Genomic DNA, 144,179 nt, shown 5'->3' with positions numbered 1-144,179 from the left:
GCAGCGCCAGGCATGCAGGACGGGCTGGAGGAACTGGGCTTTGAAGATGAAGAGACGCATAATAAGGAGGGTGATACTTTATTGACTTTAGAGAAACAGCTACAGATCACAGGCACAACATGTAACATATATATTTATATTTAATCACCATAGTACTGAAAAGAAGCCATTGATGTTTCTTGCCATTGAACATGTGCAAGTTTATGTCTGAAGAGGATGTTTTACATAAAAAAAAAAAGAAAACAGAATGTCTATGGAATCATGTAACACGTACAGTACTTCAACATATTCTTTGCAATTACATATGGCGTATGTGAACAGTGGCGGATTCAGGGGGGGGGCACCCGGGCACGTGCCCCCCCTGTCATTAATTTTGTAGATGAGGACCAGAGCTTTCCAACGAGCCCAGCCCCATGTCTCTAGCCCCCCGGGAACCGGAGATATCGCCTGGCAAAGCTGTAACATTTTTTCCCCATAGGATAATATGGGAACTGTCAATTCCGACCCCCACCCGGTTCCAACAGCTTCCAGTTCCCCCCCCTGGCATCACAGGAGCTTGTGATTGATGTTATTCAATTCCAAATCGCTGGGCCTTCAATAGGATACCAGGATGGTCCATATCGGTCAATCAGTTCCAGAGATATAGCGTGTAAATCGATTTTTTTTATTTTTGAAATGTAATTTCATGGCTGTTCATGTTCTTTGAGGGCAGATTACTCTGGAACCAAACGTTCCAGTTTTACTGGACCAAAATCATTCAAAGCCAACTCAAAAGTTCTTCAATATGATACTTGTCTCATGTAAATGGGTCAGTTAGTTCCGAAGATATAGCCGGTTAAATGAGATAACTGGTTAAAGGGTGGGAGGGGTGGTTTTCTCTCCCCCTCACACCAGAAAATGCAGGGACTAGGCTGGTGTAAAAGGGGCCAACCTGGGAATGCATTTTCTGGTGTGAAATGGGTATTATTTCAAATAGCTGGGACCTGCAGTGCTCGGAATACAGCCAGGCTCTGCCACTGTCAGTGGCTATCACTTCTGCCTGGCGGTGGCTGTCCCCTATTTACCACGAGCATGTATTCCCCGTTGGCAATGAGCATGTAATCCCACATGGCAACGAGCATGGAACCTCTGGCAATGAGCATGGAACCCTTGGCAATGAGCATGTAGATAAGTAGCACTTACTGTATGTAGCATAATTTTTAATAGGCATTATGGTGTTTGGCATAATACATAATGGACATCATGCCGTGTAACTTAACGTGCAATGGACATTATGGTGTAAATGTTTAATGCGCGCCTTTGGTGGACAATGTCCCTGTTTATGAAGTTTATTGTGAATTTTGTCTTAATCTGTGTGGCATTATGTGAATTCTGGCTCAATCCGTGTGGCATTATGTGAATTTTGTCTCAATCCGTGTGGCATTATGTGAATTTTGACTCAATCTGTGTGGCATTATGTGAATTTTGGCTCAATCCATGTGGCATTATGTGAATTTTGGCTCAATCCATATGGCATCTTATGAATTTGGCTCAATCCATATGGCATTTTATGAATTTGGCTCAATCCGTGTGGCAGTATGTGAATTTTGGCTCAATCCATATGGCATCTTATGAATTTGGCTCAATCCGTGAGGCATTATGTGAATTTTGGCTCAATCCATTTGGCATTATGTGAATTTTGACACAATCCATGTGGCAGTATGTGAATTTTGACACAATCCATTTGGCATTATGTGAATTTTGGCTCAATCCATTTGGCATTATGTGAATTTTGGCTCAATCCGTGTGGCATTATGTGAATTTTGACACAATCCATGTGGCATGATGTGAATTTTGACACAATCCATGTGGCATTATGTGAATTTTGGCTCAATCCGTTTGGCATTATGTGAATTTTGGCTCAATCCGTGTGGCATTATGTGAATTTTGACACAATCTATGTGGCATTATGTGAATTGTGACACAATCCATGTGGCATTATGTGAATTTTGGCTCAATCCATTTGGCATTATGTGAATTTTGGCTCAATTCGTGTGTTATTATGTAAATTTTGGCTCAATCCGTGTGGCATTATGTGAATTTTGACACAATCCGTGTGGCATTATGTGAATTTTGGCTCATTCCATTTGGCATCATGTGTAAGGGGCAAGTATAATGGGGTCTAGTATTTTGTTGCATAATGTGTAGAAGTTGTATATGGTGTTGTACACTACACTCAAGGACATGCCCCCTGTTGAGTGGCCACACCCCCTTTTCCAGAGCGCGCCTTCGGCGTGTGCACAACTACATCCTTCACTTTTGTTGCCATGGTGGGCCTGCGTACTTTAAATGCCAGGGCCTATTTTTAATCCCATTCCCACCCTCTCTCTGCCGCTCTCTTAGCATGTACACTGGCACCACTAACACTGGCCCTCCCCCACCTAAACCCTCTTTTATCATGTGCCCCCCCTGTCATTTTATCCTGGATCCGCCCCTGTATGTGAACAGTATATATATATATATCGTATCACCCACACACCTTGACAAAGGGGGACCACCCCCGAAACTTTGTTTTTTTGTTGCTGCGAATACAACACGTTTTGACAAGACCCCAGAGTGCCAGCCTGCTTTTATTTACTACAAACTCCCCCCGGAGGGGCACCAGGGCAGCTGCCAGCAGAGTGGAGAGTGCCGGGCCGCATCAACCCACCCCCCCCCTATATATATATATATATATATATATTATATATACACACACACATATATTATATATGTAAATATAGGTTGAGTATCCCTTTTCCAAATATCAGATATTCAAATTATTCTGAAATCCAGTTTCTGAAATGTATTTTTTTTATTTTGCTAAAACCACTATTTTATTTACAGTTTCTTATATACTGTAGCGCAGCATATTCCATTGTACTTTACAATTGGAACTGGGGACATCTATAACTGGCATTACTGGGGGACATGATATGTAACTGGCACTACTACTGGGGACATCTGTAACTGGCACTACTGGGGACATAATATGTAACTGGCACTAGTACTACTGGAGACATCTGTAACTGACACTATTGGGGAGATGATATGTAACTGGGCACTACTTGGGACATGATATGTAACTGGCACTACTACTGGGGACATCTGTAACTGGCACTACTTGGGACATAATATGTAACTGGCACTACTGGGGACATCTGTAACTGGCACTACTTGGGAAATGATATATAACTGGTACTCCTGGGGGGCATGATATGTAACTGGCACTACTGAAGACATCTGTAACTGGCACTACTGGAGATATCTGTAACTGGCACTACTGGAGACATCTGTAACTAGCACTACTGGGGACATCTGTAATTGGCACTACTGGAGACATCTGTAACTAGCACTACTGGGGACATCTGTAACTGGCAGTATGTATTGCATGATATGTAACTAGCACTAATGGAAACATCTTAACTGACAATACTGGGGACATCTGTAACTGGCAGTACTGGGGGCATGATATGTAACTGGCACTACTGGAGACATCTGTAACTGGCAATACTGGGGACATCTGTAACTGGCACTAGAGGTGACACCTGATATGTAACTGGGCACTACTGGAGGAATTATTAATTATTATCCAAAATGCTTCTGGTCCCAAACATTTGGGATAAGGGATACTCAACCTGCGTGTGTGTGTGGGTATATATATATACCCACACACACACACACTGTGTTCTACTGTATAAACCGTTTGTCCTTTTCCATTATGTGGATAAATAGTTTTGTGTGCGGCGTGCTGTCATCTGGTTCACCTTCAGAGGTAGCGCTGTCAATCAGAACATCACAGATCTCTTCCAGCTGACCTCTGAACTCCGGGGACCCCCAGAAGAAGTCATTAAGTGGAGTCCTGCACCCAGAGACAGCCCGGGGTCTGCCAGATAAAGCTATATGTCAGCCGTGTGTAATGAGAATTGCTGCTCTGTACTGGTCAGTCCGGAATGACAAACAGGCCAGAGACGTTGGTATCTCCGTGACAAATAGGTGACCGGGGGATTATTAGCATCAATAAAGAGATTTTCTTTCATGGAACAGCTTTGCTTTATTTCTTCACTGTCCTTTATTATAAAACACTGGGAGAATGCGGTGAGAGTGTGTGCTGTGTATGCTTCATACATATATTATCTATGTTATATTGTACACATTATACAGTCACAATGATGGGAGATAAAAGGCACTTGTGTATATTAGGGGAATCATGCTGGCCCTCATGCAGGGTTGGCGGCAAAAATGATGAAGATTCTACAAAAAATTAGTGGATGTAAAAATTGTGCAGGCGGGAGGTGGTATGCAGGTGTGAGGTGGTGTGCAGGTGTCAGGTGGTGTGCAGGCGGGAGGTGGTATGCAGGTGGGAGGTGGTGTGCAGGCAGGAGGTGGTATGCAGGCGGGAGGTGGTCAGGCGGGAGGTGGTATGCAGGCGGGAGGTGGTATGCAGGTGGGAGGTGGTGTGCAGGTGTCAGGTGGTGTGCAGGCGGGAGGTGGTATGCAGGCGGGAGGTGGTATGCAGGCGGGAGGTGGTGTGCAGGCGGGAGGTGGTGTGCAGGCGGGAGGTGGTCTGCAGGCGGGAGGTGGTATGCAGGCGTGAGGTGGTATGCAGGTGGGAGGTGGTATGCAGGCGGGAGGTGGTGTGCAGGCGGGAGGTGGTCTGCAGGCGTGAGGTGGTATGCAGGTGGGAGGTGGTATGCAGGCGGGAGGTGGTGTGCAGGCGGGAGGTGGTCTGCAGGCGTGAGGTGGTATGCAGGTGGGAGGTGGTCTGCAGGTGGGAGGTGGTCTGCAGGTGTGAGGTGGTATGCAGGCGGGAGGTGGTATGCAGGCGGGAGGTGGTGTGCAGGCGGGAGGTGGTATGCAGGTGGGAGGTGGTATGCAGGCGGGAGGTGGTATGCAGGCGGGAGGTGGTATGCATGCGGGAGGTGGTGGTATGCAGGTGTGAGGTGGTGTGCAGGTGTCAGGTGGTGTGCAGGCGGGAGGTGGTATGCAGGTGGGAGGTGGTGTGCAGGCAGGAGGTGGTATGCAGGCGGGAGGTGGTCAGGCGGGAGGTGGTATGCAGGCGGGAGGTGGTATGCAGGTGGGAGGTGGTGTGCAGGTGTCAGGTGGTGTGCAGGCGGGAGGTGGTATGCAGGCGGGAGGTGGTATGCAGGCGGGAGGTGGTGTGCAGGCGGGAGGTGGTGTGCAGGCGGGAGGTGGTCTGCAGGCGGGAGGTGGTATGCAGGCGTGAGGTGGTATGCAGGTGGGAGGTGGTATGCAGGCGGGAGGTGGTGTGCAGGCGGGAGGTGGTCTGCAGGCGTGAGGTGGTATGCAGGTGGGAGGTGGTCTGCAGGTGGGAGGTGGTCTGCAGGTGTGAGGTGGTATGCAGGCGGGAGGTGGTATGCAGGCGGGAGGTGGTGTGCAGGCGGGAGGTGGTATGCAGGTGGGAGGTGGTATGCAGGCGGGAGGTGGTATGCAGGCGGGAGGTGGTATGCATGCGGGAGGTGGTGGTATGCAGGTGTGAGGTGGTGTGCAGGCGGGAGGTGGTGTGCAGGCGGGAGGTGGTGTGCAGGCGGGAGGTGGTATGCAGGTGTGAGGTGGTATGCAGGCGGTAGGTGGTATGCAGGCGGGAGGTGGTATGCAGGCGTGAGGTGGTATGCAGGCGTGAGGTGGTATGCAGGCGGGAGTTGGTATGCAGGCGGGAGGTGGTATGCAGGTGTGAGGTGGTGGTATGCAGGTGTGAGGTGGTATGCAGGCGGGAGGTGGTGTGCAGGCGGGAGGTGGTGTGCAGGCGGGAGGTGGTGTGCAGGCGGGAGGTGGTATGCAGGTGGGAGGTGATATGCAGGTGTGAGGTGGTGTGCAGGTGTGAGGTGGTATGCAGGTGTGAGGTGGTATGCAGGCGGGAGGTGGTATGCAGGTGTGAGGTGGTGGTATGCAGGTGTGAGGTGGTATGCAGGCGGGAGGTGGTGTGCAGGCGGGAGGTGGTCAGGCGGGAGGTGGTATGCAGGCGGGAGGTGGTATGCAGGCGGGAGGTGGTATGCAGGCGGGAGGTGGTATGCAGGCGTGAGGTGGTATGCAGGCGGGAGGTGGTATGCAGGCGGGAGGTGGTATGCAGGCGGGAGGTGGTATGCAGGTGGGAGGTGGTTTGCAGGTGGGAGGTGGTATGCAGGCAGGAGGTGGTATGCAGGCGGGAGGTGGTGGTATGCAGGTGTGAGGTGGTGTGCAGGTGGGAGGTGGTGTGCAGGCGGGAGGTGGTATGCAGGCGGGATGTGGTATGCACGTGTGAGGTGGTCTGCAGGTGGGAGGTGGTTTGCAGGCGGGAGGTGGTGTGCAGGCGGGAGGTGGTCAGGCGGGAGGTGGTATGCAGGCGGGAGGTGGTATGCAGGCGGGAGGTGGTCAGGCGGGAGGTGGTATGCAGGCGGGAGGTGGTATGCAGGCGGGAGGTGGTATGTAGGCGTGAGGTGGTATGCAGGCGGGAGGTGGTATGCAGGTGGGAGGTGGTGTGCAGGCAGGAGGTGGTATGCAGGCGGGAGGTGGTGGTATGCAGGTGTGAGGTGGTGTGCAGGTGGGAGGTGGTGTGCAGGCGGGAGGTGGTATGCAGGCGGGAGGTGGTATGCACGTGTGAGGTGGTATGCAGGTGGGAGGCGGTATGCAGGCGGGAGGTGGTATGCAGGCGGATGCTGCTGATTATGAGAAATCTTGCGAGAATTCCCCTGTACTTGACTCCCAGCAAAGCCACCGGGTGGGTGGGCCACTCGGATGGCTACGGGGCCGTATACGGAGGCTCCCCAACCGCTGTTCTAGAAGGTGCTAAAAATTCTGATTGGTTGCCCATAGCAACATCCCATGTGAAATTGAACTCTAATCTTAGTAAATTTCCCCCTTAATCTGTTGTTTTGGATATATATGTATATACAGATGTAGCACCCCTCTTCCTTGCAGAGGCTGGCTCCCGCAATGGGTGAGCACGCACAAGACACTGGCGCGCCCCGTGGCAACGGAGCTTGCCCCAGGTCCCCGCCGCCTCCCCTGCCGTTGCTGCCAGTCCCCCTCACCGGCCCAACCCCTCCCCCCCCCCCCTCCGAACCCTGCCCATCTCCCTGAAGCGGAGAAGGGCAGGGAGACGCTGCCCAGCCACCGTGATACTGGGACGCGCATGAGACGCAAAGGATCCCAGTCCCTATCACCCGCGCTCACCAGAGGAGAGGATCTGCTGGGCGCCGGCAATGAATAAGGCCGGCTCAATCTGTATATATATATATATATATGGTGAAGTGATTAGATAAAATTCAACCTGCAGCTGAGCCTGCTGAGTTTTAGTTGAAGTTCTGTAAAAAAATAAAAAAAAATAAAAAAATAAAAATAAAAAAAGGCAATAAAATGCTATTTATTCCACCTTATCTGCAGAGGAAATGTTCAGTAATGCATTAGCATCTCATCTCTTAGCCTCATATCAGATGATCTATCTGCGCACGCTTCTGCTGCGGCCTATCCCAGCGCAGACAGAGATGCCGCAACAATTAATGACAGGTAAATTGGAAAAAAAACCTGTAACAGCTGTAACATCCTTAAATAAAACCTTCCATTTATAATGTAATCTCAGCTGAGCATTCTATTAGCCGGAGACGGTAAGAGCGGCTGGCATGGGGATATTGGCCAGTAATAGCGACAGAGAAATCTCAGTGCTGGGATGAGAGGGGCGATGTAGATTGAATTCTCCCTTTGGGTCCTATCTTATTTTCCCAGAGCAAATGTAAATGTGTTTCTGCTGAGATGGAGGTGCGCGGTCTGCGCTGGCCTCTCCTGAAAGGATTAATAACAGGCTGGGATTGATGTACGGAACAGAGGCATCCGGGCTGATACAACCTCTCCCCACTCTTGTCTCTTCCTCCACCGAGGTCCTCTGTGAAATTGCTTTCCAGATACATAGGAATAGCCGTATAAATATATTCATATCTGATGTCCTAACATCTGTGTCAGGTCTTGTTATACGCCGAACATCTTGTTATTTTGTTGCAAGTGGAAAATAATGATACTTTTAATGGAGACGCGTCCTTGTCGAGTGTCTCTGTCAACGGCCGATAGACTGGAATTACGCAGTAATGCCTGTCCTGTACAATGGATCATGTAACTGGCTTGTATTTTAGGGATTTGCTGCTATGGGGGATCATTGGAACGGAATACCAATGCCGGATGGAGAGAATTCTGACAGGGTCAGGTAAGTATTGGTAAATATATATACCCCCCCCCCCCAAATCCTCCAACCCAGCAGCCTCTAACCCCCCCCCCCCCCACACACACACACACACACACACCCGAAGCCTGACCCCTGCACTACATGCTAGTTCCTTACAGTAACCCCTGCACCCTTCCACCTACACCTGACCCAGCTGCTGAGTGCCTTGTGGTGAGGGGAGGTGAGAACTAAGTTTTCAACTTATTTCAGCCACATTTTTCAGTTTTATCTGCAGCGGAAGGCGTGGGGGTTCCTGGAACCAGCGGCCTAATGACACCACCACAGCTCAAGCCCTGGCGCGGGACAGCTGGTGCTGTGTGGGGTGCTGTGTCACTGCAGATTCCATGCAGCCCAGCCATTCCCCCGGAATATGCTAAAACGGCCCTCCAAAAATGGGCGCCGCCTCTGACTTGACCTCTGGTGTCTGACAGGGTACAGCACTACCCGGAAATACCAAATTCCAGGAGTGCTGGCACGTTGTGACCATGTAACCCCCAGGCAATGAGCATGTTACCCATGGCAACAAGCATGAATCTGCTGGCAACCAGCATATAACCCCTGGCAGTGAGTAAGAAACCCCTGGCAATGAGCATGTAACCCTTGGCAACGAGCAAGAAACCCCTGGCAACAAGCATGAAACCCCTGGCAACAAGCATGTAAACCCTGGCAATAATCAAAAAAACGCTCTGAACGAGGGACCTGGCATGCTGGGCAGCCTTGCTTGGTGCTCGGCATGCTGGCATCTGTAGTTGTACTTTTGCGAATTTTCACCAAACGACATCTGTACCTGGATTGTCCATGGTGTGATGAGTCCGGTGTGTGAGACCGTGACTGGCCACACAGAGCACTGACCTCAACACCAACAAGCACCTTCTGGATGACCTGGAATGGGGATTGTGCGCCCCAGGCCTTCTCGTCCAATACCTTATAAATGCTCTACAGAATGGATGGGCACAAAGTCCCACAGTAACATCTGATGGAAGCTTACAAGGAGAGTGGGAGCTGTTATAGCTGAAAAAGGGGAACAACTCCATATTACAGTATATGTATTTATATACAATAGTCCCTTTTGGTTTAATGGTCAGGCGTCCAATGCCAGAGACATTATGGGGGAAATTTACTAAGATGTGAAATACACTTCACAGGTCATGTTGCTATGGGCAACCAATCAGAATCTACTTCTTTATTTATTTATCACCCTCTAGAAGATAGTAGACAGGATCTGATTGGCTGCCCATAGCAACATGACCTGTAAAGTGTATTTCACATCTTAGTCAATTTCACCCTATAGGTCAACACTAGTAATAATGGGACAGATGTATTTAGCCTGGCGAAGAGATAAACTGGAAGGAGGTTAACGCACCAGCCAATCAACTCCCAACTGTCATATTTCAAACACAGCTGATTGATAACGCACAGCTGGTGCGTTATCTCCTTTCACTTTATCTCTTCCCCAGGCTTAATACATCTGCCCCAGTATTACATCCTACGCAGTGCAACATCGATATATCAGACCTGCTCCCCCCTATATATCAGACCTGCTCCCCCTTTGTATCAGACCTGCTTTCCCAATATATCGTACCTGCTCCCCTGATATATAACACCTGCTCCCCCCGATATATCAGACCTGCTCCCTCAATATATCAGACCTGCTCTCTGTGTATATTAGACCTTCTACCCCCTATATATCAGACCTGCTCCCCTGATTTATCAGACCCGCTTCTTCTATATATATCAGACCTGCTCCCAATATCAGACCTACTCCCCCGATATATCAGACCTGCTCCCCCGATATATCGGACTTAAGGTTTATAATTCTCCATTGAAAGAAATGTATCACTTATTCTCTTGACATTTATGAAGAAATAAGTGATTCCTGTAGAACTGGCTGCATGGAAATCTGGGTAAATCTCAGTGAATGTATCTGATTAGGTGCCCAGTACGTGCCTCGTTCCTGGCACCTCGCTCGCACCACTTACCTCATTACCCAACTGGTTGTTAAGGATTTTACAGGATAAATCCAAGCAGCATAGGGCTGGCGGGGAGACAGTGACACCTGCAGCTCTCAGCATCCTTCTGTTGCTGGGAATGAGCTCAGACTGTTCCCCGCAGCGTGGACTGTGCTGCCCGGTCGTATAATACTCTACATTACATACATTGTGGATACACTTGCCGCTGTTAGTCTATGGGCTAAGTGGATGACTTCATATACCAAATGAAAGCTCTAGGTCCATAGATTTTATAGAATATATTCTGCGCTTTTGTTTCTTTTCGTAGTTATGTAGCAAAATGTCCACCAGCCTTTTACAATGCATCAGCATTGTGCTCTGGAAAATATGGCATGCTTGACCTGTGTGACCACGTGTGACCTGCTGGGTGGTCTGGAAACTGTGAGATCTGTTATGTGCAGCCACCCACTAGGTATGGATACTATGAGGTATTGACTCCTGGAGGGGTTACTGCCTTATACTGGGTGACAAAAATCCTAGGGTGAGATTCAATAGGATGAGAGATTCGGTAAGAAATAACCAGTTTTTTTTAAAGCGGCAATCATTTACACTGCAAGATCAGTTTGATTTTGCAGTGTAAATGATTGCAGCTTTAAGAAAAACTGGAGATTTCTTCCCAAATCTCTAACTTTCTGGTTCTCTCATCCTATAAAATCTCACCCCTAGGGTGACATTTAATAGAATGAGAGTTTTTCGCACTTTCAAAATCGCCCATTATCACACTTTTTTTAATCCAATTTTTGCCGCGGATTCGCATATTTAATGAGGTGCGTGTTCTGGAAAGAAAAGTGCGATTTACTGCGATAATGTGCAAATTTTCGGCATGAAAATGTGCGAATTTGCGGTAATGTTCGATTTTGTGTTTGTAAGAAAAAAAAATGCGCATAACAAGCCCTGGGCTCATTGAGCCGGACCTGCTTCCAAAAATACAGGGGACAAAAAGCGTAGGGGTCCCCCGTATTTCTGAAACCAGCCCCAGACTCTTGGACTGGTCCTGGTTCAAAATACGGGGGACAAAAAATCTGGGGGTCCCCCGTATTTTGAAACCAGCACCGGGCTCCAACAGCCCGCTGTGTCACGCCACAGCCGGGGGACACTTTTTACATAAGGTCCCCCGGCCGAAACATGAGCACCGTGGCTGGTCAGCCTTGGACGGGGTACCTGGAGGAGTGGAGACCCCCCCAACAAAGGGGTGTCCCCCCCCAGGCTTCACCCGTCCAGGGCTGAAGCCCGGGGCTGTCACCGGCGTCCGTGGCCAGTGGACGCCGGCTTGATAGGGTGAAATCTGTCAATCCTAACATTGCTTTATACAGGAGAACTACAAGTACCAGCAGACCTCCCCCGCAGGCTGGAACTTGGAGAACCACAAGTCCCAGCATGCGGGGCATTAATGGGCCCGCTGGGACTTGTAGTCCACCTGTAAAAAGAATGTTAAAAGAAAACACACGCAGAGAGAAGTATAACTTAATTACATACACATACACACACGTCACTTTTACACCAACATACTTACCAATCCAGGATCCAGCGCTGGTCTCCCTCCTGCATAGACGGCTGGTGCCGATAACAGCCTGTGTAGCGCAGTCCCAGCGCTACACAGGCTGAGAGCGTGATTGGCCGATGCGTCTCCATGGAGACGCAAAGCTCTGCCCTGATTGGCTGAGCTATGCGTCTCAATGGAGACGCATAAGCCAAAGACGCTGTCAGCCTGTGTAGCGCAGGGAGTCAGCACTACACAGGCTGTTATCGGCACCGGAGAAAGACGGTTCAGCCCACTGACAGTGCGGGCTGAGCCGGCTATGCAGAAGACAGACCAGCGCTGGATCGGTAAGTATGTTGGTGTAAAAGTGAGGTGTGTGTATGTGTATGTAATAAAGTTATACTTCTCTCTGTGTGTGTTTTCTTTTAACATTCTTTTTACAGGTGGACTACAAGTCCCAGCGGGCCCAATAGTATGGAAATCGCTACATAATTTTTCGGTGCAGCTTATACAAAGCGACGTCTGAATCATAGAAGTTGTTTATTTTATTTGATAAAAGATGAACTTGCTGGAAATCAGTTATTGAGACATATTTATAACAATGTATCTGCCAATACAAATCTTCAACAATAACAAATCAGGCAACTTTTACAGGAAATAATGTATGTAGAAGTATAATAAATGTAAAAACAGACATAACAACAAAAATGTCCCCAGTAGCGCCAGCTCTCTCCCAACTGTAGCCTGAATGATATGCAAATTCTATGCAAATGAATGCAAAGATAAACACAACATTATTATATATACAGTTGGTATGTAAACACGTTCTAAATGCATGACATTATCCTATCCTTATATGCGCTATCTGCCAATGATGTATCCGAAATACAGAAGAGCGGTTTAATCCATCGGGGTTACAGTGTAAGTAGATCACCGATCACAGCAGGAAAAATGACCAAAAGAAAAAAAATAACCAAAAAAAAACATTTATTTTTGCAAATGTGGTCACATATCTGCATCTGTAATACCCCTTTCACATCACACAAAATTACCCGGTTCATGCTGGTTTTTTGCCGGTTCCACCCAGTAATTTGTGTAATATAAAAGGGGTCACCGGTTACGAACCAGGTAAAAAGAAGGGTTCTCACTAGTTCGTTGCCATGTTTCTGTGCTGTGTGAACAGATTAATCTGGTCTAGTGACCCGTTTTCCCCTTTACACTATGGAGGAGGCAGCACTTGGAGCAGTGCTAGCTGTAATCGCTGCCTCCTCCCCCGCCCCCGATGACGCTCCGTAGCTCCGTCGCGTCCCCACATGACGTCAGCGAACCGGCAATATTGCTGGGTCGACTTTGTGATCAGAACAGACTGCACATTCAGGGTCACACCAGGACTGGACTGTTTGTAAGTCCCGGTGTGACCCTGCATTTGCAGTCTGAAACCAGTATAACCCAACACCTAGAAATCTGTGTCTGTTCCGGCAGAATGTTTGGTGCACAAGTAGCTGGATATTCCATTTTCTGTAAAACTTGACAATTCAATTGAGTAACACAGATTTGATTAAAAAGTGTTTTGGCCTCCAAGAACACCTTCATCTCCCCCATTCCCGAACTCCGCTGCCTGGGTGTAACGCTTGACTCCTTCCTCTCCTTTGCATCCCACATCCAAGCTCTGGCCCATTCTTGTCAGTTCCAGTTATGCAACATTGCCCACATCAGGCCATAAACTCTCCCAGAGTGCAACTAAACTCATCATCATCTCACGGCTCGATTCCTGCAATATTCTCCTCACTGGCCTCATTCACTCCCATCTCGCTCCCCTCCAATCTGTCCTCAACTGTGCAACCAGGCTTATCTTCCTCTCCCGCTGCCCCACTTCACCCAATCCCCCCAAATCTGTACTGTCTCCCATTCTCCTACAGAATCCTCTTTAAATCTTTCACACTCACATACAGGGTCATCTCTAATTCCACTGCTCCATTTATCTCCAACCCCATCTCCATTCATACTACCTCCTGCCCTGTATGGTCAGCCGACACCTGTCCTCTCTCCTCCACCCTGATCACTGCATTCCATGCTAGAGTACAGGACTTTGCCCGTGCTGCACCCCTTCAGTGTAACGCACTCCCTCGCTTCATTAGACTCTCCCCGACATTCAAAGCTTCAAATGGGCACTGAAAACTCATCTATTCATCAAAGTGTACCCCTCCGCTGCATAAACTAGTCCTGAGGCTGGTTCTCCGACCCCCTGCCTCATGCCTTGACCATCTCTGCTTGCTTACATCCTGCCACCACCCTCTTGCTTCACCTCAAGTCATCTGTCGGTCGCCCCTTCCCACTAGATTGTAAGCTCCTCTGAGCAGAGCCCTCTTCTCTCCTGTTGTTCAAGCCCTCTTCTCTTCACATTTCACTGACAGCTCTCTCCTGCTACTTACATCTAAGCTGTAGTGTATTGTATTGTGGTGCTCTTTGTTACCGGTTTGATTGTGTTATTTACAGATGCCAACCGCCAACCCCCGCCAGCTGCCAGATGGGGACACGCACGCTTCCCACCGCCAGTCCCCACGAGTGCCCCCACTAACCCTGCCCATCTCCCTGAAATGGAGACGGGCAGGGTTGGCGTCCCCCGCCAGCCGGAAAATGGAATGTGCGTCTCAGTCAGATGGAGTGCAATATCGCCAGCAGGGGGCATTCTGGCGAGCCCCGGAGCCGGCTGAGAGGCCCTCCATCTGTATTTACTGTAATGTTAAGTTCTGTCTCCCTGAACTGTTCTAATGTACTGTATGCCCTCTGTACGAAGATGGGAAACACATGTAGGGCCTTTTAAATAAAATTTATCAATAATAATAGTTTGATCATGCATGCACTCAGTATTAAGGAATTTGGTTGTAGATGCCAATGATATGAATGGTGGATATTTTCTGTTTAGCGCTTCACAATAAATGGCACAATGTAAATCATCTTTAATGAAATTATAATGCAACTTGTGATTTTACTAATATATCATATTCCAGTCATTATTATACCTGCCCACTAGATGGCGCTTGTGTTTGGTGGGCGCCGTGCCCCTATGACACAGGATCAGCTCTTCAGGAGACGCTGAGGCATTTTGTTGGTGTCTTCTTGCGTTAGCTTGTAGTCAGATAAGATAATGTACAGGGACGATCATTGCCAAATTTTACAGTTAGTAAGAATCCCGATAGACCGTCTCCGTGCTAAGACCGGGGAGAGTTTTATTCACCACCTGGCGTTCCATATGCTTCATTATTTGCTGTTTTCCCAGAATTTATTTTGAGCAGCCTCAAGGTTGAGAAATGCATTTGAATAGGTGACCAAGCTCTGCAGATGGTGTACGGGATGATGGAGAGAGCGGTATATGTCATGTAACCCAGGCTTGCCCACCTGTTCCTGTGTAACAAAACTCGGTGTAATGAGGATAAAATAACATTTACTCAGCGCACCGTCCAGGCTGTAGCCAGTATTTTCTGCGCTCATTAAATCGGGCTGGCAACAAAACGGATGTGGGAAATATAGTGAATTAAATTACATTAATGCAACATTTCAAAGTAAATGGCATGAAATCATACTGGGCATGTTCAGCTACTTGTGAGATTTATGTCAATGTGAGACGCGGGCTGCAGAAGGAACATATCCCGCTGTGCGCTGTAATGGGAACGGGAATGGGCACCAATGAGCGTTCCGATAAATTGGTTAAATCGAATGGATTTAACCACTTTGTCCATTTTTATCTGTTATCCAGTGTGTGTGTGTGGGAACAAACGGTTTATTGTCATTCGCTCATACACATTACCAGAGAGATTCTATCTATTATCGTCCAGAAGGTTCTAAATAAATAAGTAAAAGCTGACTGGTTGCCCATAGCAACATCCCATCTTCAATAGAACTCCCATCTTAGTAAATTCACCCCTTATCGTCTGAACAAGCAGCCCAATCTTGAATGGAGTGGGAAACAGATGATGTCGCTGAATGATATCGTTGACAATATCGTTCAGAGTGTATGCACTACATCATTTACCGAGAGTTCAGTGGGAAACCCAGTGGCGTAACTGTAGCACCGCAGCCCTCGTGGTCGTGGGGGGGGGGGGGGGGGGCGCTGTGCATATGGGGGTGCCGGGGGGGCTGTGGTGCTATAGTAATCCCCCATGCCCCCCATCCCCCACATGCTTACCTGTCCGCGCGTCCCGGCTCCCCACCTGGCTTCAATCAATGCTATGGAGACGGACCACGATAAAATGGCCGCCCCATAAAGCAGACAGTTCTCTGAAACTGTCTGCGGTATGGGGGCGGCCATTTTATCGTGGTCCATCTGCATATAATTTATTGAAACCAGGAGGGGAGCCGGGACGCGCGGACAGGTAAGCATGCGGCAATGTGGGGAGGGGGCACGGGGGGCCGGACGGACGGGCGCCCCAAACAAAGCTACGCCGCTGGGGAAACCAGTGACTATATTGTCTAGTGTGTACTGTAAGAGGCATAGTTTAGTACACATTAGTGTGACCCTCTTATTCCGTCCCTGCTCGGTGGACTTGCCAGAGCCGCGCCAGATTCATGTGCCTCTCTGAGTGTATGCATATACGTGCTAACAGGATGCTGGTCACTCTATATTAGCCCCAAAGGCTTCACTTATCCACTGATCCACTTCTGTTGCACTTACACATCAAGGCGTGTGTTTTACGGCTATATAAAATGTATTATTTAATGTAATTTAGTGATTTTCCAGTTTGGTGGAATATACTGTAGATATACCCAGCAGGCAGTGTTCCCTCTAAGCTGTGCGCACGTGCGCGCGCACACACCTCGAAGAGTGTGCGCACAGACATTACAAATGAGCGCACAAAGCAGCAGTGGTCCTTTTTGCAGTTGTGGACTCAATTAATGTGTGTTTCACCCATTAAGTACATTGTGTACTCTATTTTGAATGTTTAAATGTTTAATATCATTTTGAAGTAATGTTAACACATATGCTGAACGTCATTTTCCAGTTATATATAAGTGACGCACAAAAATGTAAATTTCATTCCAAAGTTGCACAGCCAAAATCTTTAGCCGCACACAGCCTTCGTAAAATTAGAGGGAACATTGCCAGCAGGTCCCTCTGTATGATATATCTGTACAATGCAGAGAGGGTACAGAACATGTAATGGTATGTATTGCTAAGCGCAGTCATCACATTGCACATCTGTGCTGAGATGGACTCCTCCCAGGCTGCGCAGTGCTGGGCGCACTCACAGACCCATACCCAGCATCTGACACAATATGGCGCAGCCACTGACTGCATTTGGTGGGCACATGCGCGTAATGCAGGGATGCGCCAGCAGCTACAGACACAGAGTCTGGTTAATGAATAATTAACCTGGTAAATGTATAAGCTGCAGATCTGTGAATAATTTCTGTTTACTCCGCTCCCTCCATAGACTTTACAAAGTGGAAGCGATCATCCTCAGCCGCCATTATTATCAGACGTCCTGGCGCCTGCACATTCGCGTATGAGAGAACCAGCATGTAACAGTACTACAGCATGTGCTTTATAGCGTACCATGAAACATGGTTGTCAGTCCATCCGCCCATCATATCGGTCGTGTTGCTAATGCCACAGAGTTTGGACAGCATCGTCTTAGTACATGGCTGAAATGTTGCCAAAGTCTTCTAATGATTTGTTTATCCTGATAACCAGCTTCTATCTATAATAAATATGGAGGCAGTATACTCAGCTTTCACTGTGAGAGACGCTTTCACTGTGTTTATGGAAAGTAACGCTGGCGCTGGGAACATGGTAGGAGGGGGGGGGGGAGGAGGATCCATTGGATGGGGAGTGGATGCAAATGGATTTCCTGTTCTTCGTTCGGCTGCAATGCCATTATCAGCCTTGGACAAACTATCCTGGTTGTCACATAATAATTGCATGTAAGTGTATTTAACCAACTGCCTACAGGCATAGTACTGTACACACAACACAACCCACCCCATCGCTTGCATGCTAAATTCATAATCTTCCAACCCAGTCCACCTGGTGTGCGTGTGTGTGTTACACTTATCTACTCACCTGGATCCTGAGGGAGACCCCCTGATTTTTTGGGATAGTCAACACACAGCCCCAGAAAAGTGAACACATTTCCCGCTTCCTAGTGAAGTTTGATTTACAGATGTATAGGGTGACAATTAATGTGATGCAGTGGTTAAAGTGTGTGTGTGGGGGAATGGGACGGGGACGGGGTGGACAGTAATTCCAGTAAAAAAAACACCACCCACGTCAAAAGATAATGCAGCGACATCCAAAATCCCCCTTCCTAAGTACCTGGTGGCTCCATGGTTCTCTTCCACCTGTGGCCTGCACCTCTTGGTACTCATAAGTTCCATAACCTCTCTCTCCTGGACCACTTTAAACCCTGATAGGATGGGATTTTTAGTACGGTTCTTAAATTGCACAATACTGCATTTCCCAAAATCAGTAATTTTTTTGTACAAATCAACTATTAAAATGGGATGCGAATTTGCGGGTAAAAAGTGTGAAATGGTGCGATATGGAGCAATTTTTAGTCATGAAAATGTGCGAATTAGATATGACTATTCATGAAAGTGAGCAGTATTTAGTAAAAAAAATTTAAAAAAATGGCGTGGGGTCCCCCCTCCTGAGCATAACCAGCCCGGGCTCATTATGGTGCCAGACCTGGTTCCAAAAATATGGGGTACAAAAATCGTAGGGGTCCTCCATATTTTGGAAACAGCACCGGGCTCCAACAGCCGGTGGTGTCATGCCACAGCCAAGGGACACTGTATGTAAGGTCCCTCGGTGGTACCATGCTCACCGTTACTGGTCAGCCTTGGATGGGGGGACTGGGGATCCCCTCAATAAAGGGGTCCCCCCTTAGGCTTCACCTGTCCAGGGCTGAAGCCTGGGACTGTCCCCGGCATCCCTAGGGGGTGGACGCTGGGATGATAAAATGAAAAAAAAAAAACATTGCTTTAACAGTGAACTACAAGTCCCAGTGAGCCTCTGCCGCATGCTGTGACTTGGCGGACCACAAGTCCCAGCATGCAGGGCATTAATGGGCCTCCTTGGACTTCACCTATAAGAAGAAAGTTCAAATCAAAACACATACACTAATTTTACACCAGCATACTACACACCATTTCAGGCTCCAGTGGTGACTCTCTGCTGCAGCTTTGCCCCGCACTGACTGCAGGGTGACCCGGCTCCCCGCTGTCATCCTGTTATAGAAGCACTCAGCCCTGACTGGCTGAAAGTGTCTCTATAGAGATGCCTACAGCCAATCAGGGCTGAGTGCTTCTATAGCACTGTAACAGTGCGGAGGAAGCCAGCTCACCCCCCAGTCAGTGCGAGGGGAATATTTCCACTAATATTTTTGCTAGTGGAAAAGGGGTACTGCAGCTCATAGTCAGCTCATTGCATACTGTACACTGTATATCAAGTAATTGTAATTAACACTTGGGACTCAAAAACCCAAAGGCTCAATATAGTATCAAGGGTACTATAATGGAAACTACTGAGGAGGAAAGAGATCTAGGAGTCACTATTTCAAGTGACTTAAAGGCAGGAAAGCAATGTAGCAAAGCAATGAGGAAGGCTAGTCAGATGCTTGGTTGCATAGGGAGAGGAATCAGTAGCAGAAAAAAAGACGTAATAAGGCCACTTTATAGGTCATTGGTACAGCCTCATCTGGAATACTGTGTCCAGTTCTGGAGACCATATCTTCAGAAGGATATAAATACATTAGAGACTGTACAAAGAAGGGCAACTAAAATGGTGCATGGCCTACATCACAAAACTTACCTGGATAGACTAAAATATCTTAACATGTATAGTTTGGAGTGGAGAAGGGAAAGAGGGGACATGATAGAAATCTTCAAATATATCAAGGGTTTTAACATAGTACAGGAGATAAATTTTCTTCAAAGGAAAAGAAGTAATAAAACACGAGGACATGCACTGAAACTGGAGGGAGGTAGGTTCAGGGGAAATGTTAGAAATAATTACTTCACAGAAAGGGTAGTGGATAAGTGGAATAACCTCCCATCAGAGGTGGTAGAGGCTAAGACAGTAGAACAATTTAAGGTACTTATGTAATATCTGGGCTCCCATGTTAAATGCACCCCATTTTTTCACCTCTACTATCCAACTACGCATGGAGTTGATTTTATATAGTGTGGCGAGCGCAGCGAGCCACCGTGCCCTAAGCGTGGCGAGCGCAGCGAGCCCCGCTAGGGGACGCAGTCTCATAAGAAAAACGGGAGCCCAGATATTACATAAGTACCCAATTTAAACATGCTTGGGATAGGCATCTCCTATATATTTGGCTACATCTGTCACTCAAAGTGGGTGTCTGTGTCTATAACGCTCTGTTCCTGGACTTTCCTCTTAATGTGTGATTGCCTTCATCTGTGCTGAACACCTTTCTGAGAAATTAACCTGTTTAAAACAGGTGATGGCAATCATACATTAAGGGGAAGTCTAGAAACAGAGCATTGTGTCCCTCCTGGAGAGGGTCATGTTGGGAGGTATGTGACGAGAACCAGCCCAGTGAGCCCACAGACAGTGCCAGACACCCACTGCCTTCCCATGTTGCCCAGCACTGCTACTCCACAGCCACCAGGTGAGCGCCCCCCTCCCGCGATTTGCGGCAAAACCTCCCCCCCGCGCGCCCCCCCCCTCCCGCGATTCGCGGCAAAAACACCCGCTCCCCCGCGACCCCCCCTACCGCGATTCGCAGCAAAAACCCCTGCGACCCCCCCTCCCGCGATTCGCTGCAAAAAGAACCCCCCCACGACCCCTCCCGCAATTCGCGGCATAACCACCACCCCGCGACCCCCCCCTCCCGCGAATCGCGGCAAACCCTCCCCCGTGACCCCCCCCCCGATTCGCGGAAAAAACACCCCCCCCGCGACCTCCCTCCCGCGATTCGTGGCAAAAAGAACCCCCCCGCGACCCCCCCTTGCACGATTGGCGGCACCCCCCCTGCGACCCCCCTCCCGCGATTCGCGCCCCCCCCCCCCCCGCAATTCGCAGCAGCCCCAGGATTAAATGGCACATGCAAAACACTGACATGGCTATGGTCGACAATGAAAAAGGTTGACATGAGTTTTTGAAGATTTATTTTTAATTTTTTCATATTCATTGTCATGTGTCGACATGGACACCAATGAAGTGGCACACTTATGTCAACATTTACATGTGTTGACCTTTCTGTGTTGATTTTTTCTTGTGGCGATTCGCGTCACCCCCCCCCCGCAACCCCCCCTCCTGCGATTCGCGGCACCCCCCGTGACCCCCCACCTCCTGCAATTCGCGGCAACCCCCCACCGGAACCCCTGTGAACCCCGCCCTCCCGCGATTCGCGGCACCCACCCCCGCGACCCCCCCTCCCGCAATTCGCGGCACCCCCCCGTGATTCGCGGCAGCTCCAGAATTAAATTGCACATGCAAAACACTGACATGGCTATGGTCGACAATGAAAAAGGTTGACATGAGTTTTTGAAGTTGTTTTGTCATTTTTTGAATATTTTCATATTCATTCTCATGTGTCGACATGGACACCAATGAAGTGCCACACTTATGTCAACATTTACATGTGTTGACCTTTCTGTGTTGATTTTTTTCTTGTGGCGATTTGCGTCACACCCCCCCCACCCCCCCCCCACAACCCCCACTCCCGCGATTCACGGCACACACACACACACCTCCCCCGCGATTCTCGGCACCCCACCCCGTGACCCCCCCTCCCGTGATTCACGGCACACCCCCGCGACCCCCCCTCCCATGATTCGCCGCAACCCCCGCCCCGTAACCCCCCCTCCCGCGATTCGCGGCACCCACCCCCGCGACCCCCCCTCCCGCAATTCGCGGCACCCCCCCGCGATTCGCGGCAGCTCCAGAATTAAATTGTACATGGAAAACACTGACATGGCTATGGTCGACAATGAAAAAGGTTGACATGAGTTTTTGAAGTTTTTTTTTCATTTTTTGAATGTTTTCATATTCATTATCATGTGTCGACATGGACACCAATGAAGTGCCACACTTATGTCAACATTTACATGTGTTGACCTTTCTGTGTTGATTTTTTCTTGTGGCGATTCGCGTCACACCCCCCCACCCCCCGGCGACCCCCACTCCCGCGATTCACGGCACACACACACCCCCCCGCGATTCTCGGCACCCCACCCCGCGACCCCCCCTACCATGATTCGCCGCAACCCCCGCCCCCGTAACCCCCCACCCGCGATTTGCGGCAACCCACCCCGCGACCCCCCTCCCGCGATTCTCTGCAATCCCTCCCCTCCCGCGATTCACAGCATCCACCCCCCACAACCCCCCCTCCTGCAATTCGCGGCACCCCCCGCGACCCCCCCTCCTGCAATTCGCGGCACCCTCCGTGACCCCCCTCCCGCGATTCGCGGACACCTAAGTTTCAATACAGGGCATCTTTCATACAATTCTAACCATATTTCTCATATACAAACGTTCACAAATTAAGGGGGCGCAGCCCCTTACGACGGTGTGAAGAGCGCCCGTAGGGCGCGATGAATCACCTAGTATGTATATCTTTACCAAGAAATAAGGATCAAAAAGGGTTGAGATTACCAGAAGGGTAAAAAAAGGGGCAGACTAGATGGGCCAAATAGTTCTTATCTGCCGTCAAATTCTATGTTTCTATAACTGAGTGCTCCTAACCACTGAGCAGCTCATTTTCCTATGTACAGCAATTTGTCCTTTCAAACTGCGTACCAATATTCTTACATAGAAATGTAATTGCATGATGAGCAGCCGTTAATACAGTCTTACTCCTCTGTTCACAGCGTCCTATGATCAGTTCCTTCTTGGATTCCATGCTAACACCGGCCATGGGTAATAATGTTATTAGAGTGATCCGTGACTGTTGCTCTCCTGGGACAGCGTGCTGTGGACAGGTACCGACCGCTGAGTCCACATGAAGTGAGTACATTTGCTTTGTGCTGTACACGTAAATGACTGAAAATACTTAATCTCTGCGTGTTTTATTGCAGCGAGCAGGCCGTCTGCTTTTAATTTCCTGCAGCTTAACGTGAGATCCCCACTATGTATTCTAATATTCCTGCCTAATACCTCAATGTTCTGTCCCCCCCTCATTCACGCCTTGGGATAATTGCAACACCTTGCCTGCAGCGCCAAGTACAGTTCTACCTTAAAATAAATGAGGCTGATCTGTAATTCCCCAAGGAACCAATTCTCTAATAAACCAGTCATTACGCCTCAGAATAACATCAAGTCGAAGGTACATGCGCATGTACTAGGGATTAGATTCAGAATTGTTCGCACAGGTCCGAATACGCCCCCGTCCCCGATGGCAGCAGTCTGCGATTGCGCCATCATGTCCAGTGTGTGAGAAACACTCATTGGCCCTTATTCAGATCTGAACGCAGTACAAATTTGTTCTCAAAATGGGCAAAACCATGTGCACTGCAGGTGGGGCAGATGTAACGTCAGGGGCAAACGCAGGATTTTCAGAAGGGGGTTTCCAGAGGGGCGGAGCAAAGCACGGAGATGGACACTTAGGTGACCCAGTATATGCTTTGATGTCCCGCGGGTGGTAGGGGGTATTATATCCACCGCTCAGCATGTAGGGCCTGCATCAGTAATTTCCACTAATTACCAGGGGTGCATTTAGGGATGAGGGCACCCCTAGGCACAACAATAATGTTCGCACCCCCCCCCCACCACCTGATTTATAAAAAAGCCAATAGCTGACAGGTTCTTTTATTATGAATACATATTTACTACGTAGGACAGTTTACAGGGGCAGTATCTGCATGTCCCATCCATGTACACTCTATTTAAGATGTAATATAGTACAGTACAGTGGATATTTTGCAGTTATTGGTACATTTTGGGCTGACAAATGGGAAATTCGGCTCTGCTAATTACCCCTTTACTGCACAGATTGTGGGAGATGAAGTGGGAGAAGGGGGCATTGGGCTGAATGAAGGGGCCCTGATACATAACTTCCAGGGTGGTAGAGGATGTTTAATATGCAGAGGAGGGGTGTATAGTGGAGTGGGCTTATTATTCCTAATTTTCTGGTGGGAGGACAACTTGCTTGACTGCAGATATCTCCAGTACCCGGAAATAGATTTCTTAGATTTTAATGGAATTAAAAACTAGAGAATCCCACCTACCAAATGGTATTGGGGACTAGGGGATCAGAGTTCAGGAGGCAGAGCAATCTGCCAACGAGTATATAAAACTACATACCAGGTGTGTGGAGCTGGAGCAGTAACCAGCTGCTGAAAGGCTGATATCTCTGGTTCTGGGAACAGTAGAGACAAGCTACTAGTGTCCATCAAAGGGGGAGAGTCCCAGCTTTTGGAATATACCCTCAGAAAAACTCTAAGTCAGACAGAATCTGAAATATCTGACTGGGAAGAGCAATTAACAGGCTTGGATGGGGACCACTGCTTTGAAGTCAGATATCTCCGGTTCCCAAGGTCCGATTTAAAAAATTCTTGTACTCTTGGAAAGAGGGGACCCTCAGCTTTCAGCCTAGGTCCCATAGACTACTGGTGGGTTTCTGGGTACTCGGAAACCCCCCCTGCGTGCGCTACTGAACGTGCAGAGAGAGTTCGATTTGGGTGGGTTATTTTGTTTCTGTGCAGGGTAAATACTGGCTGCATTATTTTCACATTGCAATTTAGATTTCAGTTTCAGCACACCCCACCCAAATGTAACTCTCTCTGCACATGTTACATCTGCCCCACCTGCAGTGCACATGGTTTTACCCATGTTGAGAACAGATTTGTACTGCGATCAGATCTGAATAAGGGCCATAAGGTCTTATTCTAGTTCACCCTTAGAGGCAAATTCCTTCTTAGATGGACAAAACCATGTGCACTGCAGGTGGGGCAGATGTAACATGTGCAGAGAGAATCAGATTTGGGTGGGTTTTTTCTTCAAAGTGAGATCTATAGTGCAGTGTAAAAATAAAGCAGTCAATATTTTCCCTGCACAGACACAAAATAACTACCCCAAATCTAACTCTCTCTGCACATGTTACATCTGCCCCCCTGCAGTGCACATGGTTTTGTTCATCTGAGAAGGAATTTGCCTCTAAGAGTGAACTAGAATAAGGCCCAATGTCACGTATCATCCTCTGTGAATCCTGGCACAGGTAGGCTTGAGCAGTTACACAAATATCCCCACAATAACGGTATTTAGAAGTCTATTGCCGTAACTGTATCACAGAAATGATATACATTGCTGCATCCTAATGTGGCAAAAAATAAAAAAGAGATAAAAAATATACTTTTTTCAAAATAAATGGCTACGACTGTCATAAGGCGGAGGGCTGTGTGCGCAGAACTACATTACACGGTTTTATTTTGCGAGCTCCTGCTCCCTGTGCGCCTCCCTCTGTCAGAAGAGTTCTGCAGCTCCCAGCAGCTCCTCGTTTGTTTGTAATTTACCTCGTCTGTGCTTTGTGACCCATATTCCTGACATGCAGTCATGGGGACTTGGGGATTTGTGAGCGGCAGACAGGATATGCTGCCTGCATTGTAATTACACATTAAATGCAGGATGTGAGACTCTCGCTGCTCACTGGCTTTGCTTGTGCCGCGCAGTAAATATGGTACCTGGCGACGCAGGTGGAGGTAGAGTGATTGGCAGCCATCTGAGGAAGGTGGCGTGTGTGGCTGCCAGCCAGCTTCTCTACAGGACATAAAGGGGTCTGGGATGGGGAAGAGATGGGATGAGGGGAGTTAGCGGGGCAGGGAGTGGGTGGGGGATGAGCGCTGAGCATTGTACTCTAGGAGAATAAGCAGAACATGCTCAGGTGACAGAATAGCATGTACAGGTCTCTCCATGTAACAGATTAGCGTGTACAGGTCTCTCTATGTAACAGGTTATCATGTACAGGTCTCACCATGTAACAGATTAGCATGTACAGATCTCTATGTAACAGGTTAGTATGTACAGGTCTCTCTATGTAACAGATTAGCATGTACAGGTCTCTCCATGTAACAGGTTAGTATGTACAGGTCTCTCTATGTAACAGGTTAGCGTGTACAGGTCTCTCTATGTAACAGGTTAGCGTGTACAGGTCTCTATGTAACAGGTTAGCGTGTACAGGTCTCTCTATGTAACAGGTTAGCGTGTACAGGTCTCTCTATGTAACAGGTTATCGTGTACAGCTCTCTCTCTGTAACAGGTTAGCATGTACAGGTCTCTCTATGTAACAGGTTATCGTGTACAGCTCTCTCTCTGTAACAGGTTAGCATGTACAGGTCTCTCTATGTAACAGGTTAGCGGGTACTGGTCTCTCTATGTAACAGGTTATCGTTTACAGGTCTCTCTATGTAACAGGTTATCATGTACAGGTCTCTCTATGTAACAGGTTAGTATGTACAGGTCTCTCTATGTAACAGGTTAGCGTGTACAGGTCTCTCTCTGTATCAGGTTAGCATGTACAGGTCTCTCTCTGTAACAGGTTAGTATGTACAGGTCTCTCTATGAAACAGGTTAGCATGTACAGGTCTCTCTATGTAACAGGTTAGTATGTACAGGTCTCTCTATGTAACAGGTTATCATGTACAGGTCTCTCTATGTAACAGGTTAGTATGTACAGGTCTCTCTATGTAACAGGTTAGCGTGTACAGGTCTCTCTCTGTAACAGGTTAGCATGTACAGGTCTCTCTCTGTAACAGGTTAGTATGTACAGGTCTCTCTATGAAACAGGTTAGCATGTACAGTACAGGTCTCTCTCTGTAACAGGTTAGCATGTACAGGTCTCTCTATGAGTTGGAGTACAATGCTTACAACGGGCCTGAGTTCCATTCAGAATGCGGACATTCAACTAATGGGATGCAAAAATACGCATGTCTACTCTTCACACATACCCATCAGCCCACTGCTCTCCACCTGCTAGCACAGCCACCATGGCACTTACAGCAACTCTAAGCTGCACCATTTGAAATATCAGCCCCATTTCCACTCCATGCCCCCACCCAGTTCATGCCAAGTGGACACACTGAAATGTCAATTTAATGAACAGTATATCTCCTGCTCATTCCCAACAGGCCCTGCTCTGTCCCTAGGCCCCACTACCGTTCAGATGCTGTCCCACCCCTTCCATGGGGGTGTCTTCCGATCTTTCCCAACAGGCCCTGCTCTATCCCTAGGCCCAATGCTATTTTTCAGCAGGAACCAGCAGGAACTCAGTTCCTGAACCTCTAATTAAATATGACATCATCAGGAACTAAAAATGTACTTTCCATAAGATAAGTTTTATTTTAAAGCCACCTGTGAGTGCCTTTGTTTCTAAATACAATATATACATCTATCTCTCCCTCCCTCTCTTTATTATATATATTATTTTTTATTTAATTGATCCACCCCCAGACCTGGAGTTCCTGGACCTATTTTTCCAGAAAAATAGTACTGCCTAGGCCCCACTACCATTCAGATGCTGTCCCACCCTTTCCAGGGAGGTGTCTTTTGATCTTTCCCATCAGGCCCTGCTTTGTACCTAGGCCACACCCCCACTCAGATGCTGCCCAACCCCTTCCAGAAAGGTGTCTCCAGCTCCTTCCCATCAGGCCCTCAATCCACTTGGATCCCCATAAGTGATCCTGAACTTGGTTCTACTCAGAACCCCAAAGTTCCCGTGTTTTTGATTTTCAGCAAATCTCATCTCTGAGTGGTACACGTCGCTTGAGATGGTAATAAATTGTTATGTTTCTGTGACACGACAACTATAACGGGACTACAAGCTCCAGCATGCCATGAGTGCAAGAGGTCACGCTATCCATAGCTGCCTGTAACTCTCACAGAAGTAGCTTCCCGCCAAAGGCGTGGAAGCTGACAGCGGACCCTGTTCCTGACAGAACACAGGGACACTTGCAGGACTCCGAGTGCCTCTTAAAATATCTTGCAGCAAATAAAAGGCCGATCAGTCTGCAATTTAGGAAAAATGTCCTGTTTTACCGGCCTGTTCCCGGGTGAGGAATAACATTTTATTTGCACTTTCAGAAGTATTTACAGACGATGAAAGGGACGGAGCTAGAAAAAAACTGTTTGCGCATAGAAAATGCTGCATCACCGATCTGCGGTTAATTTACTACAGCTTCTAAAGCTGAAAAGCAGTGATGTTGCCCATAGCAACCAACCAATCAGTCTTTCATTTCTCTATTGCAGCCTAGAAAATGATAGACAGAATTTAATTGGTTGCTATGAGCAAATCACATCTTCACTTCCAGTAGTTTTAGTAAATTTATTCCGGGAACCGGACGGAATCATTTTTACCTCAGGAGTTATAGAAGTCTCCAAGGGCCTGGTCCATGGATATATTGTCAGCGAGGAATGCAGGAGGAGTATACATTTCGGATGCAGGACTGGTCCCATGTCGGATAGCGGAGGAGTGTTTGGAGAATGGGTCTGAAAGCTGTTATGGAAATGAATGTAATCCCAAAGTGACCTTGAATTAGTCTCTGAGGCAATTAGCCAGGTTGTATGGGAGCACAATATGAGATGTATATAAGGCGGCAGGTATTGTGTCTACTGATCTCCCATCACAATGGATTAAGATGACTATTGTGCAGGAATATCCTTTGTATGTAAAGCATTTAAGCTTTACTGAGAAATGAAACAATGCAAAATGCAAATGAGGGTGCAGATGGCCGGTGCCTGCGAACTGCAAACGTGCGCCCCATCTTCTCCGCCGCTGACTTTAACGCATGAAGAAATAAGGCCAAAGTGCTGGAAATGGCGCAGCCCCCTATACCTCGCTTAAGTGGCACCATGCCCCCCCTCGTAGTGGGCAGCCAAATGTCTGCAACTGTGGCATACATTTTACATAGAGGAAACAGAAAAGGTAGCTTTAATAATGTCCTGTCTCCAGCACCCCGGCAAGCACAGACTAAGGGGTACAGATGTATCTGTGGCACACAGTGACGTGGCGCTGTAAAGTTGTAAATAAAGTTATGCTGCAAAGCGGCAGCTCCCTTTGTAGAGCAGAGACAGAGCTTTATCGCAATACCCCGATGCTGTGCAGCACATACGCTGCCGCCATCCCCACTAGCAATGCCCAACACCACCTACCCATTTAATGACGTGCACCCCAACCCCCCTGCCAGTGGTTATACGCAGCACTGATGGTCATTGCAGCATCACTTTACTGCACCGGAGGTCACAGAGCAGCAGGGAGCCCAGGAAACCAGCAGCCCTCATCGAAGCACCGATCACAGGACCCTGAGGAGGTGAGTATGAATTTGCACATTATTTTAGAAAAACATTTTTAATAAATGGGCCTCAATGCATACCTCCCAACTTTCAGCTGTTGACCCCAGCACGGCACAGACATTTGCGTTCCTGAAAAGCAGCGTGGCCCTTGTGGGAGGACATGGGCAGCGTTCTATGATGGCAATCCCTAGTTCTGAGAGCTAGACTGGTCATGCCCCCAATGCACAGCCTCTCTTCACTGCTGTGACAGAGGGATGCACCCCACTGCGGGTGGGACTTGGGATAGCATACCTCCCAACATGGTCCATTCAATGAGGGACAAAATGCTATGCTCCTGGACTTTATTGCCAATGACAGTTGCAGAGTTGGGACTGCACCACTGGCCAAAATTCAAATAGAGGACCAGCACCTGCCCAGTGAGTCCCAGACTGTGGTGGCAGTTGGTGGGGCATCTAAGTCCATGATCTTGTCCCTCCTGGAATGGGTTATTTTGGGAACTATGGGACAGTCACAAAAAATTGTGACTGTCCTGCGAAAATAGGGACAGTTGGGCGGTCGGCTCAATTGGGTAAATTTATTAACATTATTTTTAATATGTGTGTCTGTGTGCGGTTGAGATTTGACAGCACGCACTACACTTGTATACATTGGGCACCAAGCGACAGCTACTTGTGCTTCATCCTCATCACATACACTCTCCGTCATATCTATAATGTGGGATAATTCATCATCTTCGCAGCTCATTTCCTTATGCCATAAACCTCTCTACAAAGGGTTCAGCGTTGATTCGGGTAACAAGTCCAGACAAGTTCTATTGCTGTAAAACTAGACCTAATCAAATGGTAATTAGATTAGATTTCATTGTGCAATTAGTTGTGGGAATGATGCTGCGGAGATGGGAGCGAGCGCGTGTGTGATACGAGCGCAGGAGACAGCTGTCAGAGCTTTGCTGGATACTAAGCATGGCCACCTCTGGCCCTGGTCCATAGTCCTACCCGCTCGCTCGCACCAGCAGCGCCCATTCCCTGTGGAATCGCTCTGGAGCACATACTGAATTTAGGGGTGATTCAGCTTTGTTAGCCTGCAAATCTGGCCCCTAGGTTTTTTTTACAAAATAAAGTGAGGCAACCGGTCATTAATGGGCACATACAGTACGGTGAGCGTGCCAACTCGCTCTCACACCTGTCCAATCATGGTAAGCCTTGTAATGAGGCAGAGTCATGGAGCATTGCGTCCTGGTGATTGCACGGCTGCGTAGCGTGCTGCTGCGGCTGAGTTTGATGCTTGATGTAATTAAGATGCGCGTTAGACTGACACTTTGCTTAGGCACACGCAGAGTCTAATGTATAGTTTTCCTCTGGCATCTGGCCTGGATCGTACTGCTGAGCAGGCATCTAAGTGCCGGCGGTTCTGTACTGGGAATTCCTGTGGAATAATTCCCATCCACATTGCTGGGTACAACTCCAGCATCAGAATACAATATATCACAATCTGACTTTTAATCAACTTTAGGGGGAAAATAAAGCTTTTCTGGAATGGTTCTGGGAGACGCAGCGGCTCAGCTACTCCGGGTGGAGACGGAATACCAATCACGCATCAGATCAGATGGCAGCGCCCTTTGATTGTGACCTTGGTGGTTGCCTTATATCAGAGTGTTCCCAGGGGTGCTGAAATGAAATCATTACAACAGCCCACTGAGACTGTGTGGCCCTGCATTGTGTGTATCGCGGATAAATAGCACATACCATCTGCTTTCGTCCAATTATACCGTATACTCCTGGGACGTCCTGCATAAACTGAAGCGATAATCCCCCATATCTATAGCCCCGCCCAATACATACTTCACATTGTAATGAAATAGTAATTACACCTTTGTGCAAGCAGGGATAAAAAGGGCATTGCCAAGCGTCATTTGTAGTATGTGCCATGGGTTCAGGGTTGCCGTCAGAAATTGTGGGGCCCGTGACTACCAAAATAGACAATGTTGCAATTGCATCGCAGGGCAGGACTTGACATGTGGGGCGGCGTTGCCCTGTGTGAAGAGAAAAAACAGCATGTGCTCTGCTGGGGAGAGAGGCTGTGCTGCAGTGGCATCATGTCCTCTCTCTCCCACTGTCGGGATCTGCAACAGGAGAGGGGTGGAGAAGGACCCGGAACCCTCCATCAGACCAAGGAATGACATACCCTACAACATATAAAGGGTAGAAATAGGTACACACCCAGAAAGGGGGCATGGCCATGGGTAAAGTGGGTGTGACCTCTGGTAAAATCCCCCTTTCCTTATGTGTACTGGGCATTTAAAATAAAATAACCAGGTGATTGCTGCTTTGACGGGGGGGGGGGGGGGGGGACAGGGCCCTAGTCACTGTTGACAGCTGTTGTGTCCCCCCTCGGTGCACCTGTGGGGCCAGGGGGTGCCTTCTCCCCAGCAGCAGTTCCCAGGCATCAAATAGAGACTGACTGTGTCTCTATGTCACCCGCTCCTCCTATATCATAAAAGGCTATCACTACTCCTAACCTCTATGGGGGGAATTCAAGTGATTTGTGCTTTGGTGAAAACTAGATGGCCCCCAACAAAGCAATTCAAGGGTTGCACCGTTCAAGCGTGCACATCCGCCAGCACTGACGTTACTGTTATGTTGATCCGTCATTGTGACGGGCCGGGAACTAATATTTGAGAGCACTCTAATGCAATGATACATAAAGTACGTATGTATGCGCGTAGATAGAAGACTGGGCCAGCAAGACAAGTGATCTGACTTTACAGTATATGATTTATATAAAAGCACGCACTGTTCTGCCGGGGCTCAGCTCTTGGTAAATTTAGCTATTTTACGGTCTTATCTAACACTCCTGAATTCAGGGTATTTAAAAGGGATTAGTATTTTAATTTCATCACTAAAACAACATTTTTATATGCAGAAGAAATAAAGTCTGTTTCTCATCTTTAATCTCTCCATCCTAAATTAATTTGATGCTGCGCTTATACAGCGATGGGAACACACATCCAATTACACAGGTCATAAAATGCTTTGCATACACAGCATTGGGAAAGCAGAAAACAGTCTGACCAGTGGGCTCCATGATTTAACTTCAGGTTTTCTTGTCGCTGAGGGTCTGAGGCCCACAAGTGACAGATCTTCTTGCTTCAAGGAAAGAAGAGACAGGTGTAAAATACGACCCTCCGTAATTGAATTCACCATGCAATTAAACTAGAAATCTTTCTCCAATTCTATCTATGCTTATACAGCTCATGAATATTTACATCTCATTATACTTAAAGTCTTATTGGATTTTAATTACAGTCATGTACTGTTTCTGCCTTTTGTGAGGTGACTGGTGGAGACGGTCACAGGTGTTAATGAATGAGGAAGAAATTAATATTGTCTGATGAGTCTGAGTTTACGTTGATCTCTTGCTGAGCCACGTCAACCAGTAATACCCCTTTCACATCGCCGACACGTTTTAAAAACCGGTATTTAAAACGGTAATTAAAACGGGTCAGAGCCTTAACATTGCCTCAGATTACCGTTTTAAATACCGGTTTATACCCCTTTCACATGGCACTTTTAAAACGGTAAATTGCCGTTTTTTTTCCCCTTTTTTTGAATACAACAATATTTACTGAATTCCACTGACAGAGGAGAGGTCGTCTGCTCGAAGTCCACGCCAGTCCTCAGGCAGCGACAGCCGGTTCTGGAAAGTGTTGGGACCCGTGGGGACACACTGTACCCTCCACTTCGCGCTCTGGTCTGGGTAGATCACATACTTAATTTGTGTCTCCAGACTTCGTTCTTTCTCCACCTGAAAGAGATGCTCCTTCCAAGGACATCCACCCTGAGCCAGGACAACCACTTCTCCACTGTCCGACACCTGGTATCTGTTGCTTTCTCTGATAGGCGTGGGCTCCGTGTCCCTCCTCAACCTGCAGCTTCAGCTTACCGCAAGAAGCCCGGCTCCGAGGTAGGGACAGTTCGCCTTACTTCTGCCGGCGTACAGCTGCTCCGGCGCCTCTCCAGTCCAGCCGCGCGCGTCTGTGCCAGATGCCTCCTCCTTCCTTCGCCGCTCCCGTGGCAGCGTCTGCACTGCGTCCCACCTCAACCTGCAGCCTCCGCTTGTCACGGACGCCCGGCTCCGAGGTAAGGGGTCGCTTGTGCAATTTCTGCTGGGTTACTGTTGCTCCGCTCTGGAGCTCGTTTCTGGGGATTTTTTTTTAGTGTAATACCCGGCTAAGAGTTCTTTCGCCGGCTCACAGACACACTCGTCCGTGTAGCTACCTAAAAAAAAGCTGAGGCTAAAAGCTGAGGATCCCGTGTTCTCACAATCTCTGCATCCCTGTGAGGCTCAAGCGTCCGTCTTTTTTTCCCTTTTTAAAACGTTTAAGCCTGCACTGTGATGTACACATTCACATTGCACAAAAAACGGCAAGGAACCGTGTAGGACTCTGCTTTTTACACGGTTCGAAATGCCAGTTAACTTTAAACGGTAAATCGGCTGTGGTGCATTCACAGTGCAGGCTTAAACGTTTTAAAAAGGGAAAAAAACGGCAATTTACCGTTTTAAAAGTGCGATGTGAAAGGGGTATAACTGGCCTGGGCCCATTTTTGGTGGTTCTGGTGGATGGTTGGCATATTGGCATTTTCTAAGGAATTAATTACATTTTGTTTAATCTGACAACACCTAATGCATTGTTGGAAATAATACCTAGATCTACAGAATCCCAACAAATGTTGTCTTGGTTGGGGTAAAAATATATTCATAGTAGTTAAAAGCCCATCAAAATGATGGCATCTGCAATGTACTTTCACTTTGAGCTGTGACAGTTTTTCCTTTCACTTTGAGCTGTCACTCCCTATCTATCCTACCTCTAAACTCTGCCTTCATCGCTCCCTCTCTCCATAGCCAGCAAGTTTGAATCAGATCCCTGCAAAAAATTGCTTTCACTTTCTGTTATGACATCTTTTAGCACACAAAAGAATAAGTTGGTCCTCTTGAGTGGCCTCTAGTGGTCAGTGATGGTACTTCACCTCAAAGAGGTGAGGGGTAGTTATATATATATATATATATATATATATATATATATATATATATATATATATATATATATATTGCTTATTTATTAACAGTTTCTTATATAGCGCACACGTATTACGCAGCGCTTTACAGAGAATATTGGAACATTCACATCAGTCCCTGCCCCAGTGGAGGTTACAATCTATGTTCCCTACACACACAGACATTGTAGGGTTCATTTTTTTGTTGGGAGCCAATTAGCCTACCAGTATATTTAATGTATCTTGCAATTGTGTACAATGTAAATGAGAAGCACTTTGGGGCAGATGTACTATGGTATATCCAGAGCTGCCATCAGGGGGTGGGGACTATTGAAACGTCTGTCCCGGACCTGGACAGTGATGTGGCCCAGCAGCAGATCTCAGACCAGCATATGCATTCGGAGCCAACTGTTAGCCAGTAGCAGCAATCGTAGAAAAGGTCGACAGAGTCAAAGGGGGAAATTTACTAAGATGTGTATTCTACTTCAAATGTGATGTTGCTATGGACAACCAATCAGATCCTGTCTACTATCTTCTAGAGGGCACTAAATAAGTAAGAAGTAGATTCTGATTGGTTGCCCATAGCAACATCACATGTAATGTAAAATACACATCTTAGTAAATTTCCCCCAAAAAGTCAGCAAGGAAATGGTCAACACAAGGTCAACACACTTTCTTTTTTGCACGCCACATTTGGTGCATGCTGTCATTTTACATAAGGTATTACAATGGAACAGAACAAAAGACACCAATTAATGAAGAATGAAGTCTTCCTACAATTTCCAATCTTATTCTGTGGCAACCACACTTTCCCCGCGCTCGCCCATCCCACTATTATTAAACTTACCCTTTGATGATGGAGCTTCATAAGACGCTCTCTTTACATTTTTTATACACAATTTTAGGCCCCTTACATTTAATACACAACCCATATTTTCCTCCGGGTCTACAGATAACGACCTTTCGTTCTTGAGCAAACAGAGGGCTCTTCAGGGTCAATCAGCTGGTGTCTTCATCTGTTGGTTCTTAAAGGTTCAGTCTGGTTGGTGGATCTCCAAGACTTTTGGCACTGGACATGGGGTTTTCTATTTCCTTACTCTGATAGTCAAGAATCCAAACACCGCTGCCTCTCCCTGCAAATGACAGAGTGAGCGAGACAGTTAGAGAGGTCAAGGAGAACAGAGAGAGGCAGTGGGAGAGGGAATGGGTGACAGAGAGCGGAAATGGGTGATAAGGAGAGGCAATGGGTGACAGACAGAGGGAATGGGTGACAGAGAGAGGCAATGGGTGACATTGAGAAGCAATGGGTGACAGGGAGAAGCAATGGGTGACAGGGAGAGGCAATGGGTGACAGGGAGAGGCAATGGGTGACACTTGCGGTACAGCTGTCAACCATCTCACTAATACTAATCACATATGTACAAAGATATGCCATTCGTTTTCCCAATAATATATGCCCTATGCGATGTGCTCCAGTGCCCGGACTTCTGGGTCTGTGACCCGGGAGTCCCACTGTGCCTCTATAGCTATTATTTTCCAATAAATTTGTAAAACACCTGATATTTCTAAAAGTCTGTTTCCAGAAATATCAGCACTTTTTAACAATTCTCAATCGAATTTAGATCATCTGACCTATTTCAGTGCCGATTCTTCAACTGTCGGAAAAATGGGCTCTGTTCAAAAACGTGAATCCACGTGCTTTAGTCGAAAAGGCAGCCATTTTTATTTTACTATTTTCTGTGGATGCAGATTCAACTTTAATCAAAGTCGAATCTGTATGAGCGGAAAATCTGGGCCAAAATGGCCGAATTGAATAAGCTTGTCCCGATTTTTGGGGTAGTTGAGAAATCCGGACAATATTGACTACCCCCTCTCAATTTCTAGCTGTGTGGAACTTAGTGACCTCCAAATGACCTTATCGGCCTATAAATATCTCTGTACCTTTCCATTTTTCTTCCCAGTATCATTCTGAGCATTTCATCAAGTGTTTTATATCATCTGCAGAATTCCTTCATTTATGGGCTCCTTAGCTGGGAGATTTCCTGGTCATGCCTATATGACTATACGGCAGCGTACGGCGTGTATATATATATTACTGATGTATAATATAGGCTTAATCCTCCGCAGTCTTTCATCTTCACCCAGAAATACATAAAAAGGTACTTTTTCAGCAGGACACTGAATGCAACACTAAGCTTTGTTTATCGCACATCCAGGGTAATAAAAGAGCAATTTACATCAGGAAAGAAAATTAACCTTATATAACGGCACCTTCCGAGTAGGCTGCACATGGCAATAAAATGGAAATGGATATCTCAGGCTGGAAAATGCTGTTCCGTCCTCAGGAGTAATGCAGGGGGGTGGGGGGAACATGGCTTTTTAATCTGCTTCTTCACAACACCCCCAATTTAGACGTCCCCTTCTGACTTTATGGTCCTGGTTAATAATGTTCCGGCTTTCACAAACATAATGTACAAATTCCGATTTTACAGTCACTAAATATTTTCACTTCAACCTCTTTATGGCGCGCTGTTTGTCATCCTGAAAATTCGGTCGTTTTCTGTAACCTGCGGCCAAATGAAGCCTCGATGATTAGCGACGGTGGCTTCTCTTACTAATATCATTAATCAGGACCAAAATGCTGGTGTGTCATAGAGGTTGTGTCATTGAGGGATCTGCCCTCAGCTGTGATCATTTAAGCAGAGAAACAGGGCACCAGCATCGTTACTGCCGCATACAGTCTGTGGATTCTTAGGCCAAACCTTATCCTTGACGTTCCACCTTTGTAGGCTGTGAATGTGTACGCAATTGGGAATGGAGTTTACCATGGCTCTGGTCAACATCTCTTCATTCCTGGATGGCAGCTTCAATTGCTTACATTAGAACTCCATAGCATTTTGTGCCTTAGGGTTCCCACATAGGCAGGGCCAGAATCAGGGAGGGACTGCCAGGATTCCCAGTCTGAACCATGGCAGTGGTGGGGATTTGGAGCAGGCTGCGAGCCAATCAGAACTCGCTAACTCGCAGCCAGTTAGGAGCAGTAGTTCCAACTCGCTGCTAGCTCTAAATTTGAAATACAGCTGGCACAGTCTCTGATGTTTTGTCCTGGGATCAAAAGCCAGCACCAAGAATCATAAGTTGTGAGGGCTTTAGGGGGAGTGTAAGGTGAGGGCTGATGAAGGCGGGGACCTGACAATTTTGGCAGTCAAAGGCTCCACAATTTTGAATGGCAGCCCAGCACAGATGGCCTATTTAAGGGTTGCAATGTACAGTATGATGAAAATCCCAAACAGACAATGTTTTTTCCTCTGCATAGTCATCTGAACGGCACCGCACATGCTCCAGGATTGTGTTTAAACAAAGTCAAAGATCAAAATGTTGATGACATCAGAGCCCCCCCCCCATCAATTACAAATCAGTGTCTTCTCTCTAGGCTTAGAAAACAAAACAGCAGTCAATCCAATATGCTACTGATCTGTCTTGGGCTAAGTAATGTACACCTTTACAGCACTGTGGCTCTCCAGTAACACAATAATATACTTGTGCACATGCACATGCTTTTTATATGTCTAGTTTTAAATTTGTAGAATAATATTTACTAAGACATGTGATTAAAGAACAGATGTACTAATCGTTGAATTTAGATAAAGAGGAGAGAGATAAACAAACAACCAATTAGCTCTTAACTGTCATATTTCAACGTGTTTCCTCGGACAATATACCTCCGGCTGCCTCAGGAGCCAAGTGCTCTTGTCCGGAGAAACGCGTTGAGATAACTGAACATCTTGCAGACTTCATCCATCCATACTGTGTGACCTGTCCACTCTCCCATTGGCGTCCCAAAACCATCTGGACTATCAAGCGTTGGGATGTCTGCACGATCCCTAATTGTTCCAGTACATAGAGGAAAAACATCTAAACGGGAGGCTTGAGCCCTTGGAATTATAGGGCAATCCAGGACTGCTGTGTCACCTCATGAACTCCGGATACAAATAATAATAATATATGTTATCTATCCGTCTATGGAGAATGAAATATTACGCCTAATATACCTGTGATATATTGTTTTAAATGTTGCATATACACTTTTATTGTTTAATTTTTCACCTTAGTATTTTAGTTAATAAACTATATTTATTTTTTTTTAAACTGAGAACCGTCTTGTAGAATTATTGGAACAGCCAGCGCTGGCACATTTCTACTTTTATACTTTTATATTTCAAGCACAACCTGTGACATGGCAATTAAGAGCTGATTGGCTGGTACTTTATCTCTCTCCACTTTATTATCACTCATGCACAATAACAAACACGTTACAAGACAGCACATAGCAATTAACCGTGTGTTATGTTTTTGCGTTCTTGTATATTTAGTTAGATTAGTATGTACTCTCTTTAATATTCTAGGATGACCAGTACAATATCCCTATTGGAAATGTAACACCCGCATGGCTTTGTTGAGTGATTTTGGAGAGTTGAACACCATTGTCTGGTTTGTGTAAATGATGGGTGTTATGTTTGTGTTATTTTTTTGGTCATGGTCCGTCACCATATGCTAACACTAATAATTAATCTGATAATGACAATAAAATAATTTAATTGGCTTTAAATAAATCAGACTTAATTTCCCAGCGCCACTTCCGCATCTAAGCAGATTTGTTCTCCTCCAGTTACTGATTTCAGGCTCTAAAATACCCGACTGTGTAATCCCTGTAAACTTTTTATACTTGATATTTTTAAACTAGGTAACAGGATGAGATTGTATCCTGTAGTGCACAGGGCTGGACAAGTCCATCAACCAATATATTTAGTGAATCTAAAAAAGGAAAGTGTATTATCCTTGTCAGTCTCCGGCCTGGATAATGATTGTTAGCGTATCAAAAGGTATTATTATCACTGACGAGCAATGTCGGAGGATGGCAAAGGTAATAATAGAGTACATTTAACACAGCTGTTTATACAGGTATTCACACACCACCTATGTGTATCTGTACTAAATACAGTATCTTGGTCATCTCATGTATATAGCAAAAATATATCTACAGTATCTATCTATCTATCTATCTAGGGCTTAAAGTGGTCTTGGAGAGGGGGTGGAACTCCCCCCCCCCCCCCCCCCGTACATTACGCAGAGACTAGACCAGTGCCAGGGAAGTTTTGTCCCACCTCCCATAAACGGATAATGGTCCCACAAGGAAGGGGTGTGGTCACACAATAGTAAGCCCAATTATAATGACAACATACAGTAGCACAATCATATACACATTACACCGCATGTCGTGCCCTTGATTCATATTAAGTCACACAGTATTGCCCCTTGTACACATAATGTTCACATTTGTACTGCTTATACTCATCTGTCTCTGTCCATGTCCCTCAGCAGCTTCATTCCCTGTGTAGCTCCAGCAGCTTACCCACCTCTGAGTCCCTGCAGCCCCCTCCCACCCTGTCTTCAGCATGCACAGAGCCTGTCCCACTTAGTGGCCCTTCTTCACTTCAACGGCGGTGATGGTATGACATCACATATGCCATGCTAGAAGAAAAGGCCGCTGGGACAGGCTTTTCTGTTGGTATTACTGTTCAGTACTGTGGTAGAGGTGGAATGCAGTTCCCCTTACTATTAGAGGTGGTGGAACTCAGTTCCACCCTGTTCCTCCTCACTTTAACCCCTCTATCTATCTATCTATCTATCTATCTCTCTATCTATCCACTTTAATTTTAATTATATCTAATTTAAACTTTCAATTACTTTGGAAATGTAATATAGACGTCTCTAAACCTGATCTGATCATCCATGTATTTCTTTCTTATCAGACAATCAGACGTCACCTTACTAAACAGCTAACATTTGTCTAAATACAAATCAGACCACCTGATAAATGTACTATATAGTAGTTTCCTATATAGGGGAAACCAATTAGCTGTGATAACCCTTAATCGTGGCCCATGGGAAAGAAAAGCTTACACGTTTTATTTTTCGCGACCTGTTATATGGCAGCGATCCAGTTGCTCACATGTGCTAATTCTCCATAGGGTTCATCATGGATTTCTCGTCACCTATTCTGTGCAGGTCAAAAGTTGGGGAGAATCACTATTTGGGGTAAAATGTTGTGGAACCCCTTGGCCACCCCACCTCTGTTAGTGACTTAATTTTTTTTAATTAGCCAATAATCAGTTTTGGGTTGAAAAAAGTGTATAATGATGGTAATGGGGGTACAAGATATGGGTGCTATTTGAGTAGGACAAGTGTTTTTAGGCTTGCAGGTTGGAGTAATCAGTTGAGTTGCACATTTTTTACAGATTACTGTAATAAATCTAGGACCGTAACACAACAGTGCAAGTGGATAATCACAAGATGTAAGTTGCTAATATTAACAATTAATTAACATTAGCAACTTACATCTTGTGATTATCCACTTGCACTGTTGTGTAGCGGTTTTTGGACATAAAGGAATACTAAGAGGTCATCTGACCCACTTCTATACGGCACCTGGTTTAAAGATCTGGTAGCAGCTATTGCAGAGTATTGTAGACCTGCAGCTACTGCACAGATCTAGGTAGCCTACACACTGTACAAAAAATAAAGGTGTATCAAGAGGTCCCCTGACCCACTCCTATACGGCACCTGATATAAAGGTCTGTTAACAGCCATTGCAGAGCATTGAAGACCTGCAACCACTGCACAGATCTTGGTAGCCTACACACTGTACAATCAGTGACACACGTCACGAACCAATTTGTATTATAATAGCTACATCTGCCTGCCACCATAGTTTTAAATGTGTGATCCCCACCTATGTATGTCTATTGTTGTTTTTTAACGTTTTCTCAGCCTTTTAGAAATTACTTAATAAAGGTTAATTTTTAATAAAACTCTTTCTGAGGTGCACCTATACAAAGACATATCTTTCTTTCTTCTTCATAAATTTTTATTTTACATGAGAAAGCTTTTCATATTTTTTCTTTCATTTTTATAATTGCATATTGCAGCAATTTAATGTATTATATGTCCCCAAAACTTTTTTTATTATGCCCCCTAATATATTTCTATAATGTTATTATATGTTACTTCACTATTTGTAGAGGTACAGGCTGGTATTTCCAGCAAATGAGCGACAGGGTGGACGGCTTTCCATAGTGTCCTGCAAGTCAACCACCCCCAGGAAAATCAGTAGGCACATGCCACATTGTGACAGTACAGGATTCCCCACGTCATTTGATCTGGCTAGGATCCAATGAGGACCAGGCGTGGTGCAAGGTATTTCAGCACCCTAGACACAACTTCAACTTAATGCCCCCTTCACCCCAATACCCACTTCCCATTTGCATTTAGTTCTACGATCCATCTCTCAGAGTCATCCTTCAGTTTGTAATAGACTCAGGGGTGCCCCCAGATTGTGGAGCTCCTAGTGGGAGAACCACCCCTGATGATGACAGTCCCAGTTCCCAATCTGGACCTTTAACGGTGTCATCTCTAATGACCATGTAATAAAACCGCCCAAGAGTGCCTTTATTTTCCGCTATCTCCAGGGGACCACATGTGAGCCTTGAAATGATGTGACAACTCCGGTGGAGACTCAATCTCCGCAGTAACGCTGACAATAAAAGCATTGGCTGTTTCATGTCCCTGTATTTGTCTTGCTCAGAAACAACCTGGAGTTTTGCTATCATTTCTCCAATAAAGTATAGTTTAAAGTCTCCTTAATGTAAAGTTGCTGTGCGCGGTCGTAGACTGAGGGGTGCTGACCCGACATGACCGGGAGAGATAAGAACGCTCATTATTTCATTCTATACTCTGCAGCCTGAAAGAGAATCTCCTAAGAATGGCGATCTCCATGACATCTGTACAACTTTCTTCAAAGCGTCAAGAAAATAGCTTTCAACACACAGCCTTGGCGTAGACATCACTTAACACAAACCTACAGAACTATTATAATACACACAGTCATTTTTCCCAGCACAGTAACCACTGAGCTAAGCACAATGCATTCCTTACAATAACAATCATAATATTGAGAATTATATCTGTAGGAAATGAATGGTTTGGAGCAGCGGGCCAACGCAACAAAGATAATCCCCATTCAGTAACCGTAGAGCGCATTTCATGCAACGCGACCCTTCTGAGCCTCATCTGACTGTAGGTGTGCACAGGAAGCGGAGACGGCTTTTACCCAGACACATAATGGACAATTTTATGCAAAGTGTTTCATTTGGGTACAAAGTACATTTTCTTTTGTTAAATAATTGGAGGTTTGGCCTTAACTCGCTTATTATAGTGGATAGTGGCATAGTTTAGACTACAGCTTTGTTACTGTGTCTCTGACCAGAAGGTAACAGCACTTTTATTTTTGATGAAGGTCACAGGTACGACAGAGCTGAAACCTCCACATGGCGGTAATGTGGTTCTGCCTACCCCCCCCCCCCTTGCATGCATATATGGGGGGCATGGGACCCTCTAGCCCCCCCTAGTTTTAGCCCTGGGTAGGACTAGTGACTCTAAAATGCATAATGCATCAAGAAGATAGGGAGCAGGGGGCTTTGACAACAGCTGATAGGCTGACCTTACTCCATCACTGATCACCGGTCCCTGGGTGCAGGTAGGTCATTTTTTCAAACTGTTTTTCTTTATTTACACAGTGATCAGTTTGTGGTTTATCACACACAAATGGCTGATCACAGGGAACGGATCCAAGCTCAACCTTCACTGCCAGCAAGCAGGGAAGGCTGTGCAGGATTAGTAAAATTTAAAGGAAGTCTGGATAATGGTATCTGAAGATGGTGTTATTATCACAGGGCTCCCTCCAGTATTTTTTTTCCCATTCTTATTTAATATTTGGACAGATGACATTTCCCATTAAAGAATGGGAAATTTTATTTGTTTACTAAAAAAAAATTAAATTGAAGGGCTTGGAGGAGAATGTGGCAAATTCTCCTCCAGCTGCCCCTTTAGGTGATATAAAAAATTATGAAAAGACCCATTTTCCCATTATTCCAAATTATTTTGATAAATGTTCCTGCTAGCCTTTAATTAATATTGCAGAAAGCAACATCCATCATTACCATACATCGATGCAATTTGGAATTTACTTTCAGGGCAAACTAACATTGCTTGCACATGTTGGTCGCACCATTGGCTGCACAGAATGCGTATCGCAATAAATATGCCACAGCTGGGATTACTTCAAAAGACAATGTAGTCCCTGGAAAATGATTGTGACATGCCAGCTTTTAAGTTGCCACCTCACCGTTACCTCCCAAAAATGGTCACTTTCTGTCAACCACTTCATCATTCCTCATAGCCATACAGCGCGGTCTCAAAACCATAGTGGCAAATGTGCAGTGTGACTGATGCATCTGTAACAGTAAAGATATTGTCCAATGTGCAAACATCGGCTTTACGTCAACTTATGAACCACACGAATAGCACCTTGCCTACAGGACACCCTTCACAGCTGATTGGCTGGTATTTTATCTCTTTCCACTGTATCACTCTTTAAGGCTTAGCTAATCTTGGCTATATCCTAAAACATGGCAGTTAGGAGCTTATTAGCTGGTACTTTATTATTCTCTACTTTACAACTCTCCAAGGCCCACAGATGTACTAAATCCTAAATATCATGGTCAGATTATATTATAAATAATAGAAATTTAATTGGGACACTGCAATAAACTTGGTTTTAAAACACGCTGATCAGCACCAAGATACAAACTAAAAAATACTATGTAATAACACATCCTACAAAATCTGCTAGACTTACATAGAGAAAAAAATGAAAATAAAAAAATCCTTAAAATATGGAACATTTTGTTCTTTTATTGATGGAATTTCTATGAGATGCTTCTCCGCCACCGGGTATAAAATGATGGTCGTTTACTTCCTCTAAATTACCGCTTCATCAATGTATCTAATATCCCTGTCCTGCGAATCCTTTACCCATCCTCTATGGTATTTTCACATCGTATCAGTCAATTCAATGCTTTGCAAGACTAAGGTATTATAGCAATTCAGAGACTCAAGTAGTATTAAAAATTAATGAGAGATACGGTTTTTATGTTCTTTAAACCAGCAATACTAGATAATTTATTTGTAAATTATTTAGATGGTCAATAAAGTAAAGAAAAGCATTTTTGTCTATCTGGCTGGTGCAGACGTTGCTTTGGCTGCATTCCACCAGCCTCTCTGTAGGACCGGCTCTTCCAGTATACAGTATACGCCACTTTTTTATCTGCGAGATGAGCAGGAATGGAAACTGCCCTGTAAATATCTGCAATGTGCAGAAATCACATGTGATAGCAATGACCTCTGCCAGTTACATCCTGTTTGTAGCGCCACTTTTACATTTCTCTATGTGACCAGCTGCAGAGTTCAGCATCGTTTACATAGGAAAATTACTACATTTCTTTTTTATGTTTTTTTCATATTTTGGGCAGGATGTACAGTATTTGCAATACAATACATCCCCATAGGCAAACGCAGGGGGGTTTCTGGTTGCTCGGAAACCCACCTCCTCTTGTTAAGTAGCTCAAATAATGACAAAAGCAATGGTATATAATATAATTACCAGAGCTGCTGACACATCATACAGTGTAAGGGACAGAGCGTAGCTGCTGCATATGCCCAGTGGTGGCAGTTTCTTATACCAAGCATTCTGTGTGTGTGTGTGTGTGTGTGTGTGTGTGAATATAAGTTATCAATCAGTGCACTGGACCAGAGAGCAGCTGCCTGGAAGAAGAGATGGGAGTCTTACCATAAGGTGGGAGAATGTTAGCTTAGAAGGTACAGTACTGGTTCTATTATGTTTGTGTATTAATGGATTATGGTATTTCTAACCTTTTCTTGACCACTTATATATACACTTACATTTATTATATAAATATATGATACAGACTATACTATAGACCAGGGGTCCTCAAACTATTTTGCTCTGGGTCCCCATTAGACAATAAAAATAATTACGGGACCCCAGCAAGTTACAGCAGAAGGTTATCACATCACATGTGCAGTCAGCAGACAGCACATACATGGCAGCATTGTGGAGGCACAAAACAATGGGAGGAGTCTAAAATAACAGACAATTCAACCGATTTTTCAGACTCCTTGAATCACTGATAGATTAGAAAAATCATCAGCCTGAAGGTCAGCAACATGGAGTCGTGACCCCATGCTGAGAAGGTCGGGACCCACTTTGGGGTCAGGACCCACAGTTTGAGAACCGCTGCTATAGACCATCTATAGTGTTAGATATTAATACTGGATTCCATACAGTATCCAGTGTATATAAAGACCATGTGTATGTGAATGTCCAAGGTTGTTACTAGGTCCTTCTACTGCTCCCCCAGACTACCACACTTGCTCCAATGTTCCGCAGAGAAGGATTTTTATATATTAGTGGTCTCATAAGGTCTCTTGTAAATACTGGCAAAATTGCACTCCAAACCAACTTACTTCTTAACCAACTGGCTGAAATATCCAGCCCACAGGTATATAGTTTACTAACTTATTTTTTTAATTATTATTATAAATTAATCTTTAGTATCACCTAATTAGCAATTGCAGTATACAAGTGGCAAATACAAAAAAGTTCAAAATTAGCTCTTTGGGGGTTAATTCAATTGAGGGTGATGTCCTCGCCCCTGAGGATATATAGTATGTGGCTATACTCTGCACTTATGGTACCACAGGATGATTTTTATTCTATAGACCCGTATGGCTTTGTACAAAATCAACAAATCTGGGGTGAGATCAGGCCACATGCAAAAATACACAGTTGCAATGGAAGTCAATTTAATTGACTCCGTTATGTCAAGTGATAAAAAGAGACATGATACTTTATATGTAACTGATCAGTAATACTTTTCTGCCATAACCAGCGCTGGACCTTCTTCCCTATAGTGGGAAGTGGGAACAGACTTTGAAATATACTGTACATCAGTTATCTTCCCATCTGCTCTCGTCCACACTGAGCAAAGCAGATCTCCAGTCTAACGATAGCATCATTGTTGGGCAGAATAAGGGGCGAACGTCACTCTCTGCCAATGACAGCCAATTGGCTGAAGCGCCAGCACTTTAGATGGTGTGTGAATGATAATTTGCCTTCTCAGTAATGGCTGATGCTATTGACCTCAGTGATACTTACTGACTTGATGAGAGATATATTGTGTACAGAGATTGTGTAGTGGAAACATCAGATACATTTTCCATTTGATGTTCTCCCCCCCATCCCGTCGGCTAATGGGTGAAGTGGGAATGAAATGGAGCGTGCGGCAAACACTCAGGGTTCAGCCATAATTACATCTGCCAGGGTCAGAGGTGCGGGCAGGCAGGGACCAGGCTCTCCGCTAATGTACACCAGGCAGCGGGACAAGTTCAATCAGATTGAAATTTTCTGGTCCTATCTAAAATGATTTCAGGTAATGGGTGAAAGCAAAGAAATGCAGCGTAAAGTGGAATCCTAATAGGATGTCTTCTCTGATGACAGGAGGGAATGTAATCCCTGTAATGCAGCAATATGGCTGTCTGTGGGATTCCGTTACCCTCTGGTCATGCAGGATAATGTGTTACCGCGTATATTCCCTGCCACATATAGCAGCTTACAGAGGAGCAGTGATGTATGAAGGCTGATGCTGACGGTCATTGGGAAGCAGCCAATATCCTTTTTGTCTTATGTTACACTAAGTTATTATTATGTTATGATGTGCTTAAGCAGACCTCCAACCTGTCCCAATATTTTGAGGATAGTCGCACTGTCCCACCTGTGTGCCCCATGGTGGTGGTGTGTGTGTGTGGGGTATTGGGTGGTTGGAAGTCCCTCTGTCACTCTCTGCTCTGCTTAGCATGCCAGCAGTTTATAAAGGTAAAGGGGGCGTGGCGCTATCCCTGAAACCATGCCCCAGCAAGAGACCACGCCCCCTTACCTTCACTTTCCATGCTTCAGGCTATTCTCCCTGTATGCCGACATAAAGAAAGAACAAGGAGGCTAAAAAAAAAAAATCACGAAAAACTCCTCAACCTTTCCACCTCGCTACCTTTATCATCTTGACCTTTTGACCCTGTTGACCTATTGACCCTGTCGACCTATTGCATGTCGACCTATCCCATGTCAAAAAAAAAAAGAAGTATAAATTCTATATTTCTAACTTGCTAAATACAGTAGAGAATTGAATTCAGGGGGAAATGTAATAGGATGAGAGAGTCAGAAAGTGAGACAGTTGGTAAGAAATATTTAGGTTTTTTTTAAAGCGGCAATCATTTACACTGCAAGATCAGTTTGGTTTTGCCGACGATTGCTGTCACCGGCAGCCCAATACTGAGAATCGCTGTCACTGGTATTTTTACTGCAGCGTGAGAACCTCGCGTTACCTAAACCTGCCCAAATGTTACTGCTCAATAAAATCCATGTGTAAAAAAAGGTGTAATCCGGGTCTACTACCGGCAATAAAATCACAGTTTACAGCAGTGTCATAAGGTTCTTATTTATCTGAAGAGAAGTATCTCAGGGACAGTCTCTAACCTGACCATGTCAATTGCAGAAAGCAGACGCCGGCATGTCGATCAGACTCGTTTTTCATTATATCGTGACTGTGATGTCTCTCACGCTGTCATTGTCTTCCACACTTGTGACACTCGGTTTGTGACAAGATTCTTTGGACCAGATTCTCTAAGCTTCAAAAGTGATAAAATGGAGAGTGATAAACAGCCAGCCAATCAGCTCCTGCCTGACATTTTTCAAACACTGTTTGTGACATGGCAGGTAGGAGATGATTGGCTGATTGTTTATCACTATCCATTTTATCACTCAGACTTTGGCTTCAGGCTCACTACCATGATATGTGCAAATTCCTCATTGGATCTCTGGCGTTTTCCAATCTTTGATCCTGCAGAAGATCTTCTCTGTGGTTGGATTTCTGGTTCAGATATGTATTCGGAGTCCATAACCTTTACTTTATGGAGTACAGGTGATGGTCAAATGAGGTTCAATTCCATATTAAGGAAGAATTCCACATCTATGTTTAGCTATTCTCCAGCATTGTCGGGTCTCTGTGTTTTGAGCCTGAGACCGGTTTGACTCTCTGCAAGTCTCTTGTAGTCTTCATTTCTTCAGATTGCTTTTTGATTAAGTACCATATACATGTGTCATTCTTACGAAGTCATCAGTGAACGTTATGAAATGTCTGTATCCACTTATTGACTTCCATTGGACCACACACATCTGTATATACTAACTCAAGTGGTGCTCAGCGTTGTTTTCCTGTTATGTAGCTTTCACATACTTGTATCTCTCTACCAGTAGCTGATATTCCTGCAACCATCCCTAGTTTAAACATGTTTTAACACAAGTGACAAAATCTTCTGTGCCAGAGTTCCACTGACTGCAGCTTATTTGTCAACATTGATTAACAATATTGTGTCTCAAGGATGTATAATTGAGTGTACCAGGTACCTGTTGTCATTATTTGTCCCTTTTATGTTCCACGCATCTGCATTTGGAACCTGACTCCAAGTCACACTTATCAGCTTCTCTGCCTTCTGCCGGTTCTAATGACTTTATGCCAGTGACGTGCGGTGAGGACAATGCCTGGGGAGTCACTCACCTCTCCGCACTGCCGCGGGCGGGAACAGGCAGCAGGGGGTACATGCGGCAGCCTACTCCCCCCCCCCCCCCCCCCCCGGGCGGACTCACCTGTCCTCTCCTCAGCTTTCTCCTAGCAGCGCCGGACTCCCCACTGGCCGCGCTGATGCATCTTCACCAGGCTGGCCCTGCATGTGTGTGATTGGACAGCGGATCCAGCACTGGATCCGCTGGCCCAATCACATCTGGGGGCGTGCATTCATACTGGTGACCCTATCATTGTGGCATCAGTATAAGTGCCGCTTCCCCATTAATTTTCAATGGGCTTTTACAGCCCATTGCTGCACCCTGCTCGCCGCCTGGAGTTTTAATGTTAACAGCGGGAGGCACCTCTCCCGCTGCCTCCCACCCTCACATGCAGCAGTGTAATAGGGTGGGAGGCAGCGGGGGAGGTAGAAATCATGAAAATAATAAAAGAAGATATATAAATATCTTCTTTTTATTATTTTCATCATTATGACAGGGGAGGCTCTGCCTCCTCTGACTGCACGTCCCTGCCCTATCCCCCTCACCCACTGCCTCCTCTGACTGCACGTCCCTGCCCTATCCCCCTCACCCACTGCCTCCTCTGACTGCACGACCCTACTTTATGCTAATACCGCTACAGCCATGCATGTGAATGTGCAAGCACTCTGAAGGTCCTTAGATGCTGTGGTCATGTTCGTTCTGCCCCAATACTACATCCAGATTATCCATATGTCCTCCAATGTGAGTGATTACGCGTCTGAGTATATAACTAGTGTACAATTCATTTACAGTAATTATACTTCATTTATCTTTTTTTATGAATATCATTAAAAATGAAAACAAAGAATATTCTTTAAAATGTACAAATTACAGATTTTGCACAAGAACCTGCAATCTGAGAGAACTTTCCGAACTATAAATGTATGAAGACCCGCGTCGGTTTCCTCCTGTGACCTAGTTTTCCTTCTCCTCGCACCTTTGTATTTATCTCCAGCGCTGTCATGTTTCTTTGCTTTTTGTAGCACCTTTAATGATGCTCGTTGCAGCTCTTAATTGCTTCTGTGTCTTCAGTTCCTGCTGTCTCAGATCTACGGCCTTTAAAGTGTTTTGCAGATCATTATAATCTTTAGTTTTAGAATGATCCAACGGCCTTTATTCATCTTGAATAAAGGTTTAACAATAACCTATTCCTTGTGCGGTGACACAAAATCACTAAACAGTTGAAATGCGCTTAGTTACAATACTGTATATGAGCGACAATTCAATGGCGGTGTCACAGACAGGAGGAGACGTATCGGATATGGCGTTCCTACAGTCACCGGGAACATACTGTATGTATTATAAGCTATGATTTCATTGGAAGGGGATCTAGTGGGGCGGATACGCCGAGTTATTGCCCACTTTGTAGTAAGAGCATGGAATCTGGCAGAGCATCCTTAGCGCATATGAAATAGATTATATATTGATGCATGGCTGACCAGATTTAGGACAAAAAGGGTGGCCATTTTTCAAAATGGCGCCCCTATAGATTCTGAAAATTTTCTCCATTGCCTATATGGTTGACATTGGTATCAAATATGTTTTTGAGTTTGTAGAAGACAAACTAAACTAACTTTAAATATTAAAAATGGTCAGATATATGCATTAATACTGAGATTTTGAAGGTGGCATTCAATCCTGATTATTAAAGTATACACGTGACGTTATACAATTGGAATAGTTCATTAAACTATTAAAGTAAAGAAAGAAAGACGTTCCTATTTGTGGATCTTCATAAATCTGGCCGTCAACAGCCAGAAAATCTGTACCAGAAACTAATTGGACCCTATAGGGCAGATGTACGCCTTGTATAGTGATAAAGTGGAGAGAGATAAATGAGTCTATATACTAAGCATTGTAGAGAGCTAAAGAACCAACCAATCAGCTCTTAACTGATGTGTTACAGTCTGTGGTTGGCTGGTACTTTATCTATGTCCAATTTATCAAAGGCTTATAACATATTCCCAATTACAGGAGGTAGGATATGTCATGAGACTAAGGGGCAGATTTAACAAAATATTTTCTTCCCTCCTCTGGTTTGGTCGCAATGGGGCAGATGTATTAAGCCTGGTGAAGAGATATACTGGAGATAAAGTGGAAGGAGATAACGCACCAGCCAATCAGATCCCAACTGTCATATTTCAAACACAGCTGATTGGCTGGTGCGTTAACTCTTCCAAGTTATCTCCACTTTATCTCTTCTCCAGGCTTAATACATCTGCACCATTATGTCATGAGACCTCTACAGTTCTGGCTGCTGTTGTGATTGTAGCTGGGGTTGCTGTTGTGGTTCCATTGTGGTTGATGTTCTGGTTCCTGTCGGGATTGCTGTTGCGGTGGCTGTTGTGGTTGCTGTTGGGGTTGCCATTCTGGCTGCTGTTGGGATTGCTGTCGTGGTTGCTATTCTGGCTGCTGTTGGGGTGGCTGTTCTGGTTGCTATTGTGGTTGCTGTTCTGGCTGCTGTTGTGGTTGCTGTTTTGGTTGCTGTTGGGGTTGTATTTGGGGTTGCTGTTGGGGTTGTTGTTGGGATGGCTGTTCTGGTTGCTATTGGGGTTGCTGTTCTGGCTGCTGTTGGGGTTGTTGTTGGGATGGCTGTTCTGGTTGCTATTGGGGTTGCTGTTCTGGCTGCTGTTGGGGTTGTTGTTGGGATGGCTGTTCTGGTTGCTATTGGGGTTGCTGTTCTGGCTGCTGTTGGGGTGGCTGTTCTGGTTGCTGTTGTGGTTGCTGTTTTGGTTGCTGTTGGGGTTGTATTTGGGGTTGCTGTTCTGGATGCTGTGGTGATTGCTGTTGTGGTTGTTGGGGTGGCTGTTCTGGTTGCTGTTCTGGCTGCTGTTGGGGTTGTTGTTGGGGCGACTATTCTGGTTCCATTTTGGTTGCTGTTGGGGTTGCTGTTCTGGTTGCTGTTGGAGTTGTTGTGGGGTGGCTGTTCTGACTGCTGTTGTGGTTGTTGTTGGGGTTGCTGTTGTGGTTCGATTTTGGTTGCTGTTGTGGTTCCATTGTGGTTGCTGCTCTGGTTGCTCTTTATACATTTGTTCTACAAAGTACAGTACAAATAAAGTTTAGATGGGAACAAAATAAAATTTCCTCAGATAATTTTTTCCCTGTCTGTTAATGTCTTTCCACCAGGTGGGTGCCAGCAGGCGGGTAATCGGTCAGAGGCAGGTAGGGGATTCAGGCTGTGCGTGCTGCAGCGGAACAGGTGTGTGAGCTTTGTGTGTGTGCTGCAGATGTTTCCTCTGATTCCCTATAGGATTGCTCTGCAATTCCACGCGGGGTGTTTGTGTAGCAGAGATTATATTATGCTTGTATCTCCCCAGATTCTTTCATTCTATGATTTATTCTTGTGTTCCTGTAAATCTGCAAAACAAGCCTGATTTTTTGTACATATCAAATATAGAAACTGCTAAATTGCGACGTCTGGCGTAGTGCAGTGGTAACCGATGCATGGGGTGGTTGTTACAAACAGGAGAGCTGTGAAAGCAATAGGAGAGCAACCACAGTGTAGACTTATAATGAATTATTTACAGTAGTGTATTGTATATAGATTAATTATTGTTAACCCTTTTAGTGCCATGGGAGTTTGTCAATATAGGTGTGAAAATTGGCAAGCAAACATTTATATCCATCATAATGGGCTGAAATGTTATCTTATACCCTTTTCACACTGCAGCTCTTAACCGGAGCTGCGGTGTGAAAGCACCAGTGTGCATTTACCGGTTACAAATAACCAGTATTTGCAAACGGGTAAAAAGCAGAGTCCTACACGGTTCAGAGACGGTTTTTATGCAGTGTGAACGGCTCTGAACCGGTATATACTGTAGGACCATAGGTGCCAATTTATGTTTTTGCTGTTGGGTGCTCAAGCCAAAAATATAGGGGATTGGCTCCATGGGAAAGGGGCGTGTCCACAAAATAATTCTGATTTATATTAGGCAGCACAGTTGTCTCCAATATTCAATTATGGCAACAGTGCCAAATATATAAATGCCCACACAGTGCAGGTACAAAAATCCTCCCCACAGTGCCAAATACATAAATGCCCCCACAGTGCCAAATACATAAATGCCCACACAGTACTTGTGCCGACTACCAGGGAAGGGAAGTGCAGTGGGACATGGGCGGGTGAGCCGCTGCTGAGCGGGTGGGTGCTCATCAATTTCCGTGGGTGCTCGGGCCCTCAAGCACCCACAGAATTGGCACCTATGTATAGGACTCAGGTAGTATATATGAGAGCGCAGTGCATATATAATGAGCCGCTAACTACATATGTGCATATGTAATGAGTGCAGTGCATATGTAATGAGTCATGCATAACATTTGCGCATTTGTAATGAGAGGCTCTTTCATATGCAATGCACTCATTATATATGCGCATATGTAATGAGCACCTCATTACATATGCACTACGCTGTCTTATAGCTACTGTCTGTCCTGCTTTCACACGGCAAACCTGCTTGAGACCCGGTATTTATCTGCGGTGTGAAAGGGGGTTAAAACGGTAATATACCGTTTCAAAATTGCGGGTCTCAAACGCTTAGGCAATGTGAAAGCAGCATAATATAGGAAATATAATCTTTTTTTACATACATTTTTTTATTTGACTTTATATAACAAACGTGACAGAGATGTTGGCACTTAAAGGGTTTTTAATATTGCTCCTTTTATATGTTACTAATGTTATATAGAAATAGCTCCCAACAACAAGCATTAATCATAGACACGCCCATATGTGGAGCTAGACACGTCCCCTCAAATGGGTTCTGTGCTTCGTGCGGCACATCCTACTGCAATCTCTAGTATTCATTTGTAGCAAGCATATACATAAAATGTGGTATTATTATTGAGTCACCCGATGAGATCCACATGCAGAAAAGGATTGTGCATAACCCATTGCACAGGTGCTTGTTTACAATATATTCTCCGCTGTCCTAGCTCACAGTTATGATTTCACTTGATTTTATATGTTTTCTATTGAGTATTTGTGTGTTTATTACATTTCAGTTAATTATTTTTTGGTCGTTTAATTAAAACAGTAGTTAACAGTCCATTTTCCTGTACATCTTGGGAATAAATTACAGCGATGATAAAACGACTGCGCGGTATCAGAGTGTGAAATTAATGATATATAAAAGTCTTGTCAGTAAAATGCTGCCGGTAGCACAGCAGATTTTATCCTCTATTTGTATATTGCACCTCTTATGTGTCACACTGTGGTGGGGAAAGGCTGACAGCATTTATTGTAGAGAATAGAGGGGTGTATGTACTATTAAACCTTGGAGACTGATAGAATGGAGAAAGATAAACTATTAAGCAGATCCTAACTGTCATTTGTTTTCAAACACAGCCTTTAAACTGTCAGTTCAGAGCTTAGTGGTTGGTGCTTTATCTTTGTCCACTTTTTTTTTATACAGTTACACTACCTTTTAGTAAATAACATAGGTTTTTAACCCATAACCTGTTGCAATCCAGTCAAACACCCTCCTGAATGAGCTATTTGATCCTGGATAAAAATGATGAGATTTTTGTAAAAAAAAAAGTAAAAAAAAAAACAACAACCTAGCAATTGCACAGATTTATATAGTGTACAGCACACATCCAATCCTGTGCAGAGACACACTAAATAGATCTTATCAGCTGCAAAGAGTAAGGTGATCTTCAAATAGTTTGAATTCTCTATATTTAGTGCAGATAGCTCAATGTCTTACTGCAATGCCACAGGTGATGGATTTGAATCCTAAGTATGTCTGCATCTTGAAATGTAACAAAGGACAGTGTAACTGAATAAAGAAAAGCTCTAAAGTTGAGTTCATGAGTGTTGTATAGGTATTAGTGATGGAAGGGAGTCAGCCAGAAGATGCCATGCTTTAACCCCTACAGTGGCAGTCCCGGAAATTTTCCGAGCCAAGCTGCGGTGCCGCAGCGGGCAGTCCCGAAAAATTTCCGGCCATGCCACAAATCTACAGGTGTGCGCCAGTGGTGCCTGCAGGTGTACACCACTGGCGTATAACCTCACCAGCGACCTCCTCTAGGCCACTCCCTCATCACCTCCACTGTTGTGCCCTATGCTGCTATGATTGGCAGCGGCCACAGCGGCAGGGGAGCTCTGCTGAAGACCGCTGGAGTGGAGGGGCTGGGGTCACAGGAGGGGAGGGTAGCGCTGGGACTCTTCTACTCCATCAGTGGACGGTTTTCTGGGACAGGAAAAACTGTCCTATTTATGTACTCCTGCCTCAGAAAAACCCACCACTGAAGGGGTTAAAAAGGAAGGAAGCTACAAGTGAAAGTTATTAAACAAATACTGTAAATGGACAAGTGCTGTTAACTCCCCCTTCCCTGCAGTGGTATGTACAGTGGCACCCTCCACACCACTGTACTTCTGGCCTTGCAGTATCTTGCGGTCACCCTCCCTAACACTAGTCACATATTAGGTAGGGAGTTAAGATGGAGACAGATTGAAAAAAAAAATGGTTTGTGTAATAAATCATATACAGTTTGCGTTTTAACATCTAATCAGCTAGATAAATAATTATTTGATGGTCTCGGTTTACTGTCACGCCAGAAAGTGAGCACCATCCAGATTCCTTGCTGCGAAACGATCGTCCGTCATCCATGAAAATGATAAACTGTACAAAAGTATCAACCTAAACCCATGTAATCAAAATATACAACTGTGACATTAAAGGCACGCCACAGATACAGATACAGACTCAGTGACTTATCTAAATGACAAATATACAGAAATATAGAATATTTCTGCCATTTGCATTTTATACAAACCAAGAAAACCAAGAGGCAGGGAAAGAGACATGGTTATATAGCAGAACGCACTGATTCATGTTCCAATAAATGAACGGAATAAAAGAAAATAGTCTGTTCTTAATCTCCAGTACTTCTAAGGCTCTCTAATATAAAGGCTGCGCATGGACATTATAAAATATTACAGAGCATATTGCAATAATGTTTCAGGAACCAGATGAATTGTCCGTCTGGGAGAGAAGTGGGAGAGGTTTTATTTATTGCAATTCTCAAAGCCTAATAGATTCTTCCTGCAAATATCTCCTATGTATGAAATGTAATTGTGTCTGTATACACCCATGGCAGTTTCATACATAGCTCTGCCGTCCTGGTCTCCAGGTCTCCTTCATGTCTTGTTTTGGTACTTGTTTCCTAGCACGGCGCCACCGTTTTTGATTGTATCCATCGTGTCGGAAAAATCGCGTCGATCGCATCGCATGCCAACCAAATCGCATGCGATGCGATCGACGCGATCGACCCTTTTTTACATTGGAATCAATGTAAAATGGTCCCTGAGACCCGATTTTACATTGATTTCAATGTAAAAAGCCCCAAAACCCCCCCATTTTTATACCAAACCCCCCCTCATGTTTGAAATGCCCCCCCATTGTTAACGCCACCCCACTATTGACAACAACCCGAAGCGTGGCGAGGGGCGGCGGTACGCGTCCTCCGACCTTTTCATACCCCTACTATCCACGTCGGCGTGGAGTTGATTTTATAAAGTGTGGCGAGCACAGCGAGCCACCGAGCCCGAAGCGTGGCGCGCGCAGCGAGCCCCGCGAGGGGACGCGGATACCTTCACAGGTATCCGCGTCCCCTCACTGGCTTCACAGGTATCCGCGTCCCCTCGCGGGGCTCGCTGTGCTCGCCATGCTTCGGGCTCGCCACACTTTATATAATCAACTCCACGCCGACGTGGATAGTAGGGGTATGAAAAGGTCAGAGGACGCGTACCGCCGCCCCTCGCGGGCTCGCTGCGCTCGCCACGCTTCGGGTTGGCGTCAATAGTGGGGTGGCGTTAAAAATGGGGGGGGGGGGGGGGCATTACACATACTTTTTAAACATATTCAATGTGAAATGGACCATATTGGCCCATTTCACATTGTCACCTATGTAAAATCGGGTTGATCGCATCGCGGGCCATTATAATGGCCCACGACCGACGCGATCAACCCCATTTTCACTTTAAAAAAAATTTAACATTGTTCCCCCTTATTAGGGGCCGCGATGGACGCGATCAACCCAATTTTGTCTTTTACCGGCAAATTAGCTGGTGATTGACAGAAAATCGGGTCCATCGCGTTGATTGTATGCCTTAAGTGCCTTGAACTTAAGGCATACAATCAACGAGATGGGCGCCGTGCTAGGAAACAAGTACCCTTGTTTTTATACCATCAGGCAGAATGCTTTATTAGTGTTGCCCTGGGATATCACACTACCAGGCTGTAGCTTTGTGTTGCACAACTTGTACAGTGGGGGGTGAGAATAAAGCACCCAAATCTGCCTGGTGATATAAAGGCATGGGTGAGAGACACAGAAGGGCCCAGAATGATAAATCCATGGAAAGTTGATGGAGAACACGTGCAATAGATGAAAGTCTACTAAAGGTAAAAACCTCGCTCAGGGGCCAAAGCAGGATTTCTAGAGGGGGGATGTTTACAGATACCATCCACAGTCTCTCACTCTGCGGAACATTGGAGCAAGTTCGGGTGTCTGGGTGAGCGGTAGAAGAACCTGGTAACCACCCTTTTTATACACTGGATACTGTATGTAATACAGTATACTATATAGCTGGACTATGGTATAGGCTGTATGATACATTTACACTTACATAATATATATAAGTGGTCAGGAAAAGGTTAAACATCCCATAATAAATACACAAACATAATAGAACCAGTTTCTAAGCTCACATTCTCCCACCTCATGGTAAGGCTCCTGTTTCTTCTGCATGGTAGCTGCTCTCGGAAAATGCTGAATACCGATTTCTGCACTTCTGCAATGAAGTCTGAATCAGGTCTTTAACTGTAGCTTGAGCTGTCTTATGGTGTGTACACACGGTGAGATCCCCTTGCTATTTGACTTAAGATTCGAGAGCTATGCAAACTTTGCTAACTCCTGTGCTATTTACATACAATCCATACAATCTGCATTAGATTAGATTAGACTATATAGTCATTGCTGCCCTGTCTATCTGGGTTTCGATTTGTGCTGTCGGGATCACAAGGTAAAAAACCTGTGCGATCTGCATACATATATACTGTACTGGCCATCAATAAACTGGCACACACTATTCAATTGTATGGCAGCTCAGCTGAGGATGTTTAAATTGGCTAACATAGGCAAATGCGCGTCGGGGGAAGTGGGGGGGGGGGGCACAGTTGCCCAGACATCCCCCACAGCCTGGCCAATAGGTACTAGGGGCGAGATGTATCAAATGGAAAATGCGGTAAAACCCCGGTTTTACCGCATTTTCCTATGTATCAAAAATGATACCGCAGTGAAGGGTACCCTATAGAAGCCTATGTGCTTCTTTTCGCTGCCCGCCGCCGCCGACGCAAACCCGCCGCCTCGCCGACCCCCCCTCTGGCTTACCTTCCTGAAGGGTCCTCCTGGACCCTGGAAGGTAAACCTCTCCTTCCCCTAGTGACGCAGCCAGACGTCCTTCCGGCTGCAGGGGGGAGGAGGAGGCTCCGGGGACAGCTTGCTTAGCTGTCCCCGGCGTGACGCCGCGTGAGGGATGCAGGAGCCAGCTGGGAGGTGACGGAGACCCCCCCCCGCACACCACATTCCAGGTATCGCGGGGGGCCTCCGTCACCGCACCGCGATGCCAGCCGCATATGTTAGTACATATGCGGCGGCATCGCGGCGGGGGGGGGGGGGGGGCGCGAAGGGCGGTGATGTATTTTAATACATCCCGCCCTAGCGGGCAGATGTATTAAGCCTTAACAAGAGATAAATCCAAGGGTGATAAGGAGAGATAAACATCCAGCCAATCAGCTCCTTACTGACTTTTTTCACACACAAAGCCTGTAACATGGCAGTTAGCATGTGATTGGCTGGACGTTTATCTCTCTCCTTATCACCCTTGGATTTATCTCTTGTTAAGGCTTAATACATCTGCCCCCATATATGCCCCTAGATGCAGTAAATAGCGAACAATGGAGTTGCTGCACATGACCAGTGACAGCAGATTCTCCTATCAAGTCTGCGGTATGTCTGTGAATGTGAGTGCTCACTCACCGCACAAGAGAGTAATAAGTGGCTTACCGTGATCATAGGGCCTGTGTACTGTATGTCAGACGTACTGTATTACATAGCTTGCTACATACTAATTCTGCATCATTCATGGGCTAGTAGCAACTGCTCCGAAACCAAACATATGGACCCCCGCCCCAGAATCTTCCTTTTTTCTCATCAGTAGGCACCAATTAATGGGCAAGAGGAGAGCGGTTTGGTGGATGTTTCATCCCCAAGAATGGAGAAAATAAAACTATACAATAAAAAGTTTCTTTTTGCCGCAGCAGAGCAGAAGTTTCTCCTTTTTTTGGTGTCCTTAAAACTCCTGTAACTTGTATCCAGTTCTAAATGAGACATTAAGCTGCGGTCTCGTGAGACGCATATCTTGGCCTCTTATTAAGAGGAGTGACTGGTTTTAGCTGATCTCCTGTACTAAGATATTATATCTTGATGTATGTATACATTTGTAACATTGACTAATACTGGCCAGATAAGGGGCTTCACAACGTGGTCTCTCGTCATCTGTCCCCACCCTAGGGATCCAGCTCCAGACAGCCTTCTGTGCCAAAGCAAACTGATTGTTATTATTATCAGCGTATACGGCCATGAAATGACAGCATCCCGACAGACATGAACAGCAGCTGAAAGTAATTGTTGTGCGTTACACACTGCACAATCTCAGGCCGGGTAACCTGCTTGTGTTACATACATTCCTAATGAGCTGAGATCCTCGAATGTTAAACAGCGTCTTCCCTCGGTGCTGCTACAAGAATGTTGTCACGTTAAAAATCAAAGTGTTTCTTGGCCTCGGGAAATGGGTTTTGGGTTCTTAGACGGACTTAGCACTTTCTTCTCCTGTTCCCAATGAGAGATGACAATATAGCCAAACTGAGGTGTCTCCGTTTCAACCACAGCTCCTGCAGAGCGCTTGGCTCGGGACCCTGGACTCTGAAGACCCCTCTCGGACTAACGATGGGTGGAGCGAGGTGTTTGAAGATGAATAGGCTGCAGAGGAGTCTTAACACATTATTCAAGATATTATTCAGCATGTTCTCTGCATATTTCCATCATATTTCAGCGTACACTTAAACCCTTCTGATCCAGTAACACTTCCTGCTCTGTTTAAACCGAGAAAAAATAATAATAATTTGGAAATGCCCTTAGAATCGCGTCAAGATAGACTTACTTGTAGGCACTACCTATATTTATGGGATGTGCTGTTTTCCATACCATTATAAAATTAGCCAAATCAATATGGATACCAGATACTCTAATTATACTAATGTGTTTAACTAAAGAAAAATGAGTAACAAAAATTATTACCATTAGTTTCACCTCCCTAGCAGCAGCAGCTATGGATGATTGCACACCAGCATAGATAAGAAGACTCTGTGTGTGATCATGTGCTTTTGTCTCTCTACTCTCAGGAGTTCCCAAAAGTGGGGATAATGAGAGTCATTATGTGGGACTCCTGTGCAGCTATAGCAAATCACAGTGATTACAACAAATCATTGTCCTTGCATAGAAACTCCATAATGGCACTCCTGGCAGAATCTGAAGAATCCTGGCGATTAGGAGTACAATGTCAGACAGCAGGAGATTTATGACTGAAATGGAAGCCTCCTGCAGGATACGGGAGGGTAGGCAACTATGTGGCATCAGGGGACAAGGCACAGAAATAATTATTAGGGTGGAAGAGACCTAGGGTTAGGTGCTGTTGAAAGGAGTATGGAGTTTAAACATAGTATAAGAGAGGATAGAGCACATGAGGTGGGAGGGCCCTGCTCGTGAGAGCTTACATTGTACAGGGGAGGGGCAGACAGACAGGGGCGACACAGAAGTGGTAGATGTGTCATGTGCGGGAATTAAATAAAAATAGTAATGAAATACTAAATTACTAATTATTATATTAAATAAACATCGCAAATGGAATGACATATACTGTATATTGTTATAATAATTTCACGTTTGCAGCCTCAACTTCTCTAATTGATCGGAAATTGTCTAATTGAAGTTCCTAAATGTTAATTTATTAAAGAATTTGAAACTTGACAACATACTTTCCTATAAAGTGTATATTATGGTCATAGCTGTAATTCAAACCCATATTTTCCTTTCATGAATTAATCTGTATAAATAATGTGTTTAATCTATTAATATATTAATGTGTATAAAATAAACATGGATTTGGAATCTTGCGTGTCTGTTATTAATATGCTGCAAATATAGAAGTGGGGTCTCGCGTATTAATGCTATACGTTCAGAAATGGATACGATTAGTACAACAAAGCCTGCATCTCCTGCGCTGCCGTTGATAGTGCCGAGTGAGTGATACGGCAGCCTGGGACTCCCATTGGCAATGGAAAAAGGTTTACAATTATAAATAATAGGTGATAAAAAAAAACCGCACAGATTGGGTTGAACGATGGGGATATACTTCGAATGAGAAGACTCCAAAGATTTGCCCACGGGTTAGTACATGCGTGTGCTTTATAGAAACATTTGTCAAACATAGACAGAGCTTTAAACGAGCCCTCGCGCTCTGAAGCTAAATGCACACATCCCGCACAAAAAACAGATTAATAATACACGAACAAAGTGTCTGGAAGCTATAATGCAGCGTTCAGCGGTCAAGCATTTCCTCCGAAATACTTACAGAATTGCCACAGGACTGGGTTGTATTTTTGTAGCGCTTTTTAATTTGTGTGAATGCTTCTAGAAAGTTTGTAAACAGGTTACATTGATTTCTGGCTTTTGGCATCGCTGAGTGCGTGCGTTATGTTTTCATCGCTATACGTTAACCCATTAAACATTAGGAGGTCTTAATGTAGCTTTGGAATCTCAGCGACATGTTCTTAGAAAGACTGATATTCCTGTTGGTGCAATCTCCGCATCATTTTATGAAAAACCCATCAACATTTTTTGAGGCCCTGTTTTATCCGTATGCTGTATACTTGTGGATTTTAGAACTATGTCTTCCAGTAGGTTCTTCTCTCGGAAGTGTGCATGGTGAAAGCAGCTGATCAGTGGTGTCCTCAGTAATATTTAAAATCACACATACATCCCAGTTACTTTTATTTACTGTAATGATATTACTGGGAGGATTGGCCCACAGGGAGAATGGGGCATTTCCCACCGGGCTGCTGGGGCCATGCTTATGGTACTGCTCTCTGAGCTATGCCTGTGCAAGTGTATATATGAACAGCAGTAAGGGTGAGGCCCTTTTCCCGGAGATGCCTGATGACTGGGCTGTGCGGTGGCAGCAAAGCCTCACAGTCTCACACAGTCGCCAGCACCACTGACGTGCAGTCACCATTCCCGACCTCCAGGTGTCGCCCATACCTATTGGGCTCTAACACTCACCCCCTACTATCTTGTCCACAGCATCACTGGACTCTTGTGTGTCAGAATGCAGCTCCTTGGTGATCATTCCCTGTCAGGGCCCACCTGCAGTGATATATGGAGGAGAAATAGCTCTACTCTCATCACACAAAGAATTCTCTCAGCCAATAACCTACCGGACCGGTCTTTAAAAAAAAAATAATTAAATTCAGCAGCCGCTTCCCGCCCCACAGCACCTGCCGCTACCAGCTCCCCACCGCTGCCGGGACCCGTTGCTACCCGCCCCCTGCCGCTGCTGCAGCTCCCTGGGAGTTTACATGCAATAATCACATGCCAAATCGTAAGTGAGCCTCCTGGTGAGCTGCCGGGGGAACTTAAGGGCACAGATTGGTCCTTAGGACAAGTCGGACTAGTGTATGGTGGCCTTAAGACTTCCGACATGCTATCTGGTCTAATGCTCAACGTTGCTTTTAAAAGTGAGGCAGTTACCAACACACCTGTTGTAAAGTACCTAGGAGAATAATACCCCTTTCACATTGCAACTAATTACCGGGTACAAGCCGGTTTCTTGCCGGTTCCACCCAGTAATTAGTGCAATGTGAAAGGGGTTATTGGGTCCCACAAACGAGTAGCAATATGGCAATAAGAACCAGTAAAAAAGCAGAGTTCTTACCGATTCGTTGCCGTGTAGCTGTGCAGTCTTAACAGGTTAAACGTTTCCCGTTCACCATATGGAGGATGCAGCACTTGGAGCAGCGCCAGCTATAAGCACTGCCTCCTCCCCTGCCCCCGATGATGCGCCGACTCTCCACCGTGCCCCCCGGATGATGTCAGCGAACCGGCAACAGTGCCGGTTCGGTGAGGGGCTGTGAACATCCCAAAATGCAGGGTTGCTCCGGGACTGAACTGTTTTAAAGTCCCGGTGCAACCCTGCATTTAGAGGTGTGAAAGCAGAATAATAGACACAAGCTATAACGAATAAGTTAAAACAGGTGCATGAGAAAACATGATCACAAAAATGTCTAATTAAAAATGAATCTAATAAACAGAAAGCACAAATCTACGGCACTCACTTATTCCTAGATTTGGGGTGCAACATAGTTTATTAACTATTATTTATCAAAGAAATCAGGGAGAAAGACTGAGACATATACAACAAAAGCACTATGGCAATAAAAAATAAAAAAACGCCTACAACAGGGAAAGGTTTTGTGTTAATAAATTAAAGCAAAGTTCCCTGTCCATTTAAAGTGCCAGACTGCAAAAATATCCAGCACCGAGCGCCATAATAAACTGCTCTTGACACCGTCAGATTTGCAATAGACAAAAGAATCCGATCCACAAATATAGGAAAACTGCTCTGTATAATTCATTCGCACAGATGTGATTATATTCTGCAATATCTGCAGAGGAGCGCAGACATAATTCTTCAATCTGCACGACTTCGCCGTATAATTTATAGACAAGGCCGAAAAATCCCGTCCCTGGAGGGTTTACAGATTATGGATCTTTAAATTCATATAGTGGCTCTTAACTTTAAATTAGGATACGCCTAAAGACATTGCAGCTAATGGGGTAATGATTTTCATGGGGCGTTTGTCATGTTGCAAGATGTCCGCGTTGGATGCTGAGCGATCGTCTCAAATTTGGAATCGGAAACAGATTGTAGGTTGGGGCAAGTGATAATGACGGACTTAACCTCAGCATTCTTGGAGCCATCTGGTTACAGTCAATCACACATCATTGTACGTTTTACAATCGAATAATAAAACCGTGCATGCCTTGCGGAGGCTTTCCAGCTTGTCCCAGATGCCACAGCAAAATACAGTGTTTAACCACAAAGGGTTCTGGGTAAAAGCTGTGTAAACTGACACAGAATGTATACCTGCTCCCAGCAGAGACTGACCCCATGTTGCGTCGGCAAGGTGTTACCGGGAGGTGCGCGGAGGTGAAAAGCTCAGTGAAGTGGATGCATTTGTCTGTGCAACTTCAAAGCGAAGTAAAAGAACTTGAATCAGAGAAAGGTAAATATTATGGTCTGTAGAGGAAGGCAGAGATTACAAAGCACACAGAGAAAACACAAGCACAATGTACCTACATTATTAACATCTTCCACATGAGCATAAAACCTTCGTTATTTGACATAAAATAAAATACAAGGTTGTACTAAGAGGTGTTAGAGATATGTGAGGATGTAGCAGCGGATGCCATACATCTACTAACAGCCCGTTATTTAACCAATGCATTGTTGTTGTTGTTTTTTTAAAGATTAGCAGGTACAGCCGTACTCACTGTTATATACACACACACAGGGTGCAGATGCTGGAACAGCAGTAATATCACAGGTCTCACTGGCACTCTTATGTAGGGCTGCTTAGATCCAGTGGAGACACCCTGTACTGGCAATGACGGGGGATGGTCTGGCTTCTCAGATCTCCATGATGAAGATTAGCAGGTACAGCCGTACTCACTGTTATATACACACAGGGTGCAGATGCTGGAACAGCAGTTATATCGCAGGTCTCACTGGCACTCTTAGGCAGGGCTGCTTAGATCTAGTGGAGACACCCTGTACTGGCAATGACGGGGGATGGTCTGGCTTCTCAGATCTCCATGATGAAGATTAGCAGGTACAGCCGTACTCACTGTTATATACACACAGGGTGCAGATGCTGTAACAGCAGTTATCGCAGGTCTCACTGGCATGCTTATGCAGGGCTGCTTAGATCTAGTGGAGACACCCTGTACTGGCAATGACGGTGGATGGTCTGGCTTCTCAGATGAAGATTAGCAGGTACAGCCATATTCACTGTTCTATACACACACGGTGCAGATGCTGGAACAGCAGTTATATCACAGGTCTCACTGGCACTCTTATGTAGGGCTGCTTAGATTCAGTGGAGACACCCTGTACTGGCAATGACGGGGGATGGTCTGGCTTCTCAGATCTCCATGATGAAGATTAGCAGGTACAGCCGTACTCACTCTTATATACACAGGTAGCTGGAGCAGGGTGAAGGTTGATGGGGAAACTAACTTGCCAAGTGAAGAACCTGGCTACACATGGACTCACCATCACCTTCGGGGGTTACTTACAGGAAGCAGGGAGACTTTCGTCATCCAGCTATGTGGCATATTCTGTGGACAAAGGGGAGGCTTGCCAAGGGATCTACACCAGGGGACCCACCAACACCGTAGTTTCACAAGCACAGAAAGCAGCCACTAGTGCACTGATCTAATAGTGAGCCAGACATATCTTTCTGTACTAAACCATTGAGCCGCCTGTACTAAACCACTGAGCCGCCTGTACTAAATCACTGATCCATCTGTACTAAACCACTGAGCCGCCTGTACTAAATCAGTGAGCCGTCTGTACTAAACCACTGAGCCGCCTATACTGAACCACTGAGCCTCCTGTACTAAATCATTGAGCCATCTGTACTGAACCACTGACCCATCTGTTCACGATGTGCGGATTTTTAGTGCCATTTACTTTAAGTTACAGGAGCAATACAAGTAATACCTCACACACTAGGGCTGGCCACAGTGTCCTGCAGATCTGTAGAATGTGTCGGTTAGGAATGAATGCAGCACATGTTTGAAAATGTGACAGTTGGTAATGACTGCATCTGTGCACCAGCTAGGTGTTCTGGGAAATATGACAATTAGTAATGACTGCACCTGTGCACCGGTTAGGTAGTCTGTGAAATGTGACAGTTAGTAATGACTGCACCTGTGCTCCAGCTAGGGGGTTTGGAAAACATGAACTGTTAGTAGATCTCGAGGCCCATTTTGGCCAGCACTGTCATGCACAATTGCTGCCTCATCTGAATCCGTCCCTGTGCGCCAATATTCATTGCAAGTAGTTCCACATCACCACAAGTGCCGCTTGTTGACCCCATTCTTACCGTTTCGTTACACCGATTGATGACAAAAGACGATTTTGTGAACAAATCTTCAATCTGAGCGTTGGAAACAACTCAGGAATTATTTAACAGAAATGTTTCCTGAATGTTTTTCCAGCACAAACATTTCCACCCCGAGGGACTTTTCCATTAGATGCGAATCTGGATTGGAATAAGGACTGCCAATCTCTAGTGAAACAAAACAATTCCGTTGTGGCAGCGCCATGTTGTGTTACGTGGCGTACAGCAAGAACGCTGCTGTCAGATCTGCAAGTGGATAACATGAGAAGATCTTAATTAAAAGCAACAGTAACTAAAATATTTTTTTTCCAATGTCCAATCACTTCCACATGTTGTCCCAGCTATGTTTACCTTGTACCTATGATATTATTGTCTTTTTTTATTACTAAGAACTTAATTTGAAAAGTCAACTTGTAACCTTAAGTTACCGGCGTGTTATTTAGCGCAATCTTGGGCAAACATAGAAATGAAACATAAAATAAAGTAATTAACATGTTTTTTTGACTTTAGGGGTTGTAATCTAGGAATAGCTATCGTCCAGTGCTATGTGTAAGTGTAATACCCCGGATATGGACACACAAGCAGAGGGGGACAGTGGGAAGGTCGGGCAAAGGTGCTAGAAGAAGAGTGTCAGCTGGTGTGTGCTGTTATTTAAAGGGACCTGTGTAAGGGGAGGGGCCTGCTGTCCCAGCAAATCCTGCTGCGTCACACAGAGTGGAGAGGCCTCCAGCAGTTTAATGGTGGGTACTCAGTGGGCCATATTTTCCTAAAGATATGGATGATATTGTTATCGTTGATGCTACCGCCAGCATATCGACCAGAATGTATGCCCAATATCGTTAATGATGCATGCTCCTTTGCATTGCTAACGACCCCCCCCCTTCCGCCCTTCCGTCTGTACATGCAGCTCAATCCTGATTAGCTATTTAAAGACTGCATGTACGGAGCGGGGGCAGGTGATGTCACTGACTGATAGCGCTAGCGATATATAGTTCATAATAACTAGAATTGTCTGGTGTGTGCCCAGGAGTGTTAGACATTGGGCTTATATCGCCACAATTTGCCATATAGCAATGAAAAACCATACATGATTGCAGGCTCCTGTGGTTCCCATGCGACATCTACCGGTCATCCTGGCTGCATGGCCAACCGGAAGATATCCCATGGAACCCGCTACAGTGCAGTGATGGATGGAGCAAGTTGTCTATTGGGACTATTGGTCATCACTTGTCCTGTGTGTAGGAGGAAGAGACCTGTATGGCACTGTGCAGAGGAGAGTGTGAGTGGCATCTGTTGGCACTGTGAGACCCAACCCCCTAGAGGCAGGCACAGAGGGTAGGACTGCCTGTGAGGACATCCCAGTGGGATGTAATCAGCGCTGCAGTGACAGACTGGACTGGGGAAAAGGTCTGTACAATTACTGACTTACTTGTATTGCTATCCCAGGTGAAGATTAAGGATTGTACCTGCAACAATATTACATAACTCTGCAGTGGAAATGGAAGGGGCACTATAGCATAGTACAATAGGATGGCTATATGGTGCTTTAGTAGTGATACATATGGATGGCCGGCGGATGTGATGCCGGCAGTCAGAATACTGAGGCTGGCATCCTGACATAGGGAAATCCACAGAGGTCATGTAAGTATCCTACCCCCTAACCACAGAGCATTACCCTAATACCTCCCCCTGCTAGTGCCTAAACCTTCTACCCCGCCACCTAACCCCCCCCCCCCACAGCCTAATCCCACCCCCTACTAGTGCCTAACCCTTCTACCCCACCACCTAACCTAACCCCTCACCCAAAACCTAATCCTTATCCCACCCTCTGCTAGTGCCTTAACCTTCTACCCCGCCACCTTACCCCCCCACTTCACAGCCAAACCTTAATTCCACTCTGCTAGTGCATAACCCTTATACCCCGACACCTAACCCCACAGCCTAACCCTAATTACTTCTCCTGCTAGTGCCTAACCCGCCCCCCATCCCACATCCTAACCCTAATCCCTCCCCCTGTTGGTGCCTAACCCTTTTATCCTGCCACCTAACCTCACCCACAGCCTAACAATAATCCCTCCCCTGATAGTGTCTAACCCTTCTACCCCACCACCTGACCCCCCACCCAAAGCTTATTCCTAATCCCTCCCCTGATAGTGTCTAACCCTAATCCCTCCTCCTGCTAGTGCCTAACCCTTCTACCCCACCACCTAACCTAACCCCCCACCCCACAGCCTAACCCTAATCCCTCCTACTGCTAGCGCCTAACCCTTCTACCCTACAGCCTAACAATAATCCCTCCCCCTGATAGTGTCTAACCCTTCTACCCCACCACCTGACCCCCCACCCAAAGCCTATTCCTAATCCCTCCCCCTGATAGTGTCTAACCCTAATCCCTCCTCCTGCTAGTGCCTAACCCTTCTACCCCACCACCTAACCTAACCCCCCACCCCACAGCCTAACCCTAATCCCTCCTACTGCTAGCGCCTAACCCTTCTACCCTACAGCCTAAATCTAGCCTCCCCTTTTAAGTGCCTAACCTTAACCTTCCCTCCCCAACCCTACCTTCCCCCCTGCTCACGCTTATCACCTTCATGGTATTAAACAAACTATTATAAGTGCAGTTCAGTTTTTTTAAAATCTAAAGTCATCTGAATTCAGAGGATGTGAGTCCAACCAGTTCCCAATTCGGAGCTTCCCTCATGTCGGGCCCTGGATTTAAGGTCTGAATCTTGGGTTTTGGATTGCTTGTAAGTCCCTCCCTGGTGGTCTCAGGGCCCATATCACATACAAGAGTTTGGTCAAAATGTGCTGGAAATGAATGCTATTGATGTTATTATTTATGTAGGAACAAGTTTTGCTCCAAATTACAGGATTTTAGCTGATTTATTAAATTTCATGAAATCCAAAATTAAATCAGAATCAAAACCAAAGTAGGGTAATTTTTCCAAAACCTAAAATCCAAAAACACAGGGTCCGGCGCACATTTCTAATCAAAATCATCTCCCCTAGGTTTTTAAAATAGGTGTATTCAATCCGAATTGCAATGACCAATCTGCAAATAATTTTAATACCATTAATTACACAAATTTCACGTTCATTTTTTTCACCAGTAACAATGTACTTATTACAAATCATCACATTTTGTCTCTATATTATCTAAAAAAGTTTCAAGAAGTTTACAAAACTTTTACAAGGACCCTCACTGTTAATATGTATTTTCCGCTGCAGTGAGAGGACAATGATGGGTTAATAGGATGTTTACATTTGTATAATAGTAATGACCGCCAATGAATGATATATATTTATATATCAAAGACAAATCAGTGTTCTGGTCAGATTTCACCTGATGCTAATGAGACATGGTAATTACTCCCAGATGCTGCAACATGCACAGATATGTCTGTGTGTCCCATACATTATTCAGGTGACACGAATGCAGCTGATTGGATCTGGTAATGTGATATATTGTATTAGATTCAGAATGTGGGAACTGGTAATTACGAGGATGGATGTTTGGACCACAGATGGGTAGGTACAGACTACTCCATTCATAGGAAGGTCATTGGTGCAGGTGTAAGGACGTGTAATTACTGTCATAGACACCGTAACAGACCCATAATCCATTGCTGCTTTTCATGCTGTATGACCGAAGCTGTGAAACAAGGACTTGAAAAAAAATTTATTTGCTAAGTTGAAATTAGCAAAATATTACATATTTAGGGATAGCTGATGCTCCAATGCAGCATCTAGTCTCAGAGGTTCAGTGAAATTACTATTAAGTGAAGATGATGGAAATGTATACTTCCACACATCATTACACTGCATTCATCGTGCATGTCCCTGTCCTTCTGTGTGATAGGTATTTGTCCCCAAATGTGTATAAATGTACAGTTACCCAACCAGCTAAACACCCAACCAACCGTCACGCCTGTGGTCAGATCCGGACTACAAACAACCACAGGTGTAGGGGCTGACTGGTACACAAACTGAGTGACCTATAGGCGCCGAAACCGTAGGTGCTCCGGGGCCCGAGCACCCACGGAAAGTGAGGAACACCCACAGCACGGGCCACGGCAGCGGGGTCCCTGCGGATGGGAACTAGTAGTGGTATTAATACCGCTGCTAGTTCCCACCTTCCGCAGGGACCCTGCTGCTGACGGCATATCCGCTCCTGGGATCCCGCTGCGGCGCTGCTGCTGCTAGGATCCTGGACCTCGACGGCGAGCAGCGGGTGAGTCAGGGGGGGGGGGGGGTGGCCATCTGTGGGAGCTCCCACCAGAAAAAATGTCAATCGGCACCCCTGGAGTGACCTGATAAGGCTTCTGCGTGTTACCGGGAGGCACCCAGGACAGTTACGGTAGTTTAGAAGCAGGACCAGAACGTAAAAAGCACAAGTCTTTATTAATACCACATATGGTACAGGTGATGAACGATGAGACTTGAAGAGTATATGAACGGCAATTACAAATTGGACCCAGTACCATTGGAATATTGTAATATAAGTAGTAAGCAAGAGGTGCAGCGTAGGAATGCTGATGCAGTCTATGAGAGCTTGGAGTACAGTACTTACTGGCAAGTGTAGCAATGTTTGCACAGTGATGGAGTCCAAATAATACTTAGTAATAATAACAGCTAAAATGACAATGAGGGTCTTGATGAGGAAGCTGGAAAGCGATGGAAATCTTTGATTGATGGAACACTGATGATGCTTAAGATTGATGATGGAACACCGATGATGAAGGAGATCAATGGTGACTGATTGTCACTGGTGACTAGTTGGGAAGTTAGTAGGAAACTCAGGAGGTCAGCTGGAACTGATGGACAGTTGAAATAGAATGATGGTTATCTGATGTTGAACCGATGGTGATCGATTGTTACCGGAGGCTGGCTGGGAAGCTAGTGGGAAGTTCAGGAGGTCATCTGGAACCAATGGAGAGTTGAAATTGAATGATGGTGATCCGATGTTGGACTGATGGTAAACACCATGTAGGTAACAGGAGTGCTGAAGCTGAACAGGTTAATACCAGTAATACTATTAAGAGCCAGACTTAGCAGCTGGATGAAATTCGGGTCTTTGCAAGCAGCTAGGTTGCAGACATCACAGGAAACAGCTAGACTGTGGACATCATTGAACTGGCAATTTCCCAGGTCTCAACCCAGTATACTTATAGCAGCCAGTATGCGTTGATTGGTTAGGCAATTACGCAGCATCAGGTGACCACTGGAGAGACACTTTAGAGGTAATGACACTAACCAGTCTATTTACAATCCAAATATCTTATAGTCAACAACAAACAACCAGCCAACTAGCCAACCAACCACCCAACTAAGCAGCCTACTTACAAACTGACCAAACAGCCAGCCAGGTAAGCAACCAAACTACCTACTTACAAACGCATGTGATACAGTACAATACTATTTATCAATATTATCAGTAGCTGTTATCAGCTCAGTAGGCTGAGCAACCTTTCAACTAGGGTGGCCAATCCCGGAATTGGCAGGATCTCGGTATTTGGCCCCAAAATCATCGAGATTTCAATCTCGTGATTGGAGTCTCCAATCCTGGGATTTCAGGAGTAGACAGCTCATGCGCAGTCTAATTCCGGGCAGCGCGTGAGCACTCGCTCAAACGCTGCCCGGCTGTCCCGACCCGGCACGTGACTCACGCCGCACCCCCACACCGCCTGCCCCACCTGCTCCTCTGTCACTGGCTCAGTGCGGCACCCCTGCACCACCCACTCTGCTCACCGGTTGCTCTGTCTGGCCCGCTCTCCAGCTGCACCGGCCAATGCACCAAGTATGTAAGTAAATGTGTGCGGTGGTCAGTTGGTGGGGCGTGGGAGTCTTTTTTTCAATTAGGGATGCCAATTTTAGGATGCTGGGAATCCTGGGATTGAAAAAATCCCTCGGTATGAGCCATCGGGATTGTGCTAGCCTCCTATATGCTCACTTTTGCTTAATGTGCAGCACCGGTGGTGTAGCATAGACGTCACTACTTCTCCATACAGGAAAGCAGCTTGAGATACCATTCGTGTGAATCAGCCCTCATTGCTCGTGTCAGCTGGCTTGTTGCTTTATGGAGGTTATTTTGCTGCTGTTCTATTGTTGGTATAATTACAACACAGAACAATATTCCCTGTTTTGTCTTTTATTCCAGGACCCCCTCCCCGAGCCCCCTGCATAGATGTAAATTTGCATCCCTGCATTTTTGTCAGATGTGTGTTTTACAAGAATTCCCTAATTATCATGGCTACATGATTGCGGAAGGCAGAGTAACGCACACCAGAGACCAAGGCATTTATGTGAGAGAATACTACCATGACTTATCGCAGCCAAACTCCCACTATGGTCCGAAGCAGCTTTTGCCATGCCAGGTTCATCAGTAAACCTGCAAGCGTTGACGTATCGTGACCAACTAAGCCCAGAATTCACAGCCCCACAATGTCACACACAGAACCGGTAATCAATAAACTGCAGAACTACGACTTGTCGCGTTAAGGGCCCAAAAAGAATCAACTTCTGCAGGAGAGCGGAGCCAGCCAGCAGCCGACGGAGAGAGCCTATTTCATTCCCATCCTGGGGCATGTTTGTCTTCAAAGAACTTTTATTTTATTTTTTGCTTAATTAGCATCTGCAAAGATTCATTGAGGAAGCTTTAAAGTGTAAGAACAATAGATCTGGCTGCAGGCCGTCTCTGCCGCAATCTCCACAGCCTCTAAATCATCTGCAGTCAGAGCGATTCTCTGCTTGTCACTGAAATAGGACCACACTCTTCTGGATGGCGGAGCTGGTGCTGATGTGGGGACGCCATTCTGCTAGAGCAGGGCTGGGCAATTGCGGCCCTCCAGATGTTGATGAACTACACATCCCAGGAAGCTTTGCATTAGTTTTGCTATGTGGCCATGCTGAAACTGATGCAAGGCATGCTGGGATGTGTAGTTCATCAACATCTGGAGGGCCGCAATTGCCCAGCCCTGTGCTAGAGGGTAATAAATCAGAGGGTGCAGTATTGTGGGAGAGCAGTAGAGGTTTGGCAGGAGGGGGGATACCGCTGATGGTGATGCAGGCACTCCCCCCCCCCCCCCATCCTCCACCGCTCCTCCTTGTCCCCGCCACACACAGTGCATGCTCTTAGGCACCAGTCCATAGAAGAGGAATCATGGTCCTGGCTCCTGTATAATACAGATGACAGACACCGGGACTGGTGCATGCGCAGTACCGACGTAGGTACTGCGCATGTGCAATCCCCAGATTTTAGGGGCCGACACTCGGCAGCCCATAGAGAGGTGTCCTGGAGTGAGGGAACACATCCCAATGGGACTGCCTTGGTGACTAATAGGCTGGACTTCCAAAAGGCTGGATATTACCGGGGGGGGGGGGGCTACTGCCCTGCTGCCCAAAGGTAAAAAAACGCCACTAATGAATTATAGAAAGACTCTGAACCAAGGAAATGCCTCTAACCTTGGCAAACCCAACCAGGCGGCACTGGAGACCTCCTCTATGTAACCATCAGATCTGGAAATAGGAAAGTGTAAGACGACCAGGGCTGCAGCAGAACCAGGTTCCACAAAAGGGTGGCAGAGGTAATGTAGGGAATACAAAACAATTAGAATCTGGTTACTGGTAAATTGTCAGACGGTCCACTGAGGCTCCAGGCTTGGTCACATCAGTTGTCACGTTCAGTCATCCGCTGAGAGTGAGTGCAGTGCGCTCAATAAAGTGTTTGGAAGTTTTTTAAGGCATTAGTGAGAATTTTGGACATAACTTTTCTAGGGTATTTTTTAAGGGGGAGCAAAATAAATATGGGGGCACCAAAATCTTTAAATGCTTAGGGCTTTTAAAAGTATTAATTCCTCACTAATGTAAAGGACAGGCAATGGAAGAATAAGAGGATGGAGAGAATTTGGAAGGCACAGACTGACTTACATAGCAAAAGGAGCAGGGTCCCCAACAGCACAGAGCAGTGATGTGAGGCTCATGTCACACTGATACAGAAAGCCACAGACTGAGAGTTACATAATGGGAGGAGCAGGGTCCCCAGCACCACAGAGCAATGGTGTGAGGCTTCTGTCACACTGATACCTGAAGCCACAGACTGAGAGTTATATAGAGGGAGGAGCAGGGTCGCCAGCAGCACAGAGCGGTAACATTAAGCATCTGGCACATTAAAATAGCAAGCAGTAGGTGGCTCTGCAGTACGTACTAGACACCCTGCAAGCCAATTGAGTATCGATGAGGACGACTCTAGGCCTCCATTCTCTCTGATTTGTGGAGAGGTCTGGTTTAATATGTATGTATGGAGTATGGAACTGAATAGGGCAGACTAGATGGGCCAAGTGGTTCTTATCTGCCGTCAAATTCTATGTTTCTATGTTTCTATTAATACACATGGGGATGTTTACAGGTTCTTATACTCTATGAAAACTAGGGGTGTGCACGGGGCACTTTTTGTGTCTGTATCTCCTGCCCTGTATTGGATCTGGATCTGTTTCAAAACACCGCCCTTCCGTGTTTCATGTTTTGAATCTGTATTTTAAAAACAAACAAACATAAAAACAAAATAAAATCACAGAATAATTTTTTTTTGCTCCTACGCTATCAATAACCTCAATAACATTAATTTCCACTCATTTCCAGTCTATTCTGAATACCTTAGAATATTGTTTTTAGGCCAAAACTTTGCATCGAGGTAGCTGGATAACTATGCTAATCGACACGTGGCTCATCTAGGAGTGGCACTGCAGTGGCAGACAGGATGGCAGTTTTAAAAATTGTGACAAAAAATGCTCCAAAGAGAACAAAATGCCGCAGCCTTGTCCTGCAGTCCTGCTACCACGCCAACTGGCTAACGTCTCAATTTTGTTATTACGCCAAGTGAGCACACCTCTCAGTTTCGTTATTAAGCCAATTGGACATACCTGTCAGTTTCGTTATTACGCCAGGTGGGCATATCTCTTAGTTTCGTTGTTACACAAGGTAGGCTAACCTCCAGCTACGTAACACTCCCTGGTTCAGTTACTTGCTCAACCGGCGGTAGCAGTATTCTCGCAGAACTTGACATGGCAACATCTCCTTCTTTTATTTCTCCGGCAACTGCTGGAGAAAACTATATTTTCAAAACACACCCACTACAAAGACAAGACATGTTTACTGTCACTGCATTTAATGCTGTCTTCATTGAAAGAATGGTGGATGATTATATTTATTTCTTCAGTGACAGTATCCAAGTAGGCATGTCAGACAGTCCATTTAATATGTACAGTTTTTTTATATATTGCAGCATATTCTGTTACACATTACAATTGGAACAACAGTGATAAAATAAGCTGGGTAGTACTAGTAACAGACCGATATAGAGGTAGAAGTGCCCTGCTTGCAAGCTTACAATCATGTAATATATTGGCAGGAAAAAGTTGCAATATTTCAGTTGGGCCTTCCACAAACGACCTTTGTTTTACTCCAGTGTGTCTACTCTTCATTGCAATTTAATATCTAATACAGCACTACCCCTCTCCCACAGTGCCCAGATAACTCTCCAGTGTGTCGTCACTCGTCAGTAACGCAATTTAAAATTTACAGCAGCACCCCTCTCCCACAGCACTGGAATTATACAACAGTATCACACAGGACAGGAATTATATAGCAGTATCACTGGACTGGAATTATACAGCAGTATCACTGGACTGGAATTATGCACCAGTATCACTGGAATGAAATTATACAGCAGTATCACTGGACTGGAATTATACAACAGTATCACACTGGACAGGAATTATACAGCAGTATCACTGGACTGGAATTTTGCACCAGTATCACTGGACTGGAATTATACAGCAGTATCACTGGACTGGAATTATGCAGCAGTATCACTGGCCTGAAATCACACAGCAGTATCGGGATTCCGACAGTCATTTCTCCGACGTCGGAATCCTGACTACTCCCTCGTGGGTGTCCACGACCCCCATAAAGGGAGAGTAAAATAGGTGGCGAGCGCAGCTCGCCACCGTGCCCGCAAGGGGCTTCATTGCGCCCCCCCCTCGCTGTGCAGTCGGGATTCCAACATCTGACTAATGACTGTCGGAATCCCGATTGTCTGGGATTTATACCACACCCGCAGTATCACGGGACTCGAATTATACAGCAGTATCACTGGACTGAAATTATACAGCAGTATCACTGGACTGGAATTATACAGCAGTATCACTGGACTGGAATTACACAGCAGTATCACTGGACTGGACCTATACAGATGCAGAAGCACAAATGGACTTTTATGGCAGCATAGGACACCAGCAGCACAGGACACCAGCAACACTAGCCAGCACAGGACACCAGAAGCACTAGGCAGCACAGGACGCCAGCAGCACAGAACACCAGCAACACTAGGCAGCACGGGACACCAGCAACACTAGGCAGCACAGGACACCAGAAGCACTAGGCAGCACAGGACACCAGCAGAACTAGGCAGCACAGGACACCAGCAGCACAGAACACCAGCAACACTAGGCAGCACGGGACACCAGCAGCACAGGACACCAGCAGCACAAGGCAGCACCGGACACCAGCAGCACTAGGCAGCACAGCACCAGAGCACGTCCACCCACCAATGCTGGAGTGAAGATGGCAAAGACATCACAGGATTTATATAGAGTCCGAAGCTCGTGAGATCCGATAGCGGGACGATGGCATTTTGGTGCGTCCTGAGACCCGAGCCTGGTGGGAGTCCCCGAACAGTGCTCGGATCGGGGGTGTTTGGCGGTGTTCAAATATTGGAAATCCGATCCCATTCACCCCTAATGAAAACCGTGCTTGGTTTCTTTATATTCTTTTTTTTTTTGTTTAGTATGCTCCTATTTATTAGCATGAATAGTTTATACAGTGTTACATATATACCTATATGTATATTTTAAAAAGACCTTGGTGGAGGTTTCAGTTTTGGAAGTCCATCTGACCTTTACTAGTAATAAATACAAAAGACCCTACATAGACAGCTAAAGCACCTGGGACATTGCTTACACAGTTAAACCCCTCAATAGGAAATTGATTGCTTCCTTTATTTGTTGAAGTTCTGAAAAAAATTCTAAATATTTATAGAACTCTTCCGTGGCGTCGGTTTGGGTATTACAAACCCGTCGCCTTTTTAATTAAAAGATACAGTTTCAGTGTAAATCAAGTGGATAAATACGTAAAGGTGCTCCGTAAATTACATTACAACCTCGGAAAATGATGCTAAGAAAAGCGGATAACGGATGAGAAACACACGGCGACGTGTAGGCCTCTCCCTTTCAGCCTAAACAATCTTCTGGGGCCGTGACAATATATTGTATTCCAGCTGTAAATCTGCAAAATTGGGCAGCATTACTAACCGAAGTGTGTTTGGGACTGGAAGTAATTATCCAGGAATAATGTAACAATGATTCAATACCAAATATATCAACATTTAATACACTTTACGAGCAGTTTGCCGGATTCTGTTTACATTTTCAAACGTTAAAAAAAAAACATATTCTGCCATAATGTTGAGCGCGGCGCAGTGTGAATTGCATATCATTTGAAATGTATCATTGGAATGAAGTTCTTGAAGATTAAAATGTAATCTCCGTCTCGTTTTTGGAAGCCTGCTTGAGCCAATGGTAATTCCAGTAAGATGTTATTGCTGCGGTAGAGAGAGATAGCCGCCCATTATGACAGCAATTACTGGATTGTAAAGAGTGTCCCGTTTACATGGCTGGGATTTTGGGTACAGCACTCCTAATGCAACGTCTCTCCGGACCCGGGCGGTAACATCTGTTCCCTGATTAGTCTCCTGGCTGCAGACTGGGTATGGGTAAAAACCGGACCCAGACAAGACCCAGGACCGGATATCAAAATCTGCAGTCCGGAGCCTGTAGTGTCCGTGCCGAGGGTGTCCCGTACTGGGGGGGCTTCACCTGACAGCTGTCACCAGGGAGAGGAGGAGGGGGAGAATAAAGCCTCCCTGTATGGTCCGGGCATGTAGCAAAAACCGGAATGCTCCGGACCACACGGGGAGGCGGTAATCTCCCCTTCCCCATGTCCCTGGTGAAAGCTATCACAGGCATCCCGCTGGATGGGACACTACAAACTCTGGACTGCAGATTTTGATGTCCGGTCCAGCGGTCCGGGGTCTTGTCCGGGTCCGGTTTTAACATAGCCCCTTGCAGACTTTACAGCAGCATAGATTTCTGCGCAGAGCATCGCCGCTCGGATCGTAGATTTACGCTTTAGATGCCCATTGCACTAATGTCTAAAAGCAAAATCCCATAAGGCTTAAGTCAAACACCCAAATATTTAGCAAATCCTGTTTAGCTGTAAAGTCAATAGACGTAGATATTATGGTGAGGTCGGCAAGCAGCGGTGCCGGCGCTTTGTCAGAATTAAAGTGCTGTTTATTTTTAGTAATCTGGAGAGAGGACATCACCCGTGCACCGTAGTAATCTGTTTACAGAAGTTATTATCAGCCTGTCCTGTAAAAATAAATCCTTCGTAATTACAGGTCTAGGATAAGTGCAATATTCAATTTCCCGGTGACATTTACAGCTCGCTGACCTGCAATTAGCTAAAGTCAGAAGTTTCACCATTTATTTCTTCCTGAAATATCCTTGTGTGGATTATTCTCTTACCTATGTCTGGATCAGTATATGGACTCAAACCGCGCTGTTTGATTGGGGCAAATAACGCACCTCTTTTTGACTGCTCCGCCTACTTTTAAAAATAACTTTTTTTTTTAATCATTAACATTTATAATAAAAAAATTTCAGCCTTTAAATACTTTTGGGCCTATTTATTTATTTCTCGGAACTATTTTTTTTCCTTCAGTAAGATTTGTAATGATCCAGGAATATAAATTTGCACGGGCCGTCTTTATTCCATATTATTCAAAGACAGTGTCAGAACTCCCCCTACAGCCTAACCCTAACCCCCTACAGCCTAACCCCCCCACAGCCTACCTTAACCCCCACACACACACACAAACGCACATACACACACAGAGCCTAATCTCTCCCGTAGAATAACCCTAGCCATTAGCATTGTGAGAATATTATTCAAATGTCAAATTTGTGAACATGTTAACATTCTGGGCATTTTGACTTGGTGCCTGGCATGTCAACATTTTTGTGAAACTGTTGCCCTTGTGACTGAATCTCAATATAGAGACAAAGATACAAAAAGGAAGTCCTCATGGGCAGTGGTGTAGCTAGGTGCCACGGTGCCCAGAGCAAGGCACCGTAGCCGCCCCCCCCCCCCCCGATTTGTAGTAGACGGGGCTCTTGCGTGGCGAAAAGGGGGCGCGTTCTAACATTATAGCACACACCGTAATGCCCATTGCACATTATAGCGAACTTTGTAATACCCATTGCTCATAAAGCCACATGCTGTAATGCCAACTACACATACGGCCACACATGATGCCCATTACATACTATATAACAAACAGTAATGCCCATTACATACTATATAACAAACCGTAATCCCCATTACACATCTGACACATAAGTGCTACTTACCTACATGCTCATTGCTCCGACGCCCTTTGATGTCTTGGTGCCCGGAGCTTGTGCTCCACCGGCTCCACTCTCCCTATGCCCCTGCTCATGGGGTATCAGAGATTAAGAGATACAGCACAAGAGAGAGGGGGGCGCTGGCCGAGGTGTGCAGAGAGATGTGGGCACAATTAGATGGGGGTAGCCAAGGGGTGCAGAGAGATGTGGGCACAATTAGATGGGGGAGGGAGTGGCCAAGGGGTGCAGAGAGATATGGGCACAATTGGGAGGGGGTAGCCAAGGGGTGCAGAGAGATATAGGCACAATTGGGCGGGGGTGGCCAAGGGGTGCAGAGAGATATGGGAACAATTCAGACTTGCTCACCAGCTCCCGATTTTTTTCCTGACCCTCCCGCTGCCCCACAAACCCCCTCATACCTCCCAGTTTTTGGGACTCATTGTGTAATTTGGACTGCGCATGCGCGCACCCGGAACTGGTGGGGGGCGGGGCTTGTATGGGGAAGTCACAGCCGGCCACCGCGAGGTTGTGGGTAGCGGTGGCTGAGCTGGGGCTTTCCTGAGGCTGGCCCCGCCCACCACACTGGACTCCATGTATCAGCCAGGCCAGCTCTTCGTGCTCCTGTGCTTGTGCTGTGCTCAGTCTGCTGCATCCCCCCACCACACGGCTGTCTCCCTGCAGGTCCTTTGTATGAGTACAGAGCGGACAGCTAAGGGGGAGCAGTGGGCGACGGCAGGCTCCATCAAAACGGGGGGCCCAAGCGTCTCGCGAGCGCCCCCTTCTGGTGAACAGGGGTGATTGGCGATAGAATCGTCAGGAGCAGCTCAAATGAGAGCTGCTTCATCTGTATATTGTACTATACTGTTGTGTGCAATGTGCTGTCTAATAGAGGAGTAGACTTGCCTACCCTCCTGCATTTTGCTAGTGGCTCCTGCTGTGCTGCACATTGAAGCGCAGCTGTGTAATGTAGCTGTGTAGCTACACGCCAGTACTGCACTTGGTACTTTAGTTTTTACCTGCCACTGCAGGACACACCCCTGAGTGACAGTAGACACGCCCCTTGGGTAGAATGTGATACGTCCCCTCAATGGTGCACCGCGCAATGCCTTACAGAGCGATCTATAATCTCCCTGAAACTACAGAATAGGCAAATATGGCACAATTAGATGGGAGTGGTGATGGGGGGGGGGGGGGGGGGGTGACCGAGGGCTGGGAGATGGTGACACTGTTAAGTTAGGCAGAGATTGAAAACAAGTGATAACAGATGGTCTGTCTGTACTGGATAGACTTTTGCAGGACTATCACGATAATGATAATGACTTATGTATACCCAGTGCCAGATTAAGCCTTCGGGGGGCCCGGGGTACTTTAGCCAGGGGGGCCCCCTTGCACTTGTCATTACTGGCCGCACACTGCATGGGAGAATATTACACTGTCAAAACACAGAGTAAAGGCAGTATAAACTTGGTCAATGGGTAACTGCATATCTATATATATATACACATATATATACACACACACACATACACATAAATACATACCATATGAAAAGCCTGTGTTTGTCCCTCTGCACCTTACTCTGTAGGAGACCTCACAGTCCTAGTGCTGCCTTTGATTAAAAACCCTCCCATGACTAAGCTGCTGCTGCTGTTCTCCATGGGCATGTAATGAGCTCCACCAATTAGAGCTCAGCACAATCCTCTCAGCCTCTGCCCTCTGGTTTAAAGTGTCATGGGACTTAGACAACTCCCAGGAATGCACTGCACACTTGTGCAATCAGTGTGCCTTGGCTCCTGATGCTCAGCACCATTAATCATTGTCACATTGGCAGATAGGTGAAGCTGCAGCACTACCCCACTCCCATGCACAAAACCTTTAGCTAAAAAAAAAAAAAAAAAAAAAAAAATTTTTTTTTTAAAAAATACATGCCAACCACAGGGGGCCCCTAGCTAGTGGGGGGCCCAGGGGCACTGACCCCTTGTGCCTCCATTATAATCCGGCCCTGTGTATACCGCATAAGAATCTATCTACCTGGGCCTTAGCTATGTACTGTAGGTGAATGGCTATACGGAGATTTTTACAAGAACCTCTCATTTTATCAAGAATTAAACCAGTTCTCATATTTTAGAAAGTGGGGAGAGATTTAAGCAACTCCATTGATACAAATACACAATTTTATCACTGAATAGAAACACTATTGAGCTTTAATAAGGGTGACACCGTCTGTAGGTGTGATGCTGGCTCAGCTCTGGATTACTTCCTGTTTGGATTGCTCAGTGGTCAGATCATTGCCCCAAGAGGCATGCATTCAGTGCTAGCATACAGACACACGTACTGATGTTAGCTTCAGCCTTTGGTCGCAAACCGCGTTGGACTGGTGCATGAAGGGTTTACCGGGGGAATGCAGTGGCATAGGCATGTGTCTAGTGATGTAGCTACTGTAGCGGTCACAAAGGTTTGGCTACCATAAGAAAGTACATGGTCTCTTCCATGCCGTGGAACCCACTGGGAGATTCCCCAGTGACCCAATGGGCCAATCCAACCCTCGTCACACTTACAGTAACAGCATGGTAAGTATGACGATGTCCTCTCTCAATGGCTGGACACTGTTACCTTCAAATCCGATTGTGGATATGTATGGCCATAAATTAACCATTTTAACCATATATCGCCAAAATGGGCAATTTATGGCCATACATATTGCTGATATAGGTAGCCAGCACACAGTATACTAGTGGTATGATTGTATATTTGTATTAACACTGACATCACTGTACTCTATAACACTGTTATTATATTATAGTCTGCTTGTGTTCTGCTGTTCCCCTATCTACTGATGGCATTAATCTAGTGATCCGATCATAGAGCTAGATACATTTATTTGTGTGTAGACTGCGGCATTACTCAGTGTGTCGGATTTGCTGGAGAATCATCTTTTATTTGCTGTTTACTTAGGAAATACATGGAACTTGTAATGAGGAATATTTTCCATTCTTGTCAAAGATATAAAGGAAGCGATATATCAAGTTTAATGCGGCTTCAGATTTATAGAAAATGATAATTCTCAGAGAACATGAAAATTTAAACTGATATTGAAATGTGATTTATTCGTGTAATAATGGCAAACCCATAATACCAGTCAAAGTATTTTTTCTGTAATACTGTCGCATTTTTATTGTAGTTGATATATTATTATAAATTGAAGCTTGATATTTATACTTGCTGCACCGATGGAGGATGTACGGTTTGTCCAAAGATTCTCCTATCATCTCGCAGCCAACATCCCCACTACTACTTGTAGAGGTTTGAGGTTCCTCACATTCATTTATTTGAGTAGGTGATCAAATTCCATTCAAGAAAGTGAGTGATGGACCCTTTAAATGGTATGTACAACTTATATAGAAACCGTACAGTTTTTTTTTAGACCATCCTGCATCCCGCCCGGGGCTGGATTTATCTCACGGTGGGGGAGAGAGCCGTTGGGAGTCCCCTCTGCCCAACGCTGAGGTGCGGGGAATAGACATTGTGCTCATGCCCACAGCATCTAGTCAGAGAGGTGGCACTGGCCACCCACCGTAGTGATGGAAAGGGGGCGTGGCCTGCACCTGCAGCATCCCAGTGAGGCCACACCCCTAATGCATAGACCATGCCTCGGCAGTGAGTGCATCCCGACTTATAAAATCAAAATTAAATTGAAAAAAAAAAACGCCATCTCTCTCTCTCTCTCTCTGTATATATATAAATGATAACAACTCCTCACCTCTATGAGGTGAAGTACCGCCGTTGACCACTAGAGGCCAGTGAACGAACCACATTACTCTTTTGTGTGCTAAGAGATGTCATAACAGAAAGTGAAAGCATTTTTTTCAGGGACACTGATCTGTTTCAAATTGGCTGGAAAGGGAAAGAGGGAGCTGTGAATACAGAGAATGGGGGTAGGAGCAGATAGGGATTGGGGGTGGTTTGGAGAGTTTGTGGGCTAAAACTGTCACAACCCAAAGTGAAACTAAAAACAGTCACAACTCAAAGTGAAAGTAAAAAATGTCACAGCTCAGAGTGAAAGTACATTGCAGAAGCCGGCATTTTTACGAGATTGTAAATTGTAACTAGTATGCCATATCTGTGTTTCGGCAAAGTGCTGGGTATTTCATAACTATTGCTGCCGGTAACTAAAAGGGTTATGGTATAAAGGATCGATAGTCAACTGGTCAAAACTAAATGTTGACATAGACAAGGGCAAAAGGTTGACACAAGCAAATGTTGGTGGTGGTGGGCACATGAAAAGGTCAACATGATTTTTTTTTATTTTGGTATCCATTAGTAGATGTAATCATATGTACCCCAAATTACCGTACCATGTCCCCTGAGCTCGGAACACTTTACCCTTCCCAATCAGGGGCCACATGGATGGCAAAGTGTGAAAAGTTAAAAAATAAATAGAAAATAAACAAAAAACCCTCATGTCAACTCTTTCATGTGTCGACCTATCAAACACGGTTGATCTTTTTCCTGAATCGCATTAAAAGATATTATATAATCAATAAAATGTTCTATTTCCTTTTTGCAGTTTGAATTCACCAAGAAATTCTATAACTTCCAAAGTATATGATGTAAACCTTTAGGCTAGACCTTTGGGGGTTATTCAGTCCTGATTGCCGATTATGGGTATTGCGTATGGATCGAATCGCGCATGCACAAGGCCATCCAGCGATAAAATCCAGCGTCTTTTCTTTTATCCCTGTGACCCAGTGACTCAGAGCCACGCAGCCAATCCCTGGCTGTCCCCGCAGGATGAACACTGGCAACCATACCGGGACCTGACGTGGGCAGTCCGCAGGTGCCGAGCCATTCGCTGCTCACTGGATAGAACTCATTTGAGTTATTTCATTTGCAGCTCTTAAATAAATCCCCATTTCTCCCTCCATCAGCATAATACTGCATGGATTTAGGGCCTGAAATACAAATGTGGTTTTGTAGAGCGCACGGTAACAATTTAAAATGATGGAAAATGTAACTGCAGAGGAGGTTGGGTAACCCGAATCCTGACTATTAGCGGGGTCCCCCTTTCCTCAATAGCTCCATTCTCTATCTGCCAAGTACTCCTGCCTCCACGTGGAACAGGCCGCACTCCCCTGCCTGCTCTATAAATACCACCCCCCCTCTCTAACGTTCCCTCCACACAATGCAAATTCCATATTTTGTCAGCAAAAGTCCTTTTTAAATTTAAATAATCCCCCAGCCATCTGCTCAGTCCCCCGTGTGCAATAAAACAGGGAAAGTGAGTTTTTGTTTGGCTTTTACAGACAATAAGCGCCGTTACCTACCTGCTTCCTCCGCCGATATTCAGCGTTTTACTGCCGCCATAAATTGATCGCGGGTAAACTGTTATATTTTGTTGGGTTATTTTGATTGCAATGAAGCTGCTCCCGCAAATGTTATTTGATAACTAATAAATTGCAGGATTTGACAACCCTTCCATGCCGTCACCTGCATCAAAATCCATTACTTACAAGGCCGCGTACTGCGTCAGCCCAGCAGCCGGAGACTTAACCATTTGTCTGCTGGATTTTCACAGGGAAATCAGGTAACGGTAAATCTGGGTCTTATTGTAGACATTGAGTCAGACGGAATGTGGATGTCGGGTAAAGTTGAGTGATTTGTATTCTTCTGCGCTTGCATCTAATAGAATGCTTATAGAAGCAAAATGGAATAGAAATCAAATTGAAATCGAATGCACATTGAATGCTTTTAGCACCATTCGATGCAGATTCGATCCCAATGCACGTTCACGTGTAGTGGAAATCGAAAAGAAAAATAGTCTTGCCAGGCAAGACTGTATAGTAGAAATCAAATTGAATGCCAGATCGAATCGAACAGTATATAGAACAGGGTTGCCCTCTCCCGGCCCCCTGGAAAGGACGGCAACCCTCCCGCATTGTCCTGCATCTTCAGTGGAGGGGGGGTCCATGGGGGTTCCGTGGGCCAAATGACGCACTTAAACCCCGCTCCCTGCAGTGCATTGCATAAAATACCGGCATTGCACAGCGGGGGGGGGGGGGGGGGGGGGGGGGATGGGGGGGGCGTGTCAAAATTGACGCGATCACTCTAGCCACGCCAGAAACTGCTCATCACTGCCGTGGCTCCTCCACTTTTTCCTCCTGACTTTGGCCAGAAAGTCAGCAACCATGACATAGAATCTAAATTGAAATGAATGCTAGATCTAACTGTGTGTACGCATCTTAAGTCGCAGTGCGCATGCCTAAACATTTGTGCACATAGACTTACAGAGGGTACACACGGTGAGATATGCACTATTTTTCTATTCGATTTTGCTTATAGAAGTGAAATCAAAGTCGAATGGTTATCTACATTCAATGCAGATTCGATCCCGATGAGCGTTCCTGGATAGTGGAAATCAAAAAGAAAAATAGTCATGTCAGGCACTACTATATAGTAGAAATGGAATAAAAATTGATATCGAACGCCAGATTGAATAAAGCGGCATATTGGATCGAAATCTAATTCAATTCCACATCGAACTGTGTGTACCCACAATTACAGTTGCAATTTAAGGGTCCCCTACAACAGCAGGGAATAATACCAATATTTACGCAACTAAAGGATTATCTGCATTCAGCTAGGGATGGCCATCGACCATCGATGATTAGAAATCATCGATGGTGTATGGCAGATCTGGAATAGCTTTGCCATCGATGGGGGAGAACCAGATGGTTTCTCACCATCGATGTAAAGATTAAAATAATAGTTTCGTATTTGGTTTTTCCCTAAAGTGCTGGGCACACGGAGCATAGCTCTGCCCCTGACACCCGCGAAGCCCCGCCTCCGCATTTTGATTGGCCCACAGGCCACTCAATCACAGAAAATGGATGACCATCAATATACAATAACATCAATGGTCATCCATTGAATAGTTATACACTATCAATGGCCAGTTGCACTTTTGCCATCGATGGCAACCATTGATGGCAAAGGCAACGATGGCCATCCCTACATTCAGCTGCTATTATGTACGTAAAGAAACATGGCGCCAACATCGCTACTGCTGCATCCAGTCTCCATAGCCATATTCATACTCAAGGCGTGCCGGATTAACCCTGCTGTGGCCCATATGCAGTCAAAATCTTGGGGCCCTATTCTCTTAATACATTTTTCATTTGACAAACCAACAGTCTACGATCTGGTAACTGTAATATGAACCCAACGTCTGTGGTTTATGTACTGTACATGGCTAATGGCTACATGACATTAATGCAGCCATTTCTCTATAGTCTTTAATGTGACATTTTATTTCTTTGAGTTTATTCATGTTTTCAATCATTTGGAAACAATGTAAGAAGCCGGATTGTCATTTTCTTTCAAGATCAAAGCAATTTTATTTCGATCCGCTGTTGCGGGCCCCTTAAAGTCACGGTTCCCCTAGACCACTGCCTACTCTGCCTACTCGGCAATGTGGCGCTGGATGCTGTGTATGTGTACACATTTGCTGTGGATTTTGCATCTCTCGCCCAGCTTCACTTGCGAAAGACTTTTCTCAGACCTGATACTGTAGCTCATCTCTAAAGTTGCAGGTGATAAAATATTGCTATCTGGTATCCTGATACCCATCCATACACAATTCCCGAACCCTCAAATGATTTCCCCAGTCTGTGGAAGTGTGTGTAACTCTGACCCTCCCACAAGCTCACGGAGGCCGGCGTTAACGTCACACACGCTTGCATTTTTCCTGACACTCCTGAAAAATGGTCGGTTTCCACCCCCAAATACAAACTTCCTGTCTGTCAAATTGCGATGGTTTTACGAATAGATCCTGTTGCTATTTTTGTCGCTATTTTGGCCGCGTGCATGTGTGCTTTGAGCCATACGTATGTGCAGTCATTCGATAGTCATACGGACTGCAAATTTGCACATCTGCGATAAACTCTGAATGAGGTTCATAGCCAGAAAGTTTAGGGGAAGGCATATTTGTATAATGCACAGCACAGTGTTCAGCGGTACAGCCACAGACACGCTGACTGCATCTAACAGCTACAGCAGGTGGAGTTTGTCTTCCCGCATAATAAAAAATTTTTTTTTTTTGTTCTTAAAACCATATCCCAGTGAGACTAATTACTTACAATTATGTGAGAACTTTCTGGGATACAGAGAAAGACAGTGTTATAAATCCGTCTCTATTTCACAGCCATGTCTCTCTCTCGTTACTGCGACAGCGTTCCCGCACAGCCTGCTGTCTGTTACCCTGCAATCACTCCTAACGGAAGCCGTCCAACAGACGCACACTTTCCAGGTCTTCTGACAAATTTGCTGTTTAATTAGTGACCACATGTAGCCAAATTGTACCTGGTTCAGTTACTAATGATTCACACGTCTGTGATCTGTAGAACAGATGCTGGGATTAGCCGTACCCCGCTGACCCCGGGGGATGAATGGAGTTTGGTGAATGGGCCCAGGGCTGGCGGGATAAGGCATTGCCAGTGAGTTTTGGATATGGTGTGAGTTCCTATAATGACAGAAAAATGAAGTGTGAGCTCAGAACTGGAACTAATTATTTTCCAGATAATTTTACTTCTGTAAACGAGAATTTTCCAAACTGTATTGTACAGTGTAGCATCAATTTCTCCATCACACACAACCTGGGCGGGTCATAATTCTGCTATGGTAATGGAAATCTATCGGAGTATAATGGCCGAGCAGATGGCCTAGAAACGCGGCACGCAATATTTTACCGCAGCTTGTGCTTAAAGTCCATAGTTTGGGTGCCCTAAGCGACTTAGGGGGATATTCAATGCAGGGTCACAACTGTCGGGCTGGCCCGACAGCTGTGACCCTGTCCCGTTCTTGGCCGGCTCGGCACTGATTTGGCAGGCGGTATTCAATGTCCGGTTTGCCTAGAATCGAGAAGGGGGCGTGGCCATGAGAAGCGGCTGGAAATTGTCGAGCTGCGGCCAGGAGCTCATCAATTCCCAGCCGTTCTCTGCAGAGCGTGCCTGACTGCTTTTGAAGTGGGGCAACTTATGCCGAGATCCCTGTTCAATGCTGTCGAGGAAGACAACATTGAATAGGGCCCTGCCGCTATTTCCCCTGTTGGGAATAGCGTCGGGAGATTGAATATCCCCCTTCGACTTTGTGCAGCTATCTTAGTGCTTTCAGCCACGTTGCATGCTAATGGCGTCTGATCACAGCAACAATTGAATTTCTCTAATAGATGACCATTAGTTTGCCAGCCAGCAGGTGGCACGCGGAAGAACTGAATTCCCCCATTGAGTTCACTATTCCCCATCAAGTTTTTCCCTCAGAAATAATATTTATGAGGGAAAAAGTGTCAGCTGGGGCATGAAAGGGCCACTGGGAGAAATTAAGTGATGAGGAGCCAAACTTAGGGGTGTGGCCAGTTGCCATTGGGGGTGTGACCATTCAACATCGGGACTTGGCTAACCATCAGAGAGTGCATGGTCTGGGCCCCTTGATAAATAAGTAGTGCATGGATGATAGTGCACCATATTATTAAGTAGCGGCAAACAAAGGATTTCTTGAGGGGTTTTCCAAATGCCTTCCCCAATCTCCTACTCTGCGGAACATTGGAGCAAGTACTGGAGTCTGGAGGAGCAATAGAAGAACCTAGTAACCACCCTGGATATTAATGTACACATTGGTCTTTTTATATACTGGATACTGAATGTAATATAGTATTAATATCTAACATTGTAAATGGTCTGTAGTATAGTCTGTATCATACATTTACATAATATAAGTAAATGGTCAGTTAAAAGTTAAACATACCATAATAAATATAAAAACATATCAGAACACGTAGTGCACTTTCTAAGGTCATATTCTCCCACCTCATGGTAAGGCTCCTGTCTCTTCTTCCTGGCAGCTGCCCTCTGGTCCAGTGCACTGATTGAGGACTCAGATCCACACACAGCAAACTTGGTAGAAGAAGCAGTTACTGCTTGGCATGTGAAACGTGCCCAAATTGCATGTGTTCCGCTGCTCTCCATATTATATTTACCCATATTGTTATAGTTAGGCCCGCCGGGACCCGGTAAAAAAGGGGTGTGTCCAACAGGAGGGGTGTAGCCAACAAGAGGGGGTGTGGCACACCCAGCAATAACAAAATAGCAGGGGTGCGTCTGGATTGTGGGACGTCTGCTGCCCTCCATCAGACCCATGCCCGGGTTAAAAAAGTAAAAAGCTATTTAAAAGTTAGTTAAAAAGTTTTTTTTTAAAAATTATTATAGTTTTATTTATTTATTTTTTTCACGTCTAGTTTCTGGGTTATAAAATGCATTTTGATGGTAAATCTCAAAAAGTACAATGAAACCTCACTCGGCTGAATCCGCTGCCAGCTGGCAAATCTAAGTCAATGCGGGGACTGGTTCCCTAACTTCGGCTAACCCCACTACATAAGTGTCTTCGCTGAAACCTGTAAAACATGGCGGTATACAATATATGGCCTGTAAAATATCACACACCAGGCGCAGGCTGTGTCCTATTAAAGTGTACTAGGGAAGCAAAGGCCGACGTAATGCGTTGTTTTCTTTGGTGCCGATACAGAAAGGATATTTATTCATTAAAAATGAAAAAAAGAAAAAGAAAAACGCATCTGAACGTTCTCCAAATACATTGAAAAATGTCTCCCCTAAAACAAACCTCCTGTTTTCCTACGACCAAAACTATCGGTGGCTCCCTGTAGTCTTTCGAAACAGTTTTACGGCACAATTAAAGTCTAAAGTATTTATTTAAGATTTCTTTTTCCAATTTCAATGGCCAAGTTGCACACCCCATAAATAGCCACCATTGCAATCTAAAAACAATTTTGATTCCATTCTCGTTACAAGTAATGTTCCCAGCCAGTCCACTTATGATTCAGAAAACCGACGGCTGGAAATATTGATATAGTGTGAGGAAAACCTGCTGCCGATTGGCCAGGATTTTACCGGATAAATGTGATTTATCTTTGACAATTCTGAACAAATATTTATCCAACAGATTGTTGAAAAGTCCACTTCGCACACCTGCAATGAGGGCTTCCCTGTAACAGAAATATGGGGTGCGAAGTCACTTATAGAATCATCGTTTGAGGCTTCCACAGTACTTGGTTTCAATTCATCTGGAATCACGTTTTTATAGAAAGATCTTTTACAGGGGAATACAGTAGTTATGCAGACAGCACCGGCTGCAACGAAAGCATTGTGTAATGGCCCTAGTCTGCAGGCTGCATCTACATTGGCCAAGACCCTTTTTGGACTCTTGTCTTGCCCAAGCATCTAGCTCAGGGGTAGCCAACTCCAGTCCTCGAGAGCTACCAACAGTTACCTCTCCTCACAGAATTACAAGTGAAGTAATTATCTCCACCTGTGAATCATTTATAATGTGTAATGATTGAACCTGTTCCTCAGCCAGGTGATATAGAAAACGTGAACTGTTGGTAGCTCTCGAGGACTGGAGTTGGCTACCACTGATCTAGGTTCTTGCACAGATGTATAGTAATATGGTACAAGGGGATGCAGACGACTTGGAAGTGTTGAAACATTAATGCTCTCTGTATTGTATATCAGTCACTGCAGTGCTAGCTTTCTTGCATTCATGTGACTAAAATTTCCTCTATGTCATATTGACATCAAGAATGAGCTCTTCTATGTCTCCTTTATGGAGATGACCGCTGTGGATTCTGGGTGCCACTACCATCTGTGTGCGACGTCACATGCAAAAAGGGTGGATACAGCCAGGGGGGCAAGGAGCCCTAGTTACAGCACTGTATGGTAGTAATTACGCGTAGTGATGGGCAAAACGGGTCACTAGCGAGAGCTGGGATCCAGCAGATCAGTCAGTGAAAAGATCTGTATCTTTTAGGCGGGTCGCTTTGAAAGAAGGGTTAATTTGATAATAACGAAGCATAATTTGTTTTACAACCATTTATTGCCATTTATTTTTTAACTTTTTTTTTTAAAACATTGAGCTGAACAAATAAGAACATACATAACCGAGTAAAACACTGATCGATAGCTGGGTGCAGAATCGCCATCGATGGCAACCATCGATGCGTCTGCACCGATGGCCATCCCTAGCAGCAGCAGCCTTGTTATTCTTTCTTTTACTTGAACTCAGTCTCCTGAGTTAGTACATCTCAGCTGCCACAGGTGGCAGTGCTGAGCATAGGCAATTGCATTGTAATGAAAAACGAAACTGAAAGTAAAAGAACGAAGTTTTTGGGATCGGCGGCTCCCTCAGTCTTTTATGGGATCCGCTCAAAAGACCCGCTTCGTTCACGAACGACCCATCTCTAATTACGCGCATAATACACCCATGAGAATAAGTATCTTGTGTCCCTGCCACAGGTCGTATTGTGCCCCTATTACACGTCATATCATGCCCCTACTACATGACACTGATGAATTAGACATATACGCCATGCATGCGAAGCCGGACACATGAGCGACATTTCACTGCACACCCCAGAATGGCCTGCCATAGTTTGTATTACTTTGTGGGATGATCCTGAAGGAGTTAAGTTCTGGGTTAGGAAAAAAAATGTATTGTAATAATATCCAAAGTTTTAAGAGGCTCTAAAATAAAGTGTTACATAAAGGAGTGACTGCTGAGGCGTGACGCGGTTTGCCAGGCAGATCGCTGCGTCGGTGAGAGGCAGAATTGATGGAGAGATATTCGAGAGTGAGAATATTCAACGGCAGCTTTAAAACGCTGCGACTTGCACTTACAGAGGGGCCTGAGGCAAGTCTGAGGTTTATTCCTAAAAGGGAACAGGAGCCAATGTGTAATCCCTAATATCATGCTAATCATTCAGCAGCCTGATAAATCGCCTTTGGGCACGTCAGTTGCTAGCTCTGTGCCACGTGCAGCAGATGCTTTTTACAGAACTGAGGGTAAGTGCTGCATTTCCAGAGATATGGGTCTAAGCTTGAGATCCTGACCCTGGGGTGTGCAGCAGGTAAGGGAGCACCTGGGGTCAATGCAGGGCCGGCGCTACCCACTCAGTAGCTCCTGCAAAGCAGGGAGGCGCCATGCTGAAAAGGCGCTGTCTCCCTCCCTGCTCTGCTAAAGCTGCCTCAGCCCTCACTGTCACTACCTCCTGCACGCCGCCCGCAGCACCTGTCTGACAGTGGGCGGGTGGCAGTATAAAGAGCTGCTCCCTGCACCACGAGTGCACACAGCCTGCACGCTGCCCGCAGTGCCTGTCTGACAGCAGGGGGCAGTATGGAGAGGCTGAGCGGCTCCCTGCACCGCACACACACTGTCCTCCTCTTGCGACCTGCCCCCTCTTCCTCACGGACACTTGCGCTGAGGCATGTAGCGCTGTCTGTGAATGCCTGGATGACATGTCCTGTCCTGATCCGCCCCCTACCCATTTCTCCCTGCGCCTGTCAGCTGTCAATCAAATGACGAACAGGGAGCAGCGCCGCCTCTCCTTCCTTCCCTCTTCTCAGTGTGCTGTGCTAGTGCCACTGCCAGTCCTCAACACTCCGCCCCCTCTATCTCCTCCCCTCTTCTTCCATCTCTCCCCTCCTTTCCCCCTCAGTCACGAGAGGGGTGGCCATACACGCTGCAATAGCAGTGTGCAATGTGATGTGCACTCCTGCGGGCATATACTGCACATACTTTTTGTACTGCTTTCGGATCGTATCGCACACACATTGCATGCATGCCGTGTGATGGGATCTAGCACATAACGTATGCGATTCTCGCAGCATGTATGGGCACCTTTAGTGCCTGCAACATTTTGCGGACACAGCACTGAGATGGTCAGGGCATACCTCCCAACAGTCCCGATTTTATCGGGACAGTCCCGATTGTCAGGGCCTGTCCCGATGTCCCACCCGCGGGCGGCAGTGTCCCGCGGTGTGGGGGGACTGTTGGGAGTCCCCCCTGTCAGCTGCTAAGCAGCGGGGAATAAACGCTGTGCGCATGCGCACAGCGTCTATTCCCGCAGCCAGGGGACTGGGGGCATGGCTAGAGGCTCACAGAGCCTCTGGGTCATGCCCCCATAGCGGCAAAATGGGGGCGTGGCCTCGCGGAAGAGCACGAGTATAGGCCACGCCCCTAAATTAGGCCACACCCCCAAATTTCGGCACGCATACGGCGCGCAGGAGCATCGTCCCGCCTGCAGAACTTAAAAAGTTGGGAGGTATGGTCAGGGGCTGGCTGGCAACTTTCAGCCTGGGGGGCAAGGCCAGAGCACCGGCCCCAAAGTAACAGCACATCGTTAAATGGAGGTTTTTCGTATATATATTTATTACAGGTTTTTTTGTATATGTATTAATAAATAAAAAAACAATAATAGGACACCACAGGCTGCTCCCCTGTATAATATCAGGACCCCCACAGGATGCTCCCACTCAGGGGCGGATCCAGGATAAAATGACAGGGGGGGCACCATGATAAAAAAGGGTTTGGGTGGGGGAGGGGCGGTGTTATTGGTGCCAGTGTACATGTAAAGAGAGCATCAGGAGAGGGTGGGAAAGGAATTAAAAATAGGCCCTGGCATTTAAAGTACGCAGGCCCACCATGGCGACAAAAGTGAAGGATGTAGTTGTGCGCGCGCCAAAGGCGCGCTCCGGAAAAGGGTGTGTGGCCAATCAACAGGGGGCGTGTCAACACCATATACAACTTCTACACATTATGCAACACAATACTAGACCCCATTTTACCTTCCCCTTACACATGATGCCAAATGGAATGAGCCAAAATTGACATAATGCCACATGGATTGAGCCAAAATTCAAATAATGCCACATGGATTGTGTCAAAATTCACATAATGCCACATGGATTAAGCCAAAATTTACATAATAACACACACGGATTGAGCCAAAATTCACATAATGCCAAATGGATTGTGTCAAAATTCGCATAATGCCACACGGATTGAGCCAAAATTCACATAATGCCACATGGATTGAGCCAAAATTCACATAATGCCACACTGATTGAGCCAAAATTCACATAATGCAACACGGATTGGGAAAAAATTCACATAATGCCACACGGATTGAGCCAAAATTCCCGTAATGCCACATGGATTGAGCCAAAATTCACATAATGCCACACGGATTGAGACAAAATTCACATAATGCCACATGGATTAAGCCAGAATTTACATAATGCCACACAGATTAAGCCAAAATTCACAATACCCTTCATAAGCAGGGACATTGTCCACCAAAGGCTCGCATTAAACATTTACACCATAATGTCCATTACATGTTAAGTTACACGCCATTATGTTCATTATGTATTATGCCAAACACCATAATGCCTATTAAAAATTATGCTACATAAGTGCTGCTTCTCTACATGCTCATTGCCAAGGGTTCCATGCTTATTGCCAGAGGTTCCATGCTCGTTGCCATGTGGGATTACATGCTCATTGCCAAGGGGGAATACATGCTCATTGCCAAGGGGGAATACATGCTCGTGGTAAATGGGGGCCAGCAGATGTGATAGCCACTGATAGTGGCAGAGCCTGGCTGTATTCAGAGCACTGCAGGTACCGGCTATTTGAAATAATACCACTTTCACACCAGAAAATGCATTCCCAGGTTGGCCCCTTTTACACCAGCCTAGTCCCTGCATTTTCTGGTGTGAGGGGGAGAGAAAACCACCCCTCTCCCCTTTAACCAGTTATCTCATTTAACCGGCTATATCTTCAGAACCAACTGACCCATTTACATGAGACAAGTATTATATTGAATAACTTTTGAGTGGGCTTTGAATGATTTTGGTCCAGTGAAACTGGAACGTTTGGTTCCAGAGTAATCTGCCCTCAAAGAACATGAACAGCTATGAAATTTCATTTCAAAATAAAAAAAATCGGTTTACACGCAATATCTCTGGAACCGATTAACCGATTTGGACGAGCCTGGTATCATATTGAAGGCCCAGCGATTTGGAATTGAATGAAATCAAACACAAGCTTCTGTGATGCCAGGGCGGGAACTGGCAGCCGTCGGAACCGGGTGGGGGTCGGAATTGACGGGTCCCATATTATCCTATGGGGAAAAAACGTTACAGGTTTGCCAGGTGATATCTCCGGTTCCCGGGGGGCTAGAGACACGGGGCTGGGCTCGTTGGAAAGCCCTGGTCCTCAGCTACAAAATAAATGACAGGGGGGGCACGTGCCCAGGTGCCCCCCCCCTGAATCCGCCACTGCTCCCACTGGCTAGTTATGCCAGAACCAGTGGCATAACTAGCCATTTTGGTACCCTATGCCAGAAAATAAATTGGTGCGTGCCCCACCACCACACTAAAAATAGGAGAGTGCACGCCGAGGGCGCACTGCAAAATGTAGGAGTGATACTTCATGGGGAAGAGGAGTTAGTAAAAGTACTAATAACATTATAATGCTCATAACACATTATACCACAAACAGTAATGCCCATTATGTATTATGCCACACAGCGTAATGCCCCTTACACAATATGCAGCACACCATAATACCCATATGATATTACGACACACATTATGCTCCACGCTATGCCCCGAGTACACCTGCATATGACTACATAATGCCGCGCAACTTATACTGTACATAAAGTCCACATCAGTTGCCGACAGTAGTAGTATCACAACTTATACATAATGCCCACACCAGTTGCTGACAGTAGTAGCGCTGCTTATACGTAATGCCCAAACCAGTTGCCGAAAGAAGTAACATTGCTTATACGTAACACCCACACCAGTTGCCAAAAATAGTAGCGTTGCCTATACATAACACCCGCACCAGTTTCTGACAGTAGTAGCGCTGCTTATACGTAACGCCCACACCGACACCAGTCATAACAGCAGTAGTGCTGCCTATACATATGCCCCTACCAGTTGCCGACACTAGTAACGCTGCCTGTACATATGTCCACACCAGTTGCCGACACTAGTAGCGCTGATTATACATATGCCCACACCAGTTGCCGACACTAGTAACGCTGCCTGTACATATGTCCACACCAGTTGCTGACACAAGTAGCGCTGATTATACATATGCCCACACCAGTTGCCGACGCTAGTAGCACTACCTGTACATATGCCGACACCAGTTGACGACACTAGTAACGCTGCCTGTACATAAGTCCACACCAGTTGCCGACACTAGTAGTGCTGATTATACATATGCCCACACCAGTTGCCTGTACATATGCCCACACCAGTTGCCGACACTAGTAGTGCTGCTTGTACACATGCCCACACCAGTTGCAGACACTAGTAGCGCTGATTATACATATGCTCACACCAGTTGCCGACACTAGTAACGCTGCCTGTACATATGTCCACACCAGTTGCCGACACTAATAGCGCTTATTATACATATGCCCACACCAGTTGCCGACGCTAGTAGCGCTGCATGTACATATGCCCATACCAGTTGCTGACACTAGTAACACTGCCTGTACATATGTCCACACCAGTTGCCGACACTAGTAGCACTGACTATACATATGCCCACACCAGTTGCCGACGCTAGTAGCGCTGCATGTACATATGCCCACACCAGTTGCCGACACTAGTAGTGCTGCTTGTACATATGCCCACACCAGTTGCCGACACTAGTAGCGTTGCTTGTACACATGCCCACACCAGTTGCAGACACTAGTAGCGCTGATTATACATATGCTCACACCAGTTGCCGACACTAGGAACGCTGCCTGCACATATGTCCACACCAGTTGCCGACACTAATAGCGCTGATTATACATATGCCCACACCAGTTGCCGACGCTAGTAGCGCTGCTTATACATATGCCCATACCAGTTGCCAACACTAGTAGCGCTGCTTGTACATATGCCCACACCAGTTGCCGACACTAGTAGCGCTGCTTGTACACATGCCCACACCAGTTGCCGACACTACTAGCGCTGATTATACATATGCTCACACCAGTTGCCGACACTAGTAACGCTGTCTGTACATATGTCCACACCAGTTGCCGACACTAGTAGCGCTGATTATACAAATGCCCACACCAGTTGCCGACGCTAGTAGCGCTGCATGTACATATGCCCACACCAGTTGCCGACACTAGTAGCGCTGCTTGTACACATGCCCATACCAGTTGCCGACACTAGTAGCGCTGCTTGTACACATGCCCACACCAGTTGCCGACACTAGTAGCGCTGCTTGTACACATGCCCACACCAGTTGCCGACACTAGTAGCGCTGCTTGTGCACATGCCCACACCAGTTAAAGTACACTCACATTTTACTTTACTAGTTCAGGGCACTTCAGGCTGGCAGCTCATCATCTCCTTCCATTTCCAATAGACAGTCGTGTAGCCTCGCCCCCTCCGGGCGTTAGCCCCGCCCCTTTTCTGATCCTTGCAGGGACGCTGACCAGGAGTAGGGAGGGATCCTCTGTGCTGTCCGTGCTGCTGCCTGTAATGCAGTGTGACACAGGCGCAGCAGCTGCTGGCAGCCACAGAGGACTGAGCTCCTCAGAGAGTTCACTGCCCCACTCTCTGTAGCGGCCTCCTGCACGCCGGCGGCCATGTTTCTGAAGACCAGTCGGAGACTGGTCAGCCGTGGCTGCAGCAGCAGCCTTGGAAACATACGGCCGCACACAAATAGATTGAGCGGCCCGGGGGGGCACATGGCACTCTGCCCCCCGGCCCAGCCCGCCCCTGGAGATGGTGTATGCATACATGTACATGCACCCGAGATCCTCCATAGGATCGCATGTTGCATATGCTCCCACAATCAGGCTGCAGCTTTTTGCAATGGCAATGTGAAAGGGCGCAAAATTTATGGTTTGCAGGAGGGCGCCGGACACCCTAGCACCGGCCCTGGGTCAATGCCAATATAAGGTAATAATTCAGATCCGTTAACAAACCAGCACATGCGCGCAAACACTTAAACTGCGATCACCTAAGTTCTGATGGAGGTGGTGATGACAACGCGGCGGAGCGGCATAGAGGCAATGGGGGCAGCAACAGAACTTTGGGTGGCACGCCAAGCATTTTCTGGGAGCAGCCTGGAAAAACAGGCATCTCCGGGATGCTCCAGGGATGGACTGTGGCGGCTACGTGACATCACACGCAGCTTTCTGCGACCCTAAGTAGCAAAACACTCATACTTTAGAGATGTGCCGGAAAGTTTTGTGGACACATTGTATGGAGGGACCCGGCGAGTAGGGCATACTTGCCCCCCCCTCCCCCGCACACTACTGCTGCCAGTTGCAGTTTTGCAAACTTTTTCAAAACTGCAACAGACCTAATCGCTGATATATATATATATATATATATATATATATATATATATATATATAGTATATATACTCAGGGCTTAAAGTGGTCATGCAGAGGTGGGGGAACTCATTTCTCTATGCCACCTAGTTCCCCCCCTCCCCTCCCCCCATTAGGCAGAGACAGGGCTAATGGTAGTGTTTTGGGGATCCCCCTGCAAACTAGAATGCTTATCTGTGAGAATTACTGTGCAGGGCCAATGTGGAGGTTAAAATGTTCCACCTCACCATTAGAGGTGGTGGAACTCAGTTCCACCCCGTCCCCCCTCACTTTAACCCCTGTATATACTTAACTGTACTATATATGCTGACAACTATAACAGCTAACAGGACGACATGAAGGCCAGGAAGCGTCACTAGGGGGAGTGCTGCCATCAGGATATAACCTCAGCCGTCTGCATCACAAAACTTTTACTCTGATATAATAAATGGAATCATAGGAGCTGATTGTGGAGTAACACTATTCGTCATCCATGTATATAAACATTACTTTGCCTATACAATGCTACGGTTGGCTTTCCGCACAAATTACCAGAGAGGGATTCAAAAGGTCCCTCTCTGTGCCCAAAGGCTGAGAATGTGATTATTTTCTCTCCATTGATAAAGTTCTCGCAATACACAGGAAACCTTTTGTGGGGCGAATCTGCCCTTTGGAGTGTATATGACTTGCCACGTGATGGACTGGGTGATCGAATAGGCCTTGGCATTTGTGCACGCACGCAACAGGCACATGCACGCACGCATGCGTCGAGCATGCGAACACCACTGGTCCCAGCTTGCAGGAGAGAGGGCTTAAACTGGAGGCGGGGCTTAAACCTTGGAGTGGAAAATCATCCCATCTGGCCCCTCTGGAATTTGCCAGAAGTGCCAGTCCGGCCCTGTGACTTACCAATTACTGCATATACAAGCACGTATATACAGGGCGGCCTACAGGGGGTGCTGTGGGTACAGGTGTCACAGGCCCTGGCCTCTGGAAGGCCCCGGGCAGCTCATTTTGCCCACAGCAACCCTCCGCTATGTGCTGCCTGCACTGGGCTCGGTCCTCTGCAGGTTTCGAAGCACAGCCTGGCTTCTTCAATGCAGGAAGTAGGCGGCCAATTAAAATGCTGCAGCAGCTTTTGAGCCAATCAGAGCTTGTGTACCGTTAGCCAAGCCAGTGCTTGGCTCACCCGCCGATGCTGCATTTTAATTGGCCCCGGCCGTCATGCAGGCTGTGCTTCGGGACCAGCTGAGTCGGGCGGTAAGTGAAGGGGGGGGGGGAATCAGTCCCAGGCCCCATAATTCCTTGTGGTAGCCCTGTGTATATACAGTATATATATATATATATTATATATAATATACGGTACAACATACCTGAAACATAAATCCAGGTACAATTGTCCAGACACATGTCCTCAGCTCAGCATCTTCCTACAGAGGCAACGCCGGCGCTGTTTATTTTGCAGTAAAACTCACATATTAGAATTTTAATGAGATTGTTTGAAGTTTTGGTAACATCATGACAATGATTGCTAGGATGTGTCTGTGAATGGGCTTTGAACGCACACAGATGATAATCTACAAAACAACTTGAAGGGAACAGACGTTTCCAATGTATTGTGTTATTCCCCTGGTAAAAGTCTTGTGTTCTCCTCCCATCGTGCGCCAAACACACAGGATTCTCTCCGTCAGGCTGCCGATGACCTTGTGAGAGGGAATTTGGATGAAGCATTTCACGTTTTTATTTGGATTTTGCAACGGGTGAGTAAAACGATTTGATGTATACAAGTAATGGCATCCCGCAGGCTCTGAATCCATTTTCCGGCTGACAATGATATAGTTGTACAGTTTGGGGGGCAGAAATGACCGGAATAATTAGTAAAAGATTTGGGAATTGACTCATCATAATCCCATAGTTTATGCATTTAGCAGAATTCTGCTGAAAAATGAATGGGAATAAGAGATGTACAGATGTATCTACATTCATCGTTGCTTCACCAATCGCCATGTGCGACTTCCTAGTGCTTATCGTGATCACGTTGCCATGTGCCTGCCTCTGATTCGCTCCTACGGCTCATAGAAAAGCATTGAGCGGCGATGTCGCAGCTTGGCAGTTGGCGCAGACTATAGAAGCCAGTCTTTTGTGGTTGCGCAGTACCGTCACTACTACTGCGCAGGCATCGGGCCCAGTGTCTATCAACTGCATTGTACAGGTGCTGGTGCCTGGTTGGCCTGACAAGGTGGCAGGAATCCATCAGTCCAACCAGCTGCAGCCTCCCTGCTACAGCCAGGTAGTCACCGCAGCTGGCTGCATTCTTGTTGGCATAGGACGAATCGTCATTGATCAGCTGCCATCCGTCATTTTACCACCGTTTTTTCAAATAACATGTTGAGAAATGTGATTTCCATATGGCTCCTGGAGCCTTTAATTAGGATAAGGTACAGTTATGTATGTTGGGTAACTTGCCATTAGGGCCTTTATTTGCATTAACTAGGTGATTCATCGCGCCCTATGGGCGCTCTTCACAGAGTTGTAAGGGGCTCCACAACCTTAATCTGTGAACCCCTTTGTTGTGTGAAATATGGTTTGTGCGGGAGGGGCAGGTTGGGAAATAATGGGGGTGCAGGAGGGGCTGGTGTGGTGTTTTCACAGGTGGATGTGGGGGTTTTCACTGGAGGGGCTGCAGTCTCCATCTGGTAAATCAGTTAGTATAGTAGTGCAGTATATTAGGCCATATCTGGGACTTTGTGATATTGTTTTTAATTTTTTTTATTATTATTATTTAATTATTCTGCAGAAGTGAATGGTGGTCAGGAGCCTAGATGGATTTCCAGCCAGGGGGGCACTGAGACAGTGCCACAGTGTTGGAGGATGCCTGGTGTTTCAGGAGGGAGAGGGAGCAGTGAGCTGATGGCAGGCATAGTTCGCAGCTGTACACACTGCCCCATCCAAGATGGCCACCTCCCGGGAATGATAGAAAGCCAGGTCAGAAGTTCGTCCGGCAGGCCATCCCCCGAGCACCACTAGGAGGAAGCACAATAGTACTCACAGGGGTGGGACACCTCCACAGGCAGGCACACAGGCGGCGGGAAAAGCTGTAAAAACGCTGATGGCATAGTCTACAGCTGTACACACTTCCCCATCCAAGATGGCCACTGGCTGGAAATGACAGAAATTCAGTGCAGAACTCTGGCCACCTGTCCCCGAGCAGTGCTAGGAGGAAGCACAATAGTACTCATGGGGGGCAGGTAGACTGGATGGGTGGCCATGCTGCAGGCCAGGGATCCAGGTGCTACTTCTGGGTCTCTTCATATATAGCTGGGCGGGGGGCGGAGTTCACTCTATGACTCCGCACAGCGTTATACACACACTCACAGATTGACAGTTCTGGGCTATTATATAAGAAAATGGATCACTTCACCCCCCCCCAAAAAATGTTCTCAACACAACGTCATTGTAACTGCCCCTCATTACCTGGTGTGTTAGTGTTGTATGTTCTACTGCCGGCGGCAAACCAGTGTTTGAGAAACCAACAGCTGGAATACAGGCCCCAAAATCCCAACACTGGTCAGAAGACTGGAACTCTGACACTGGTCATAATGCCGACACTAGAATCTTGACGTAAGTATGACGGCACTGGTTAGAGTTACGTTGCGGAGGGGGGGGGGGGGTTAGGCTGCAGAGAGAGCTAGTTTAGGGTTAGGCTGAGGGGAAGGGAGAGTTAAGCAGTGAGGGGGTATGGTTAAGGTTTAGGCAGTGGGTCGAGGCTTGCGGTTATGCGCTGGGGGCGGGTTAGCATGCATGAATGAATAATGAAGGGAATTAATCATTTTTAGTAACCTAAAGAAAGAACTTTGCAGTAATTTTAGCATAATGCAAGAACTTTCCTCTTTGGAAATGTTGGAATTAAGCATCCAGAAAAGTGATTTGAGGTTACTAACATCAGGTGCTCCCCTTAGCATAACAAAGCGGCTTAACGCTTGTACCTGCAGTGACTCTTACCACATGTACACTACGCACAGCAGCAATACCTGACACTTCCCAGAATCACCGTACTGCAGGTGGAGGGGCACCTGGTGATACATAAGGTACACACCACTGCTCCAGATTACAGATATTCCTTCTGTGCATTTGTGAAAGACACCTCTGCAATAAGCCTCCTCTCCCCATCATCCTGTATTAAAGTTGGGATTCTATCGTTCCGCATGCAGCATCTTGGGAAAGGTGACCTTGGCGTGTGTGCGGCGTCTGTGCCAGTGCTGTGTGAGGGACGATCTGATGCAGGCTGGATGCTTGGAACGTACAAAGCACAATATGAATCTAAGACAGTAATCAAAATCAGCAAGCAGCAGGAATAGGCAGGAACCGGCGCAGGTGTGTCGTCTCGTGCATATTTTGTGCTTGAGTGGAGGGCACTTAGAATAAAAATACACTGTAGATTTATGCCAGAGGCAGAGGAAGGAGATAATAAACAAGGATGAGTGTTCGGTGATTGTCAGAAGATCTTGCAGCTGGGGAATCGCTGCCCAGAAATCGAAATAACATTAAACGCATTTAGTGCTGCAGGGGAGTAACCCACCGCGTGCCACCGTAGCTGCGACACGCTGGGGGCTGATTTACAGGAACACACACAGATACTGGATGCAAAAATCTATACACGTAACAAAGGAGAACCTCTTATGTGCTCAGGGGATGAAACTTAACATGCACAACTTGTTTTAGGGTTGTGTGAGCGGCGTGGCCAAATGACAAGCTATTGCGTATGTAAAGAGTATGGCAGGGAGTGGGGGTGCAGTGTGCGGGAGTATTTGCCTACTTTTGAAAACTAGAATTAGGAAGATTACAGTAGTATGCAGGGCACCGTTGAGGGGGGCGTGTCCCACTCTGCCCAAAGGGCGTGTCTACCTCAACATATGGGCGTGTCTATGCTTAAATGCTTGTTGTATCAATATCTTTCTATATCACATTAGTAACTAACAAAATATTACAAAGTATTTATTCTAACATTGCTGACTAATATGGGGTTTCGTGTTTGCAACTATGGGGTGTATTCGATGCTTTCTTCAAGAAGTGACAGGGAGCAGTGCTGATTGCTCACTGTCACAGCTCGCAGGGTCAGTATTCAACTGACCCCCTGCACACGCCATTTTCCCCTGGCTAGGTCTTTGGAGTGAGGGGGAAACGGCGTACGCGGCCACTAAAACAGCGAGGCTTGCAGCTAAATGCAGCGGGCTCCCTGCAATAGCCATGAGCCTCGCTGTTTGGGGGAATCCTCGCTGTCCTCTGACAGCGATGATTACCCCGGCGTGTTGAATAGGGTGAGCGGCCGGCACGGGGGTTAAACAGCGAGGATTGCTGGTTTTCAGCAAACCCCGCCATTTAACCCCCTCGCCGGCAGCATTAAATACACCCCTATATATTGGCTGTGATATTTCTTTTCCGCTCACTCAGTACAGTACAGTACTTCTTTCTGTGAAGTGATTCTTCCTCAAATTTCCCCTGAATCTTCCCCCCTCTAGTTTCAGTGCATGTCCTCTGTTCTGCTGCTCCTCTTCCTGTGAAGAATGTCTCCCACCTGTACAGTACCTTGTTAAAACACTTGGCGGAATTTGAAGAATCTAGGAGATTTGAAATACAAAGCTGGGCAGCAGGAAATTTCTGACTGAAACTGGAGTCTCCCACAGGATGCTGGAGGGTAAGCAACCATGGATTGCCTAACCCTAACCGTCCCTGCATTTGTGGTCTGTTCACATCGCATCAGCGAACCTGCAATATTGATGTCATCAGAGCAGAGCGGCAGAGCGGCATCTGTGGCGTTCATTAGAGCTGGCGCTGCTCCAAGCACTGCCTCCCCTATAGTATGAATGGGAAACGGGTCGCTCGACCTGATTAACCCATTCACACCATAAAGCAACAAGACAACGAACCGGTAAGAACCCTTCTTTTTTACTGGTTCGTATTGCCATGTTGCTACCCATTTGCGAGACCCGGTAACCCCTTTAACATTGCACCAATTACCGGGTCGAACCTGCAAGAAACCGGCATGAACCCAGTAATTAGGTGCAATGTGAAAGGGGTATAACCGTCCCCTCCCACAGCCTAACCCTAACCTCCCCCTATCACAACCTAACTTTAGCTCCCCCCAAGCCTGAAATATTTCACACGTCGATACAGTTCCCCAAAGTGCACAGCGAGGGCATTAAACCAGCATTTCTCTTCCGTTTAGCTTTGCCACTTGTATTTATGAAAGGATTTACATACAGCATAATAATATCAGCCATTCACAATGACAGTATTACCCTGTATCACTGCAAGGTGGAACACGAGGTTATTACAGATATCACAGCACAGATGGATTTGCCATGCTTTAACATGATAAAATATTGATGACTGCGCCATGTAAATCCAGCACCGAGGACCTGAGGTACAGTATTACCTCCTTATTCATCCCTACGAGTGCCACCCAGAGCTGACAAATTGCAGCCTTGTTAAATGTAATTCTACAAGGGTCTGCACCTTGCCTGGAAGCCGGGCCGTGATCCTCTGAGGAGGTGGCCATTTGCCTGCCAGGCACAGCTGTCACAGATTGACTGGCCCGGCACAGCCGCACTGGAGATGATAGGCTGCAGATGTCCTGCGCTGCTAGGGCCAGAAAATCAGCTGAGGGCTTCCTGCCTGCATCCTATTTATATAGATGAAGAAGAGGCGCCATTATGTGGTCATTAATTCCACCTGACATGGGTGGACCTGTGTCAGCACCTTCCCGAGGATCACAAAGCTGATACATCTTGTCAAAGGATAGAGATTGTAAGCAATGGCCTGTGCCTCTGACAGCAGCGATGCAGAAATACTGTAAGTCTGTAGGCTTCTATAGGGTATTGCCAGAGGGCCAGATGTACTAAGCTTGAAAAGTGATAAAATGGAGAGTGATAAACCAACAGCCAATCAGCTCCTACCTGCTATGTCACGGGCTGTGTTTGAAAAATGAGAGGTAGGAGCTGATTGGTTGGTGGTTTATCACTCTCCATTTTATCACTTTTCAAGGATTAGTACATCTCACCCTTAGTACATTACAGAGATACAATGGGCCTAATTCAGAGCTGATCGCACAGTGATGGAGTCCTATGATCAGGTATATGCCGCACCGCCAGAGTGATATTCTGCCCCATGCAGGGCTGGGAATTGATTAGCACGGCCTGAGAAAATAGCTGGATCGGCGATTAGCTGCAAATCCATTCGCAGCCGGAGATCATACATGCTGCATGTAAAACCTCCTCCCGGCAGCAGAGAAAGGTCAACCGCATGCGATGCATTGCATTCGATCCTGCTGCCCAGGGAGGGTCCTGGGGGGCAGCTGGAGGGGATTGGATACAACAAGGGGAGGAGTCACATTTTGTATGGGCACCTTTAATCAGCGGCTGCGATAGAAACAGGCTGATTTGACGTCACATGACTTCCCCTTCAAACACCTGGGCACGCCTGTGTATTCCCTGACACTCCCACAAAACAGGTGGTCACCACCCACAAACGCCGGCTTCCTGTCAATCAACTTTCCCACAACCAGCGATAAAAAAACTGTCAGGATTTTATCCCGGATGGCCTCACGCATGCAGACTACAAGCTGTACGCATGCAGTCTATAGATAATCGCCCAGCCGTGCGATCGGGTCTGAATAAAGCCTAATACTTGGATTTCACTTTAAATTTATAAATATATAGACAGTGTCAGTCCATCTTTTTTCCCTCGTAGAAGCCAGTGTTCCATTTAAACGTTTGTCTGCTGAATGTGAGGAGAGTTTGCTCCATATGTGACCTGCAATATCTAGAAATGGATAAACCTCGATGAAAGTATTTGCCATCTGCTTTGCGGGCGAGCGACACGCCGGCCTGGCATGACAATACTCCTGGATGAAACCTGATATGATCTCATCTGCCGCTGTCTTTTCCTGCATTACTGTTATTTTCTGCAGCTGGGAGGTCATCCGATGCGCGGAGGACCCTCTAACCCTGAGCTGGGAAACTTTCCACCATAAAGAAACAATCAACTTCAGGGAAAAAATGAAATGTATTAGTTTTGTGACTTTTGTCATTGTTACTTGTGGAGAAGTCAGAACATTAACGCTACAGTACTAGATATTTAATGAGTGAGTTTGCTGAGAACGGTCACCACCCCTCTGCCCAGGAGAAAGGTGATTGGATAAGAAGAAACCTTTTATCAGGACAGGAAAACAACTGCTGCTCCCAGTGTTTGGATCAGTGCCAGATCAAACCCTGTGGTGGCCCCTAGGGAGCCAAAATCTCGGGGCCCACCTCACAAATGATCTCCTAATATGTTTGTAATTTTACCAGCCACCTGTAATGTGTAATGTAAAGTCCATCAAAAGGGTAAAAAAAATTGTGAAAAACATTTTTCATGTACCGACCATTGTCATGTGGACCTTTTGCTTTTGTTGACCTTTTGTCAATGTCGACAGTGCATGTTGACCATATGGTATTGACATGCTCACTGTATACCTATCATCTGGATTCCGGTTCCCGCCACTGAGAAGGAGTCTCCAAAGTCATGCGGGATTCCTCCTGCTAAGCCATGCACCCTTAGTGATGTCATCAGGGCCATATGAGACCAAGCCTCCCTTTGTGATGTCATCAGGGCCATATTCAGACCATGCGTCCCTTAGTGATGTCATCAGGGCCACATAAGACCATGCCTCGTTTTAGGAATCCTCTGGGTTATTATGGCTGCAACAGATGTCACTGACAATGGTGCCACCACTGCCTGGACGGAGAATTCACAAGGCCCCTCCTCTCCTAACATTCCACTTTGAGACCCTGGATTTATTGCAATTTAATCCTTTCAGTCCCAACATCTCTGAGCGATGTTCAAAATATCCACTAAAAATGCCGGCATCACTCACATTTGTTATAAAAATTCAAATAAAAAATGTTGTGTAAAAAAGGATTGTTTCCTATATAAGGTGACATTGCAGGTCATTATGATGGATATAAATGTTTGCTTGACAATTTTCACGCCGGTTTTGACAAATTCACTTGGCACTCAGAGGGTTAAGAACATTCCTTGTTCGTTCTATTTCCCATGTCAGAAGATATCGGTAAACTAATGGCATTTTATGGCAAGTTAAGTTTATTGGTTCAAAGTTCTTCTAGCCATTTACAAAGATTGGACTGTAGGTATCAGGCTTAGGGGCTTTCTGTACACTAAGGGGTAAAATTACTAAGATGTTAATTATATTGAAGATGGGATGTTGCCCATAACAACCAATCAGATTCTACTTCTTATTTATTTGCCACCTTCTTTAACATAATAGATAGAATATGATTGGTTGCTATGGGCAACATTCCATCTTCAATAGAACTCCCATTTTAGTAAGTTTACCCTTATGGGGATATCAGTGAGACACAAAAGAAAACGTGTATTTCCCCTTCAAAATATATTTTCTACAGCTTCAAAAATAAGCACATTATTGGCTTAATTAATCCAACGATCAGTCTCTCGATTTAGCATTTCCCGTGAAAATACTAATTTAATAGACTAATGCTGAAGAGTTTCAAGGAACTGTAGAGTGCGGCCAATGAGGTGGAAAACGCACCTGAGCTTCCACCTAATGAGCACATTATGTGCAAAAGATTAGACAGCGAACTTCTGCCCCATTTCCCGCCTGTTAGTGATTCTTCATCAGTGAAAGTCAGGCACAAAGGCCCAGTAATTATTAGGGAGCAGGTGCAGTACGTGTCTGCCCCCTACTGGTGCAGGGCTGAGCTGCATTCAGGTGGGGTGAAGGTGATTACACGTAAGTGATGTAAGTGCGCAAGTCTCTGACCTCTCTTATCTGTGGACAGTCAGTGTCTGGCTGCATATTCCTCAGATACAGAATACTCTGTTGCGGATTCTATCTTTTATCCGCTCAGATAAGGTTTAATCCGGACGCCAATGGGCGACTGTACATAGGAATCCTTTATCTGTATCAAGGGCAGGAATACTTCTAAACTGAAAGGTTAATCATAATAGAGGTGACAGAGGAAGGCGACATGGCAGCTTAATGCTCCTGTGCGCATTGTACAATCATGTCTTCCAATGGTTTATGTAGGAGACAGAAGCTTCCATCGCTTTTACATGTAGAGACAGAGAATGGGGATAGACTAATACATCAACATGTGCTGTGCGGTAACGGATTTGGTCAGAATCCTTCATCTCTGTGTGTAGTGGTGGTATCACAGCTCCTATGAGAGACCTTGGAATCAGAGATGGTTTTCTTACCTGTCCGGTAGCTGGTGAGAACCCGGTGCGCTGGTGTGGATACCCAGGTGCTGCATGGCTAGAATTTATATTAGGGATACAGTACATACTGTACTAGTAGAGGGCAGGACTTTGCTTGTGGGGTTGGTGTACAGTACCTCATGGCCTAGTTCCTGCCAAATCAGCAACATTGCCATCCTGATTGCATCATCTGATAAGGTTCTCACCAATCCCAGTCATTGTGGTGATCAGCTGCCAGTAACAGCCAATCTGGTCTTCTCCACAGATATGAAACCATGAGATGCACCAGCAATGCTCATGGGTTGTCTGTGCCACAAATCACACAGCATCAGTCGGCCATCTTTGATCTCAGACTATAGCTTTGAGTATTTTTCTTGCTTATACTTTGGATCTCTGCAATTATGATCCTACATCGGTTCCAGTCTGATACCATCGGTTCTAGTCCAATATTGTCTCAACATGGGTTCCAGTTTGATATCAAAGGTTCTAGTCTGATATCATCCCAACATTGTCTCCAGACCGACATGGTCTTATCATCGGATCAAGTCTGATACCATCGATTCCAACCCAATGTCATGTCAACATCATTTCCAATCTGATACCATTGGTTCCAGTTCAATACAATCAGCTCCAGTGTGACATCATCGGTTCCAGTCCAATATTGTCTCAACATCGGTTGCAATCCAATGCCATCAGTTCCGAGCTGATACCATCAGTTCCATCTGATACTCATTTTTCATATGATCATCGGTTGCAGCCCAATACTATTTATCATTAATTCCAGTTACTGTCTGTACCAGTTTCCAAAACTCTCCCATACTATCATCTCTTCCAGTCCTTTAAGTGCTGGCTCCAAGTGACCCAGACAGGGGGCCATGAACTGCCCATCTTGTGCCACAAAGCCCAAAACCCCTTGCAGAAGTCCCTGATGAAAACCAGTGGGTTAGACCCTGTTTCCATGCTCTGGGTCCCTGTCAACCACATGAAGTTAGTATTAGATCCTTGTTTATTCATCTCCTGGTAACCTCTAAGCCTTCGGCTATCTAGTTTCAAATCCCAGCTGTGCTAGTGGCTCGAATTATGCCAAGGAATTGCATAAGATCAGACACTGATACAGAGATACCTATACACCAGAACCTGATTTGAGGGCCTCAAATACATTTTATAAAAGCAGTAAATTAAATTTAATAATCCATAGTAATAGTAAAAGAACAAAAAAGTTTTACTCTAGCATAGGGAACCTTGGAAAAGTCATGGAAATGAATGCTTATTACTTTTGGTGATTTCGGGAAGAGAAAGGAAGCACAATTCGGTTTATCTGAACATAAAAAATATAAAAGTGAAGCATCTGATGAATATACCACCACTTGACAAGTTTATATATGAAATTGTAAAACAATACATTTATACAGCACTGTTATACCTCTGATGAAGTCTGAAGACAAAACGCGTTGGATTTAACCAGGAAGTAGCATGATTCCATGAGGAATCAGTGACTTGTTAGTAGAGCCAGGTTCCAAGGATTGACCATCTGCTGATATACTTGAATTCTAAATCCTTACTTCACTTGGTGCAATGTTTTTTATTTTCTTAGTTTTTTCTTAGGTTTTATTTACTATTATACATGTGGCTTCAGGAATTTTAAACCATCTACTTTTTTGTCTTGCTATTTGGGCCTCTTGACCCAATTTATTATCTCTCTCATCTTCCCTCTCTTTATGTTTTTCTTCCCCCAACCTTCGGCAGAAATATTAAAACTATTCTACATGTATTAGATGTGAAATTACATCCAACTGCTTGTTGTTCAACACAGAATGAATGGTTTCCCAGTGGCGCGCCAATGCAGGTCTGTTCCCCTCTTCTGCCGACCCTGGTGGCAGATTCTGATAGGGGAATGACAGAACGCTACAAGATCCTCACCACTCAAATCCAAATGAAATGTTTTTATCCTACTGTGTTTTATTACTTTGCTATTCAACAAAGGTGTAGAATTATGGGCAGGCAGAGAGGTGGGTGACATAAATGTCTTATAAAAAGTTATTTCAATTTCTCATTTAATAAACCAAGTGTCAGCTGCATGTGTACTGGGCTACGCCATCAGAAACCATGAGAACAAGTTCCCTTGGCTTTCTGTGCCGCAGGTGGGTAAACCCTACTTTATTTCAGATGGGTATATTGGCACCAGGCTCTGGCTATTAGCTAAAGGGTTAATAAAAAAATAAAAAAGGCTTAAGCAGCTATCGCAGGCTTGCCTACCCTCACGGAATGGCCGTCAGCCTCCCGAAATCTAAAATAGGCAAGTATGAGCTATCGTAAGTTCAGGGACGGGGGAAGGGGGTGGATCCCCAGCCTACAAAAACGGTGGGTGTGCCTATAGAAATGCTAGGAGGGCCCGTCCAAATGCAGGCATTAACCTGCCTGCTCAGGGCAGGGTCATGATAATAATAATATTTGTATACCACTTTTCTCCCAATAGGAAAGTGCTTTACAATTGTCTTTACAGCTCAAAATACACAACAAGCTTTACAGTAGATATCAGTAAAATGCTTGAGTAAAAAGTTACGTCTTTTGTCGATTTTTCAAGGATTCTACAGTGGGGGCTTCTCGCAATGTGCGAGGAAGAGAGTTCCATAGAGTTGGAGCAACAAAATTGAAAGCTCGACCCCCAGATGAATTCAGGGAGATTCTGGGTACTGTTACTAGTCCTCCTTCAATAGATTGTAGTAATCGAATAGGACAGTATGGAATCAGAAGCTGCTGCAGATACCTTGGGCCCTGGTCATGTAGGGCTTTGAAAGTGAGTAAGCCAATCTTGAAAATGATTCACTGTTTTACAGGTAGCCAGTGTAGGGTGTAGAGTTATAATGATGTTTGCTGCCTTCATTTAATAGGAAATGCAGATTCATTAACTATGAACAGGTCATACATTGCAGTAAGCCAGGAACAGACGGCAAGGCCCCAAACTGCAGAATTTCATTCCATTTGATTTTTCAGTCCTTCAAAGCGCACAACAATCATTTCTGTACTTGTTCCCTCGTTTGGCTTTCACATCAGATTGGATCACCTCCCCTTAACTTATAAGATATGACTTTATTGAAATGGTTCTCTGAATCAGTCGCCCTCCCTCGCAGCGCACCCTCCAGCACAGGGAGAGGAGGGGGGGGGGGGGAGATTTATAACTGGCTGTGCTGCAATTAAAAAACGCTCCATCACCTTTATCTTAACTGCAGTTCTGAAGTGGGGGACGTGGGAGGATTATAGCGAGTCTGCGGAGAGCAGCAGAAAGTGCTTTGTGCCTGATGAAATTGAGATTTAAAAATAATTCTTTCAGGAGACTGGAATTAAGTAGAGGTATTTTGGAAGGTGTCTATCTCTTTTGTGTGTGTGTGTGTGTGTGTGTGTGTATGTATGTATGTATGTATATCACATACACTGGATAAAATAAGTCTTGGTCTTTATTTTGTAGCAGGTAAACAGCATACCAGGTGATCAGCATAAGCAAGAATGGTTACAGCATTGCAGCATCCAGGTGTCACAGCATAGTACAAACTCTTCAGAAAGTTCCACCATAGCCAACACCCCGGCCTATCACCTGTGCAGCTATTCCACCTTCAAGAGCAATGACCCTCTGCCCTGGAAACACTTATATCAGGAGAGCACAGGTGCTGCTAATCAGCCCAACCTTGATCACATCAGTTTTCTTGCTCTAAAATCTTGACCTTCCACATAACTTTAATGTGTAAAGATGCTGTCCCTGCCATATATATATATATATATATATATATATATATATATAAGAAATGGTGGTCCGGCACTCCACTGATACAAGGCAACTACCCTGGTGCCTTCTGGATACAAATGGATAGAAGGACTCTGCTTAGCAAGCAGCCAAACAGCGGAACTCAATGGGTTTTTTCAACAAAAAAGTGTATTGAAGACCAATGTTTCGGGGATTAGCCCGGACTAGCCCCTTTGTCAAGGTGCAGGTGAACAACAGTGTGCATAACAACATAACAACTTTAAATAGGGGTGAAGGATGAAAACATACCGTGTAGCGCTGTCCTGCGCCGTCGGGGATCTCACATTTGGACGCGGTCTAATCGGAAGTGAAGCGCTGTGTCCCGGCGGAAGTGTGTGTCTCGCTTGCTTGGAGCGCAAGCTGTTTGTTGCTGCTATGGAGACCAGTCACTGACTGGTCTCCATAGCAGCAACAAACAGCTTGCGCTCCAAGCAAGCGAGACACACACTTCCTCCTGGACACAGCGCAGGACGGGGCTACACGGTATGTTTTCATCCTTCACCCCTATTTAAAGTTGTTATGTTGCTATGCACACTGTTGTTCACTTGCACCTTGACAAAGGGGCTAGTCCCCGAAACGTTGGTCTTCAATACACTTCTGTATTTATGTATTGCAGGCAGGGCTAAAATATTCTTCCACATTATATCCTTACACCCTTCTGCTGAGGTGGAGACGACTATGCAGCCTGCACCGTGATGCGGCAAGATAGGAGGGGTGTTACAAAGACGAGGGAGCGGGTTCATCTATATAATATACTGAACTGACATTCCTGTGCTTATAACCTCTAATATTTAACTTTGGGAGTTACTGTGAGGGACAGAGTGAGCTGGAAATTAAATGGCTTCTAGGGTTCACGTTACCAAGGGAACAACAGGATGTAGAAGACAGACATGTTTTTTGCTGATGTTATTATTTGCAGGAAGCGATATCTAATAAAGTACTTACCTCATTTTATATGTCACATCTCCACATGCTGGAGAGGGTTGGGGGTCCTGTATAGGGCCTTGTTTAGGTTATTCCTGTAATTCTGCCATTTGGGTGCCCGTGTTTGATGATGACATTATTATATCCTTGCATCAGGAAGCGGCAAAGTCGGACAGACAGTTACCAGTTTACACTGAAGCTCACCCCAGTCGTGCCAGGTGACCAGGGTTAGATACCCGGATGGACCTTTTTCCATTGAGCAAAATCCCAGGTTAATGCGCAATAACCAGGGATCTAGATGTCAGTAGAAAAGGGGTATTTATGCATGATGGAAACATGACTTGCAAAGGCCAAATATCCATGTAATCCAGAAAGTCAGAGGCATCTATTCCAATACATATATATATATATATGACCACTGGCGGATTCAGGGGGGGGGGGGGGCAACCCGGGCACGTGCCCCCCCTGTCATTTCAGACGTTTTTTTTTATTTCTGCTGCCCCCACCCCCGCTGTGCCCGGCCGGGAGAGAGATGTGCTACTGTATAAAATTCACTTCTCCTGCTGGACTGCTAGCCAATGGGCGCTTGCGGTCCAGCAGCCAATCAACTGGCAGCTGCTGGACCGCGAGCGCCTATTGGCTAGCGGTCCAGTGGGAGATATGAATTTTACGTAGGATAGGAGCACATTTCTCTCCCGGCCGGGCACACTGTGGAGTGGGCGAGCATGGAGACGCGGGCGAGCGGAGCGGGCGGGGGACACACACAACCCTCCCACCCTACTGCACCCACCCTGCTGCAAGCACCCTCCCACCCTGCTGCACCCAAGCAGATTCAGTCAAGCATGAAGCCCCTTGGCATCGAGCATGTAGGTAAGTGGCACTTATGTGTCAAATGTGTAATGGGCATTATGGTGTGATATATAGTATGTAATGGGCATTACGGTGTGTTATATAGTATGTCATGGGCATTACGGTGTGTTATATAGTATGTGACGTGCATTACGGTGTGTTATATAGTATGTAATGGGCATTACCATGTGTTATATAGTATGTAATGGGCATTACGGTGTGTTATATAGTATGTAATGGGCATTACGGTGTGTTATATAGTATGTAATGGGCATTACGGTGTGTTATATAGTATGTAATGGGCAGTACTATGTGTTATATAGTATGTAATGAGAATTGCGGTGTGTTATATTGTATGTGACGGGCATTACGGTGTGTTATATAGTATGTAATGGGCATTTACGGTGTGTTATATAGTATGTAATGGGCATTACAGAGTGTTATATAGTATGTTATGGGGATTACGGTGTTATATAGTATGTCATGGGCATTGCGGTGTTTTATATAGTATGTAATGGGCATCATGTGTGGGCTTATGTGTAATTGGAATTACAAAGTTCACTAAAATGTGCAATGGGCATTACGGTGTGTGGTGTAATGTTGGTCCATGCCCACTTTTAACTGAGCAGGAGCCTCACCTACTACAAATTGAGAGGGATGGGGGGGCGCGAAACATGCCCTTGCTCCGGGCACCATGGCACCTAGCTACAGCACTGCCGCCGCCTTATAGGAGACAGTCACTAGAGGTACTGCTATACCTCTAGTGTTTGTCAGAACAGAAGAGTGCGGCCAGCGCTACCCGGAAGTGTGGATTTGGGTAGCGCTGGCGCGCTATTTAAATGGAACCCTTCACAAGCATGCACCCTGGCTCCCCCCTGGAAAAAAAAAAAATATCAATCCCATGGCATGGCAACAAGAACAAAACCCCTGGCAAGAAGCATGTAACCCCTGGCAACAAGTGATATTCCTCTGACAATAAGTATGTAGGTAAGCAGCAATTAAATGTTATAATATGTAATAGGCATTATTATGTTTAATGGGCATTTTGGTATTGGCATTATGTTTAATGGGCATCACAACGTATGGTATTGTGTTTTATGGCAATTACTTTGTTGGCATTATATGTAATAGCCATTACAGTGTGTGACATTATATTTAATTGGTATTACGGTGTGTGACATTATGTGTAATGGGCATTACTGTGTACATTTTTGGCTCGCCGACGGCGCGCAATGTCCCTATTTATACATCATTATCTATACTATGGCTTAATCCATGTGGCGTTATCTGAATTTTGGCTTAATCCATGTGGCATTATGGAAATTTTGTCTCATTCTTTTTGGCATCATGTGTAAGCGGCAAGTATAATAGGGTCCACTATTTTGTTGCATAATGTGTAAAAGTGGTATATGGTGTGGTACACTACACTCAAGGACACTCCTCCTTTGGAATGGCCGCGCCCCCCCCCCCCCCCCCCAAAAAAAAAAAGGTGCGCGCCTTTGGCGCGCACACAACACCATCTTCACTTTTCACTCCACAATGGGCCTGTGGACTTAAAATGTCAGGGCCTATTTCTAATCCCATTCCTTCACTCTCTCTCTGCTCTCCTCCTCTCTATCTCGCTTCACTCTCTGAGAATGCACACTGGCACTACTAACACTGCTCACTCCCATCCCCCTGTCATGGTGCCCCCCCCTGTAATTTTCTCCTGGATCCGCCCCTGTATATGACCCCATTAGAGTATGATTTGCATACCTTATGTATTGAAGGGGAAGCAGCAAGATGGCCGCTCCTCTGCCATTCTTTCCCGCCAAATATAGCCAGGAAGACACAGAAGGCCTTTTGTTGGATAATCTATGAGGCTGAGGCTGGATTATGGGAAAGTCACATGTTTTTTTTCAGTCTGATAGGTTGAATAAGGGAGGGTTGGGTTTATTTTAATTAAGTCCTTGAGGGGAATTCAATTGTGCCACCTGGCTGTCTATAGTAATAGGCATCTATTGAAGCAATTCAATTGTTGCTCTGATAATAATACAAATATTATTAAACTGTCATCATTTCCTGCCAGAGCCATAGCTAGACTTTGTGGTGAAGGAAAGAGAATTGAAGTACAAGGTGAGCTTCAAATAGTCCAATAATTCATGAATTGTGTGTCGGTGTCAGACTCATGGGCCACGTGGCAGCTTTCACTCAGAGACCCACGTGCAGAACAACACACCGTATGTGGGCCACCTGCTGCTAGGCAACGTGGTCACTGGAGCATGGCTCCATCCCTGGCTGCCCCCAGAAGTGCTGCTATGTGTGTTCTATTTGTATCTCCTGGTGATTGGTGGGGCTGTTTTATACATCCGGCCAGCAGATCCCTGTTTGGTTATAGTTTGTGTCACACACATGTATTACTGGTCCCTGACTGTGAGGCTCAGCAATCTGTCTGTCCTGTACTCTGGGGGGGGGGTTTCTAACATCCGCGCCCCCTTACCGCATTCATAACATGCGATAATTATGGCAAAGGACAGCTCTTGCATTAAGAGCTGTCCTTTGCGGTGAGAGTCAGCGGGTCCCATGGGGACCCGGCGGCTCTCCCCTCCCTTACCCGTAGCTGCTGCGCTGGGCTCTCCTCCTCCCTGCACCCGGAAGAGGATCATAGTGCAGGGAGAAGGAGGTCACAGGTCCGGGCAGCACAGCTCTGTGCTGCCCGGACACAGGTGAGGGGGGGACAGTGCGGGGCGGCGGGGGCGCGTTAGAAGCCCATAGGCTTCTGTGGGGCATCGCCAGATTTTTCTGGTGATGCCCCCCCCCCGCCGTGGTAACCCGGCGTCGGATGCTTAGAGCATCCCAAAACGCGGTAAAACCCCCATAACGGGTTTTTACCGCATTTTTAGTTTAGAGAATCTCCCCCTCTGTGACCAGCTGGTGCTGCTCTGCAATCCAGTACATATGTGTTACCTGTCCTACTGGTGCTGCTCTGCAATCCAGTACATATGTGTTACCTGTCCTGCTGGTGCTGCTCTGCAATCCAGTACATATGTGTTACCTGTCCTGCTGGTGCTGCTCTGCATTACAGTTTACCTGTGCTACCTGTGTTGCTGGTGCTGCTCCGCAATCCGGTACATTTGTGCTACCTGTTCTGCTGGTGCTGCTCTGCAATCATTTGCATCTGTGCTACCTGTCCTGCTGGTGCTGCTCCGCAATCCAGCGCATCTGTGCTACCTATCCTGCTGGTGTTGATGCACAATCCGTTACATCTGTGCTAACTGTCCTGCTGGCACTGATTCGCAAGACGGTTATTATGAACTCTCTAACCAGCCGGTGCTAGAAATCAGGCACATCTGTGCTACCTGTCCTGTTGGTGCTGCTCAGCAATTCGGCATATCTGTGCTACCTGTCCTGCCAGTGCTGCTTTGCAATCCTGTTATCCTGAACTCTCTGAGCAGCCGGTGCCAGCAATCTGGTACATCTGTGCTTCCTGTCCTGCTGGTGCTGCTCAAATATTACAGCATAATAGGGGTTATTTTATATAATAGCTCCGATGCCGCATTTCACGAGGTGGGGCCATAGTGCCGCGGTCTGTGTGGCCACTCCCTTGGCGCCATCTCCTGAAACTACAGATAGCGCAATCCATTCCTCTCTGCTAGAACCAGAGAACACACTGGCTTGTGGGAGGAATAGGATGTGGGGCCGTCTGCATCTTGGCAGCCTGTGCACATCTGTCTTGTGAATGGCTCTCCCCCTGACAAGGCTGCAGCTGACACAAGGCTGTTCTCTTTCTGATTCCTACCCACAGCTCTGAGAGCTCAGGCCTGGGAAACTCATTGTGTGAAGTATAAGGAGAACCTCCCTCATAACATCACAGCCACAAAACCCACACACATAACAAAGCAGCCCCCATACTCTGCACAGCTTTGTGGTACATCTGTAATTTATGTCATTTCCCCGATTAATCATCCAGGACCAACGTTCCACTGACTGCAACTGGATGGAGTAAATATTAAGGGTCATGACATGCACACGCCATCACACTGTAGTTGCTCTGCGCCGGCTGCCATCCAGCAAGCCATGCCTACTTATATAAAAGCTAGTTTCAGGGAGATTATAGTCTGTTGTAGAGCACGCCATGGAAATCGTGACATACCACTTAAGGGGCCTCTACCCTATGGGCGTGTCTAGCACCACATATGGGCATGTCATGTTCAATGGGAGTAGCAATGAATTGTGGGAAATTTTGCAAGTATTGCTACTGTCACCGCTGCCTGCAATACTGGATTTCTTGTTTGCAACTATTCCCTGTGACATCTCTTTTGTTCTCACCCTGTAAATGATAAATGCAACGCCCGTGCAATAAATTCCAAATGCAATTTGACATTGTGTGAACTCTTACTTTAACAATGATCCCGTGGTAAAAAAATAATAATTGTATTGTCATTTTTGTGTGGTTAACTTAAGATACTAATACAACATTCCACACATCACACACACTCTAGCCACAGCAGCAGCTGCAACAGACGCTGAGATAAGATGACGCAGATCACCGGGGTCAGGGCAATCTGTCTTCTCTCCTATCATTAGTCCCACAAGGATTTGCTGAGAATCAGCAGTAGAGGCTCATGAGCTTGGACCATAGTTATAGTGGACCCCACGCCATTTTTTATTTTATTTTAACTTTGACAGAACCATTAACACAGAACCATGCATAAATCTTAATGATCTGTGCATGGTTCTGTCTAATTCGCCTGTCAGAACCTGGTCTATTTGGTTGGTGATTTTTAGTAACGTTTACCAAAATTAGCATCCCGTTACATTTGCGAGTTGTATACTTTATAATGGGAAAACATCTGGAATGTGTGAATTTGCAGCAAAATTTTCCGGCAATTCGCATCCTGTAAAATTCAGTAAACGTTCGAATTCAGACGTTTTTTTTTGCATTAATATCGCAAAAGTCTGAATCATGCATTAAATCTCGCCTGTAGGGTTAAAGTCCGTGGATCTAGCTCCGGGATGGGGACAATGATCTTTTAGATTCTGTAAGGTCTTAGCAAGTAATAAATGATAGCTATGGATATAATTATTGTCATCGTGTATGCTAATGTTTAGTGTCTGATAACTCCCATATGAACACAATTACTTCAGTGCGAATGAATATTATGTTACACAGCGCAGAGCTGCGCAGAATGAGAGAGACTGGACGGTGCACGGTGTGTGGTACAGATGGCAGACATTATCCAGGTCCACCAACAATAGGTCCACCCCATAAAATCGACACGCACAAGACTGGAAAGGTCTATATAAGGATGAAGCGGAAAATGTTTTTCCCCGTTTTGGTGTCAATGTCAACACCTGAACACGTGGACCCCAATTAGTGAACCGCATCCACGCGCACAGCTCACCACTTGCCATGTTATGGGCAGGTGCCTCGCTCCGCTACCTCTGCGCTCAGGACATGTTACCGTTCCCAATCGGAGTCCATGTGTTTGGTAAATAGACCTTTTGACCGTGTCGACCATGTGAATGTTGACCGTATGGCTAGAATATCCAGCTGAGTGCTGTCCTCATCGCCATCGTATGTGCATCTTAGGCTCTTCATATAGCAGCACGCACTAGGTTTGTCCCCTAATAGAAGTCAGCAATAGCATCTATGCTGACAAATATATAAGTTGCACTTCACTTCCTCCGAGGGTCACACGATCTCCACACTTTACCCTTAATGAATCCCCCCGGAGTCTGCACACACGTTGTCAGACAGGATACACTACACGGCATCCAGGGAGACCAGCTGCGGCCGGCTCGGTCCTCCCAGGCTGATGTGTTTATTGGGCTTTCATTCTCCAAATTCACCTCCACCAAATCGGCTTACGTGAAATTCCCAGCCCTAAAGGCTTCCTCTCCAGCAACCACCTGGATACCTCATCCTGAGACTTACAACCCTCAGTGGACGGGACACGTACGGGACTCTCAGGGGGTCCCTGGTTCTTTTTCCTGATAATCAGATGATAAATACTGCTTCAAGCATGATTTTTCTGAAGTGTCCAGTTTCTTGCAAAAGTATTCAGACCCTCCAACAAAGGAGTTTATTTACTAAGATGGGAGTTCTATTGAAGATGAGATGTTTACCATAGCAACCATTCTGTGGCGACCCAGAACACACATCCTGTGCAGGAACCCCATGGAGCAACAACTTGAGATTAATGTAAGACGTGAGCGAAGGGAACAGAAAGACTCCATGCTTAGCATCTCCTCCTAATTCATCTTGTACATTGGCTGGTTCTGTGAGGAAGTGTCTGACAAGCTCCTGTCTCACATTAGTGCCTTCTAAATGGACCATATAGCAGCATTTATAACACATGGAGAGTGTTTGTGTTCCACATTCAGCATTACATAGAACTTGGGAAACCTTATTCCAGTTCCACTTACTGTGCTGGCTTCATCTTTCTGAAAGCCATAGAATATGAACAGGACAATAATGGCTTCTACCCTCTGATAGCCCGATGCATCCAGAGAGAGAGTCCGCGCAGCAGGCACACATTATACAATGCTGCCTTAGCCTGGATGTACTGAACCAATGAAATGCAAAGAGCGCTAATCTCTAAGCCCTTATAGCAGAGGCAACACTGTACTGGGGAGCCATAGGGAGTACAGCTGCCCTCACCAGAAGTCACTCGGCGGCTGCAAGGATGTTTGCTGACGTCATGCACCCACCCCAAGCAGGAAAAGGATCTTGTGTGTTCGGCCAGGCTCTCCAGGCGTTTCTATGATTGCACCAACCATTTATGTTTGCATACCCATGAAATGCCAGGGGTCCCCCCGGCAGGCCCCACGCCTGTCAGTCAGGCTTCGAGGGGACTATGTAAAAAACGGACTCGGACAAGACTCCGGACCGCTGGACAGGACATCAAAATCTACATTCCATAGCAGTATGGTCTGGGTGGCGTCCCATTGGGGGGCGGGGGTGTTTTTTCCGGGGGGGGGGGGGGGGGTTAGCCTGTGATAGCTGTTACTAGGGACATGGGGAAGGGGAGATTACAGCATCCCCATGTGGTCCAGTTTTTGCTACATGCCCGGACCACACAAGAAGGCTTTATTCTCCCCATCCTCCTCTCCCTGGTGTCAGCTGTCACGTGACGCCCCCCGGACAGGACACCTCCACACAGGACACCCCCAGGACCGGACGCTGTAAACTCCAGAATGCAGAATTTGATGTCCGGTCTGGCGGTCCGGGGTCTTGTCCGGGTCCAGATTTTACCAGTACCCAGCTTCGAGCACCTTGGCAAAGGAGAAATTTGCCGAATGTGCTCACAGCCGGGCCCTGCACATGCGCATTACTGAAAAAATGCTCATACACAGTAGATCCACCATTGGAAAGGGGTCGAATTCGGACTTGTGGGTGCAGTTCTGAACCGGCCCCAAAGTGCAAGAACAATAAGAAATGAATGTGCAGTAATTCTTGCTAATACATCTAGATGAGTTTCCGTTGCCGTACAACAGAAGAGTGTCAGCAAAATCATTTGATGTCGAGAGTTAACGTAAAGCGTTTTTCTCACGCTAACCGCGCTCCTTGCAAGTGTCAAATAGTTATAGCACATTGACACTCACCCCATCAGAGACTCGAGTCGGCATTTTCTTATACTGAACTCTCCATCTGTAGTTCCAGCAACTGAGTCTCATTACATCCCCCCAACCGAACATCCTACATGTTAAGTTGTTACATACACATAGTCCTCCCCATCACTCCATGTGTCAGCTACACCCGTCCAGGCCTGGTGGTATTTAAAGCACCTGAACTTCTGAAGAATCATAAAGTGGAGTCTAACATCTCATTCATCTTCTATTGATCCGTCACCAAAGCCGAGAATTGAAAAACAGTCACAGGAAACATTGCGGAGAGGCCGGGAGATTTTCGCAGCTCAGAATTTTTTTTCCACCCCTATAATTTTGATCCTTGAAATGTGATAATGGGTAAAATATGGCTCCTTTTCATGTCACTGTAAAAGAATTTTACACATACAGCATCATTATTACCTATCATTTGGAAATGTCAGGGAGCAGATAAAGTGCTCTCCTGGCTTCTGCGACTAAAGATCACTCATTCCCTTCTCCGAGATGTTTAATGTTCCACCATTGGGCGCCGGTAACATTTGGAAGTGTATTGTATTGTTAATGCTTTTATGGGAGTTTAAAGTTCTTCGCTACCCGTCTGTGGAAACGAAATAGCGAGATTTTTTTTTTCTTCACCCCCAGCTTTGGGAATTTACCTAAAGACTTCATTAAAAGTACAGAGCAATGGGGGAATTGGGAATTTCTGTTTAACGTTTGGAAAGAAGGAGATTTCTTTCCTCTCTGAGTTCAAATCTCAAGTGCTAAAACCACCGTAGATCCTGCGCTCGGAAATGTCACTTGTTTGCAACTAATTAATTCAATTTGACTTTTTTTGTTACAGTAATTTTTCTCCTCTGTTTCCTTTTGAAAAAATAAAACCCCAAACTGATGTCATCCTGCAGGAAACTGAACTGAAATCCATCTCTGCCCAAACCAGCCGTAAAACATGTTCCTTGCTATGTAGGTGTCTGCCAGTGACGAATGTACAGCGAGGTACATCTGGTGACACTTCTGATTGTGCGCAGATGTATCCGATGTTTCCAAAAACAACTTTAGCTTTTGTTACCAGATACAGTTATACTGTAAGTGGTTTAGGGGGGTTGATTCAGGTAGCAATCTGCAGAATTACCCAATGTTCCGCTGGCCAGGGCGTTGTACATGTGCCGGACCTGTGTTACACTTGGTGAGTACTGGTCCTGCGTCGTTGGATGTAGTAAGACTGCAAGCATCAGTTGATAGACAGTCTGTAGCCGTTTTGGGGACAGGCAGCGATGGCTTCCATTTCTGTCTCCTGATGGGGATTAGGGGGTGGACACCGACCGTTTTCTGGGAGTGTCAGGGAAAACAAAGGCATGTCCGGATGTTTTAGGGCAAGTCTTAAGACATCAGCTCTGGCCCTGATCAGCCTGATTCTAATGTAGTTGCTGAGTATGGACATCATTCTGGTTGACTCACTAAACAGTGTTAGTTCACCACTTGCGAGCCTTGTAGCACCGCCCGCTAGGCGTCGAGCGCCTGCCCCCGCTACTCGCCGATTTTCCCCCATAGCGATTCAAATGGATGTGTTACATAAACATCCATGTGCAGCCTTGCATGGGTGCCCGAAATAATGGTCGCCGACTATCGATTGATTTCTGTAGTGCTTACTAATCTAAGTCACCGTCGACCCTTTGTCATCGTCGACCTTTTGGTGTTGACCTTTTCACTCTCTATCTAGACATTGTCTGTGATCTATACCACACCCAATGACAGTCCTGGGACTAAATGAAAACCGGACCCGGATAAGACCCTGGAACGGCGGGTCGGGAGGTGTCCCATCCGGGGGTGTCTTGTCTGGGGGGGGGTCTCTGTGATAGATTTCACTGGGACATGGGGAAGGGGAGATCACAGCTTCTCCATCTGGACCTTTATGGTTTTTATTACACCCCCGGACCATGCAGGGAGGCTGTATTTTCCCCCTTCTCCTCTCCCTGGTGACTGGTGTCAGAGCAGCCCCACCGGATGGGACACCACCGGTAATGCAAGTCCCCAGACTGGATGCTCCAAGCTCCAGAATGACATATAATGATGATTGGAGCCTGTCCGGTCTGGTGTTCCGGGGATCTGTCAGTACGGTTTTAATCCATACCTGACAGTACTGGGTTAGTTCCGCCTGTGATTCCTAACATGTTTATGCTGAGATCTCTGGAGTGTACCGGAGTACGACAGGTGAGGCCCGGCCTCCGATGACGCCGCACTGCTGGTCCAGTCACGTTAAGGATTCCTTAAGTAAAACCCAGAATTCTGTTCATCGCACAGAAGCTGAAAGCTGCAGCACTTTGCGTCGGGATGAGATGTGGAATTGATACTGAAGGTAATGACTCTCTGTTGTCACCCGAGTGCGCAATTAGAGGCTTCTCCACTATTTAATTTCTGGTTTTTGAAAAATCAGAATTTCCGACCCGGCCCCAGCTAATATTAACCAGCAAATTGCACATTACCCGGTGGAGCATTGATGAGAAAATCTATTTGTCTAACGAGATTTCAATCAGGCCGACTGTTATCTTCTGTAGAGTGGGATTAGCTGAAGAATCATCAGGTATTCTCGCTGGCGGTACAATAGATAATAATTGCGCAGTAAGTAGTAAATGATGTGTATGCAGAGAGGGACGGTGATGAGACACTTATCCCCGTCGTGCTGCCGAGCGGTCCTAGACCAGGGCTCAGATACTAATAGCAGGAGCGGGCAGAGGGTGTATTGTGTAAGGTCAGAGCCGGCCCAATCACTGCTATTATCTGCTATTGTTGTGTCATCTACCAGCTGCGGAGCATTGTCATCATCTCAGCACGCTCCCCTAAGCTTCACATTTATTTTAATGATATTGGGCCTTATTCTGGTTCACGCTCAGAGGCAAAATCCTTCTCAAATGGACAAAACCATCTGCACTGCATGTGGGGTAGATGTTACTTGTGCCGATAGAATTAGATTTGGGTGGGGTTTTTCTTCAAAGTGAGATCTATATTGCAGTGTAGAAATAAAGCAGCCATTATTTTCCCTGCGCAGAAACCAAATAACTCACCCAAATCTAATTCTCTCTGCGCTTGTTACATCTGCCCCCCTGCAGTGCACATTGTTTTGTCCATTTCAGAAGCTATTTGCCTCTGAGAGTGAACCAGAATAAGGGTCATTGTTTGGGCTGCCCTCTTCCCTACAATATCCACAGAAAACTGACGCATCTGGGGGCGTCTGTAACAGGGTCTGAGATTGTCGCAGGTGCAGACTGTCGGCCAATCTCAGAGAGCTGATTGTGCGGATATTAGAATATTATAGACAGTGGTGCAAGTAGGAAAAAGGTCTTAGTGGTATGGGCGTGGTCAGGGGGTGTGACCAGGGGCGTGGTCATATGACACTAGGGGAAGTGGCTGGAATATTGCACGCCAAAGGCACACGGCCAAAGTTTACACAGTAATGCCTGTTACGCGTCACACACCCAATACATATGGCCCATACCATAATGCCCGTTACACATTATTCCCCACACCATAATGCTCATTACACCGCACAACTGATGCCCATTACTAATAGGCCCACACAGTGCCAGATATGCCCCCACAGTGCCCCAGTGCCAGATATATGCCCCCACAATGCCACACATATGCCCCCAGTGCCAGATATGCCCCCACAGTGCTACACATATGCCCCCAGTGCCAGATATTCCCCCACAGTGCCACCCATATGCCTCCAGTGCCAGATATGCCCCCACAGTGCCACACATATGCCCCCAGTGCCACACATATGCCCCCAGTGCCACATATGCCCCCAAAGTGCCACACATATGCCCCCAGTGCCACATATGCCCCCACTGTGCCACACATATGCCTCCAGTGCCACATATGCCCCCACAGTGCCACACATATGCCCCCAGTGCCACATATGCCCCCACAGTGCCACACATGTGCCTCCAGTGCCACACATATGCCCCCACAGTGCCACACATATGCCCCCAGTGCCAGATATATGCCCCCACAGTGCCACACATATGCCCCCAGTGCCAGATATGCCCCCAGTGCCAGATATAATATGCCCCCACAGTGCCACACATAAATGCCCCCACAGCAGCACAACTCACCAGTGCTGGCTGTGTCCGGGGCAGTCAGGTCCTCTCCCCCCTATAGTCCCCCGCTGTTCTGCTTCCCTGGGGAGGGGAGGGGGAGGGAGCGCATCTCCCGTTTCTTCTGCCTTGCTCTGTCTATCTCGCGGGCTGGCTCCTGATTGGCTGCCAGCCCGCGAGCGCTGATTGGCTGTCGCCTGACAGCCTAGTCTGAGTGACACAGGGAGGGGAGGGAGAGAAGCGCAATGCGCTCCCCTCCCCTCCGCTCCGATCAGCTGTGGCGGGGCGGCGAAAACCACGCCCCCCGCCACTTACATATGCGCGCATGCGCATTACACACTTTGGGGCAGATTTGTTATGGCGGTACGGGGTACCGGCAGTATTTCTTTTAATGGTACGCCGTACCACCCCGTACCGCCATACTTGCAGCGCTGATTATAGACCAGTGGTTCCCAACCTGGGGTATGTGTCCACCTGGGGGTATGCTGCAGACCGGTTGGGGGGTACTTGAAAATAATTATGGTAATGGCGGAAGAAGTCTACGGTTACCGTGGACATGAACCACGTCTCGTCACTTCCGGTTCCATCTGCAGTCTCATCAATGCCTCCTCGTGGTTTTGCCCCATCAGATTTCCACTGGGAGCTACCTGCGCTGCCCTCAGACATCAGCGTCCATCTGCGTTATCACCCGGCACTTTATCACTGCTTAAATAAGGCCACCGCTTTACGCAAGAGGACAGGCAGAACAGCAAATGTGAGAAGGAAACAAAAATTTCTCTTTCAGTGCAATAAGGAGGTAATTCTGGTTGGCTCAGTAAGCTGCAAAACTCGCAGGCTATTGAGCCTCTGTATCACCGCCCCGGCGAATCCCCGCCCCACGCAGCCGTTTCACCTAGCAACCATGTGAGGGGTTGTGTTACGAAGACACATTCCACACACATGTGCCCACAGCAGGAGAAACACCATATTTCTTAGCGACCATCAGATTATTTTTCCTACAAGTCAGCGGAGACTGACTTATATTTGCAGGCGCCCGTGAGGAAGACAGGGCGGGTGACTGACGTCATGTGACGTCAGCAGCCCGCCCCTGGCAGATTTAGTCCCGCCCACATTCCCATGGATGCGTATGAAACGCTGGGCGTTCCCATGGCCCAGAGCCGCATCTGTCCTCCCCCTTCCATGCCTCCCCAACCTCCCCTCTGTGAATGTCCCAATGACACTGTAAATCGCCACGGCTGGGGTTTGCACATGAGCAGAAATGCACATTCGCAAACCCGACCATCGGTTACAATGGCCAAATTCGGTTTACTCTGTGTGAACCAGAATCGCCCCCTAAGTGCGATATTCAAATTAAAATGGCTGACAGGCTGGATTCAACGCAATGACTTTTAGATGCGTTGTAAAAAGCTGCATAGGTCCCTGCCCTGCGCCCCATCTTTTATTATGTTGTGATGAGATTATCTGGTGCGATTCTGGTGACTGTATCTGATATCTCAGCTTACCACATCTGCTGACAATCCCCGGAAATACACCGGACTCGCAGACACCACAGGCTCTTACACGTCCCCCCAGAGTTCTTCTCTCTGATATACCCAGCGACGCTGCCTTGTATATTGCTTTTCTCCGGAGATAAATCTAACATCCAATTAAGAAGTAACCTGACAAAGTTCTTCGTTGTCCAGAGGATTCCTGTTAATGGCAGGGAGTGCGCATCTGCTTATTAGGAAGCACCAGGCTCACATATAATTGTTTCCCGCAGCCGTTACAGCTGCATGTGGTTCTCTCCAGTGTGGTAGATTAGAGGCCGCTGTGCGCAAATCTCAACATTACACAATGCACAAATGAACACGTTAACATGTGATATTCCCACTATTTTGTTACACAATACAGGGGCTCTATCATATGTATATCATATATATATGAGGGTCAGTTCCCATTGCCGGGACTGTACATGATGGTGGACGATATGCTGGTAGTAATGCTACAGTTACATGAGGAAGAATACACATATGTAATACATGGGGTGAACATACAATAAATTATCAGATGTCACAATCAATATACTGTAGATGGGCCCCCGCCCAGTACTTGCAGTGTTGGGCACCTGCCCTGTTACCCGGTAAAGGTTGTTTGTGACGTCCCCCGTTCACAGTACTGTAATGTGAGTCTCCATGGAGATTATGGGATCACTGATTATCTGTCCAATCAAGGATCTCCGGTGACTATGGGCTCATTGTGATCTTTTATTCCTCTGGGTGATTAACATAATTATATTAATTGCATAAGCGACTCATGGCATGATAATTAATAGCAGAGGAATCTGTATTATCCTCTCACTGCAATTACCTAGTAACGTGATTCTGATCAGCAATATAACTAATCAATAATCCTGGCAGAGGGGATACTGATAGAACCTACCCTGGATCTCAGAGCATTTCATGTACATGGGGAGGATGAGGCCCAGAGCGCAAATGTGCCGCAACTGGGTGTGATCGGCCCACGGGCAGTGTCTAGGTAGGCAGTCATTAGGTTGATACAAAAAGGTCAACATTCACTAAATCGACACTGACAAAAGGTTGATATCCACTAAGTTGACATTGACAAAAAAAGTCAACCATGCGCTAGGTCAGCAGTGGCAGAAGGTCGGCAAAAGCAAGAGGTCGATGTGGAAAACGTTGACACATGAAAGGGTCAACATGCATTTTCAATGTCAATACCTGAGCACATGGACCCTCAATTAATGTAGCGTATACCCCAGCATGGCTCACTTCACTCCATACATGCCTACCCTCCCGCATTCCCGATTACATCAGCCTCCCGCTGCCCCGCAAACCTACCAGCACCTCACCGTTTTTGGGGTCACTCACTCTGATAGCATCCGGGCTGCGCATATGCGCCGGGGGCGGGGCCTGCACGCTAAATCACAGCCGGCCACCGCAGGGTTGTGGCTAATGGTGGCCGAGCTGCTGCCACAGTCAGGAAGTGTGTGAACGGGAGGAGCAGGGGAGTCAGCCGCAGCCAGGGCTTCTGAGGTTGGCCACGCCCACTACGCTCCGTGCATCAGGCTGCTGCTCTCCCTGCTCTGACTGTCCTGTCACCGGCTGCCCTATGCTGCTTCCCCCACCACCACACAGACTGCTCCCATCACCCGGCAGGGTCCCTGCACTCCCCTGGAAGGAGCAACACAGGTAGGTGAGTGTGCTGGGGGGTGGGGCTGTAATATGAGGGAGTAACTGTGTGCACATTGTGGGGGGAGGGGGGCTGTGTATATAATACATTGTGTAATGTGTTTGTGTGGGGGGAGGGGGGCTGTGTATATAATGCAATAAAGAGTGGACTGTTTATAATGTAATATGGGTTGAGCTGTGTATAATGTAATATTGGGGTGTGTATAATGTACGTTATAAGGTGTGTGTTATATGGTGTGGCTGTGTACAATAGACTATGGGCCTGATTCAGACCTGTTCACTAGGTTGCGTATAATTGCAGCCTAGCGAGCAGGTAAACGCGATCCAACACCATGCCACCCCCCATCGTGCGCGAATCCCCGCATTACCATGAAAGTGTATGTGTACATTTACACATCCCCTCACATGCGACCACACGGGAGAGAAATCATTCGACTGTCGCTCCCCATCAAATTATTTATTTTCCCCTTCGCTGATAAAACAGACTACTGACTGACTGACTTTCATCCTGGCTGAATTCAGGGCGGGAGCTGATGTCAATCTCTGGCCTCAAGCCGGCATAGACACGCTTGCATTCACAGGGGTACATCCAGCGGTTTTATTGGCGCACCCATAAAACGCTGGGCTTTCCCCTGCTAGTGCCCTGTGTCCTCCAATACTGGAGGGAACGCCCCAGCGAGGGTGAAAGTCAGCGAAGGCATTGTACCAGGGGGGGTTGCACATGCGCAGACCCCCGCCTCAATCGTGCTGCACATTTTACTAACGCCTGGAATCTCCCTGAAGTATCATCGTGCTTCGGGCCATTACCGGTTACACTCGGAGTCAGTGTGGATGGGAAAGCATGGAAATGGTCATTGTGAAAAATTCATGTCATGCTTCTTACATCCCCACCCTCACGGATCTTGTGTCAGCACATATTTGTGTCAGCACTTAATTGAGTCAGCACATAATTGTGTAGGAAGGTAATTGTAGCATCATGTACTGTATGTAGTAACAGACGGGATGCTCCTAGTCTTCCGCTGTATATAAGCTGTCAGTTCAGTCCTTTGACTAATACAATGGCCCAGGGCACTCGTTCCTCCTAGACTGCGATGTGAGTCAAATGCATGCAATTATGGGTGATCATTTCTATTATCTACAAGTTAACGCTCGGTCTACTCTGAGACAATATTCCGGGTCCTAGCGGTGCTGAATATAACGTACAGCTGAACAATTACAGTAAATGAGAGTGACAATTTGCAGCAATTACAGGATGAGGACTGCTCCATTATGGGCACGCCTTACTTCCAAACATGATGGGAGCTGCTATCATGTTGAGACTTGTAGTTCTACACAGAGAAAAAATGCAGATGCACACTCAAAAAACTAAACGCTGCTAATCAGAATAATAAGAATAAACTCTGCAATAACAGTGTAAATTTGAGGGGCTTAGCATCATTTTGGCCAAAAAATATAGGCTCACCAACCGCGACCAGGTGACATCACTTGGTAGGTCCCGAAATCACCTCTTAATGACCAAATTCACCAGACATCTAGCTGTGATACCAGCAGCATCTGCTCATCACCACAACACAATTCCCAACTTCTCACTCGCTCAGATATACTGTTCTAATATCCTGCCCACTGGCCTGTGCCATGTGGGTGGGTGGGGTGGGGAGGTACAGTTGGCAGAGCCAGTGATCACTGTGATAGGACCCAGTGCCCCAATATAACGGAAACAGTGGTCTCTTAACTAGGACACGCCCTCCACCCAAGGCCCTGCCCACCCTCACAAGGCCACACCCCCTTTCAGTTGCAGCTGTGCCAACTCCCAAGATGCAAAAGTTAGGAGGTATGTAGAAAAACTCCCCCTACTAAAAAACATTTTCACTTCCAAGAAATCTCTGAAATAGTTCATACAGTAGTTGCCTACACTCCCGGAACAGACAAGAGGTTCCCAAACATCAAGTGGCGTGCCAGGGCCAGTCTTTCTGTGCGTGACTTCCACCCGACCAGTCTTCAGTCAGGTAATGATGCGATTCATATTGTATCACCTCCCGATTCCCGTAATTGCATCACTGCCTATTGGGGGCCCCAATGATGAGATCGCTTCACCACCAGCCAATTCACGCCCTTCAGTGCCAGCCTGGCCGCCATCTTCTGGAGGGGAAACCCAATGGTGGACAAATGTGAAGCAGCGTTACTGTACTTATACGTGCATGCTTTTGATCGCCGCTCATTATATTTTGAGATGAAGCCGCTTGTATTCCTGGCCTAGATTTCTTCCTAAAAGAGGCTTCACCTGTCAAGACAGTAAGTTTCAGAAGTTTTGCGTGATCCATAACCCGGAGAGGTGGAAAGTGTTTCATTACGAGGCGCTTCCTACCGCAGCCACTGTTGCAGAAATATTCAAAGCCAAAGAGAGCTGACTTTGTTCTGCACACTAAATTGAACACCACAGGGGGCTAATTACTCATCTTCACGTCCCCAGACATTCCCTCAAGTCTAATAAAGTCTGCAGAACATTCACATTTATAACAAAGTGAGAGATAAGTGAGGTACAAATCCGCTCAGTGCCTGCGGGAAGACGCTACATATCCCCCTCCTCGGCGATGTTCAATGGAAACACGTAGGGAGTCCGAGTTTAAAACGTTCTCTTTGAAATTAATGGGGGATTTTTCCCTCCTCTTACCTGGCAGAAAGGAAATAAAGTAATCAATTGGGACCGCGCGTGAAAAATCAGCCTTTGGGGCTTCCATTAAGGTTGCATCAAGCCGAGCGAATGCAGTTAACAATCTATCATCGGCCATGCAAATAAATTGATGTTTGTTGTAAAAGAGAATTTCTCATAATAAACAATGTACAATGGGTTTAATGCCGCCGCCGTGTTTAGCGCAGAAGGAATATGCAATGAGGGTTTGTGGCGACCCTTCCATAGGGAATGAATGTTGCACGTAACAGGACTGCCAGGCCCTGTGGGATTTTTTAAAGTGGACCTGTCCCATTGTTTGGGAAAGGTCAATATTCAGCGAATCACAATGATGTTCATAGTGATCGGATGACCTTTGAAGTTTGGCTCAGTCACAAATGACTGAGCGGCGCAACCGAACATATGCAAAACACCAGCTTCAATGGGCTGCATCGGTTGCCTGAAAGGCACATAATGGCACTCTGCTAATCACATCCCCATCTGACAGTCCTTGAAGGAGATAGGGCATCTTGTCATGTATGTGATTGGCAGGTAGCTCTTCCAATAGGGAGTCACTGCTAGTCACAGTGAAGCCAGTGCGGTCACACAGTGATGTATTTTACCTAACATTGTAGAGTGTTAAAGAAAAGTCCAGCCTCAGAGAAAGTGCTTTGCAGCTTAATTCAGTGCAAAGCCAGTATACGGTCTCTGAGGTGTGCTTGAGGAAGAGAGGGGTGGGCTCTGAAGCTCACGGCTCTGGTCCAGGTTTTTGGACCTTCGCAGTCACAGCTGAAAAATGGGTCTTATTGCAGTAGCAGGGATTTAAATCCTGGTCAGTCTGCTGCTCAGGACACTGATGCCTGATAAAGGCCAGTTTGTAGGCCAAGTATTGTAGTGCCAGGGACTTTGACTCTCAGTACCTTGGAGACACTGAGACAATACGTATACGGAGCGATGAGTGGGAAAATGAGTTTCTTTTGTTTTTCATGTGAAGTTTGTTGGCTGTGAAGTTGGTTTGCTGCATGTACAGATTGAGCCGGCCACGTTTAATGCCAGAGCTCGCCAGATCCTCTCCTCTGGCGAGCACCGGCGATAGGGACTGGGACGCGCGTGCGTCTCACTGGCACGCGCGTCCAAGTATAACGGCGACTGGGCAGTGTCTCCCTGCCCGTCTCTGCTTCAGAGAGACGGGCAGGGTTTTTTTTTGGGGGGGGTGCATTTTTTTGTGCATTTTTCAATCGCCGATTCCCGGGATTGAAAAAATGCCCTGGGATTGGCATCCCTAGACACAATGTCCGGGGCGCCGTTTCGACCTTTACTGATCTCTTTCAAGCTCCTTGAAAAAGATCAGTAAAGATTGAAACGTCGCCCCTGGGCATTGTGTCTGTGTATTGCTTTGTCTGCAAGTCCTGTGAGTGCCGCCAGCCTCCGCTTGGGCCAGATGTATCAAGCCTCAAAAAGTGATAAAATGGAGTGTGATAAACAGCCAGCCAATCAGCTCCTACCGGTTATTTTTCAAACCCAGCCTCTAACATGGCAGATTGGCTGTTTCTTTATCACTCTCCATTTTATCACTTTTTGAAGCTTGAGATATATATATATATATATATATATATATATATATATATTCGCCTAGGAGATCTCTGATTTACAGGAGGAGGCCCATTATTCAGTGACTGGAATGCCCATCCATGATAGATGGGCAGCTGTAGGATCACATGGTGATGAGCGTCCCAGGCAGCAAGTAGGAAGGGTCCGATCATCATTTAGGGAGATCATGCTGAAACAATATACCAGCAGACATGCACATGCTTCCAGCACAGTGACGTTTATCACCAGGCTCCCAGTGTGGTAATGCTCCCAACTTACGTCCTGGGCGCCCCATATTCTGATTAATGGGTTCTGTATATCACAGGTAGTGCGATGATTTCACTGCAAATCCCATTCATTTCCTACTGTGGTAACTCACCCTCTGTGGTGCCTCAGTCACCACTGTGATAGGGCAGAGGTGGGCAATACTGACTGGCACTGTGATCATTTGTATTGCCAATGACACAGCCTCTGCCAGAGGACGACAACATCATTTGCGGTTATGAAAAACAGTAGAGAACGTTCCACCACCATCAGCGCTGACCAATGATATTCCCGTATACTTACGCGTGGTATCCAAATTATAAGTCGACATGGTCTAGGTAGACAGTCAACAGGTTGACTCCAAAAAGTAGACATGCGCTGGGTCAACATTGACAAAGGTCAGCATGCACTACATCGACATAGACAAAGGTCAGCAAAAGCAAATGCTGACATGTCAATCTCAATTGCAGTGTAAAAATAAAGCAAAAATGTACCCTGCACAGACACAATATAACCCACCTAAATCTAACTCTCTCTGCACCTGTTACATCTGCCCCACCTGCAGTGCAGCATGGCTTTGCCCTTTTGAGAACAAATTTGTCCTGCGATCAGGTCTGAATTAGGCCCATAACTAAACATTGTAATCTACAACCAGGCGTAATATAATATGCGAACACAAGTTAATACATAAACTTCTGCAGTACACGGCGGAAAAAGCCAATTTGTCCATTTAATAAAATAGCAAACGCACCACGGATTTATCATGTATGAGGGTTCTTGTTCCACATGCGTTTCTCAGTTCTATAAATCGGATGCGGACAGTAACAAGACGCAGACGCGATTGTAGCCGCCATGTCTGCGTCCGCCCCAGAATCAGACCGTAAATGCTGAAGTCATCTATGAAGATGTGACCACCTGACGCGCTGCCGTCTCATCTATATGCGGATGACAGTGGGATGAAGATTACGAAGCTGCCACAGATATGAATGCAGGGGAATAATCGTCCGTCTAATAAAGTGCTTTGCCAAATGGCCTTAGACATTCATTAATAAAACATATTTGCAAACATAACATTTATTTATATAGGAATAAAAAACACACAGTGTCGCAGACATTTCCCTTTTTTTTCTTTTCGGAAGACAGCGTTTGCTCGTCACTCGCTGGCGTCTTTGGGAAGAACCCGCGAGGATCTATTATACTGCTTGCGCCACAGACCGATATGAAAATACATTACTCATTTTTAGATGATGTACGAAGCTTCCTGGCTGCTTTTAGGGCGTCTATAATTATTTAGCACCAGCCTGATCAGGTGGACATCGTGCAATATCGGGTTTCTATTAGGCCTGGCGATCAGAACAAAGTGGCTCTACAAGATCTGTTAATATTTACGACCCCGCTGGACCATTTGCTGTGTTTCTCTACAGCTATTTTAAGGCTCAGGATTGTGGTATTTTTCCACTCGGATAACAAAAATAAAGTCAAATAAAGAGAAACAGATTTTCTCGCTGGAACGGGGAGGTGGGGGGGAGGTTAGAGCGGGTTCACCCGCTGCTGGGGGCAGTGCTCCGGGTCGTGTTTTGGAATAGTGGAATTATTGCAGAAGGTGTTCATCAAACCATCAGTTGCTCATAAAGTCTCCTTTGCGGGGGCCCACAGGGAACACTTGGCAGCCATGTTCCACAGCGTCAAGCACTTTGTTTTACATAACAAGCCTGTTTAGGGAATTTTCCGGAGGAATTCTGCAGCCAGCGTTGATTTGCAGGATGGAAGTTTTACAGATTCAGACTTTGCTCTCAGGTCAAATAGCGCACGTGCAATACAATGCCTGCCGGAGACTTATATGAGAGCTGCGCTCGGCCCACTTTGTCAGTCCCAACTGTAGTCCACGGGAAGCAGAAGTAGGAAAAAGTTCAAACAATTTTATTTTAAAAATCATGAAAAACTCATGTCAAACTTTTCATGTGTCGACCCTTTTGTCAATGTCGACTTAGTGCATGTTGGCATTTTGATGTTGAGGATTGTTGTCCTAGACATCAAAGACCTATCATCCGGATACCAAGAATTACTACAGAGTACAGCAAACTCGTTGTCATGGTGTTTGTTGATGACTAGAACTACGCAGCATCATAATGAAATATAGGTGTAGTAAGAGAAGGAGAGAGATGGGGAGAGAGAGGGAAAGAGGGGGAGATGGAGTGAGAGAGACAGCGGCAGAAATGGAGAGAGAGAGAGAGAGATGGAGGGAGAGATGGAGGGTGAGAGAGAGAAAGGGAAAGATGGAGGAAGAGAGAGATGGAGAGATTGAGGGAGAGAAAGAGAGGGACAGATGGAGGGAGAGATGGAGGGAGAGAGAGGGAGAGAGAGAAGGGGGTTTTGCATATTTAGCAACACATTTTCTTCTCTGGCAGAATTCTGGACAGGAGCAGCAGGTGGGCGATGCATTAGTGACACAGGTAAGTAACTGATATATCGCATCCACGGAGTGATGCGTAGTACCAGTGGTGTAAGCATACCTCCCAACTTTTGAAGTTGGGAGGTCGGGACGTTCGCGCGGCGCTCACGAAAAGGGGGCGTGGCCTCGAGAAAAGGGGCGTGGCCTCACGGGGTGACGCGAAATCCGGCCACGCCCCCGTTTTCGTCGCTCGTCGTCGCTGAATAGACGCTGTGCGCATGCGCACAGCGTCTATTCTAGGCAAGCTGGGGGGGCTCCCAACTGTCCCCCCCACCCCGGGACAATGGCGGCCCCGGGCGGGACGCGGGAACGTCCCCGAATATCGGGACTTTCCCGCGGTAATCGGGACAGTTGGGAGGTATGGTGTAAGTTTGTCCCAGACATATATAAATATATATACTGTATGCATGTGTGTATGTACATATGCATGTTATGCATATTATGTTTAAAATAAAGAGAGTGTGACATCTATGGTCCTGCTAGGAGGAGGAGTCAGCCACAGAAGCGATATTGACGGCTTTTAATTTATTTATTATTTATTTATTAACAGTTTCTTATATAGCGCACACAAATTATGCAGCGCTTTACAGAGCATAGTTATAATCAAAAACACATAACAAATTACAGTACAAGACAGTTTAGGACAAGTACATGGTTAATATGGATAGTTGCATCAGGGGACAGGACACTGAAGCAATTATCAGGGTGGCAGAGGTTTATATATTGTAAGAAAGGCACATAAGGAGAGAGGGCTCTGCTCGTGAGAGCTTACATTCTAAAGGCTTTTAATGAATTGTAATTAATTTAAAAGTGTTTTGTTACATTTCTGTCTTTCTAAGCTACCCTATCAGAATAGCTGGGAGGCTCCTAAAAATTGAGGGACCCTTCCAGCCCCCCCTGGAAGGAAAGGCAAGTCTCCCAATTTTACAGGGCCCGCCCTGCCTATCCACTTGGTGAGTAAAGTGTGCAGTCCGATCGGCATACAACCCCACGCCCCTGCTTTACAATAACGGTTATCTCAGCATTGTAAATCTGGGGGTGTGGCTACAGCGATGTGACTGTGGCCTCCACGCTTCTACCCCACTTCCTTTTTAAAGCCCATATCCATCCCACCCCCTTTCCCTACTTCACCCCCCAACTCACATCCCTGTCTCCACACCACCGTCCAACTGGGCAGGCCTGGCTGCTCTCAGCAGGAGAAATTTAATAAGATGGGAATTCTATTTCACATTGGATATTGCTATGGGCAATCAATCAGATACTATCATCTTCTAGAGCAGGGGTGGGGAACCTTTTTTCGGTACTTGTGTATTATCACGGCGCCCCCCATATTTAGTCGCGCGATTTTTCATCGCATCGCATGCCATACACCCGATGCACTGCGATGCGATTTAAGCCCCCTATGCGATGTTAAATTGTATAAGCACCCTAATGGGTGCTTACAATGTTAAATGCACCCCCACGCCATCCCCCCACTATAAACGTGAACCCGAAGCGTGGCGAACGCAGCGAGCCCGCGAGGGGAGGCGGTACGTGTCCTCCGACCTTTTCATACACCCACTATCCACGTCGGCGTGTAGTTGATTTTATAAAGTGTGGCGAGCGCAGCGAGCCCCGCGAGGGGACGCGTATGCCTGTGAAGTTATGTGCGTGCGCTCGCCACGCTTCGGGCGCGGTGGCTCGCTGCACTCGCCACACTTTATAAAATCAACTCCACGCCAACGTGGATAGTGGGGGTATGAAGGACGCGTACCGCCGCCCCTCGCGGGCTCGCTGCGCTCGCTACGCTTTGGGTTCACGTTCATAGTGGGGGTGCATTTAACATTGTAAGCACCCATTAGGGTGCTTATACAAGTTATAATCGCATCCCATCGCATTGTATGCCATATACAATGCCATACAATTTTAAAATTGTATGACATTGGGGAACGATATCGCATCGTATACCATCGCATGCCTTATGGTCTGTGATGCGATGGGCGCCGTCATAATACACAAGTACCCTTTTTTCTTACAAGGGCCATTTTAAAAGGATAAAATCCTTCCAGGAGCCATATCAAAATTTGCCATTTTTTCAGTACCTTTATTCCCCCATGTCCCGTGTTTCGGCCACCACTGATTACCTGCTGCTGGCTGCCTGTCGCGTGAACTCTCTCCCGGCGGTCTGTACGGGAGACAAGGAAGGGAGTCTCGCGTGAAGTGGTGACGTGAGACTCCCTTCCTTGTCTCCTGTACAGACCGTCGGGTGGTTGGGCGGGCCACACAAACTGCCTACGGGGGTCGTTTACACCCCTGTTCTAGAGAGTGGTAAATACATTAGAAGTAGATTCTGATTGGTTGCCCATAGCAACATCCCATGTGAAATAGTACTCCCATCTTAGTCAATTTCACCAAACAAGTTTGATATTAATATAAAGCAGTGGTTCTCAACCTCGGTCCTCAGGATCCCCCAAACAGTGCATGTTTCCCAGGTCTCCACACAAAATCACTGGTGAAATAATCAGCTCCACCTGCCAGGTGACCTGGAAAACATGCACTGTTCGGGGGGGTCCTGAGGACCGAGGTTGAGAACCACTGTTATAGAGAAAATGTACTAAGCCCCAGAATGCAATGCATTCATATACATATAAAGATGACCTAAAGGGTGCAAATAAATACACTTTCAATTGAATTGCAATCATGACGTCCCCACTTATAGACCGATTCATGGGTGCAGGTGTACAGTAAAGGTGGCCATACATCTACAGATCGATTGTCAGATCTGGCTGGTTGAAACCTGGTAATATCTGGATGACAGTTTTTGGCAGTTTTCCAGCATTTCAAAGCAAATGGTCAACTGTCATTTGCTCTCATCCATTACCAGGTTTTTGTTCCAACCAGCCCAATCTGACAATCGATCTGTAGATGTATGGCCAGCTTAACTGTCTGCTGAGCTCATTACATACAGTCAGCCCCATTCATTCCATTATACGGTGTTAGAGGCGAGCCAATCCACACTTACACTACTTAGTGTATAATATCCATATGGCTACAATACGTCTCCTAAGTATATTTTATTAGAGAGCTTAAATACACTAATGACTAATCAGACCATTTTAACAGGTACTTTTTCTAGAATTAACCGTAGTAAAACAATTAAAAATAACTGTTCCGTTTTCATTGCCTTTCAGTCATTTCTCACCGCTGTTAATTTAAGGTGTGTGTAACGGCGCTGACTGCTCAATTGTCTCACACTGAGGTTCTGGCCTCTTGTTTAGCAACACGAGCTGCTGAAACGTTGTAACACTGCAATAATTCGCTGTTTGTCTTAAAGCGCGACATGAAAGCTTTGGCGGGTTGGTTTTTGCTTGTGATAATATTGTTTTACCATGGCAATGGCTCAGCCGTCCTGTACATAGGACAGATCGTCTGTCTGTCTGTACAGTACCTGCCATTCCCATACACTGGCGGCAGCCGGAGCTGGGAACAATTATCCGGCTGAGAAGTCGGCGAGAGAATTCTACAGGTGAAGTGTCTCATTTTACACATTCTGTAACATTCTGGTAACAGTTGCGGAACAAAAGACTCATTGTCTGTCTGAATATTTTATATGTACGCGGCGTACGGGTAATTTACGACTAAACCAGGTTATGTTTCTGTGGTTGAAACTCTTGGTAGGAATCAGGTATCCGGTTCACGTGAAAGGGGCTACACATTTGGGAAAGGGGGGGCGGAATTGGACATAGTAACTGCTATCAAGATACCCGATAATATGTTTCCAGTGTGTACTTTTTTTTAAACTTTACTTTTTATTAATATTTTAGCTTTGTACTCTGAAGGCCGGAAGAAAAAAAATGTCATATTTATTCATCAGGTTGCCCTTTATCATTAGCTATCCAACTTGCTGATAGTTGAGGCAGTGGATACTTAACTTACGGCGCAATTCAATATTGCTCAGATGCAGGGACACCTGCTTCTGATATCAACTGTCCAGCAATTGCTATCATTGTTAGCAAAGTCCATCAATGACATTTGAATGAAATGATGAAATACTCTCTTACATGATTCTTTGCATAGGTGCAAAATTCTCCTCTTCCGGACTTCTTTGCCAGTGGCAGATCCAGAGAAAACAAGGTTGTTTTGTACTCTATTTGCACTGAACAATGGAAGACTGCTTGGTATACGATTGAGAAGGTTCACCAACCTTAAAAACAATAGCAAGTCAAAAAAGGATATCATATACCCCTAGCGCTTTTCCAATCATATAACACTTACACTGTAAGACATGAATAATGCAATAATGTCCTCAGTATTAGAAGGAGGAAAAGAGTCCTTGTAAACTTTTCTCAATTGGACACCCAGATGTATGCATAGGTCCGGGCCCTCCGATGTATGCTGTATGAAATAACCTTTTTCGTGATAGATTTTCTAGGGAAGAAAAAGTGATAGTCAACACCTTTTGCTTAAGGATAACAAATTTATTATAGCACTCACAATTTTCAGGAAATTAAAAGCATATAGTCACCAGCCGGTAACAACGTTGTGGGAGATTACACCCAGGAAACTTCTACGATCCTCAAGGCTCCGGAACCTTCCTTGGTCGTCAAGTTAATGGGTGGTACATACAGCAAAAGTCCGTTGGTTTCAAAGTCGGGTGATTCTACCAGCCACGGGAACACCTGAGTGGCAGATCCAGGGAATCGGGTGGCTGTAGCAGAGTACAAAATTCAAATACAGTAGCAGAGCTGTACCGGGCTTGGGGCGGTAATTGGTGCGGTTCCCCTATTTGATATTTGGACTGTGTTGAAGCCCCAACCCCTGCGATTGCCACTGGCCAGGAAAATCCAGGAGCAGAACATTTTGTATCTGGTGGAATGGGTCATGTCAGAGGGTTTGTAATTATAACAGGAATGATTGTAGAAACTACAGTAGAAGTTATGCTGCAGAAAGCACTAATCATTGTTGGTGTCTTTGGCATAACATTATCTTGTATGAGTGAGTCTGGTTCTGGTGTCCATTTTGGTTTAGCCTCACCTGAAACCGCTGGCAGATGTAAGTTATCAGAAAGTCATTCTATTAGGTAGGAACATACCGTAAGTGTGCTGGGTATAGGTAAAAACTGGACCTCCGGACTGACGGACCAGACATCAAAATCTGCAGTCTGGAGCTTGTAGCGTCCGGTCCGGGGGGTGTCCTCTCCAGGGGGCTGCCTGTGACACCTGCAACCAAAGAGTGGAGGAGGGGGAGAATAAAGACTCCCTGTATGGTCCGGGCATGTAGCAAAAGCCGGATGGTCCGGACCACACAAGGAGGCTGTAATCTCCCCTTCACCATGTCCCTGGTGACAAGAAACCCCCCTGACGGGACACAGTTGCGAAACATGCCCTTGATCCAGCACCATGGCACCTAGCTACACAGGCTGAGAGCGTGATTGGGCGATGCGTCTCCATGGAGACGCATAGCTCAGCCCTGATTGGCTGAGCTATGCGTCTCCATGGAGACACATAAGCCGGAGACGCTCTCAGCCTCTGTTGCGCTGGGACAACGCGACAGAAGCTGTTAGCTGCATCGGAGGAAGTCGGTTCAGCCCGCTGTTAGTGCGGGCTGTCCGGCTCTGCTGCAGAGAGACCAGCGCTGGATCCTGGATCGGTATGTATAGCGGTGTAAAAGTGAGGTGTGTGGATGTGTGTGTATGTAATAAAGTTTTACTTTTCTGTGTGTGTGCTTTATTTTAACATTCTTTTTACAAGTGGACTACAAGTCCCAGCGGGCCCATTAATGCCCCGCATGCTGGGACTTGTGGTTCTCCTAGTGCCAGCATGCGGGGGAGGTGTGCTGGCACTTGTAGTTCTCCTGTATTAAGCAATGTTAGGAATGTAAATTTAACCCTATCAGGCCGGCGTCCAATGGCCAGGGACGCCGGTGACAGCCCCGGGCTTCAGCCCTGGATGGGTGAAGCCTGGGGGGGGGACCCCTTTATTGGGGGGGTCCCCACTCCTCCAGGTACCCCGTCCAAGGCTGACCAGCCACGGTGCTCATGGTTTGGCCAGGGGACCTTATGTAAAAGTGCCCCCAGCTGTGGCATGACACTGCGAGCTGTTGGAGCCCGGTGCTGGTTTCAAAATACGGGGGACCCCCAGATTTTTTGTCCCCCATATTTTTGGAACCAGGACCGGTCCAAGAGTCCGGGGCTGGTTTCAGAAATACGGGGGACCCCTACGCTTTTTGTTCTCCGTATTTTTGTAACCAGGTCCGGCTAAATGAGCCCGTGGCTGGTTATGTACAGGAGGGGGGACCTCACGCCAATTATTATTTTTTTTAATCACAAAATCACACATTTTTACAAAATCGCACCTTTTCATGACTAAAAAATCGCACTTTTCATCCCGAAAATCGCCCTACATCGCACTTTCTCGCACTTTTCATGCCGGAATACACACCTCATTAAATATGCGATTTCTGGAAAAAAATGCGATTTAAAAAAAACGGCGATACAGGGCCATTTGAGCAAAAATCGCATTTTCGGAAAAACCGTCAACACAATAAATCTCGCCCACTGTGTTCATTCTAGCACTCGCCATCTCTGAAAACCCATGCAGTTCCTCTTCCCTGCCTAGGGTGTTGCTGTCTGCTGTAATGCTTCTAGCACAGTGTGGTCTTTATATCAGCACTGATGTGCAAGCCAGACCTGTGCTAGAAACACCATAGCAAACAGCGACACCCCAGGCAGGTAAGAGGAACTGCATGGATTTTTAAAGTTGGCGGGTGCTAGAATGAACACTAATATATATATATATATCGCCATTCTATATGCATTGTCCAGCTTTGCCGAGTGCCTGCATATTGTCTATTCCGTAGCCACCGAGCCACCGAGCCACCGGTCACAGTCACAGTTGGGGCCTCCAGTAGACCCCGGGGTGGTGTTTTAAACAGTTGTGAACTTTTGGAAAGGTTAGAGAGACACCTTAGATGTGCAGATATCTTTATGATGCAGAAAAGAAAGTCTGAAGAGTTGAGAAATTGATGTTGGCGGGTTATGGGAACAGGTCTGACTCAGCGGAGAGTAGGGGATGTCTTGTAGAGATGTGAGAACCTAGAACAATGCCTGCTCTGTTCCCCCAGCCCAGACAAATTGGAAACAGGAACATTGGGAGAAAAACAATGTTTTCTGACTTGCGAATGAATAGAATATTTCCCATTTCTAATTACACAGTGACCCTTTTTATTATACAGTGTATATGTGTATATATATATATATATATATATATATATATATATATATATATAGACATATATAGACATATCTTGATTAAATTGCAGAATAGTCTAAAGCAAGTGTCAGTGTATTAGAGGGGAATGCCGCAGCCAATGCTAATAAGTGTAATATGCTAATGACAGTCATGTATCATCTCTGGATAACGCCTGTCCGTACGCACCACAGGATACAGGAAGGCAGCGCATTGTCCTTTCAGTAACACTAATGCTTTGCCTCCCTGTCAATCATCACTCACATTCCTTATGTATTAAATGCATGGTGTGATTATGCTAAATATGGGGCCCTGGGAAGTGATAGATGTCAGCCATACTGCGCAGAGATCCGTCATTGGAGATGTCTACACTGAACATCGTGTCATCTCTAACGTGTCAGTCTTACAAGTTCTTGGTGTCATTAATGAAGCTTCATTGTTACTGCAACTGGTAAGTTATAGTTTTGCAATTGATGGGGGAAAAGCAGGGGGAAATGGGATCATTGGATGGGATACATTAGGTCTCCAAGCATAAGG

The 144,179-nt window shown here is 46.2% G+C and overlaps 1 long non-coding RNA gene across 1 annotated transcript; it reads right to left on the bottom strand.

Moving 5' to 3' along the window:
• Positions 1 to 31,934: 31,934 nt before the first annotated feature.
• LOC146050545 (uncharacterized) lies at positions 31,935 to 113,154 on the bottom strand. The gene is made up of 3 exons (XR_014466330.1): positions 113,050 to 113,154; positions 34,979 to 35,151; positions 31,935 to 32,110 (listed from the first exon to the last, which is right to left on the bottom strand). It is a non-coding gene; the product is annotated as an uncharacterized LOC146050545 (long non-coding RNA).
• Between the last annotated feature and the right edge of the window lie 31,025 nt (positions 113,155 to 144,179).

The sequence above is a fragment of the Crinia signifera genome, chromosome 12, assembly GCF_055691185.1.
Source record: "Crinia signifera chromosome 12, ASM5569118v1, whole genome shotgun sequence".
NCBI lineage: Eukaryota > Metazoa > Chordata > Amphibia > Anura > Myobatrachidae > Crinia > Crinia signifera.
The sequence above is the reverse complement of the archived record's forward strand: the minus strand, read 5'-3'. Positions and strand labels throughout refer to the sequence as shown.